The sequence below is a fragment of the Armigeres subalbatus genome, unplaced genomic scaffold (assembly GCF_024139115.2).
Source record: "Armigeres subalbatus isolate Guangzhou_Male unplaced genomic scaffold, GZ_Asu_2 Contig302, whole genome shotgun sequence".
Classification (NCBI taxonomy): domain Eukaryota; kingdom Metazoa; phylum Arthropoda; class Insecta; order Diptera; family Culicidae; genus Armigeres; species Armigeres subalbatus.
The window spans coordinates 144,700-288,878 of record NW_026943045.1 but is presented as its reverse complement, the minus strand read 5'-3'; the positions used below and the strand labels follow the sequence as shown (position 1 = coordinate 288,878).

The 144,179-nt window shown below is 40.0% G+C and overlaps 1 protein-coding gene and 1 long non-coding RNA gene across 2 annotated transcripts; one reads left to right on the top strand and one right to left on the bottom strand.

Annotated features, from left to right (window-relative positions):
• The first annotated feature begins 44,466 nt into the window (after window positions 1-44,466).
• On the top strand, window positions 44,467-134,516 carry LOC134203965 (uncharacterized). The gene is made up of 8 exons (XM_062678803.1): window positions 44,467-44,531; window positions 45,210-45,307; window positions 45,490-45,704; window positions 64,700-64,829; window positions 87,870-88,003; window positions 89,137-89,259; window positions 102,523-102,712; window positions 125,488-134,516. Exons 1-8 carry the CDS (start codon window positions 44,467-44,469, stop codon window positions 125,622-125,624), a joined length of 1,092 nt encoding a protein of 363 aa, XP_062534787.1. The 3' UTR covers window positions 125,625-134,516.
• LOC134203968 (uncharacterized) lies at window positions 82,491-83,657 on the bottom strand. The gene is made up of 4 exons (XR_009977741.1): window positions 83,429-83,657; window positions 83,302-83,358; window positions 83,169-83,237; window positions 82,491-83,066 (listed from the first exon to the last, which is right to left on the bottom strand). It is a non-coding gene; the product is annotated as an uncharacterized LOC134203968 (long non-coding RNA).
• Window positions 134,517-144,179: the final 9,663 nt, after the last annotated feature.

The window sequence follows — 144,179 nt, the reverse complement described above, 5'->3', positions numbered from 1 at the left end:
TCGTCAATATAAGCTACGATCAATACTCCGCATCTACGTGCCCGTTCTACTATTTTATTCACTGCTCGTTGGAAAACAGCGCATCCGTTTGCCAATCCAAAAGGCATTCTTACGAACCGATAATGGCCTTCGTTCGTGCTAAATGCGGTATAGTTTTGACTACGCTCGTCCAAAGGGATCTGGTAGTATCCACTATAGAGATCCACCGATATGAACACTTTTTCGCCGGTGAGTTTATTCAAGCACGTTTCAACGTCAGGCATAGGAAACCTATCCTTCACAGTTTTTGCATTTAACAACCGGTAATCTACTGCCATTCGAAACTGTTTTTTTTTTTTGGGCACTAACACTACTCTACTATTGTAGGGAGACTCCGTCTCCTGGATAATTCCAGCCTCCAATAACTCATTGGTAATTTCTGCCAGTGCTGACTCCCTAGCGTACTCCATTCGTCTCGGCTTTACAAACACTGGTTCACTATCGTTCAGCTGAATTTTCATTTCCGTGAACTTAGCCTTCCCCATTTCTTTCAGATGCATTGCAAAACAGCCACGATATTTCTGGATCACTGACATTAACTTCCGAGTACTCTCTTCACTTCCCTCACTATTCACGAGCTCTCGATTGATTTCGTTGCTTCCCGACCAATCGATTTTGTAGATGTTAGCAATTTCATCCTCTGTCGAACTGCCAGAATCCACTCCGTTGACTATCTCTTTCAAAATTGACTTCATTTCTTCTTTTCACCATCACTATGTCATCACGCTCAATAAAGTCCTTACCAATGATGACCGGGCAGTCTTGCGCCCATTCTGGCACGACCGCTAGCGAAATCTCCAACTGAACTTCGTCCACCTGCATTTTAGTCGTCACCATTTCTGTAACTTTCACTTTATCTCCTTTTCCAAATCCTTGCAGCAGAAAATGACAGGAAGAAATTTTTCCAACTTGATGCTTGAACTTCAAATCGTAGAACGATCAGCTCCAGAATCTACATGAGCTTCAAACTTTTTTCCAGCCAATCTAACCGTTTTGTGGAATAAGCTCTTCCTATCCACCATTCGCATAAAACTGGTGCACCACCTTCCCTTTTCACGTCCCGTCTGGAGCTCATATTCACTTCACAGTCACGCTTCACATGCCCTTCTCTAGAGCATCGGAAACACTTCACTTTGGGGCATTTTCTGGCTACATGTCCCGCCTCGTTGCATTGATAGCAGTTCACATCTTCCACAACAGCCTTGAAAACTCTTGAATTAGTACCTGTAGTACCCACAGTGCTCGCACGGCTCGGAGTCGGAGCCACTGCCTCCACATTTCCTACCCAACGTAATTGCTCTAATAATTCTTGCACTGTTCCAGTTTGTTGCAAGTCCAGATTTTTGCAAAAACGATTTCAGCCCACTCATAATGTATGTCACCGTAACATCTTCCGTAAATCCACCTTTGCGTCCCATAGCCGCCATTTCGTATACATATTCTTCCATGGCCTCTCCTGTTTTCCATTTTCGGGTGGACATCATTTAGATTATAATAATACACCGGATTCTTCTTTGTAGGAAAACCTTTCACAGTTTCCGACTTGCAAGCAAGCCAAGTTTTAACTAAATTCTGGCAGCTTTCAAGCCATAGTTTTGCACAACCGGCAAGATTCACTCGCGCACATTGCAATTTTAGTTCGTTCGACCAGCCGTAACAATTGTTTTTTTTTTTTTAATATTTTTTAAAAGAATTTTTGGGAATATTTTTCATAAGATTGTTCAAGAATATTTTCAAAGAGTTTACTCAAAAATTCTGGATGAAATACTTCCTCATGATTGAGTGACGTTTTTATGAAATTTCGTTTCAGAATTTTAAAGGAAATCCTTTCGAATGATCTGAAAAAAAATGCTTCCGAAATTTCGGAATAAATCTTCCCAGAGCATCTAGGAATTTTTTTTCCTGAAATTTTCAAGAAAATCCCTCCTTGAGCATTGATGCAAATAGGGAGTGAGTGCTAGTAATGGACCCCTTAAGGACGGAAATTTACTTCAATCGCTTCGCTAGAGTCAGACTCATGACATATTGCCATTCTGTAGCACCAGATGACTAGTAACAGTTATCAGCAATGCGTTTCGTACATAAAACATGCTAAACATTCCTTTTTACTCCTAAAATAAGTACCGCCATCGGGGGTGACAATGGGTCTGGGGGGTGAGAATGGGTCATCGCTCTCACCGGTAGCCTGGAGGTCGTAGAGCAAAATCGTTCAAAAAGGTCTCTTATATTTTAGTCTTCTTGTCCTCAGATACATTTAATCCATTCTACAAGCATTCTAAGTACTTGAAACAGTGACCCATTCTCACCCCCATTTGACCCATTGTCACCCCCGACGACGGTATTTTAAAATAATGGAGCCAGATTGCCTATTATGGCCACTCCGGGACCATAATACGCAACATAGAGTTTGTTTACATACGTATTATGGTCTCCCTCATTTGATTTACATGTTCCATTTCCACATGAAATTTCTGAAGAAATTCCTTCCGGAATGAATTTATCTAAAAATAGAGGAGAAAATTTTCTCAGAAATTACGAAGGCATTTTTTAGGACTTAATAAAGAGGATCTCCTTAGAATTTTCGGAAGCAAATTCGTTGAAAGTTCTGAATTAAGAATCTTCAGAAGGACTTGTCATAAGACAATCTTGATTGTAAGTTAACAGATACGTACTCCGGCCTCAACAGAAAAGCCGTCTTCAGTGTCTGGTTTTTTTTTTAGTTTCAATTTATTTAGAAGGCTCGAGCGCCCGAGGGCATAACGGAGCCAAAAATCTGTTGTAAACTAATTTACAATTCATATCTTTACAAACTACATCATCAGAGTGTTCCATTCTTGCTTGCCTTTTTATTTGATTTGAAATGACTGTCAATACTGGGGTGACCATTCGATGAAGCCTGACTTGAGCACATCTTCTTTGTCTCGTTTGACTGCCTGGTTGATCGCCGTCGCTTGTTGTTGTTTTCGATTGTGCCCGACGATGAGCTATCGTTCCCGTCGTCGTCATCGTTATTGTTGCTGCTGATTACCGTTTGCTGTGGATGGGCTAAGGGTGTCACTGTTGTCGGTTCATTTCGTTTTGGCAATAGCGTCGAGATAGGTGGAAAATCTTCGGGGCTAGTTATGGATGGTGAACGGTTTTCGTTGCTTATTGGTGGTGGTGATGCAACTGATTCTTGATGATGTTTCACTTCGTTGTTGCTTGTTACAGCCGAAATATCTGTGCATTTTTTACCCGGATGAGAAGCTCTGGTACATTGCTTGCACGTGCGTAACTGTCCAGGGTGCGAGATTAGGGTCTGGTACCCTTCTATAGTCACGTATGATGGAATAGGATTTTTAATTCTCATGTGAAGAACTCGTACGCCATTATAGACACCTGGGAAGTAATTCTTCCATCTCTCTCTCGTGACCGATTGAACGTCTCCGTACTGCCGCAAAAAATCTATCACAGTGGTGTGCTTCATCGCCGGAGGCAAATCGTGCACGCGAACCGGCACAGCATCACTATCTACATACACCGGTATTTTGAAGCCTTTGTCCTCGTGGAATATCGCATGTGCGTTGTTATGAAGCTTCTGGTAGCGTGCAGCAATTTCACTATCATTTACTTCAATATACACACAACTTCGGATATTGTGTAGCTGAATGCTTTTCACGTCCGTCATTTCTAGTTGAATTGCATTCTCCAGGAATTGATGGACCTTAGCAGCATCAGGCCGTACTGGAAGAATTCCGAAATCGACAACTAACGTATTTTTACGAGAAGCGTTCATCGCAAATATTGACCGAAAAAATGAAGGCGTAAAAAGAAAACACGTCTGACGTCCTAGAGCAGTGGCAGTCAACTGTCAGTGTCTGGTATTTGACTGGACATGAGGGATATGCGTAGCGAGCTAGATGCGCAGACCAGGTGCAAAACGACTTGGCGAGCATGGGGGGTATTCGAGGATGGAGAGATGCGGTGTATTGTGGCGTCAAATTGTTGATTCAGTGTTATCTGTTTAGATGTAGACTAAATAAATGAATGAATTTAGCATTTTTTTTGTTTAATATTTATTTTTTGTTGTAACCCCCCCCCCCCCCCTTGACCTTTCGGAGACCAGTGGGACATAAATTGTAATCAAGTATTTGTAACGGCCTTACAATACCATAAAAAGTTTCATATGTTTTTAAGAGGTGCTTCACGAAAAAATATCAAAAAATATTCAAATCAATCTTGCCTGTGTTGGATGTTGCCAAAATTCAATATGAACTGTCAGTTAACGTTCACTTTACAAAACATGTAATTTGAATGAAAAATGGTCTCATCTGAATACCAGTGCCGTACATTGAAGAAATATGTTTTAACAAAAAAATGATATCATTCATCATATACCTATGAGATACCCATCAAAATGCGATACACCCACTGTTATAGAACTGGCTGGCTCCAGTCTGACTGAATCTCCCTCCAATGCTTACCACAAAACACTCCACCGCGCAAACCAGACCGAAAAAAAACCGCACACGGTGTCGATTATGGGCGCGGAGAGATTTGCATATTCCACCCTCCTCCTCACCGTGCGAGCTGCCAACCCAACTCAACGACGGACGGCCAAAGTTCCAATGACAAGCGTTATTTTCCACCGCCGCCGCCGCCGCCTGTTTTTTTCCCGGTTTGATGAAAACCGAAAAGTCATCGGGAGATGCTTCCAAACTTCCCACTCCTATTCCATCACGAAGGATCTGCGATGCACGGAAAGTGCGGCAACCGGCGGTGCCGAGTGGAAATGAGCTTGAAGGAAACGAGAAAAACATGACTACTTCATCTAATGTACGTTAGTTACTTTTCTCATGCAGCTGCGAGTGTTGGTCAGAATATTTGAAAATGCTTCACTTGATATTACGGTAGGGACATGGTGGAGATTCCCTAGAATATAATTGCCATCACTTATGCACTTTTGAGCTTGTTCCAGGAATGGGATATCTGTCTGGAATTCTTATTTATTAAAAACTAGCAGACCCGACGAACTTTGCTTCACCTAAAATTGATTTATTCTCCGATTAGTACTCGAGTTATGCAAATATGTATGCCCCCCTTTCTAGAAGGTGAAGGGGTTTTGAACCACCACATAAACATATTTTCCCTTCCAAAACCTCCACATTAAAAATTAAGTTGCATTTGCCTTATTAACTCTCGAGATATGAAGAAATTGGTGTTTCATTTGTACGGGAGCCCCCCTGTTCAAATGAGGGAAGGGTCTCGAACCATCTGTGGAACATTCCCCGGCCTAAAAAACCTCTGCATACAAATTTTCACGCCGATCCGTCCAGTAGTTTCCGAGTCTATAAGGTTCAGACAGACAGAAATTCATTTTTATGTATAAAGAAGATGTTTAAAGATAAAAATAAAATAATAGAAGAAGAAGAAGAAGAAGAAGAAGAAGAAGAAGAAGAAGAAGAAGAAGAAGAAGACTAGTATAATCTACCTGATCCCGCCCGTGTTGTTTTTTCTACCAAATTGCCAATCCTTTATTTGATTGCAGTGTCACTAGATCGATTTCAGTTCGAATTTGATGGCCTTCCTCAGAACTCATACATAGTTAATACATAGTTAACTATTAGTAACTATTAGTTATACACCGAATATTTTTTACACAGTTGGTATTCTATAATTAACCTGATTTTCCACAGCTTTTGCAATACCCCCTGAATTTTCTTTGATTTTTTGTGAAGCCCCCTGAGCTAACTCATAGGTTCATTAACGCTAAAGGTCTTAATCGACTAAATAAAACCCGACAGTGTAAAAAAAAAGAACTGGGTGTATTGCCTCAAAGGAAATGCAAACTAATTTAAATATATAGAGATTTATTTTAGCAATATGATAACTATCCAAATTTAAATACTATTAAGAAAACAAACGAATATTACATCGATTCTTTTACTTTGCAAAAAAACTTCTAAAACACCATTGAATTTATGTTCATCAGCACAGCCAGCTAAACGAAAAGTGCGAAAAGTTTGAAAAATACAGCCGCCCAGAATATAAATGATACGTCATGCCAAGCTCGTGTACATATTTATCTCGCACGCTGATCAAATTGGCCCGTCATCACATCGTTTGGCTCCCACTCTAGGTTGACGGCGCGTTTCCCAGTCCGATGCTGGAGATGAGATGGGTTGGTGTCGACGAGGGAAAAAAACCGGACTGTGAGCAAGTGTGTCCCGTCCTAAAAATCGTTCGCCCTCTGACCTCGTCTCGTCTTAGTGGCAATCAGGAAATGGATGAGATATTACGAGTTGTCCATCATTTTGACATAGCTGGACAGTTTTGGTGGTGAAGTTAATGCAAATCTTGTTGTTTGTCATTATTTAAAAGTGCACTACCTCTGCCCCTGATTATGAAACAGTTGACAGTTTATTATCTTTCAGCCCTACTTCGTTTGGAAAATAAACCTATTTGAACAACTTTGTTATCCGACCTTCAAACTGTCAGAGAGAGGGATGGCCCAATCGCACCCCTTTAAAATCATTGTCACCCTAAACGACGGTACCCAAAATTATGTAGATTATTTGAAGCATATCCGATACTCAAGATTTTCAATTAAACTATCTAGCTGCCACACTAAGACTTTAATACATTCGATTTCTCATCGGCCCTGGGAGACATATTGATTGAGAAATTCATTTTCTCATTATTATCAAATACATTGAACTTAGTGCTCAATCCAACAGAAGCGACTTTTTTTCCAATCACAAGTTAATGCAGCATGAGAAAGAAAAATCGCTCTTTTTAATATACATCAATCAACTGTCGGATAATAAAATAATGTAACCTTAGCAAGCTCCCTTTGATTGGATTATATACGAGAAGTGAAAGACGACGACATCGTCCATCGATTTGATGGAAAGGAACGGAATAAAATGCGAAACAATATCCGTAGGATTCATCCGATCGGTCCCGGCGCGTTCGCTGTTCTGCCTTATGCGCCCCTTCCGTCAAAGTCGTCCTCGTAATCATCGACGCTCACTCAATGCGACTTTCGGAACCCGACTCAAGCTGGCAATAGGAGAAGGAGGAGTAAACCTCCGGCGAAGAAACGAGCAATTTGTCATTCATTTCGCATTCGTTTCCTTCTTGGGGCTTTTCATCCATTTCCAGGCTAACTGGGTGCAATTGTTGCTGTTATTTAGAAATTACAGCGTGGATTATTCGTTAATCGAAAGCAATGGGTTCGTGTTGCTTCGAGCCGTAAATATCCTTAATTTCGTTACTGACACTTCGACAGTTTAAAATTCAATTTAGTTGCATTTAACATACCATGCCATGTAAAACAAGCTATCATGGATTAGTTCTTCAAACTAGTTGTTCCTTTGGTGTCGATATTGAATAGCAAATTAAATAGATAAATAATGAAGAATTTTGGGATGTGTTCCCAACAATTTGATTGCAAAGATGTTTAAAAGAGTTCCAAAAAACATGCAGTGTGAAATTTCAATCATTATTTTTTCGCAATGAAAGTCTCGACAAATCCCACCGGAAGCATAAAACCAAACGGGAAACGGTATGGTTATTGGATGATGGAAATTTAATTTTCCAATTTGACGTTTGACTGCACGAGCTTAGGCCTAGAGGGAGTGACATTTGGCGTTGAGCCGTTGCCGGGATTCGGCCTTCGGAAGCAGGCAGATGAAGTGACGTCAAGGGAAATTTATTGGCGGCTTGTCAATTTCGTTGGAATGCCCAATAGGCAAAAAGGGGGTGTGGTTGATTTACAGGTAGCTTCGGTGCGTCATTTGATACTGACTGATGGGTTCTCTGGGGGCAAATAGATTTTGCATAGTGTTGACTGGTTTGGGATTTTCGCGCGGTTGAGCGATGATCGTCGTTTCTGTTTAATGCGTATAAATCTGTTTGATTGTTTGGGCTTTTAAAGGATTATGCATAAGCAAAACACGTAAAATAGGTGGATTACGTAATTTGCTTCAATGGATAAATATTTAAAACAGAATCGATCAATCATACTAACTACACATTTTCCGGTCAATTTTCAATAAGAAAAAGATTATAAGCAGCCAAATATTGAACTATTCTTCTTACTAAGGGTATGCGATAACACACTTTTTCCTAACGAAACGAAACGAAACGAAATTTAAAATGTCTATGTTGATTCGAAACGAATCGAAACGAAATATGGATTTACTTTCGAGATTTCGAAACGATACGAAATCAAGGTCCATTGAATTCGAAATTTTACGAAACGAAACGAAATTTTAATTTTTTTCCGCGGAATTTTTATTGAGTTGGTTTTACATTATATACGCAATTCTAATTTAACTTTTTCGAAGTTAAATATCTGTTTTGCAACCAATAGAGCTATACTGCCGCTAACCGCAAGTCAGACTTATCTGTATATGGACGCCATATCCAGATAAGTCTGACTTGCGGTTAGCGGCAGTATAATTACAGCAGAAGCAGTCTATGATAAATTGTCGCGTTCCCGTTTATAAACTATTGGCGATAAGGCGATACCCCAGCATTTGTGTCGCTTTCAAATGAATTAATCGTGGAGCGAGTGGTCCTGAATTTGATCATTTTTTTTATCAATTCAGTTTTTTATCAGTAAGTATGTAAAAATATAGAAATTGTTGTATGTTTGTCCTTGTATATGTGTGTGCCTAAGAGGCATGCAAAAAGCCCACGACTCCGCGATGTTCCTTACATATTCTGCAAATAGTAAAAAATAGCGTAGCTTAGCTTGATTAATTGTACACATCGTGGTTGCTAATCATGATTGGCCGAGAAACAGCGAATATGCATAGCTTACCAATTGAATAATCTGCTTGGGATAAAACAAAATTTCATTGTACTTGCTTCGGAGTTTCCAATTCATGATTAATAACGATGCTGGTCACGTCCTTACAGTCAATTTAGGATTAGGAGAGAAAGATTAGTTTCCCGAGCAACACACATGAGGCAAAACAACTTATGTGACTTATACTCGGACTTATATACAAACGAATTTGATCACATTTGAGTTGCTGCATTACCAAATCGGGAATCGTTGGTTAGTTGAAAAGGTAATTCATGGTAAGCGACTAAACGAAGTTATTTTGAAAACCAGAAGACGAAAACCATGTTTCAAATCAATCCGACGCATAATCAATGTGCTTCGTTTAATAATCCTCTACAACATGATCGATTCTGCACTACGTAATTTAGTGCTCTTCGATGCAGACATTATTTTTTTAATCTCGTATTCTTCCGCACTAGCTAGCATGACCAACATCAACACGATTAATAGCACACTGATTAAATAAATTTCTGCTCGTGAGGCAGATTTTTTTCAGTTTGCGTTTCCTAGACTAGCTGCCGTCCCGTGACCAGCAGTAACACGATCAATTCTGCACTCATATTGTGCAAATAGTCAAATAATATCACAGACTTTACATTTAGGGTAAGACGGTATAATATGCCCCCCTAAGGCAAAACCTTGATAACTTTTTACTTTTCATCGCAATTAATGCAAATTTTGTGTTATTTGGTAGTGCAAGAAGTCGCAAATGCATTGCCCGTGAGTAGTCATATAAAAATATTACAGATAACACGTAATAATGCTTTTTGGAAAAGTCGTGAAAAAATGGTTTTCAAAAGGTGCCTGGGCAATACGCCCCACCTTAGCCAAATACGTTCCATAGCCCTTCATTAGTATTTCATCAATCCCATAATAAAAAGATTACAAATCCTTATGTGCTCGACATTAAAAAACCAACATAAGTCCATTTAATCAGGTTTTAATTACATTTCAATAATTTCCATACAATTTGGAAGCAACTGCTGCAAGCTCGCCGCGCTTGTGTCCAGTTGGTAAGGGCATATCGTCCTGCCTACACTGGGGCGTTTTGGCCAGTAAAACATATTTTCGAAAATCGTTACGTTTTTGAAGATGGAAGCAATTTTATATCATATCAACCACTGAGAAAAGTTATTTTGTTGCCCAACTGAGTGTTCCAGTGCAAGTTTTGCGGACAGTATGCTAGCGTCGCTCCAGAATGTTGAGCAAACAAACACGAAAAGTTACATCAAAACTGTCACTTTTTGTATTTTGCTATTATTTTCATTATGTAATACAAAAATACTTCCACATTGACATAGTACGATGGTTTTACAAATATTTATAGGTACCAACTGATTTCGACCCTTAGTTAATTATAGTTTTCTAGATATCAAAGAGGAGCATTTTGGCCAGGTGGGGCGCATTATACCGTCTTACCCTAAATCTTGTGGGCTGTATGTACATTTCGAAGATTCACCTTTGTGTTGAGTACCTTCAATCTTTTGAACTTTTTATTCTTACTTTTAGGTAAGATTATAATTGTTGCTTGAACGTGAAACGTTGGATTATGTTTTCCTTAGGGCCTTCCTAACTCTTACGCGGTGCTTACTCATGCGCTTAAACCTGGTTTGAGGCCTAAGCGGAGATGAAGAAATTGGTCTTTAATAAGAAAGAGGCGCTAAAAAAAACTTCACAAAGGCCCTAGGAATCCACGGCACGACTTTGGCGCTTCAACAAAGTTATACTGATCTGATTTATATCCAATTAAATTTAAAGATACTTCTCGTTTTCTTTTAGATATTTCCAACAAAACACTGAAGACGTTTCGTAGAAGAAAACTAAACTCGTATTTGTCGACTCATAAGGGGTTTATTTACTAAGCGTTAATAGAAACAGCTGTATAGGGGAGACAGGGTAGACTTGATCCCTTTTTCTGATTTCCGATGTATAACAACCAAAAATAAATAAACATACGCGATTTACACACAGACTCTCTAAGAAATATAGTATTTAACTTTACTGATGTGTGACAGTCCTTAAATTATTGTTGTTATTGATACACAACCGATTTTTTGGAGTGCTGTCAAAAATTGACTTTGAAAATATTCGGGGGGAATTGATCCCTCTCTAAGAACTTGCTTTGATAAAATTTGAAAGGTGCCCTCAGATTTTTTAAATATTTTCTCTTCAAAATACGCGGAATTATCGAATTACTGTGCGTATACATGAGCGATTTTTGTTATTTAATTCGATAGCACATGCAATTTTAAAATTTGAGGAGACTTGATCCCCTTTCTATGAGATCTACGCAATAAATAATTTTTCCTGCCAACCCTTCATCAAATCCGTCAAATCTACAAAAAATTAGAAGCCTAAGAACAGATTTAAATTTTTTTGAATTTTTTCGCCAAATTTTTGTATGGGTGACTAACGGGGGATCAAGTGTCCCCATATTGAGGCAATAATTTCAAATCCAAATATCCTAAAACTTTGATGGAATGTTGACATTTTCATCAGTACAGATCATTCAGCATATTTATGGCTTTGTGTTGTGAAAAAACGAAAGCATTTGGTCATTATTATGAAAAGTTGTTCAAATTTTGTGTGGCCAATAAAAAAAATCTTTAGGAAGGTCAAAACATACAAACCGCCCTGCAGAATAAATAAGGTTGTCAATCCAAAAAATAACTCACCACATAAAGGTCATTTATCTAGAGGATCTTTACTAAAAAATACACTAGAACAAAACAACTTTAGTTCTCGATAAAACAGGTCAAGTCTCCCCGGGGATCAAGTCTACCCACCTTCCCCTAACATAAAAATGTAAAATCAAAAAGCTGTTTTTTATGCTTTTGTTCAGCGGCGCAGTCAAGAGTTCAGTGCGAGATTTCTCTTGTTTCGGACAGCAGAACGATCGCGCGATCGGCCGAATAATTGTGTTCTGCATTGCGCGGCCGCTATTAAAGTTAATCAGTTCAGTGCGAGATTTCTCTTGTTTCGGATTACGCGGCCGGTAATAAAGCTAATCAGTTCAGTGCATGTTTTCTCTTGTGATTTGAGCAAGTATGTACAGTGCGTGGTGGTATGTGTTTTGGTCGTCGCGAAATAGTTCTGTGTTGATTTTACGATTGATCGTATTTCGAATAGCAAGCAAAACTATCGCGTGATCCGAGATATTTTGTTTTGATCTGTACGATTCGCGTTTTTATTTGTATTTCATAAAATCCCCTCTCTTAGATCGCATCACTTACCAAAGTGAATCCAGATAAAACATCCTATGCAACTAACACAATACCACATCCCGTGACAATCGTGGAGATGCAGAGGTGTTGTCGGTCTCTAGTAGCAACGAGAGTCGAACTAACAATCCTACCATTCCTATATGACCGTAAGGACGTGGCCGGCGCCGTTATTGACTTTAAATACGTGAGCTTCTGAAACGTGTACATTGAGAATGGATAGCATATCCCATGCTCCATTCACATGGTTCTCTGTGCAATTTCACAAGTTCCAGTTAATCACGGAGTAGCAACTACGAAATGTACGGTCATAATGCTCATGCTCATGCTCATGCTCATGCGATTTTGTTCAGCGGCGCAGCCAAATCTTTTGATAATATAAAGCATGGTTCAAGTTCAAATTTGTTTCGAAATTCCGCGAAATTCCGTTTAATTTCGTTAGAAGCTAGTTTTTTCTAGCGAAATTTTTGTAATTTCACGAAACGAAACGAAATCAAGAAATCAGATTTCGCCATGCTCAAATTCCACGAAATTCCGCGGAATTTCGTTTCGAACCACCTGAAACGAAATTTTTCGAAATACCGCATATGCTTACTTCTTACATTATTTGAGTTTGTCATTTATCAGGCAAGTGGAAAAAGAAGAGCTAGCCTTCACTTTTTATCGTTTGTTTCGAATCTCAACAATCTTATATACACAATCTGACAAATTTAATATCAGAACATTTTTTCCATGCCAAAGCATTATTTCGCTTCAATATGAAATTGGAACAAAAAGTTATACAATGCTGCGATGAGCTTTCTTTTACATTGAATTGCTTTCACGTATTTGTACTCTTCAAAGTTCAACTCTTTGCATATTATTGTTGGCGCAAATGTGAACATAATTAAAGAGTATAAAGTGTATGAAACCCATGAGCCTGAACAAATGAGCGAGGTAGGGGCTTCCTTCCGCCCACGTCCCATGGCTGGAACAAGCGTTGGAATGAGAACATTTGCTGAGTGCTTGCCAAAAGTGCCTACCAATTCGATCGGTTTTAAAATTGCGAAGGCGGGTGAAGCTCTACTAATTATACCAAAGCTTACGTTCTGCACAGTCACTCCAAGTTGGCGCGTCATGTACACGAGCGTAAGTGGCACGTCCTGAATTAATGGCCATGTGGAACGGAAATACGGCACGTTCTTCATGGTCTTTAAGGGATCAAATGTTCTCGCTCGTTGTTAAAGCGAATTGTCCCCATGTTAAAATTAAGCTACGATAGAAAATGAAAGTGAAGCATTATTGTTTGATGACGGTTACATAGTCACGAATACTGTACGTAAAGTTTATTATTTTGTGACTGCAGATACATGAGATGTGTTTATGAGTATTTGGTAGAAAATATAGCGCCTCTCGAATGAAAAAAATTATATCTTCCTTCTACTCCTATATATAAAATAAGTTTGCAATTGCAAGATTTTCTCACTAATTGATTCGTTTGGGATTAGCTGCACAGATAGAAAAACCAATTAAATTTGCACTTAAAGTCATACCCATAAATGGAACGCCATTATCAACGTAATTCCACGCGGTCTTAAGCCCAAATATATCCAGCTGATTGTCTTTTCGGACTATAACTAGTTGTCCAGGGATCACAGGTAACGATTTGGTCCATTTGTTCCGATGCTGCAATGTCGTGATGTAATCGTTTGACCAACGAGCCCAGAAATGTTGTACCATCTGAGAATGACGCTGCCAACGAGAAAGAGTGGTCTGTTTACGGTCGGTTAGATCAGACTCTGCGATATTGGTCAGCGGGCGTCCCACCGAGAAGTGACCACGAGTAAGAGGACTGACGTCACAAGGGTCTTCTGATATCGCAGTGATGGGTCGTGAATTTAGAAGGGCTTCAATACGAGTGAGCAAAGTAGTGTACTTTTCGAAAGTCATATTGGCAGTTCCAGTAATGCGCTTCAAGTGGTATTTGGCCGAACGTACTCCCGCTTCCCACAGTCCGCCTAAGTGTGGGACAGAAGGTGGAATCATGTGCCATGCGATCACTGATTTGACACAAACATTATGCAGTCCGGTCTTCAGCTGCTGGGACTGGAACATCTCGTACATCTCTCTCTGCTTGTTTTTACTACTGACGAAGTTAAGACCGTTATCGGAAAAAAGTTTGGCTCATTTTCCCCTACGTGATATGAATCGTTGAAGTGCCGCTATAAAGGCGTCGGCGGTCAAATCTCCCACAAGCTCCAAATGTATCGCTCGGGTCGCGAAACATACGAACACCGCTACATATGCCTTGTAGGTGACAGTGGATCGCTTGTTGTGCTGACGGATGTAAATTGTCCCACAAAAATCCACCCCAGTGGAAGCTTCCTTCCAACCGATATTTCAGTAGATCGCCCATCAACTGTTGCATTGGAACTGGTTTCGCTTTAAAGAAGGTGACACATTTGCGGATGACTCGTCGTACCGTAAACAGATAACACTAAATCAACAATTTGACGCCACAATACACGGTTTGAGGCCGCATCTCTCTATCCTCGGATACGCCCCACGCTCGCCAAGTCGTTTTGCACCTGGTCTGCCCATCTCGCTCGCTGCGCTCCACGCCGTCTCGTACCTGCCGGATCGGAAGCGAACACCATCTTTGCAGGGTTGCTGTCCGGCATTCTTGCAACATGTCCTGCCCATCGTACCCTTCCGGCTTTACCTACCTTCTGGATACTGGGTTCGCCGTAGAGTTGGGCGAGCTCATGGTTCATTCTTCGCCGCCACACACCGTCTTCTTGCACACCGCCTAAGCACCCGTCTCTCGAATACTCCGAGTGCTTGCAAGTCCTCCTCGAGCATCCATGTTTCATGTCCGTAGAGGACAACCGGTCTTATTAGCGTCTTGTACATGACACATTTGGTGCGGTGGCGAATCTTTTTCGACCGCAGTTTCTTCTGGAGCCCGTAGTAGGCCCGACTTCCACAGATGATGCGCCTTCGTATTTCACGACTGACATTGTTATCAGCCGTTAGCAAGGATCCGAGGTAGACGAATTCCTAGACCACCTCGAAGGTATCCCCGTCTATCGTAACACTGCTTCCCAGGCGGGCCCTGTCGCGCTCGGTTCCGCCCACAAGCATGTACTTTGTCTTTGACGCATTCACCACCAGTCCAACTTTTGTTGCTTCACGTTCCAGGTAGGTGTACAGTTCTGCCACCTTTGCAAATGTTCGGCCGACAATGTCCATGTCATCCGCGAAGCAAATAAATTCACTGGATCTGTTGAAAATCGTACCCCGGCTGTTACACCCGGCTCTCCACATGACACCTTCTAGCGCAATGTTGAACAACAGGCACGAAAGTCCATCACCTTGTCTTAGTCCCCGGCACGATTCGAACGAACTGGAGTGTTCGCCCGAACTCTTCACACAGTTTTGCACACCATCCACCGTTGCTTTGATCAGTCTGGTAAGCTTCCCAGGAAAGCTGTTCTCGTCCATAATTTTCCATAGCTATACGCGGTCTATACTGTCGTATGCCGCCTTGAAATCAACGAACAGATGATGCGTTGGGACCTGGTATTCACGGCATTTTTGGAGGATTTGCCATACAGTAAAGATCTGGTCCGTCGTCGAGCGGCCGTCGACGAAGCCGGCTTGATAACTTCCCACGAACTCATTCACTAATGGTGACAGACGACGGAAGATGTTCTGGGATATACAAAGGCGGCATTAAGGATGGTGATCGCTCGAAAGTTCTCACACTTCGTCGCCTTTCTTGTAGATGGGGCATATAACCCCTTCCTTCCACTCCTCCGGTAGCTGTTCGGTTTCCCAGATTCTAACTATCAGTTTGTGCAGGCAAGTGGCCAGCTTTTCCGGGGCCATCTTGATGAGCTCAGCTCCGATACCATACTTCCCAAGTAACATTTTAAGTTTTATAACGCTCTTGAAAACCATAATTTGCTCTACAAGAGTGTTATAAAACCAGTATAAAACCAAAATGTTACTAGGGTTATCAGCTGCTTTATTGGTCTTTATCTGTTGAATGGCATCCTTAACATCCTTAAAGGTGGGGGCTGCTGGTTGGCTTCAATCGTCCGCTGAACTGACGTAGTCATCTCCTCCGCTGCCTTGACTTTCACTGCCTGTACTCTCAGCAACATTCAAATGTTCCCCGTAGTGCTGCTTCCACCTTTCGATCACCACACGTTCGTCCGTCAAGATGCTCCCATCCTTATCCCGGCACATTTCGACTCGCGGCACGAAGCCTTTGCGGGATGCGTTAAGCTTCTGATAGAACTTGCGTGTTTCTTGAGAACGGCACTCGCTTCTCCGCTTCTTCCAGGCGGCGTTTCTTCTCCTGAAAAAGGCGGGTCTGCTGTCTCCGCTTCCGTCTATAACGTTCCACGTTCTGCCGGGTACCTTGCTGCAGCGCGACCGCCCGCGCTGCGTCCTTCTCCTCCAGAATCTGTTTGCACTCTTCGTCGAACCAATCGTTCCGTCGACTTTGTCCCACATACCCGACGTTGCACTCTGCTGCGTCGTTAATGAATGCTTTAACTGTATTCCAGCAGTTGTCAAGAGAGGCTTCATCGAGCTCACTCTCTTCCGGCAACACTGCTTCGAGATGCTGGGCGTATCCAGTGGCAACATCAGGCTGCTTCAGTCGTTTTTGGCCGTACCACCGCGGTCGGCGGTACCGAACATTGTTGATGACGGATAGTTTTGGGCGCAGTTTAACCATCACCAGATAGTGGTCAGAGTCGATGTTAGCGCCACGATATGTCCTGACGTCGATAATGTCGGAGAAGTGCCGTCCATCAATCAGAACGTGGTCGATTTGTGATTCTGTCTGCAGTGATGATCTCCAGGTGTACCGATACGGGAGGCTGTGTTGGAAGTAGATGCTGCGAATGGCCATATTCTTGGAGCCGGCGAAATCAATTAGTCGTAGGCCGTTTTCGTTCGTCAGCCGGTGAGCGCTGAACTTTCCAATAGTCGGTCTAAACTCCTCCTCTTGGCCAACCTGAGCGTTCAAATCTTTTATGATGATTTTGACGTCGTGGCTTGGGCAGCTGTCATACTCACGTTCCAGCTGCGCGTAGAATGCGTCCTTATCATCATCAGTGCTTCCGGAGTGTGGGCGTTGGACGTTGATTATGCTGAAGTTGAAGAACCGGCCTTTGATCCTCAACCTGCACATTCTTTCGTTGATCGGCCACCACCAGATCACGCGCCTTTGCATATCGCCCATCACTATGAAAGCTGTTTTCAGCTCGTGTGTGTTGCCGCAGCTCTGGTAGATGGTATGATTACCTCTAAACGTTCGCACCATTGATCCTTTCCAACAAACCTCCTGCAGCGCTACGATGCCGAATCCACGGTCCTTGAGCACATCGGCGAGTGTGCGTGTGCTCCCGATGAAGTTGAGAGATTTGCAGTTCCACGAACCGAGTTTCCAATCGCTAGTCCCTTTTCATCGCAGTGGTCTTCGCCGATGGTTCCGGTCCGTACTCTCTTGTTGATTGTTCGTTGCTTATGATTTTTTAAAGGCTGGCTTGCAGGGCCTGACACCAAACCCCCTAAATTTCCGGAGGACCATTCCTCCTTATTTCCGGTGGACCATGGTGCACAGTTTCACTTAGAGTCCCTCGCTGGCACTCGGACGATGATCAGCCGCCCCTAACATGGAGAACAGACGCTGTTGTGAGCCGATCCTGACATGGAGAACAGACGCTCAATAAGATTTGGACCTCCGGAGAGGAGCAAACCCCCCCTTCCCTGTCAGCATACGACCATAGTTCCCACCGAGGTTGGTTACCCGATCTTCCCTAGGGTTGCTCGTATCCCGGCCAGCGCCACGAGAAGGTAGGGATAAGAGTTGCTGGGTAAGAGGCTAAGGACCGCGAGATGGGGTCTATTTTATTCCTTCAGGTACGCGAAGTACCAATGGTACGCTTTACCCACACGCAAAAAAAAAAGCGTTCCCAAATTCGTGAACCAGCAAAAATACACCGTGATTTATTTCATGGATTCGGGAACACCAGTCACGTTTTCCAGAACGTTCCAGAAAACGTGACTGTGTTCCCGAATCTGTGGCTGTTGTTCACGAAAAAATACACCGTGAACTTGTTAGTTCACGAATTCATGAACGCTTTTTTTTGCGTGCAGCATTTGCCGTGCCTAGAAGTAGAATATATTAAATGATTTAGCCTTGGGTTGAACGGACGGATTTATGTGATGTCAAAAACGTCAAAATTGTTGAAATAACCATTAGACAATTGTAGATTAGCCAATTTTGTGGTTTTGCCTTTCTCGTATACTAAATATACGGTAAAGGCTATATGATCGCTCCAAAAACAAACTTTTTATAGAAAGCCCGGAGACCCATAGTGTTATATACCAATCGACTCAGTTCGACGAATTGAGGTGATGTCTGTGTGTGTGTGTGTGGGTGTGTGTGTGTATGTGTGTGTGTGTGTATGTGTGTGTGTGCGCAAAACTACTCAAAAAATGTCACTCATTTTTCGGGCACTTAACCTCAACCGATTTGCTCGCAACAAGTTGCATTCGACGCAGAATCCTGTCCCATTGTTTCCTATTTGAAATTGGCCAGATCGAACTATGGGATCAAAAGTTATGGCCAAAATACAAATTCATACGAAAAAATCGCGTAAAAAATGTCACTCATTTTTCGAGCACTTATCCTCAATCGATTTGCTCGCAACAAGTTGCATTCGACGCAGAATTCTGTCCCATTGTTTCCTATTTGAAATTGGCCAGATCGAACTATGGGATCAAAAGTTATGGCCAAAATACAAATTCATACGAAAAAATCACGTAAAAAATGTCACTCATTTTTCGGGCACTTATCCTCAACCGAATTGCTCACAACAAGTTGCATTCGACGCAGAATCCTGTCCCATTTTTTCCTATTAGAAATTGGCCAGATCGAACTATGGGATCGAGAGTTATGGCCAAAATACAAATTCATACGAAAAAATCGCGTAAAAAATGTCACTAATTTTTCGGGCACTTATCCTCAACCGATTTGCTCGCAACAAGTTGCATTCGACGCAGAATCTTGTCCCATTGTTTCCTATTTGAAATTGGCCAGATCGAATTATGGGATCAGAAGTTATGGCCAAAATACAAATTCATACGAAAAAATCGCGTAAAAAATGTCACTCATTTTTCGGGCACTTATTCTCAACCGAATTGCTCACAACAAGTTGCATTCGACGCAGAATCCTGTCCCATTGTTTCCTATTTGAAATTGGCCAGATCGAACTATGGGATCGAGAGTTATGGCCAAAATACAAATTCATACGAAAAAATCGCGTAAAAAATGTCACTCATTTTTCGGGCACTTATCCTCAACCGATTTGCTCGCAACAAGTTGCATTCGACGCAGAATCTTGTCCCATTGTTTCCTATTTGAAATTGGCCAGATCGAACTATGGGATCAGAAGTTATGGCCAAAATACAATTTCATACGAAAAAATCGCGTAAAAAATGTCACTCATTTTTCGGGCACTTATCCTCAACCGATTTGCTCGCAACAAGTTGCATTCGACGCAGAATCCAGTCCCATTGTTTCCTATTTGAAATTGGCCAGATCGAACTATGGCCTCGAAAGTTATGGATAAAATACAAATTCATACGAAAAAATCGCGTAAAAAATGTCACTCATTTTTCGGGCACATATACTTACTTACTTACGGATCCTGTACACCTCCGGTGGTGCAAAGGGCCGACTTGAAAGATCTCCATCCTGAGCGTTGCCCGGCTATCGCTTTAACCTGTTGCCAGGTTAGATTTCGGTCGACTTCTTTTATTTCTTTATTGAGGCTTCGCCGCCATGAGCCTCTGGGTCTGCCTCTGCTGCGATGTCCCGCTGGGTTCCAGTCTAATGCTTGTTTACAGATTTCGTTTCCGCCCTACGTAGAGTGTGGCCGACCCAGCCCCACTTCCGATCCCGAATTTCTGTTGCTATCGGCCTCTGGTGACAACGACGATGGAGCTCATTGTTTGAGATCCAGTTGTGAGGCCACCAGGCCCGAATTATATACCGCAGGCATCTGTTAATGAACACCTGCAGCCGTTGAGTGTTCTCCACTGATACACACCATGTTTCGCTAGCGTATAACAGCACAGATTTCACGTTAGAGTTGAAAATTCGTATTTTGGTGCGTTCACTTATCTGCCTGTTTTTCCAGATATTTCTTAAACTCGTAAAGGCAGCCCTTGCTTTCTTGATCCGTGCGCCTATGTCGATCTTGGTACCGCCGTCCGACGCCATTTGGCTACCAAGATATTGGAAGCTTTCAACATTCTCCACTGGTTGCCCGGCTACTGTGAAACTGGAAGGAGTCGCCGTGTTTACATCCAACGATTTGGTTTTGTTGACGTTGATGACTAAACCTGCCGAAGAGGAGCGCTCGGCAAGGTCGTTGAGCTTACTCTGCATATCAGAGCGCCGTTGCGCGAGGAGTGCAACGTCATCAGCCAATTCGAAGTCGTTTAGATGCTCCATGGTTATAGGCTGCCATAACAGCCCGCGGTTTGGTTCACGGTCAATCGCACCTACCAGAATCTCATCGATTACGATGAGGAACAGTAACGGTGATAGGATACATCCTTGCCTCACACCAGCTACGACCCGGATAGGGTCGGACAGGACCCCATTGTGCAGCACTCTACACGAAAAGGCCTCGTACTGTGCTTCGATGAGGCCGATGATTTTCTCAGGAACTCGCTTGCGTCTCAGGGCGCCCCACATATTCTCGTGATTGAGACGGTCGAAAGCTTTTTCGTAGTCAATGAATACCAAGTAAAGGGACTCTTGGAATTCGTTGACCTGCTCCAGAATGATGCGGAGCGTGACAATATGGTCCACACAGGATCTTCCGGCACGGAATCCGGCTTGCTGCCGCCGGAGAGTCGCATCGATCTTCTCCTGAATCCGGGCTAGGATAATTTTGCACAGAACTTTGAGAACGGTACACAGCAACATAATGCCTCGCCAGTTATCGCATACAGTCAGCTCACCCTTTTTGGGCACCTTCACTAAGATACCTTGCATCCAGTCGACCGGGAAAGTTGCGGTGTCCCAGATATTACGAAATAAACGATGCAGTAGTTGAGCGGATGTCATGGGGTCAGCTTTGAGCATCTCGGCTGATATGCGGTCGACCCCTGGGGCTTTATTCGATTTCATGCTTTGGATGGCTGTTTGAATCTCTAGCAGTGATGGAGCTTCGGTATTGACGCGTGTTATACGTCGGATCCTAGGCAGATCATGCCGAGGTGGTGATGGCCTGGCTGGCACTTGAAAAAGTTGTTCGAAGTGCTCGAACCAGCGTTTCAGCTGGTCAGTTGGGTCAGTCAATAACTGATCATTCGCGTCTTTCACAGGCATCGTTGCATTCATCTTCGCCCCGCTTAAGCGTCGTGAGATATCGTAGAGGAGGCGAATGTCCCCGGTTGCGGCGGCTCTCTCTCCTTCGTCGGCCAGAGAGTCTGCCCACGCTCGCTTGTCCCGTCGACATGAGCGTTTTACTTCCTTCTCAAGAGCCGCGTATCGTTGGCGGGCTAGAACTTTGGCTCTATCGCGGCTTTGGCTTCTCTTCGCTCCTCTATCTTCCTCCAGGTCTCATCGGTGATCCATTGTTTTCTCTGGGTGCGTAGTTCGCCCAGATTGTTCTCGCTGGTGGCGATGAAGGCATTCTTGATGGCGGTCCATTGGTCTTCCACGCTGCCACCTTCCGGAATATCTGAAGCACGCGTCTCCAGTTCTTCAACGAAGGACCGTTTCACCGTGGCATCTTCCAGTCGGCGTGTGTTGAATCGTCGTCCAACTCTTTCCTCCTGCCGACGAATCCGCGCAATGCGCAGGCGTATTTCGCCGATGAGGAGGTGATGATCAGACGCGATATCGGCACTACGTTTATTCCGTACATCAAGAAGGCTCCGTTTCCATTTTCGGCTGATGCAGATGTGGTCGATTTGATTTTCTGTAAAGCCGTCACGGGAGACCCACGTGACCTTGTGAACCGGTCGATGAGGGAAAAGCGATCCCCCGATCACCATGTCGTTTTTACCACATAAATCTGCGAACAGCTCTCCGTTTTCGCTCATTTATCCGAGACCATAGCGTCCCATAATGCGTTCATGGTTCAAGTTGTCGGATCCGATCTTCGTATGGAAGTCGCCCCTATAGATCTTGATATCACGGAATTTTATCTCCGACGGCATTGAATTAGCTGTAAAAGTTCTCTTTGTCTTGCAGATCGGCAGCATCGGTTGGCGCATAACATTGGATTATAGTAAGGTTTCGGACCCGTGTTCTAAATCTGGCAACGATTATCCTTTCACTTATAGGTTCCCACTTCATAAGCGCAGAGTGTGCCTGAGCGCTTAGTAGGAAGCCAACTCCGCGTTGCCGGGGAGCGTGTTCACCTCGTAAACCAGAGTATAGCAGAACTTGTCCCGACGGCGTTCTGTGTTCTCCAAAGTTTGGCCAACGGACTTCACTCAGTCCCAGGATCTCAAGCTTCATGCGGCGTGCCTCATTGGCAAGTTGTGCCAATTTACCCTGCTGGGCTAGGGTTAAAACGTTCCATGTTCCTATTCGTGTCCGTTATTTCGCGCTAAGAGTCGTCGCCGTAAAATCAGTCCGTATTCTTTCATTATCGGATTCTCGAACAAATTGATGTTTCGGGAACAGTAGGTTGTTGGCCCAAGGTTCCCTATCCACCGGGATGGGGCTGCCATCTTAGGTATAGCTTCCGGGGAATAGCATTTCATACTCAGCCGCTGGATGCCAGAACAGATGCTGTTGGAGCCGCACCTCCTTGGTGGACAGACGCTCGATCAGTCGGGTCAAATTTGTTTAAAGTCCTACCCAACACCAGGACTAGGCTAGTGCGCTTTGAGCGGCACACGGTCGCTTTGATAGGGCCTGCTTGGGGACACATGCAGCTTTTTATAGAAGTTCAACAGAGCCCACTGTCGAACCCCACCACATCCTAGGCAGACCCCACAGGACGCACCCTCTCACTCTAGCTGATGTCAGAAGGACAACAGTGCCCAGGCTGCACTACCAGCTAAGTACGCAACCCTTAGCTGGCGGTCAATTGTCATCGGAAGACCCGTGGAAGCGTGAGTATTGGAACTTGTGAGGACCAGAGCTATGTTAGGCGCCCCTTCCCGGATGTCAACTCACCATTTCGCAGCCCATATACTTAACCGATTTGCTCACAACAAGTTGCATTCGACGTAGAATCCTGTCCCGTTGTTTCCTATTGAAAATTGGCCATATCGGACTATGGGATCGAAAATTATACCATTTTTTTAATGGAAAAATCGCTAAAAAAAAACTCGCATTAAATTGCATTCGACGCAGAATATCTCATATTTTCTTATTGAAAATTGGCCAGATCAGACTATGGGCTTAGAAGTTATGGTAAAATTACTATTTATTGTGAAAAAGAGTTCAAAAAAGTCTAGCTAACTTTTTTAGCACTTAGACTTTATCTATTTCCCAAGCAACACAAGTTCAACAAATCTAGTTGCAGTAACCATATTGTGACTGAATCCGGTCATATATAAGTTACTGTGATTGATGTACAATATGTGTGCTTCTCAGGTCTCTCGCATCAGATTGCATTCGACACGGAATCTTGTCCCATTGTTTCCTATAGAAACTTGTCCGGATCGTTCAATTGGGTCAAAAGTTATGGCGAAAATACTAATTTTAAAACTACAAAATAAAATGCCATTTTTTGCTCTTATGCTCATCCGATTTGTTTGCAACAAATTGCGTTTGGCGAGAATTTCTTTTATGCCTATAAACAAATATGAAAAATAAGACCAATCCACATATTGGTGTTATTTTAGATTTTTCCAAACCTTTTGAACGAAAGAGAAAGGCACCATCACCGATAGGTGGATTAATCTGGGTTTTTGAGGATTACTATTAGTTTATATCTCAGCCTCGTTAGATGATATTTTCAATCTGTTTTATCTAAAACTTCTATTATAAAAAATATTTTTTGAATAATACTTGATAAATTAGGAGAAAAATTTATTTTACGTATACGAAGCGATTTTCTGCGAAAATCATCGAAAATATTTGTATTTTTTATGATATTTAAATGGTGTCATATTATTCCTTAATACCAACCGAATTACTATGGAGGAAACTCATTATGATCCACAGACAATTCAAAAAATATTTAACCGTTGGAAAGTTGATCAAAATGTGGTGATTTTTTTTTTCAAAAATTGCTCTGTCGAAACCTCTAAATTTGTTTTCAAAATTTTAAATTGTTCTACAGAAATGCTCCAAATGCGAAAATCTTTCCTCTAACTGAAAAATCTTTCATCTGAGCACCATGACTTTTCGAACATAGTGTTTTTTGGGACACCCTAATGGACATAATTTTATCTCATGTCATACTATTTCCAGACATATTTGCTGATATTTACATTAAACAAATATGTAGTCCAGAAGAATTTGGACGGCCTAGGACAAACAAAAAATATACTTCAATGCCTTTTTTGTTTTGGCAAGATCCAATGTAAAAAACAAAATCTGTGCGTTAGATCCGTGTGAAAAAGGCGTCTTGTAAGAGTTAAAAAGCAGCAGATCATATGGAATAAAATTTCAATTAACGTTTTACTCTACTATCATGGGGCAATGATGTACGAGCATTTTGAACATCCCTAGTGGTGTGTTAAGTGCATGTGTATGCAAGTGTGTGCGCAAAAAAGTCTCATTCATTTTCATGCACTTATCCTTGATCGATTGGTCACTACAATTTGCATTCGACGTGGAATCCTGTTTCCATGACGTTCTAAAGATGCGCAAAAGAGCCAAATAATCCAGCATTTATATCATGTGTCTTATGTGGCTCAGAACTTGATCACGTTCTTCATTTAAAGCGTACAATCGTTATGTATTTTCAACAAAATTCATAAGCTCCGTTAAGTCAACCAAAACTCAAACACTCCACTACAGAATTATCCATCCCTTCCATCTAGTGTCACTAGACCAACTTAAAAAGCCCCATAACCAAAGAACATTTACAATTTGCTTTCGTATAACTACATGCCATACCAGACCTCGCGCAGTCTGTTGCGGACAATACAAAGCAAGAGAATTCTAAGCTGCTTTGCTCGGCTCAGTTCGAGACGAGGGCCAGCCGTACCGATCTACCGCACTGTCGACCACTAAGCTCCGTCCGTTCCCTATGCTGTCTAGTCAGAATTTGAAAGGCGCGTACACCCTCTGAAGTCGGCACGTACTCGTACCGAAAGTGCATCAACGGACTGAGCACTGCTCTCCGAGTGCCAGAAAAGCACACACAGCCAGAAGTGGAAGCTTCTGAAAAACGGAAATATAAGATTAATTGCATCGTGGGACTACACCGCAAGAATGAACTCGACACCGGAGTCTTCGTCAGAGGAACTTGAATCTTGGCACCACCCACCCTGCGCAGTCAAAGGCAAGTTATAGTGCAGTAGCGAGCGGAGTAGTTGCCTCTTGAAAAATAAAGACCGAAGCTTGAAATTATCCTCAGCTGGTTTGACTGGTGGCAGTTGCCGAGTGAAATGAATTAAGGAAGATAAATTGATTATAAAGTTGATGTATTTTTCAGGCTGCTGCAGCACTGCACTGTTGCGAGCTGGGCATCTCGTACTGACAGCGGACTGCTCTGAGTTGGAGCGCGCTCTCTAGCTGCTGGCTGGCAGCCGGCTCAGAAATGAGGTTTTTGTTTAGAGAACAGCATTTTAGTTTGGTTTGGATTTTTGGAATGCTACCGACTACCACCGTATCCACCCCACGAGAAGTCGACGACCATTGCTCAAGGGAGCATCATCCCAGAAGCTAGCAGAAGCGAAATGTAACGTCAAGTGGCTTAATTAGTGCATGTTTGGTGCAACGAGGGAGGACTTTAATGAGCTTTGCTGTGCACTAGAGTGCAGCGAGATGAAATTTATGGCTGGGATTGTGCTCGTTATAAATTGAAAAGTCCCTCCAGTCGTAGTCGTGGAGAATCTTTGAATTGTGTAAAAGTTTGCGATGGTGGAACGATGGGAGTTTGTTCACAAGTGCCGATAATTCATCGACATTCACGCTTTTCGTCAACCTCAGAACATCTAACAATTGGGCTTTGTTATCACATACACTTTCGAGTGTATCAACTTGGTACACCCTTCAAGTTGATGATAAATTATGTCCCCGCTGTAAGTACCTAAAAGTATTGTTGAATAATGTCATATCAGGTAGATAATTGATCCAGGCAAAAAGAAGAAAATATTTCCGAGTTCAGTTCAGAGAATTTACATCAAACTATTCAACCACTCTTAATAGCTTTATACTATGACGTGTGAACCACTTTTCACACTATGAGTTAGTACTACTTCGTTTGATTCTACCATTTTACAACTTTACATATGCGTGTTTTGATCTGAAAAGCAAGTATAAGACACTGAAAACTGCCTTACTATTAAAATTGAATGTAATGTTACAAAAACAGAATGGTGGAATAAAATGAAATTGTGTTAGCTCGGCTAATGACAAGTGAAGAAGTTTCACTTTACCAGCAGAATTCATTTATTAGAATCATTTTCCAAAGTGAATGTAATAGGAAAATCAACTTTGAACGGAGCTGCATTTGAAAGTGCACAAGAATAGATAATTATCGTGCACAAAAATTTCATTTCAAAGATGCATCAAACCCCAAAGATCTTCATATTACTTTTCAATTAGCAAACTTTTAGTTTGAGTAAATGACACCCGTCGACATCAGCTAATCCACTAATGGTGCATCAATCCCCGCACAGTGCGAAAGAGGAAAGTTGGGATCTTTCGGAACCGGAAGCCTAAACCAATTTCCACATCTCCCTTGAGGCAGGCCACACTTAAAAGCGTCAGACATCCCACGCTGGTACAATGAGCTCACGCGCACGGAACAGGAACAAAATGTGTATAATCCCTTAATTAAATTTGAATTTAATCCTCCCGACTAACTGAAGGAGCCATCATACCAGCGCTGTAATGCAACGGTTGCACTCTGCAAGAAATGGGTCCTGGATTCGGTGACTTGGGTTTTCTTAACCCTGTCGTGTACAGATAGCATTTATCATAAATTGCGTACTTCTTGAAGGAAAATAATGCAATGAATAGATTCAAAAAACTATGTGGAAAACAAAAAATAAATTGGACAATTAGAATAAATGAAATTAAAAATAAATCGGATTTGCTAAGGAATGTTATTGTAATTCATGATTCCTTTTAAGTTTAATTCAAATTGGCAATTATGACTAGACAAATTTGAGAGGTATCATCTTTCAAAAAAATATTTGTATCAGACTAATGACAATGAAATAATAGTACTCATGCAAAATTTAGAAAAAAAAAATATGTTCAAAACATAATGTTCCCAACTTTGAAGGGCTAAACAGCCATTACCCGTCAGCAGTGGACTTTTTTTCCCTCATTTCTGATCTCGCCATCCGTCTCGGTCACGTTTTTAGGCGCTCTTGTGTAAGGAATTGGCAAAGTGTAGATGATGGAAGCACAGTTGTTTTCCTCATCTTTTTTCATCCATACTTTCTTTCTGTTTCAATCCGTTCTGATGCAACGTGATGGTTGAGAAAATGAGACAAGCTTACATGCAAGTGCAATTTGCGCGCCTCGTGCATCTGAGGTAATAGTTTAAAGGAATTTCGCTCTTTGCGTTGTACATTCCTGCGAAATGTAACTGTTGCTGAACCAAGGTATACCCTTGATATATAATGATGTGGGGTCTTTCTTTTTCACATAATACCAATTGAGGGTGCTAGAAATAGTGTAAGTGGCATTTTGGTCAAATTTAAATTGACTACAGCAGAAAATGCTTCGGTTTCAGAGCTTTCTGTGTGTAGTTTGTACGTTGTTTTAAGAAAATGTGAACATTTACACAAAATTAACCTTTTCTTTGAACTTTCATACATACAATTTGTAAAAAAAAAAAACGCCCATCGTATCCTTGCAGCTTTAGCTTACTTCTGGGTACTGGGTTCGCCGTAGAGCTGGGCGAGCTCTTCTTTCAACCTTCGCCGCCACACACCATTCTCTTGCACAACGCTAAAGATAGCCCAAAGCACGCGTTGCCGTTGCAACTGACTTATCTTACCAAACTGACTTAAGTATGTTTTTGTATGGCTAACTTGTTGCTTTCAATGTTTAATAGAATGAAAGGTAAAAATTAATTTTAATTTAGTGTTAATGTTCATAATGGAGAGAAGTAAGACCAGAGTTCATGTAGAATAGTAGTAGTTAGAAGCTGTTATACTCGATCACAACACTTATTAAACCGATCTTTGCTGCCAAATCTCGTCAAAGTTCTAATCAACGGACATGTTTGATATGTAAGCCGAAACCTATTCCGGTACCTTTACAGAACTCAGAAACAACTTTCAGTTGAATGGAAGCTGCGGCTTTTTCCAGCTGCAAGCAAAGCCATCAATTGCTTCCTCAATACCATGCTCGTGTTTCAAAGAGTTGTTTCTTGCGTACACTTTTTTGAAATCATTCAGAAACTGCTGATTGAAATATTAATTAGAAAATTGTTAATGTTTAAGCAGAGTAATGCCGTAATCCGAAAAATCGGGATTCCAGTAAATTCTATGCAATTTGTTGATACCTCATCTGTATTTGGTTCACCCATAAATTTACTCAACATGGCGCTTCTCGAGCAACTTTAAAATCGTATTAACAATTCCGAACTAGATGTGTAGTGACTGCGCACTGCGGGACGTCAAAATCGTCATCGGTGACATGAACGCTCAGGTAGGAAGGGAGGAAATGTATAGACCGGTCATCGGACCGGATAGTCTGCATACCGTATCGAACGACAACGGCCAACGATGCATAAACTTTGCAGCCTCCCGCGGAATGGTAGTCCGAAGCACTTTCTTCCCCCGTAAGAATATCCACAAGGCCACATGGAAATCACCTAATCAAGTAACGGAAAACCAAATCGACCACGTTCTAATCGACGGTAAATTCTTCTCCGACATCACGAACGTACGCACTTACCGCAGTGCGAATATTGAATCCGACCACTACCTCGTCGCAGTATGTCTGCGCTCAAAACTCTCGACGGTGATCAACACGCGTTGGAGTCGTCCGCCGCGGCTTAACATTGGGCGGCTACAAGACGGTAGACTAGCCCAAGACTACGCGCAGCAGCTGGAAGTGGCACTCCCAACGGAAGAGCAGCTAGGCGCAGCATCTCTTGAAGATGGCTGGAGAGATATTCGATCCGCCATTGGAAGCACCGCAACCGCTGCACTAGGCACAGTGGCTCCGGATCAGAGAAACGACTGGTATGACGGCGAATGTGAGCAGTTAGTTGAGGAGAAGATTGCAGCATGGGCGAGATTGCTGCAACACCGCACGAGGGCGAACGAGGCACGATACAAACGGGCGCGGAACAGACAAAACTCGATTTTCCGGAGGAAAAAGCGCCAGCAGGAAGATCGAGACCGTGAAGAGACGGAGGAACTGTACCGCGCTAATAACGCACGAAAGTTCTTTGAGAAGTTGAACCGTTCACGTAAGGGCCACGTGCCACAGCCTGATATGTGTAAGGACATAAACGGGAACCTTCTTACAAACGAGCGTGAGGTGATCCAAAGGTGGCGGCAGCACTACGAAGAGCACCTGAATGGCGATTTGGCAGACAACGGTGGCGGTATGGTAATGAACCTAGGAGCACGCGCGCAGGACATGCGACTTCCGGCTCCGAATCTCCAGGAAATCCAGGAGGAGATCGGCCGGCTGAAAACAACAAAGCCCCTGGAGTTGACCAACTACCAGGAGAGCTGTTTAAACACGGTGGTGAAGCACTGGCTAGAGCGCTGCACTGGGTGATTACCAAGGTTTGGGAGGATGAGGTTCTGCCGCAGGAGTGGATGGAAGGTGTCGTGTGTCCCATCTACAAAAAGGGCGATAAGCTGGATTGTAGCAACTACCGCGCAATCACATTGCTGAACGCCGCCTACAAGGTACTCTCCCAAATTTTATGCCGTCAACTAACACCAATTGCAAAGGAGTTCGTGGGGCAGTACCAGGCGGGATTTATGGGTGAACGCTCTACCACAGACCAGGTGTTCGCCATACGTCAGGTATTGCAGAAATGCCGCGAATACAACGTGCCCACACATCATCTATTTATCGACTTCAAAGCCGCATATGATACAATCGATCGGGACCAGCTATGGCAGCTAATGCACGAAAACGGATTTCCGGATAAACTGATACGGTTGATCAAGGCGACGATGGATCGGGTGATGTGCGTAGTTCGAGTTTCAGGGGCATTCTCGAGTCCCTTCGAAACCCGTAGAGGGTTACGGCAAGGTGATGGTCTTTCGTGTCTGCTATTCAACATCGCTTTGGAGGGAGTAACACGAAGGGCAGGGATTGACACGAGTGGTACGATTTTCACGAAGTCCGTCCAGTTATTTGGTTTCGCCGACGACATTGATATCATGGCACGTAATTTTGAGAGGATGGAGGAAGCCTACATCAGACTGAAAAGCGAAGCTAAACGGATTGGACTAGTCATCAACACGTCGAAGACGAAGTACATGATAGGAAGAGGCTCAAGAGAGAGAGAGAGAGGTCAATGTGAGCCACCCACCACGAGTTTGTATCGGTGGTGACGAAATCGAGGTGGTTGAAGAATTCGTGTACTTGGGCTCACTGGTGACCGCCGATAACGGTACCAGCAGAGAAATTCGGAGACGCATAGTGGCTGGAAATCGTACGTACTTTGGACTCCGCAAGACGCTCCGATCGAATAGAGTTCGCCGCCGTACCAAACTGACTATCTACAACACGCTTATAAGACCGGTAGTTCTCTACGGACACGAGACCTGGACGATGCTCGTGGAGGACCAACGCGCACTGGGAGTTTTCGAAAGGAAAGTGTTGCGTACCATCTATGGTGGGTTGCAGATGGCGGACGGTACGTGGAGGAGGCGAATGAACCACGAGTTGCATCAGCTGTTGGGAGAACCATCCATCGTTCACACCGCGAAAATCGGAAGACTGCGGTGGGCCGGGCACGTAGCCAGAATGTCGGACAGTAATCCGGTGAAAATGGTTCTCGACAACGATCCGACGGGAACAAGAAGGCGAGGTGCACAGCGGGCAAGGTGGATCGATCAGGTGGAGGACGACTTGCGGACCCTCCGCAGACTGCGTGGTTGGCGAAGTGCAGCCATGAACCGAGCTGAATGGAGAAGTCTTTTATGTGCAGCACAGGCCACTCCGGCCTTAGTCTGAAAATAAAATAAAAAATGTGTAGTGACGGAGATAAGCAAAGATTCATTTTGTTTCTTTTTTTAAAGTTCAAAAATTGAATATTTCTTCATCGTAAGTTACGACTCGTAACCGAAAACCCAAAAGAATATGCACAAAGCTTGTAAATTTTTTTCTTTCTCTTGTGCATTTTTCCTGATGTTTTCCTTTGTTCTCGAGATCTCATTCTATATGCCGAGCTCACTCGTAGCTTTTCCTTACCGCCATCTTTGGAGTCATTACCAGTCCGATGATACTTTTGCGGGGAAATATCAGAATATGATAAAGCTCTACCAATTCAATTGTTACAGCATCTGCCGAAGATCTAACCTGTTATATAATGCTAAACAACTACACTACTTTAAACAAATATTTAAGCTGTTGGTTTTTTTCATCATTTTTTTTTTGATACTTCAATCTTTACTTCTGATGCTCGAATACATTTGTGAATACAATAAACAAATACAAACTTTAATCTGAATGGCATTCAACAAATAATCTGCAGCCTGCAACATACCTAAGTCAGTTTGGAGAGCATAATCAGTTGTAAAAATTTATAATTGTAATGAAGACAACAAATGCAAACTGGTTGAAAACAACTTGGACCACTGGACGGCTTTGAATGTATTTTGGGGATATTATTGAATTTAAATATAGATTCTTTTGAAATTTCTTAATTAAAAACTTCAAATCAAGATTTCTCGAGATTCCTCCTAGGGATTTTTTTGAAAATTGGTTCAGAGGTGCAGAATTACCACAGGAATCGAGCCCTGTACTTGGTTTTGATGGACATTTTTATTTTATAATAACGGTCTAATGGGGCACCGTGGATCATCTGGAATCGACTCAAAAACCATACACATCCACCCTTTAGAAACGGTCTCTATAGGCCCAGCCCGAGAACCTTGCTTGCAAAAACACGGAAAGCGCACAAAGGATAATCAAGGTGTAAATCACTCAAATCTAGGGTCATTAAGGTAGAACTAAACCACCAACTACAGTTTTATTGCCTCCTAGCCGGCCTATCATTGAAGTGACGTCACTTAATTACTAGATTGTGGTATTTGTTTTCCTTTTTGTTCTTTTGTTCTTCGTGGTGGTGATCTCGAATGGTGGGTTGATGGCGGTTTACAGATTCAAAACCGGAGTGTTTCTAGCTTGGTGGTTATAACTACCGCTTGGTAGGATACCTTCTATGTCATCTTGGATTGCGGTGCTAGTTGTCAATCGCTCGCGTCCCTTGGCTTTCCGGCGAATAATAAAGACCCCAGAGCCGAACAAATTTCTGTCCTCACTGCTTGACTGAGTTAATAACAGTTTTTGGTTCTTCGGATCTGGGAATCGGCACACAGAATCCTGTGGAGTGTAGTTTCACCGGAAGGCGATGAGGTGAAACCCGCACGTAAAACAAAAAGGCCCGCTGTATGGACCTGTTCAAAGCACATAAGTATTCAGCCACATAACTTTACCCCAAGTCCCCAACTCATGAGTACTACAAACACACTACAACAATTCTACTATCTCTAATTAATTTACCTTTTGTTGTGTGTTAAATATCTTGGCTGTGCATATGCACAGCATATGTTTCGAAATGAACAAATTGATATGAAATTTGCGAAAAAGAATCCACGTGTCTTGGAGGGACTCGAACCCTCAACCTCCTACTCTCTAGATAGGCGTGATAACCCCTACACAACAAGACCACTTAAAGGTAACGTTTGCGGAAAAGCCATCAGAATCCGAGTACCAACCTCCACCGCGGTTAGCTCTCTTTTTTGGGGCCGTCCAGAAACCACGTGGTCATATATGGAGGGAGGGGGGGTTTCGAAAATGACCACGATAAGCCACATGGGGGGAGGGGTGTGTTGCTCTCGAACCACGTGGTTTTTTTACACGAAAAACTTTTGGTGAATAACAATAGCGGTGTAAAAATACAAATCATTAAAATTTAATGATTTAATCATTAAACGCAAAGCGCATCTTAGGGTCGATGCCCACGTAGCGTCTTTTCAACTCAGCGTTGAAAAGACGTAGGTGTGCATCGAGAAAAACCGGTAACGCAGCGTCGGTCGTAATGCCGATGCATATCTGCGTTATTTGACCAGCTTAGCCTTAGATCCTTTTTCTATAAAAAAAAATAAACGAAAAAACAGGTTGCGATTCGGTCTCAATTTCCACAAAAAAAATGGAAAGGAAAAATGGAAAAATATTTTTTAAAAATTCCGCCGCAGATGGTTTTTGGCATCACGCCGCCGACAATTTTGCATCAGCGTACTGCAGCTACAATTTTGAAAAATGTTAATTCTTTTACAATGATCCAGGAAAAAAACTTTAAAAGAATTTTTTGAGGATATTCAGGAAAAATCCATTAAAGGAATTTCCTGTAAAAACTTTGACATTACTTCATACAATCCTGATAAAGTGCTGGCATTCAGAATGATTTTTGAACAATTCTCTCTAAAAAATTTTGCTTGGAAATTTTGCTACAAATTGTTAATGAAACAAAAAAACACAAAACATCTCCAGTGTAAATTCTGAAAAATTTTCCTTGAAACTCCGAAAAAAATCCATGTGAATTCTGTCTGAAAATTCAAAACAGTCCCGTGGGAAATACATATAATTTTTCGTTGGAAAAAAATGTTCATATTTTCATATTTTATTTTACATTCTAATGAATTTCTTCGACAAGTTCTTTTGAATCTTCACCAAACATTTTAAGGAGTGCACTTCAAAATGTTCAGTCTCCATTTAGCTTTGCGAGCAAAGGCGTAGGATTACCAATCCGGAGATGATGAGTTCGATTCTCATTCCTGTCTAGGATGTTTTCGGGTGGGAAACATTCTCGACACCCTAGGTATAGTGTATCCATCGTACTTGCTACACAAGATAATATAAAAGCAGACCAACCTCCCAGTTGGAATATGGAGTCATAGAAGAAGAAGAAGACTTCTAAATTTTTCAAGAAAAAATCTTCTGAATTTCCGAAAAAATATCTTAAAAAAATAACAACCAATGCCACATGAAACACGTTGATATTTCCATTGATTTTTTGTTTTTGGATTTTTTTTTCAAATTTGGAATTTTGAAATGATTTTTTTTTCGGAATACTTTTTTACGCTCTTTGTGAATTCCATCACATTTTTTTAAATTTTACAAGTATTTTTTTGTTCGAGGCATTATTTAGAAATTCTTTGGATTTTCAAAGAAAAAATCTTTAGAATTCTCAAGGTTCATGTTTTTTAAATTTGCACCATAAACTCTTCCAAAATTTCATCGGGAATTCATTCTTCTTCGGGAAGTCATTTTGATTTCTTTGTAGGTTCAGCTAAACATTGCTATAAATCTTTACCATGCAAAGATGCACAGGAAATTATTTAGAAATTTTAAGGAATTTTCACATCAGAAAATCTTTAAAACTTTGATTTAATTTTTTAAGGAATTCCTACTGGAAATGCTTCAAAAGTACAACCTTTACAAGTACTACAAAAGTACATTTTTTTTCGTTATTTCCACTTGTAAAAACATCGGAATTTCCTCGAGAAATTTATTATTGGTGTTTCAGATGAACTTTTTTAGATTTTCTACTGGAAAATCTTAGGAATTTCCATCGGAAATATTTTGGCATATTCCGAATAATTTCTTTTGGAAATAAAAAAAAACTGCTAAAAATGTCTAAGAATTTCTTTTGGAAAACGAATAAAAAAATCCATTGGAAATTTAGAAGAATTTCCTTTGAAGATTCATTAAAGCAGCCCAGGATTTTGAAAAAAAATCATTAGAGATTCTTCGGAATTTGATGTTTATTGGAATTTTCATAGTAAATATGCATTTCGGATCCTTCTACGGATTCTCACTAGTTCACTTCAATATTTCTACCGAACATTTTTCGGAACTCTTACACAGAATTTCGGAAAAGAATGTCGTTGGAATTCTAAAGATTTTTCCGTGGTGACTCCGAAGAATTTCTTGTCAATATTCCGAAGGGTTTCCCTTGCAACTCCAGAATAATTATTCTTGAAAATTAAGAAGATCTTGGAATTTAAAATTAATCCAAGCAATAATGTAGGCAATAATTTAGGCTTAAGAAGCTTAGTTTTTATGATATTGAATAAATAGGATAATTGATCGAAAAATTTAATAATTCACCTAAATGTTCTAAATGCACAAAATTCTAGTAGTGCGTATGAAAAAGGTTATGACATAGAGAAGACTGCATTTAAAAAATCAACATAAAATTCTAAATAAAATGCTTTTTAAATTCATGAAAGGGTCTTAAAACTAAGGAGATTCCTGCGATATGAAAAAAAGTGACAGTGTTCCAGAAAAAAACACTCAATTCCTAAAACAAAATAATAAAAATAATAAAATAAAATAATAAAAAAATAATCTAGTGTTATAATAACGATTGAAATTGAATTCCAAAACAAATCTCAACCCTTTCAGGACGAATGGGTCATAAAAATTATCTTTTTTTTTTTTTTTTTATCTATTGTGTTTATTTGACAGGCTCAGGCGTGTATAACACTTAACGGAGCCGAAACTTTATGATATTTACAATCGATATCATCTTATTATCAACAGTTAGTAAGGGGAAAGGGTATAGACCAAGATACTCGTGGCGACTCAAGGTTAGATTGCGTAATTTCAGGACGGACTAGGTTGGGATTTAGGTTTGAGGTATTTCAGCTGCTCATCCGGGTATTTGACGTCAATAACGGTATGGCGTAGCGTCGGGCTCGAGTTGTGGTTCGTCAGGGAGCATCTTCCGGATGGCCATAGCTTCGTATTACACAGAACAATAAGACAAAAACAAAACGAGAAAGAAAAAGATAGGAATTAGACTTTTATGTCAGACTAGCAAAAAAAAGGCATAGATGGCCTGCATATAAACCACATCGCGATCCCCCAAAACACCTCTTACTTCCCTGTAGGGTTGTTTACCTCGGGCCACAAGGGTATCCAATAGTTGCTCTCTGGAGGCGTCGTTTTCCGAGCAATACCAAACTACGTGATCGATGTCATCGTAACCGGCTCCACACCTACATAGGTTGCTATCAACCAGGTTTATTCTATAGAGGTGTGCGTTTAGTGAATAGTGATTGGACATAAGTCTCGACATCGTGCGAATGAAGCCTCGGCTTAAATCCTCAACTCTGAACCACGCTCGCGCAGAAACTTTGGGAGCTATGGTACCGTCAATGTTCATTGTGTGACCAAATCATTTGCCAATTTTGAAGAGTACTCTGACGGACTAATGGGAAAAACTCGTTGTTCGAGATTTGTCTATCATAAACTTCACCTTCCTGTGCGCCCACCTTTGCTAGCGAGTCCGCCTTCTCATTGCCATAAATTAGGCAATGGGATGGGACCCATACAAAGGTAATCTTAAATGATCTTTCGACCAAATCACGCATCTGCTCTCTTACAGTTGTAAGAAAGTAAGATGCGTGCTTAACAGGTTTCATCGACCGGAGTGCCTCGATAGAACTAAGACTATCCGAGAAGATGAAATAATGGTCTACGGGCTGATCGGAAATTATCCCCAAAGCGAAATTAATTGCTGCCAGCTCAGCAACATAAACCGAACACGGTTCTTGAAGTTTTCGGAAGGTGGTTGAATTTACGTTGAAAACACCGAAGCCAGTGGATCCGTTAATGCGAGAACCATCAGTGAAATATCTGTTATTGCAATTGACATGTTCATATTTTTCATAAAAATGGAAGGGATAGATATTTGTCGAAGATGATCTGGTATTCCTTGAATAGCGTGTTTCATGGACAGATCGTATTCAATTGAGGAACTGTCGTTGACGAAGTGAACTCGAGGTGGATTATAACATGGAAGACAGAGATCTGTCGATATGTAGTTGAGATAGACTCGCAGGTATCTTGAATGATGAGCCAGTTCAAGCATATTATCGAAGTTTTCTAATACAAGTGTGTTACTTGTTCCACATTTGATCAGTATTCTAAGTGAGAGCTCCCAGTAACGGTGCTTTAAAGGAGTGACTCCAGCAAGCACCTCCAGGCTCATGTTATGCGTTGAATGCATACAGCCAAGGGCAATACGCAAACAACGATATTGAATTCGTTCCAATTTGATTAGGTGGCACTCAGCTGCTGAGAGGAAGCAGAAAGAGCCATACTCTAAAACAGAGAGAATAGTCGTTTTATATAGTTTGATGAGGTCTTCCGGGTGAGCGCCCCACCATGTTCCGGAGATAGAACGGAGAAAATGGATCCTTTTTCGGCATTTCTCTAACAAATAATCAATATGGGTCTTCCAGGTACACTTAGAATCAAACCAGACCCCAAGGTATTTAGAAGATAAAGATTGGTTTATGTCATCTTTCAACAGCTTTAGTTTCAGTTGAGCAGGGTACCGCTTCTTAGTAAACACAACCAATTGAGTTTTTGCGGAGAGAACTCGATCCCTAAATGTCTGGCCCAAACAGTCAGGTTATTTAGGAATTTTGCAATGGTCTTTGCAGGACTTCTGCACATGAACCTCTTAGGGAGATCACGGCATCATCTGCAAGTTGTCTAAGCGTGCATTGTCCTTCCAAACAATTGTCAATATCTTTAACATAGAAATTGTAAAGCAAGGGACTTAAACATGAACCTTGGGGAAGGCCCATGTAGCTATTTCTGGAAGTTGTCAGAGTGCCGAGAGTAAAGTTCATGTGTTTTACTGACAACAAATTGTACAAGAAATTATTCAAAATAACGGGTAATCCACTACTGTGCAGATTTTCCGACAGTACTTCTATGGAAACAGAATCAAAAGCGCCCTTAATATCCAAGAAAACTGAAGCCAGTTGCTCCTTGTGCGCATAGGCCAGCTGTATATCTGAAGAGAGCAAAGCTAGACAGTCATTTGTTCCTTTACCTTTTCGAAACCCGAATTGAGTATTTGACAGTAATGCATTTTGCTCGACCCAATGGTCAATTCTTGAAAGGATCATTTTCTCCAATAATTTTCTCATGCATGATAGCATGGCAATCGGTCGGTATGAATTGTGATTAGACGCTGGTTTCCCAGGCTTTTTAATAGCTATTACTTTGACCTGTAGCCATTCTGGTGGTACGATGTTGTACTACATGAAACAGTTGTACAGGTCAAGAAATCGTCTTTTAGCGTTTTTAAAAAGATTGAATTTGATATTATCGCATCCCGGAGAAGAATTGTTTGATGAAAGAAGAGACATAGATAGTTCCAGCATTTAGAATGGTCCACCCAAAGATCCGGGATCAAGCGTTGATTCTCGAAATAGCGGTTCAGCTGGTACGGAATCTGGACAGACCCGTTTTTGCGAAGTTGAATATCCATCGATTGGAGTATTCTTCACTCTCGTTGGTGGAAATGCGGTTCCGCATGTTGCGGGCCGTTTTCCAAAGTGTTGTCATTGAGGTTTCTCGTGATAGTCCCTCGACAAAACGTCGCCAGTAGCTACGTTTTTTAGCCTTGAGAAGATTTTTGAGCTTTCTTTCAAGCCTCAAATACTCTTCGAAAAGCTCAGACCTTCCGTGTTTACGGAAAGCCTTGAAGGCATCAGATTTCTCGGAATACAACTTAGTACATTCATCATCCCATCCAGGAGTGGCTGGTCTTCTTATGACAGATGTACTTGGAACGCGTCGTTTCTGAGCTTCTAGTGCGCTTTTATGAATCAATTCGGTAAGGAATCGATACTCATCCAGTGGAGGAAGAATATCAGTTGATTCAATACCAATGTTTACCGCCGATGCAAATTTTTGCCAGTCAATGTTTTTCGTGAGGTCAAAAGGAACATTAACTGGCACTGATCGTTGATAGCCGCTTTTGATTGTGGTGACTATCGGCATGTGGTCACTACCATGGGGATCTTGGATTACCTTCCACGTGGAATCTAATGATAGTGAATTAGAGCATAAAGACAGATCTATTCGACTTTCCTGACCTTGAGGTCCTATTCGAGTTACTTCGCCTGTGTTCAAAATATTCAAGTTGAAATCGTCGCACAAATCATAGAAAATAGGCGCTCTGTTATCGTCTCTAGTTTCGCCCCATGCAATACCATGTGCATTCATATCACCCAGTATTAAAACTGGGGATGATAAAAGAGAGACTGCGCTCCAAAGATGCCGACGATTAAGTGAGGCATTTGGGGAAATATACACTGAAGCTATGCAAAGGTCTTTATTCTTTACATTTACTTGGCAAGCGACGATTTCTAAACCATTAACAGTCGGAATGGGAATTTTGTAGAAAGTGTGACATTTTTGATTCCCAAAAGAACGCCACCATAATGATCATTCCGATCTTGGCGAATAATGTTAAAATCGTGGAAGTTGATTTCATCTTCAGAAGAAAGCCATGTTTCACAGAGTGCAAATATATCGCAATCGGAGTTGCGAATTAAAAACTTAAACACGTCCAATTTATGTTTCAGACTATGACAGTTCCACTGCAGCACAGTGATTGTATCTTGTATGGCCGTATTATCCATCGAAAGATACAAGTCCTGCAAGAAGGGGCCATGAAACAGTCAATTGCTTCAGAAAACTTTCAACTGTTGGAATAAAGAGGTCAATGATTGGCCTCAATGAATTCGGAATATTGAATAAGTTCAAAATACGATCCACAAGGTCCTTAAAGGATATCAATCCTCGCTTGGACGAGATTCTTTTCTTAGAAGTGCGAGTAGCAGTTTTCTGCTCAGAGATATTCCTTGCCTGATGTTTCTTTGTAACATCAGTTTTAGGCAATGGCGGGAATGTCTTACTGCAACATGGGTCAAAAGGAGCAGTATAGACAGGCTGCTTCGGAATTTTAAATAATCCCCCATTACCATCAGATTTCGGCAAGCTTCTAGGGATGATTTTTGTTTTCTTACGGCGCAATCCCGGGAAAGACAGTTTCTTCCTCTTTTCGGGTACGTGTACCTCCGCAGAATCATCCATATCGGCTACGTCAGAGTCCGATTCGTCTATGGAAATGACATCATAAAAATCACTTACTTGAACGGCAGCTGAAATAGCAGCCGTTGCGTTGGCAGTTGCGGATGTGTCTTGCGACTTCACCATTTCTGCATACGACTGCTTAGAGCGCTGTACTAATGAACGCTCAACTTTTGGGTGCGCTTTTGTACACCGGACATTCTTGCAAACCATGGGGAGGGTTCATGCCACAATAAGCGCACTTTGTAACTTGTTGTTGGCAGGACTCCTCCCTATGCCTTTCAAAACATTTGCCACAACGGGGCTTGTTGTCGCAAAACTCGGCAGTGTGCCCCAACTGTTTGCAGTTGGTACAATTGAAAACTCTGGGTACAAAAAGACGCACCGGAAACAACATATTTTCGATATCTACATATTTTGGGAGTATCGAACCGGCAAACGTTACCCGTAGCGAACCTGACTTCGAATATACTTTTTTATCGTCTACCATGGCTGCTGAATGCAATTCCTTGCAGTCCAGAATATCCACGGTAGATTGCAGGGCATTCTTTAAACGGCCTTTTCCTGCAAGCACATCCTTACAAGTCAGGCTCGCTGCGTTAATTACGCCTTCAATCTCGACCTCCCGCGAGGGCACATAAACCAAATATTCCACATTATAGTTCTGGTCTTTTGCGATAGCATTTGCATCCTGGTATGTAGGTGCGGTTACACGTAGTTTGTTCCGATTGATTTGATGAAAATCAGTTTTCGGAAAACGACGCGTCAAATCACGTTTGATTCCTAGGAAATCAATACTTTTCACTTTCTGCCGAAAGTAAACAACCCAAGGCCCAGGCGAAGAAGCCTGGTAGAATCGCGTGCGAACGACATTGTCTTTGGGAGGCGTCTCGCCTCCGTTTTCTTCGTCCATGAAATGTAATACAAAATCCCCCAAAAAAAAAAGAAGGGAAAAAAATAATACTAATAGGTTTTAATTATAATAATAACAAAACAAACAAAAACACAAAAAAAAAGAAGAAAAAAATTCAAAGTTTTTAATAATAATTCAGGCAACCTTTTTTGCGTTTCGTCCCACTCTAATGCAACGGTGCCACCCTTGCCTAACGACAGGCAGAGCACACAAAAGCTTCACCACTGGTGCGTGGATGAAAGTTAAACGAATGCAAAGAGACAATGGGATACAATCTTTTTACTTAGCCTGTTTGCTGCCTACCCGAGTAGGTAGCTTTGTCGATGACGACCTGATGCTGATTGATACTGATCGTCGTCGCAGCACTTGATGAAAAAAAAAAACCAAACTAACGAGACTGCAATAGCATCGCTAGAACAGCTCGCTTCCTTAACTAGTCGGCTGGATAAATCACCTTGTAACTAGCTTTACACTCGCGTAGGCAACTTAACGATATAAAAACAACCCGCCGAATACTAAACGGGGGAAAAAAAACTCTAGCGGTATAAAGCGCGTCACGTGATGAGACACGGGAGTAAAATACGTCCGGCTCGTCCAGAAACACGACAAGGAATGATAAAAATTATCTTGAGACTATGAGGTTTGTTCGCAAACTTTTTTTTAGGGCCTTATAAGAACTGGGTTCACGGACTTGAATGATTAAGTAGTTCAAACATTACGACTTCCAGGAGTCAACAAGCCTGTACTGCCGCTAACCGCAAGTCAGACTTATCTGGATATGGCGTCCATATACAGATAAGTCTGACTTGCGGTTAGCGGCAGTGTAGTAGCTTGTATAAATGATAACTGAAGTCATATCAACCCAATGGACCTACTGGGATATTATATCATACATCATTCATAAGTTGGTTAATTGGATAAATCGAATGATCCGTTCTCCAAAACAATAATTGGTCTATAATACATTCATTCCTCTATGAGTCGCTTATGAAAGGGCCATTGATTGAAGCATATTCGAGATGTGGAATAGAAGTTCCTTGGAAAGAACCATCTGAGTGACCGAGAAAATATTTTTAGTATGGCACGAATCGATATCAAAATAAAATTTCAATGAAGAATTAGAAATTTTGAGAGATGAGCCAGCTCTGGATTAAAAATCTGTTTAATAGAGGAAAAATAGAAATTTTCCCTAATAAAATAGGAAATTGCCAATAAGAAAATCAGGGTATGAGTATTAAATAAATATAGAATTACTACAAATAATGCAAAATTTCCATAAACAGTTGAAAATTTTCCACAAAACAATAATAAATTAGCACTTGTAAAAGCAAAAATTGCAATTATGAAATAAGAATTTTCCATAAAGAAACAAAATGTTCCACGAAAAACATACAAAATACAATAAGTATTAGCAATAAACAATTACATTTTTTTTTTGTGCAAAATTTTTTAATTATTTATTTCTAATATTGATTTATTTATGGAATGTTTGTATTATTTCCGTGAAAAATTTGGATTTCTTTATTGAAAAAAAATTCTTCTTTCATATTTGCAATTTTTGGTTTTAAAAGTGTTAATTTATTTTTGTTTTGTGGAAAATTCTTAATTGTTTATGAAAATTTTGCAGTGTTTATAGAAAATTCAATGGCAAGATCGAGTGGAAAACCCTAAATATGTACGTTAAACCCTTTTTACATCATCCTGAAAGGGTTAAATAACAGACTATAACAATAAATTCTAGAATACCAAAAGGAACCCAAAGATATTCAAGACTGTAGATTTAAAATGAAAACTTGCATATTAAGTCAAAACTGTATAATTCAGAAATTGTTATAACATATTCGAGTCCACATTTTTTTTTGTATCCTCCTGATGCATCGAAGGTGTGCGAGTTCTAGATATCCTACTACCCGATACACATTACAACATGATAGCATCATCAACATTTTCGAATTCATGAAAATTAATAATTTCTATGCTGGGTTTAGTTTGATTTTGAATCAGTTGAAATTGTCCATCTTCAAAACTGATCGGATTAACCATATGTTTTAGTTACATATGTTTTTTTTAATTTTTGTACTTGAAAAAAAAACCACGTGGTTTCTGGATGGTCCCTTTGCAAATTGAATATCTTTCGGATGCTTGATTTGTCCAATCTCCACATGTGCTTTACTGTTGTATATCCACAGTCAAGCGAGTGCACATTGTTTATTAAACGAGTGGATCGCACTCGAAAGATATTCAATTTGCAAAAAAGAGAGCTAACCGCGGTGGAGGTTGGTACTAGGATTCTGATGGCTTTTCCGCAAACGTGACCTTTAAGTGGTCTTGTTGTGTAGGGGTTATCACGCCTATCTAGAGAGTCGGAGGTTGAAAGTTCAAGTCCCTCCAAGAGCCGTGGATTCTTTTTCGCAAATTTCATATCAATTTGTCCATTTCGAAACATGTGCTGTGCATATGCACAGCCAAGATATTTAACAAAAAAATGGTTTTCGTACGGCCGAGTTGCCGAATAATATGCAATTAATTGTTTTGTTGTGTGGTTTTGCCAACAATTGCAGAATTGGCTTCAACTATTGGCTTCGATGGACAATAGTCATATTCTCTTTCATAATAGAACAATTAGATTACACATAGAACCACAATTTTTCGACGTCCCTCGGGAAGATAGTGAGCTTATTTTGTAGATTCCACGCATAATAATTCAGCAGTCTTCCAACCGATTTCACCGATTTTGGTATGTAGCTCGACCGACGAACTCTGTAATATTTTGCCCAACTGTTAAAAACATTGGATTAGAGACGCTTAACTGTTGAAAATTTAAGTTTCTTTATGAGAAGAAAGGGTTGACAGCAAAAGTGTTGTCCCGGGGGGCATCATTGGCGGTACTAAAAATTTACTCTGAATGGTGGCGTCCTAACGAAAAATCATCGAGTGACTGACAGACAGCAGTAGCAGTCGACTGAAATTACAAGGTTCGGATTAACGTTAGGTTGCGTGAGTAATTAGAAAAGCACATTGTGGATTGAAAATCGGTTCGTTTCTGAACCACCATTTTACACAAGAGAGGTAGAGCCTACAAAATTTTTCTTTAAAGCGCAAATCGTTTGGCGGCGGCAAAAATTCTTCGCTGTAGCTGCGCAATTGCTCGTCGGCGGGAAATGCTGCAAAAATGTATCCGCTGTTGGAATACCGTCTATCGCGTTTTAGCGGTAAATCCGATGATTTGGCGTTGGCGTTAGCCGCATTTTTCGCTGCCTTTTTTTTGTTTGGTGTTTCGTTGTGGTCGATCTGACGATCGGTCGAGAGAACCGGACATCGGCTTGCCAGTATCCGATTGTAATTGAGTCCAAGGTCCCCATACCGTTGGCTCCGCCTTTCGGTCAATCAATACCAGTGCTTCCGTTCAAAACCAAGATCAAGGCACTCCAAAGTGCAAATCATAATCTCTTAAGCATAATCAATCAAGTAAAATTTTCTCTGATGATTCAGATTTTGCCTTCATCAGGCAACAAAAACTTACCGAAAGGTTTAGAAAGATCTCAAAAAATATCCGGACTGAAAAGCCGAAACCTCGCAAATCGTTTAACATAAGTCAGGCATCGCATAACACAAAACATCCAGTCAAAATTATTCATTCACCAAGCACTTTTAGTTAAAACGAGTATATGTTGTATTATCAATAACACGCTCATATACCAGTCGTATTTGCAAACGTATTCTTGTCATCATGCATGTGCCCCTTGCTTGAACACACATAAACTCATAGCAAAATTCATTCGTGATTTTTTTTTCGTTATTAGTATCGATACATCACAATTCCAGAAGTGATTACCCTAGATGAAGTTTTTGATAATGGATACAACATCGTCCGTAATTAAATCTAGCTTATGGTTATTGATCTGTACACACAAGTTCCCATATAACCGGAGGCGATATTGATTCACTCTTACCGCATTGTTTACCGAACCACGAAGCACATGCACAAGCACCATCCTACACCGCACCAAGGAGTATGTAACGGATAGTGCGCAACAAGACACACAATCAACAACTTTACCGCCCTCTTTTCCTTCAAGCCTTCCGCCGTTGATCCCGTCGCGTCATGACGCTTTCAATTTCAACCGAATCCCATCCCGGATCTAACAATCCACTCACTGTCTCTTTCTCTCTCTCTACCGTTGTTTACTTGCAGAATCCTCGCTCGGGTTACGTAATGTCCGTGTCACGGTACCGACGGCGATCCGAAAAGGCGAACAGGCCAATCTGTACTGCAACTACGAGATGGAGGACAAGGAGCGGCTCTATTCAATCAAGTGGTACAAAGGCAAACGGGAGTTCTATCGGTACACACCGCAGGAGCAACCGTCGATGAAGGTGTTCAATACGGTCAGCGGTGTCGAGGTGGAGGTGAGTGTAGCCACTGGGGACGGACAGACCGGGATAAAGAAGGGGGGAAAGGGTCCGTACAGTGGTGATTGACTTTATGATGTGAGTGCTGCGTGCAGATGCATCGCCGTGCCCACGGGGTTTATGCAGTGCAATTGCATTTTGAGGAAATTTATGATGATGCATGAGATGCAAGCCATTACTGAAGCAATCCTTTGATGCTAGGCGTAATTGAGTAAGAGATTTAATTACATTTTATGCTGTAATCCTCGATATTATGTGGATTGATTGCGTTGTAATGTGTAGATAGATTTAATAAACAGTGTATCTAATTTACGGTGTCAAGGGAATTTGTATAGTGTACGATTCATAAAAGATAGTTTTCGATAGATCATTAAACAAATCTGACAGTTCCTTGGCTCATAGGGTGACTGTTCCTATTTTTCTTCTCATAGCTCTTAAATTCATCAATGAAAAACAAAAAAATTAAACATAAATAATACCTAATATTTAAATGTTTTTATCGGAATGTCTTAACCTGACATAAGCCGAGTAAGTATTATCCCATTTAATTCCACCATTTGATAGTAACTATCGTTGAGTTGAGTCAAATACGAGACACCGATGACGGCCTTACTGTTGTGGTCGAAATATGTATCAGAAATGTTACAATCAAGTGGTAGAATCAAACTCGACTTATGACAAGAAAAGAAATGAGAAGAAGCTTTGAAATTGGATTCCAAAGCGATTCACCTTCACATATTATCGCTTTTTGCTAAATGTTCTTAGTTAGTAATAAAAATGTGATTGAGATTAGCAGTGAGTGGTTCATTTGTATCGAAATGGTAATGTCTAACCCATTTTGATAGTTTGGTAAAAAATGTTGTTCGAAACAGATTAAAATTTGATGGAAGTTACAAATGGATATTTCGACATCAAGTCGACAAAAGTCTCCAAGTTTTATGCACACAATCATGGAGTTGAATCGTGTTTTCAAGGGCACTGTCGTTTTGATTAGTAGAATCATAAGTACTAGAACGCTAGTGGCGCTGTAGTTATTTAAATTATTTTGCCGAATTATTCTCCAACAAGCTTCAATTGGCCATAATTTATGCATCATGTTGTAGGGCATGTTTAATTCCATCACCAACATCGCATCGCATCGGTTTGACACTTGTAGTACCGGTACTTTGGCTGCCAGGTCAAAGTAGCCTAGATGTTAGTCACGCGAACAGGAACTACATTAGCAATACTTTTGAATCAACTTTTTGATTATTCCAGCGTTTCTACGTCGCAGCATGCGTGGGAATCATAAAAATGACAGTTGTGCGCAAGGGCGTAGCCAGAAGAAGGCTCCCCTGTGAACTTCTTAATTCCTCCGGGAAGTTATCTACAAATTCCTTTTGAAAATCGTTCGAAAATCCTCATGTAATTGTAATTCCTTTTTATCTAGAAACCCCTAACTGAATTTTTTTTAGGGAATTCATGAGGAAATTCCTTGAAGATTTTTTACTTCTTTCTAAGTTTTACTTCTAGACATTTCCTCGTCTATTCTTCCGGCAAAATCTCCGGAAATTCTTCTGGAATGTATTCAAGAGTTCCTTCAAGAATACATACGGAATTTCCTCCCGAAATTCCACCAGAAGTTTCTTCAAAAATTTATGACAGAAAATCTCCGATTTCGCTCCATAATTTCACTTGTAAATCTATAAGAAATTCCTTCGGAAATTCTTCAAGGAGCTTCTTCAGGCATTTCTCCAAGAACTCTTCTTTTAATTCCTCCAGGATTAAACCACCATAAACTTAATAGCGAAATCCTCTAGGATTTCATTCTAGAATTCTTTGCGCAATTACTTCAGAATATCCTTCAAGAATTCCTCTACAAATTTCATTAAGAATTTCTCCAGGAGTTCGTCCAAGTATTTCCCCGGAAATTCTTCCAGGTATTTTTCCGGGAATTCCTTCAGGAACTTCTCCTGGAATTCCCTCAGGAATTACTCCGGGAATTTTTCCTAGAATTCTTTCCGGACTTCATTCGGAATATACTCCAGAATTTCATTCGGAAATCAATTTGAGAGTTCCTCCAGGACATCTTCCATTGAGTTCTTCCAGGAATTTCTTCAGAACAAACGCCCGGGAATGCATCCAGTAATTTCATCAGCAATTCATGTGGGAATACTTGCAAGATTTCATCTAGGAATTTCGGCATTAATTCCTCCCGGTATTTTATCCGGGAATTACTTCTGATATTTCTCCGGAAATTCCTTCAGGAACTTTTCCAAGAATTATTTCAGGACTTCCTTGTGGGAATTCCTCCGGAAGTGCTTGTGGGAGTACCTCCGGGAGCTCCTCCAGGAGTTTTACCAAGAGTTCCTCCGGGAATCCCTCCAGGAACTTCACAGGGAATTCCTGGATTCGAGGTGAGCCAGCCTTGGACTGAAAACTTCCCAAATAAATATAATAATAATATTTGAGGCTATGGCTTTCAGTCTTCTTATACTCAAAAACGGGTTTTACGTTTTTATCCGACGTTTTGGTTACATATATTGTACCTTTATCAAGGAGTTAACCAAGTCCGGTTTCATTGTTACATTGTCTTAGCATTTCCTAATAAAACGGGACTTAGTGAACTTAGCGACTTGGAATTCCTCTGATAATTTTTACGAGAATTCCTTCGGAAATTACTCTGGAAATTCCTCTTATGAGGTGTATCTCCCGGAGGAGTTCCCGAAAGATCTGCCGGAGGAGCTCCCGTAAGAACTATCGAAAGAATTTCAGGAGGAACTCCTAGAAGAATTCCTAGAGGTCCTCCCGGAGGAACTCCCACAGAAACTATCGGAAGAACTTCAGGAGGAATTTCCATTTAAATTTCTGAAGAAAGCCTAAATGATTTCCTGAAAAAAGCCTGAATGAGCTCCTGGCAGAGCTACTGGTGGAATTCCCGAAGGAGCTCTCGGAGGAATTCTCGTAGGAACTTCCGGAGGAATTTCTGAAGAAACACCCGGAAGAATTTTCAAAGGAACTCCCGGAGGAAATGCCAGTGAAACAGAAGAATCTTCTAAAAAAATCGTGGAAAATTCATCTTATAGACAGATCTCGTCTAGCTGAAACCTTTGTAGGGGTATATAGCTGGACCATCGTCATTGTCAGAGGACATCCTGGAGAATTCCCTGAGGAGCTCCCAGAAAAATTCTCGGAGGAGCTTCTGGGTGAATTTCTATATAAATTTCTGAAGCAAACTAAATGAATTCCAGAAAGAAAGCCTAAATGAATTCCCAGAGGAAATTATGGAGAATTTCCCGGAAGAATTTTCAGAGGAACCCCCGTAGGAACTGCCGATAAAACTGCTGGAATAATTCTAAGAGGAAATCCTGGAGGAACTCTTGGAGGAACTGCCGGTGGAACTCCTGGAAGAATTCCCGGAGGAGTTTTTGGAGAAACTCCTGGAGGATCTCCCAGTGGAAATCTTGATGTTTTCACCGGAATTCTTTCAGGATTACTTTGGGAATTAATCTAGGAATTCCTCCGAAAATTTCATTTTCGGTATAATTTCTGTATAAATGTTCGGTGGAATTCCAGGAGAAATTCTTTGAAATTTTCACAAGAAATTATTTGAAACTTTCAGGGAAAATTTTATGGAATTTACACAAGAAATTCGATTTTTTTTTTGCGAAATTCTCAGGAATGTTTACTGGCAGTTCTGCGGAATTTCCACGGAATATTCTTAGGAACTTCACGGTGCAATTTTTCAGAAATTTTTATGAGAAACAGCACGAAGAATTATCAGAAGAATTCCCTGCAGAACTTATAAAGGAGCTCGTGGAAGATTTCTTGGAGTAAATAATGGAAATTTTTTTGGATTAATACTTGGCGAAATTAATGGTGAGATTCCTGAAGACATTGCCGAAAAAGACATCAACGGCAGAATTATTTGAATTTCATCGAAAAAGTCTGATGAACTTCTTCCAAAAATTATCTGAGCTTCTACAAAATTTTCCATTGCAACTACTTGGAAGTTTTGAGAATTATTTGGAGTTTCCAAGAAAGCACTTTGGAATTTCCAAGCGAAACTGTTTCAAGTTTCTACAGGGAAATGTTCGGAAAAATTCTGTTTAGTATTCTTCGAAAATAACATAGAGAATTCTGCAGATTTTTCCCGGGAGATTATTCTAAATATGGACATAAACAAAACAAATTGCCGTTGAATTGGCAAATTGTTTGAAACTTTCATAGGAAATTCATTGGAATTTGCACGAGATTTTTTTAATTTTCTAAAAATTGTTCGGAATTTCCACGGTAAATTTTTCGAAATTTTTACCAAAATTGTTCAGAACATCAACGTGATTTTTTTTTAATTTTTACGGAAAACTGTTCGGTTTTCAACGAAAAAAAAAAATCGGATTTTTAAAGGAATTTCTTTGGATTGCCCATGAGAAATTCTTAGGAAATCAATGGAAAATTATTTAAAAAGAGGTAGGATCGTTTGACTGAAAATCATTTGGCGGAAAGCCATTGGCCGAATGATACGTTAAGTCGAAAATTATCACGCCAAATTGTATTTGACTGAAATAAACGTTTGGGCAAACCGGAAAACAGTTCGACCATAAAAAAATTGGCCAAAGTGACATACGACCGATAATTTGGCCGAAAAGCACACTTCCCTAATACGTCACTTGGTTGAATAGATTATAAGGCCGAAATGTAATTTGGTCCAACAGCCAAATTTTGATTACTGAACAGATAATATGGTCAAAAATACCCATCCTTTTGACCAAATAATATTTTCGGTCAAATGGTCTTTCGGCCAAACAACTTTTTGGCCAAACGACTTTTTCGGCCAAACGGAAAATGACATTTGACGGAAGCGTCAAACAGCCGAAAGGCACATTCGATCGAATTGGTAATTTGACCGTAAAAGTTGTAATAATAAATGCTAAAATACTTTCTTGGCTTACTTTGAGCAGTTTCAAACTCTACGATTTTCTATTGCAATTTGTCGTCTGGAAATTGTGGAAATTTCTTGAAAAAATGATCAAGGTGTTATCTTAGAAATCTTTCCAGAAATTTCAACGGAAATCCTCCCGAATGTTTTTTGTAAATACTTCAAGGAATTCTATCGTTAATTTCTCTTTCAAAAATTTCTTCAGGAATTCCATTAGAAACTCTTCTAGAAATTTATTTTGAAATTCCTCCAAGAATTTACTTCTCCGGAAATTTGTTCGGAAATTAATTTGGAAAAATCATTAGACCTCAAAACATTAAACCTTAACCTTCTCTTAAGTAATTCTTCCGGAAATTCATTTAGAAGTTTCAAAAAAATCTTTGAAATTTTTATCTTAAGGATTTCTTTTTGAATTTCTGGAAATTTATTTTTGGAATTGCTCCGGAAATTCCATCAAGTATTCTTCAAGAAATTCCTTCTGCGAAACGAAATGATTTCCCTTGGAAATTCCATTTCTTCGGAAATTCTCGAGTAATTTATTCGAGATTTTCTCCAATAATTCTTCCTAAAATTTTATGACGAAATTCAAGAAATTTCCAAATAAATTCCTATAGAAATGTTCGAATAAACTCCGAAAGGAATTTCAGAAAAAAATCTGAATTATATAATTTCTTACATTGTTAACTTTATCCAGTTTTCTGCGTAGATCTTATTAAGAATTCCTTTAGAAATTCTATCCAACATTTCCTTAAGGTTTTTGAAAATATTTCCAATTGTGATGCGATTGTTTTTTTTTTTTATATTTTAGTGAAAACGGCTACACAGTCTTTGATTAGGTTAAACGAATATGTTAGTTACCTTTTAAGGGTTACTAATAGTAAATTAAGAAAAGGAGGGGGTGATTAAAGTAAAAATAGCGTCACTGCCAGCAAGTACATAGATTTACAAAAAAATGGCGCAGCTAAGACCAGTTTAGACCAAACAATAGACAAAAAACGACAGTATTTTCCCCCTGAGGAAGAAACAATTTCCGTGTCGAAACGTCGCGTAAATAGCATACTTGTTTCACTACATTGAAGACTGAGTAGCCGTTTATTACTGAAATTAAGGAAAATTATTGAGCTCTTAGTGGAATGTCTTCACCTGTCATAAGACGAGTTTAATACTATTCCATTTAATTCCACCATGCTGTAATCAATATAGATTCGTTTTTCGATTTCAACTGTCTTATGACAGGTACTAAAATTCAAGGTTGTTAACGTTAATCAACGTTTAACGGCGTTACGTTGAATCGTTGACGTTAATTCCAACGTTCAACGCAAACTTCGATGGCTCGCTGAATGCCCTGGTTAACGTTAACGTTAACGAAATTCGTAAATTAACGTTGATTAACAGAAACCTTAGTAAAGCAGCCATACAATATTTAGATAATGGATAATGTACAATGTTACAATCCGATACTAATAAATGAACTATTTTTGCTATGTCGATGTCGGCAGCAGCCGGCAGTTTCACTTCCGTACCACGAGCACCCTTTTGGTGACAAAGTACAAGTTTGGTTTGGTTTTGCATCCCGAAACTTTCACTTGTTTATCAAACCATTGGCCATGACAACGCTTCCGACGATGCATCGCTTCTTGAGAAAATCAACGATGGAATAAACGTTGGCGTTGACGTTGATTCAACGCTTTTCATTGACATTAACGTTTATTTTCAAAACATTCAACGCAACGCCGTTGACGTTAAATTGTCGAAAAATTAACGTCGACGGCGTTAATCGTTGATTAACGTGAACAACCCTGAAAATTTAATGATTCCTTGAGGAACAATTTTTGAAATTCTAAATAAATTTCCGTAGGAATTTTGGTCGTAGAAATTTTGGAATAAATTTCCAAAAAATCATGGAGGAATTTTAGAAGTATTTGCTAGTGTTCAAGCACACCAGAAACAAATTCTCTCCTTCTGCGCTTGAGAAAGCATATTTAACTACTGGAACCTTACACTCTCAAATAATTTTGCCAACTTTAGTTTTCGCCGAGATCTTGTGATTTTTTTTCTTTTTCAAAGTTTATATTTTCCGAAATTCGGCAAAATTGATTTTTATCCCAATCTCAGTAATGGTTATCGATAACACGGTAAAGTTTATCGAAATCTCGGTGAATTTTAACCGAGATTCGTAGAAATCATTACCGAGATCACTGCTGCTGTATGCTCGGCAATCGTAATAGTATGGAATTGAAGTGTATATGGAATGCTTCTCTTGAGCTATGAGGTAATATGAAGAAAACATGTACACATCGTCTCTTGCCGATTTCCCCGATTCGTTCACGAATTCCCTGATAATTCCCCGATTTTTCCAGGTAATAACAATAATTCCCTGATAATTACAGGTTTTACAGGTTTTTTCAGGTAGTCAACACCGTAACTGACCTATATACTGCCGCTAACCGCAAGTCAGACTTATCTGGATATGGCGTCCATATACAGAAAAGTCTGACTTGCGGTTAGCGGCAGTATAGCTGAACGATTTTTTTAGAAAATGATCAATTCAGTCGAACGACACTTCCAGCCGAATGCTCATTTCGGCCAAATGACCCTTTCGGCCAATTGAGCTATTCGGCCAACTGTTTTTTTAGCCAAAGGAATAATGGTAAAATGGTTTGTTTGGTGAAACGACATATTAGGCCAAACAACTTTCGGCCTTACCAACTATTTTAGCTATATAAGCTATAAAGGACTAATTTGTTGGGCGTTGTATAAAGGACAATGTTTGTTGGGTGTTGTGGCATTCGGAAAAATGGCTTTCTACCAAACGACTATTATCCGTTCAAAAATTTCTATGAGATTTGTTTTAGACGGGAAACTCTTCGAAATTTTTCTTAGTTTTCAGAAGAGAGTATCGAAATTTTAACGGGGAATTGTATGGAATATATAGGATATCATTGGTATTTCCACAATCGAGAAAAAACAATCTCTGGATTTCTAACGTGATTTTCTAAGGAACAATCAAAAAAATCTATGGAAATTTTATTGAATCGGCGGAATTTTCACGGAAAATTCCGCGGACTTCTTTAAATTTGAATCGGCATGGAAAATTATAGACCACCGGCGTGACAAATTTTAAACGGCGGCGCGCCGATGCAAAAATGTCGGCGGTGGCGGCGTGCCAAAAACGGTCGGCGGCGCACATCTCTATGCTGGAGGCATATTTAAACAATTCCTGATAGAACTTCGGATAGAATGACTGGAGCAATTGTCGAAGGAATTCCTGGATGAGGCATGCATATTGTTTTTTTTCTGCCTATTTGATAATAAATATTATTTCAAAGCGGATTTGTTTAGAAATTCATATATCATTATTGTTGTTTAATAAACGCACACCGCGAACGTTGCATTGTGGGCATGAATGCGTCACGTTTATTAGCGTTGCGTTCTAGTACAAAACGCTGACTTCAACGCCCAGCGCAACGTGCTATTGTGATCCAGCCTTTACTGTTGGTTGTGGATTTCGTTTCAAAGTTTTTGGAACTTAGAATGAAATAGTGCCAAGCACTAATATTCATGTGTTTTCATAGAACCACTATAAAACTACGAATTGGCAATTGGTAAAAACTCAAAATCTCAAAACTCATGGACGATTCAAATCAAGCGTGAGTTGAAGCGCACCTAACTCAGCACCTAAAAACTCATAGATGAGTTGAATCATCCATTTGAATCATCGTAGGTTTTCTTTTGTTCTCCTTCGTTAAAAACAGTAAATAACCGTTCATCGCATAGAACAATGGATACTATTTCATGTATAAGCAATAAATTGCCCCAAAATTGCTTTCAAATGCGTTTTTAAACCGAAATGATTTTTTGGCAAATGAGTGAAATGATGCGTTTTAGCATGAAAAATTCAAGCGTGATGCGTTCTTTTAAAATCGCAGACGATTTCGTTCGCACGGGAGGACTCGTTGATTGACATTTATGAGTGATTTTACCAACACTGCGAATTGGAAGACCTAAAAAGTTGCCCCCCTCCCTGCTCGAAATTCTGGCTACGCCCATGGTTGTGCGTGGCTTTCGTTTTGAATGGGGTGCCCTTGGAAATACGAGAATTTTTAAATTTGGATTCCGTGATGATTGTTCAAGCCATTTTGCTACGATAAAGCTATGGGTCACTGTTTCGTTTAAGTCGATCATCAACTTCCGAATAAATTCCGATAATCGGTATTGTCGCCATAGTTGTCGAACGGTATCAAAGGTTGAGATTTCATTGGAAAAACACGTTGACATGTTTAAAATTGAGTTTCGTTCAGTTGGCCAATGCAGCCAAATTTCTCAGATATTTATTCAATATAGCTTCTGTTTATATAGAAAAATGGATCTATTTTTCCATCCCGCGTTTATTTTTCAAATTCTTCAATTTTTTTTTCAATCGTCATTAGAGTGATTTTTTAATAAATACTAAGTTTACCACTGAATTTATTCTTGAACAATTTATGGAAATTTCTTGATTTTGATATACATAACGCTAGACCGTTACAATAGTTGAAAAAGCTGTAAAAAATATGGAAATAAAAAACTTGTAAGCTTCATTTGAGAAGGGGGTACAATGCTAAGGAACGGTAAAAAAAACTGACAAACGGTTAAACTGATAAAATGTAATATTACTAATCTTATTTGCATTCATTTAATACTGAGCAATGATACTGGCTAGGTATCATCGATTTCGATTAAAATTGAACGCAACGTGGTATCTGTTCATATTACCACCCTTTCCTCCACGTTACGGTATGATACAATCTTTCATCTTGGCACATTGTATCAAAGCTAACAATCTCTGCAAACTGCAATCGCTACGTTTAATTAGCGGTACTTTGTTTTATTGCCCGGTTATATTCCCCAACGGTCGACGACAATGCATGTCTTCGGACAGATACAAAAAAAATAATTGGTTTTCTTTAAAATTGTCAGCAACATTTCCGGGAAGAGCATTTTTTTGTGCCGCTCACTAACTAACTACACGTTCGATTCCTTGATCATTTTTTGTGCACTCTGCATCGCATCGTTCGGAAGGAAGATGCCAAAACTGTTCCATTTGCCAGCGAGCCAACCAACCTGCCCGTAGAGGTAGAACAGGAAGCTACGGAGGTTGCAGTTCAATTCTCGTTTCCTCTCGGCTTGGTTGGCGCTCGGCCTGGTGCTCGTTCAGTTTCGAGCAAACGCTCAATTTTTCTTGCAGAGGACTCTGCCTCCATAATTCTGGAACACTTTTTCAATCCGGCGTATGTGCGAAAGAAAGTGACTAATTGTTAAATTTTCCTTCTACGTTGGAACTCGCCTTGTCCTTATTTACGTAGCTGATGACTATCGCGTCTTGATTCATGAAACATGAAATACGTATAAAGCCATACAGAGCTCATTTATCACATAGGTATAAGAATGGAATGAATTCTTTTTCGAATTCAGTTCGACAAAGATGGCATGGTAGCAACCTCATCATTAGTGAACCATCTCGGCACCGAAAAAAATGAACGAATGTCTGTGGAAACAAATGGCAAGGTTTAACCCGTAAAAAGTAAATTGATTCACCTAGTGGGGATAAAAGCCTTCCTCGTGTTTAATCAAAAACCAAACTACTATTGATCGCCTGTGTTTTCGCCAAATTATCCAAAGGGATAGTTTGTCTTAAAAAATGAGATAAAATGCATCAACGAATGGAATAAGTGAATGTAAGTGAGATTTTCCACCAATGAACAATTCATTTTCGGCCAAACGTATAACCTTTCGGTAAAACTTCGCTGTACGAGGAAGCCAAAACAGTCGCAATGTCTAACGGAAACAGGATGACTGAATCCAACTAATGGGGCGGAATGGTGGAATCGTGAAAACATTTCAAGCTTCCAGTGACGTTAAGTTCATCACATGATGATGCCATGATGGTGGTGGTGGTATGCGCTCCTCTAGAGGAAATCAAGACAACGGAAGATGAAATTGCAACGATTGAAGCGAATGTTGAACCAGCTGTGCTGCTTCCGAGAGGACCTTTGTCTATAGAATGGTGGATACTGAGGCACTGTTTGCTTCACAGAATAATACGTCGAAAATTATGTGGCGCTATTCTTAGAGTGAGCTGCTCCCATAAACCTCGTACTCAAGAGTATTTGCAAAACTTCTTTGCTACATTGTGCTTTATCACAGCCATAAATAGATTCCACACAAAACTTGAAATATCTAACCTCAATCTGAAACATCCTATTTGTTTGTAAATCAACTAGCGTTGCGTCGGAGAACCACGGAGCCGATGCTTCCGCTGTTTTGTCCGTGTCTTAGTCATTCGGTACGTTTTGGCTAACCGGAAAATCCTTGATAAATCCGGCTGATGGAAGTGCTAGAACTAGATTCCAAGAACAATCGCTTTGCCTCTGGTGATACCGTGCGTTGACGTTGATAGAGCACAGTGGCATACCGTGAAAAAATGTCGGTTAAAAACTCAGACATTCAGCAGATAGTTCAGAACAGAGTTATTTTTTATCTCATAGCTCATGATTTTCATTTTTGTGATTTTAAATCACGCTTGGTTGCAATAGGAACCAAAGGAATTGATCTTAATTCTTCTGGTGATTTCTAGATGCGATGAACGTGTGAGCGTGGGGTACAGAAAGTGCACTAGCTCTTCAACTCTAAAATTGCATTTGTAACAGGATTAAATATGTGTGTGTAGGTAGTAGGTTAATGGATAATCTGCTTCATTGCAAGTCTAATTAAACTGCATAAACTGCAAATGAGCTAAAAGTAGCTAAATTCTACTTTCTATAGATTATAGGTAGACTATTCAAGAAATTATAAGCACACCAAAAAATAGTCGGCAAATTGAAATGCAAGAAGTGTTTGATGAAAATTTCGATATGTCCTGTAGATAGTTAAACGTGATGTAATTTTTCAGAATATTTTGCATCGAATTTAAAAAATATTTAGCTTCTATTTTAACGCAGAAAAAATGGTTGGCTTCTGCAGGTTCTGGCATGTCGCAAGTTGAACAGCAAGGGCCCGATGATACTGCCCTCGAGTTAGGCCCTGACAGAGGTTTTAGAGACACGCATACTTGATCCGTACGGCAAATGCTGGGTAAAGCGTACCATTGGTACTTCGCGTACCTGAAGGAATAAAATAGACCCCATCTCGCGGTCCTTAGCCTCTTACCCAGTAACTCCTATCCCTACCTCCCCGCGGTGCTGGCCGGGATACGAGCAACCTTAGGGAAGATCGGGTAACCAACCCCGGTGGGAACTATGGTCGTATGCTGACAGGGAAGGGGGGGTTTGCTCCTCTCCGGAGGTGCAAATCTTATTGAGCGTCTGTTCTCCATGTCAGGATCGGCTCACAACAGCGTCTGTTCTCCATGTTAGGGGCGGCTGATCATCGTCCGAGTGCCAGCGAGGGACTCTAAGTGAAACTGTGCACCATGGTCCACCGGAAATAAGGAGGAATGGTCCTTCGGAAATTTAGGGGGTTTGGTGTCAGGCCCTGCAAGCCAGCCTTTAAAAATCATAAGCAACGAACAATCAACAAGAGAGTACGGACCGGAACCATCGGCGAAGACCACTGCGACGAAAAGGGACTAGCGATTGGAAACTCGGTTCGTGGAACTGCAAATCTCTCAACTTCATCGGGAACACACGCATACTCACCGATTTGCTCAAGGACCGTGGATTCGGCATCGTAGCGCTGTAGGAGGTTTGTTGGAAGGGATCAATAGTGCGAACGTTTAGAGGTAATCATGCCATCTACCAGAGCTGCGGCAACACACACGAACTAGGAACAGCTTTCATAGTGATGGGCGATATGCAATAGTGCGTGATCAGGTAGTGGCCGATCGGTGAGAGAATGTGCAGGATGAGGATCAAATGTCGGTTTTTCAACTGTAGCATAAACAACGTCCATAGCCCACACTCCGGAAGCACTGATGATGATAAAGACGCATTCTACGCGCAGCTGGAACGTGAGTACGCTGTACGCTGAGTACGCTGTGAGTAGCTGCCCAAGCCACGACGTCAAAATCATCATAGGAGATTTGAACGCTCAGGTTGGCCAAGAGGAGGAGTTTAGACCGACTATTGGAAAGTTCAGCGCTCACCGGCTGACGAACGAAAACGCCCTACGACTAATTGATTTCACCGCCTCCAAAAATATGGCTATTCACAGCACCTACTTCCAACGCAGCCTCCCGTATCGGTACACCTGGAGATCACCACTGCAGACAGAATCACAAAACGAACAACTTTTCCGACATTATCGACGTCAGGACATATCGTGGCGCTAACATCGACTCTGACCACTATCTGGTGATGGTTAAACTGCGCCCAAAACTATCCGTCATCAACAATGTTCGGTACCGACGACCGCCGCGGTACGACCTAGAACGACTGAAGCAACCTGATGTCGCCACTGCATACGCGCAGCATCTCGAGGCTGCGTTGCCGGAAGAGGGTGAGCTCGATGGGCCCCTCTTGAGGACTGCTGGAATACAGTCAAAGCAGCCATTAACGACGCAGCGGAGAACAACGTCGGATATATGGGAAGAAGTCGACGGCACGATTGGTTCGACGATGAGTGCAGACAGATTCTGGAGGAGAAGGACGCAGCGCGGGCGGTTGCGCTGCAGCAAGGTACCAGGCAGAACGTGGAACGTTATAGACGGAAGCGGAGACAGCAGACCCGCCTTTTTCAGGAGAAGAAACGCCGCCTGGAAGAAGCGGAGTGCGAGGAGATGGAACAGCTGTGCCGTTCTCAAGATACACGCAAGTTCTATCAGAAGCTCAACGCATCCCGCAAAGGCTTCGTGCCGCGATCCGAAATGTGCCGGGATAAGGATGGGAGCATCTTGACGGACGAACGTGTGGTGATCGAAAGGTGGAAGCAGCACTACGAGGAACATCTGAATGGCGCTGAGAGTACAGGCAGTGAAAGTCAAGGCAGCGGAGGAGATGACTACGTCATTTCAGCGGACGATGGAAGCCAACCAGCCCCCACCTTGAGGGAAGTTAAGGATGCCATTCAACAGCTAAAGACCAATAAAGCAGCTGGTAAGGATGGTATCCGAGCTGAGCTCATCAAGATGGGCCCGGAAAAGCTGGCCACTTGCCTGCACAAACTGATAGTCAGAATCTGGGAAACCGAACAGCTACCGGAGGAGTGGAAGGAAGGGGTTATATGCCCCATCTACAAGAAAGGCGACAAACTGGAGTGTGAGAACTTTCGAGCGATCACCATCCTTAATGCCGCCTACAAAGTGATATCCCAGATCATCTTCCGTCGTCTGTCACCATTAGTGAATGAGTTCGTGGGAAGTTATCAAGCCGGCTTCTTTGACGGCCGCTCGACAACGGACCAGATCTTTACTGTACGGCAAATCCTTCAAAAATTCCGTGAATACCAGGTCCCAACGCATAATCTGTTCGTTGATTTCAAGGCGGCATACGATAGTATAGACCGCGTAGAGCTATGGAAAATTATGGACGAGAACACCTTCCCTGGGAAGCTTACCAGACTGATCAAAGCAACGGTAGATGGTGTGCCAAACTGTGTGAAGATTTCGGGCGAACACTCCAGTTCGTTCGAATCGCGCCGGAGACTAAGACAAGGTGATGGACTTTCGTGCCTGTTGTTCAACATTGCGCTAGAAGGTGTCATGCGGAGAGCCGGGGTACGATTTTCAACAGATCCAGTCAATTTATTTGTTTCGCGGATGACATGGACATTGTCGGCCGAACATTTGCAAAGGTGGCAGAACTGTACACCCGCCTGAAACGTGAAGCAACAAAAGTTGGACTGGTGGTGGATGCGTCAAAGACAAAGTACATGCTTGTGGGCGGAACCGAGCGCGACAGGGCCCGCCTGGGAAGCAGTGTTACGGGGATACCTTCGAGGTGGTCGAGGAATTCGTCTACCTCGGATCCTTGCTAACAGCTGACAACAACGTTAGTTGTGAAATACGAAGGCGCATCATCTGTGGAAGTCGGGCCTACTACGGGCTCCAGAAGAAACTGCGGTCGAAAAAGATTCGCCACCGCACCAAATGTGTCATGTACAAGACGCTTATAAGACCGGTTGTCCTCTACGGACATGAAACATGGACAATACTCGAGGAGGACTTGCAAGCACTCGGAGTATTCGAGAGACGGGTGCTTAGGACCATCTTTGGCGGTGTGCAAGAAGACGGTGTGTGGCGGCGAAGAATGAACCATGAGCTCGCCCAACTCTACGGCGAACCCAGTATCCAGAAGGTAGCTAAAGCCGGAAGGGTACGATGGGCAGGACATGTTGCCGGACAGCAACCCTGCAAAGATGGTGTTCGCTTCCGATCCGGCAGGTACGAGACGGCGTGGAGCGCAGCGAGCGAGATGGGCAGACCAGGTGAAAAACGACTTGGCGAGCGTGGGGCGTATCCGAGGATGGAGAGATGCGGCCTCGAACCGTGCATTGTGGCGTCAAATTGTTGATTCAGTGTTATCTGTTTAGATGTTAACTAAATAAATGAAAAAAATGAAAAATGGGTGTCCATTTTAGGCCTAGCGTTTTGGTAGAGGCAGAAGAATCAAGATCGAATACGGACCGTACGTCTCGGTGCTCGAATGGAATACTTTCTAGAAATTCGGGAGAATTTGACAACCATTTACGAATACTGAGCCCGGTGGATTGCAGCACCTCAAGGGGTTGAGCGCATAAGACCTTCCCATCGTCAACATTGTGGACTCCGCTTATCATATCGTCCATGAAGAAATCATTTACAAGAACTACTGCAGCTGCTGGATGCGATGATTTTCTTTGTTTGGCCAACTCCTGGAGGCACTTTGTGGTCATATAGGGTGCAGAATTGGAATATTCTAATCGGTTCACCGGGGTTGTCTTGTCACAAAATCTGCTGGAGGGGGCGGTCAACTGTAACCATCCAAATTTACCGATACATATTTTCAATGTAGGAGATGATGGCAAACTTCGGCATTCGAAAACGAATAGTAATGAAAACTAGGTCCTCCTGAACCACTGGCCCCAACATCAAGGCGTCATTTAGGAATACCCCGGTATCTGTGACGCAAGACGCATAAAAAATGACCCGAAGTTTGGCCGTAATGCAATCCGGACGAACTACTCTATGATGCGGATGGGTGCTGATGACCTCGACATATCAAAAGGAACTTCTTCCATGTGGCCTAGATCCAAATAGTCCCTGATGAATTCTGAGCAGGCTGACTTTAGAGCCGGGTTCGCTTCAAGACGGCGACTCAGCGATAGCAGACGACGCTTGGCTACCCCGTAGGACCTTCCTTCAAGACTCCTGGCGTCTTCGGCAACGCTACGACGAAACGACCAGTATCTTCTCTTGAAGATCGTACTTGAAGATTGACACGACTCTATCTCCCAAAATCTTGAAATGGAATCCTCTAATAAAAGCGTGCTACAGACATGGCCGGTGGGTGATTGGATTTGGAGATTTGCGTAGACCAACTCTACCGGAAACAACCCAACCCAGAGTGGTATTCTGGAGCGCGGGTTGCTCTTGACCAAGCTTTACGAAACCTTCCAAAAGTAGATCGTAGTACACTTCCATTCCGATGACCATATCTACGGAGGATGGCTCGTGGAATTTAGGATAGCCGAGTACGAAATCGGATTGCCATTCCCTTGTGGAAACATCGACGTTATTGGAAGGCAGATCACGAGTTATTTCACTCCGGACGAAAAACTTCGAATCTGCACTGAAATTAGTGCAATGGGAGTGAATTCTGAGGAAGACGGATGGATTGCTGTTGTTATGGTACCTCCTATGCCACCGATACTATGGTGGTCCTTGGTCTTCCGTGTATGTAATCGCTGAACAAGCCGTTCGGGGATGACGTTCAGCTGTAAGGCCGGGTTTAGAAGAGCTCTGGCCCACAGTACGTAACCGCTATTTAGAATCAACGACCTTCACTACAGCTGTTTGCAGTAGCACCGTTGTAACACGTTGACGGAATCTTCCGAATGTTGACGACCAAGGAGGTGGAACAGTGACTGAGTGACGGAGTAGTGGCAGGAAGCGGAAGTGAGACTAATGGAGTGGCTGGCGATGGAGGCGAGTTTGAAGTGTTTCGAAGACTTCTAGTGTTCTGTGATTGAGTTTGTTCGGAATTGGCTGGACTGTGGATTTGTTTCAGAGCTTGCGATTTGCTGGGATAGCGATTGTTAGCTTGTTGGTGTAGGATTGTGTGGTGTCTTTACCCACAAACACGACATGCAGTGGAGGAACAGTTTTTTATCTGGTGATCAGGCGAAAGACAGTTGAGGCGAAGTGCTTTCGTCTTCACTAGCTCATACCTTTCTGCTACAGAAGCGTTGCGGAACACGTCACATTTGAATACGGAGTGCGATACTTGATTGCAGAACGGACATGGCTTCGATGGAGCGGTTACGACAGAACGGATGTTGCTAAACTTTGGTTTCTGTGAGCGACTTGTTGGAGGGGGATCGCTAGATCGAGACTTCAACGGAGCGATAGACTAGAGTACCGTAGCATGGCTCCTCAGGAACTGGAGTAGGTCTTTGTATTCCGAAACATCAGTTGACTTATGGTGGTTCTCCCATTGTTTGAGTGTGGCAGAATCCAAGTGAGTGCAAACCATGTAAGTCAATATTACACCCCAACTATCAGTGTCAATCCCCATTTTGTGTACCATTTTGAGATTCCGTTCAAAATTGTCTAATAGTCGCACGAGAGAATCGTAGCATTCTCGTTTGAAAATAGCGCTCGATGGAAAATAGCGCATCGAGATACGTTTGACAACGAGCTTCTTATTGTCAAATCGTTTTTGGATTAGGTCTAACGGTTTGGACACGGTCTAACGATATTGGGTTTGATTCTACCTACGCTGCTACGATCGTTGGTGCGATCGTTCGGTACGGTGATTATAAAAGTTATTCATATGTGATGGAGTGAGAGAACTATCTTTCCAAATCAAGTTCCACATTAGGATGGTTCAATTCAATTAAACAAAGGCAATGGTGGATGTGATCCCTCCTTTAAAAGAAGGCGCTTGCGGGTTAAGGCAATGATGGATGTGACCCCTTCTTAAAAAGTAGACACTTACCTGAACTAAGGTAATGGCAATTAAGGCAATGGTGATGCGCCTTCTCTAAAAGTAGGAGTTTGCCCAGAATAAGGCAATGCCTTGCAATGGTGAATGTGATTCGTTCTTTGGAAGTTGTTGGCGTTTGCCTGGATTGAGGTCATGGTGGTTTTAATTCCTTATTCAAAAGGAAATATTTGTCCTGCATCAAGCAACGGAATTTTTTGGAATTTGACCATTTACCTAGAATAAGCCAATGATGAATGGGATCTCTTCCTCGGAAGTAGTTTCGCAGTTTCGTTTGAACGTCCTTTCATCAAATGTCTTGAAATAGCAAAAAAGCAATGGTTTGATATAGAAAATTTTACTCTTAAAGTATTTATTTGAATGAGGTTTTATCGAATATACTTTTGTCTAAATTCATATAAAACCGAAACGGTGCTGCATATATCAACGTATTTTGTGCTGACACTCTCTTGTGCGTCTGCTTCCTCGTGGCAATTATGGAGAGCAAAAAGTTCCTTACCAACTTCCACGTGTGGGAATTGAATTCTGTCAGAAGCATTATTTACGAGCATGTTTTTCCGTTCACACCGGGCGCCCTTCAGTGATATACTGTTGTGGTGCCATGGAACCGAAGAAGAACACGCATAAAATGAGTTTTGGTTTACCCAAGCTTAGATTTTGCCGATAATGTCGAGAGAACGACAACATATTTACTCATATCGTGGTGGAGCGAGGCTGCAAATAGAATTGCTAAAGGATAGAAAGATCGCTCAATTGCGGGACAAGTTAATTAGTTTTGATAATTCCCAATATAAATATTTTCTGCATTTTATTTAGCTACTGTCATCATATTTCCTTACTTCCCTTTACGTAAATAATAAAAAAATAATACTAAAAAACGTCACATCGACGATACCCACATTCGATATGAAGGTACGGCCAGTTGTATAATCACCTTTCCATCCGTTTCATTCCAGCGCTCGCTGTCAAACGAAAGCGTCGTGGTCATCAAATCAGCAAACGTGTCCGGAAGGTTCAGTTGTGAAGTGTCAGCGGATGCCCCCTCCTTTCACACCCTCATCGTTTCCGGTGACATGGAAGTGATAGGTAAGATCCCCTCCTCCCCTCTTCCCACGTTGCTGAGACACATGTCAAAACACATAAACATTGTCGTTCGAAGGGAAACTTTTTGCTATCTGATTGGGCTTGTAAAAACGCCCACTGTTACAGGCATGAAGCCGACAAAAACACACATAACTTGACGCCCGTTTTCTCGACAAATAACCTGTGACAAACAAATTTCGTATTCATATCGATGCCACAGATAAACATACGTAGCTTTTTTTGACAATTTACTTAATAATTTATAGTTCAGTTGTTTTATCATTGCAATAGAAGTTAGTAAATCATTAAATAGAATTTATATAAAGCTGAAGATATCGAACCCACAAGTCCGAAATGTCCAGGTGTGGGAGTCGTTTTCCTAACAGTCGTAGTAGATAATAGGCCATCACAGCATAAAAGTAGAATAAATTCACCTTATCGCACAAGCATCTGGATGCAAATGCCCTTACAGACCCGATAAAACTCAAAACGACCCATTATTTGCAAATTTTGCAATCAATCGACGTCTACTTGACTGTGTAGATTCCATCGCACTGTATTCGATATCGTGCGTCGTCCCGTTCGGGGCCGTAAATTTATTACGGTTCGCCCGGAAATTGTCTCCCAACTGATCAGAGACTTGTTATTGCGGAGGGCAATCGAACATCATCATTACCTCTGCTCTGGGACAAAGAAAATTCGCTACTCGGGGAATCCAAGTTTACGCATCATATCAGGTTTAATGATGCATACAACTGGTGGCGGGGGGAAGCCACGCTTACGTAAATCCTATTCGTAACAGCCCATTGGACATTGGGAGGTAATAGATAATTTTTGCCTTACCAATTTATTAAATTATTCATTTAATATTTCGCCTTACTTAATTATTGACCGTTGCATCCCTATGTGACCTATTTTGCACTCCTAACTTTACATGTTGTTTTTGCACTGGCTCGTTCACATTTCATCTGATTTTAATGAATTTTTAGATTCAAGAGATCCATTAATTCTGGAATCAACGATTCCGCATAGAATAATCACTCTTTCATACAATTATCTTTGTACAAACATGTCCTGCAGCAATAAATGCAAATAATTGTTAGAAAAAGTAATATATTTTATTGTGCATTTTAGTTTCATAAAAAAAATACGAATTGTTTTGTCTAACAATTCCTTGTACTCCGATATTCCGACGATATTCTGTTAACATAACAGTCCCAGATTTCTGGAATCCGCCAGCACATAATAAACTCGGAGTAATTTACCGTCCGATGCTTCTCATGGTGGTCTCCATGGCGCCACCCCAAGGTTACTCTTCCAACAAAAGTTGGTACGCACCGCAATGGGTTCACCGTCATTGTCGATAACATGTGTATCTATTTAGCTACATAAGAATTAGTTTTCAGATTTTGTTTCAGCTTTGTTCGGAGTTGCCGCACTGTAAGTCTTCTGAGTGCAAGAGTTCCTCTCATCATACTTCACGATTTATTCTGGTATGAAAATCACTACATTGAGTGCAATTTGTTTTTACATTTAGATGTACGCTTAACTAAAAAAACTGCAACGGAACGTCGCCATTCACATCGAAAGCATTTGCTTTGTTATGTTATTGTGTTAGGGGAAGGGGGGGCAAAATGCCCTAGCTAAGAAACACTGATTTATTGTCTTATTTGTAACGCTATTCATGGGTATTTTTACATTATGCAACAGTTAAACAAGATAGCTAGTTGATGTCATTCAAAAATTGTCAAAAATCTCAATCATATTGATAATATTCACATTTCAAAAAAGTGGTGATATTCTGTTGCCGGAAAACTCATGAGGCAAAACGCCTTTTAGCTGGCAACTACTAGAGAACAAAGTACCATGCGTCGGCGAATCAGCATTCTGGTATGGATAGTGCGTGGAGACGCAAGTACATTGTAGGTTAGCGCCACTAGGGCGTTTTGCCTCGCCAAAATGTTAGATGTTTCTTCAAAATGTGGAAATTTTCGGTTTTTCCGACCTTCCCATACACTATTTTGAAACTTTCTTCGCCTAACCTACATAATTTTAGATCTAGTTTTGTTACGGCCATCTTAATGACGGTAAATATGACGGAAACCACAAAAGGCGTTTTGCATCGGGGGGGCGTTTTGGGGCCTCTTCCCCTATATGGAATGGAAGAATCATTATCTAGAATCTGACTTAAATAGTTCATCTGGAGTGAGCAAATCTTTTGACTTGAAAGTTATTTGAACGTTTCAAAGCACCGTCTTACCAACTTGAAATGAAATAAAGTAGATCAAGAAAGTTATATTTAGCCTCTATATCTAAACCTAGCTTTATAGAACATTCGTTTATGCCACACCATCAGAAGCAGCTACCCGCAGTATTCCAACGACGAACGGCGACGTTATCATTGTCGTCGACAATGTCTGCATCGCCATGGGATTTTTTTTTCTTCTGACAGCAAGCGAACGGAGATGAATGAGGATTGTAACACGTGGGAAAGTGTCTTTTCTCGTAGCAAATAAACACCAAAGTGAACGAATCGAATTGCTGAATTGCTGCGAACGTTGGCGACGGCAGGCAATTTCGAATTTCCTGTGATGTGCTGCGAGGAGTGGGCTTTAATGTTTCACTCGATATAATTTCAGACTGAATGATTGGGGTCCAATTATTCGGTGCCCGAGCACATGTTGAAAGAAAATTGATAACTTTTGTTTGATGTTGTGAATTCGTTGATTTTATTTACTCGAATCGGAATCGTTTTGAGCGTTTTTCAATCGTGACATCGAATCGAATAATAATCCTGCTAACAGTGCTTACCTGTAGGGTAGCGATTGAAACCACTTTGAATCGAATATCGAACATGACTCATATTTCAAACACCGGCCTTATAGCGGCCTATAACTAAAACTTCACGCGCGGATACTCGGTGCCGGTCTATGACATTTTCAGTTTGGAAGTTGTCTCAGCTTCCCTGGGCATAAAAGTATCATCGTGTTATGATATACGAATGCAAAAATGGTAACTTGGATTAGAAACCTCGCAGTTAATAACTGTGGAAGCGCTAAATAAACACTAAACTGCGAGGCGGCTCGGTCCCAGTGCGGGATGTAATGCCCATAAGAAGAAGAAGATGAATATAGTGTGGCGTAGCTTCGTGTTCAAACTATGGTCGGGCATCTTCCGGATGGTCAGAGCTTCGTGGTATACGGAGCCTCGGGCTACAAAAGTATCCAACAGTTACTATCTAGAAACGCAAATTTGTCGTGCAATACCGAACTACCTGATCGATGTCATTATAATTGGTTCCGCTCCTGGTTTATTCTGTAGAGATGTGTGTTTGTTGAATAGTGGTTGAATGAAGCTTCAAATTAAGACCTCACCTTTGAACCACGCTCGCCCGGAAACTTTAGGGACTATGGAAAATAGCCACCGCGCAGGACCATTGTGTGACCACTTCATTCGCTAATTTTGACGAGTACTCTGACGGACTAATATGAAAAACTCGTTCTAGATTCGCCTATCATAATCATCGCCTAGCCGTGCGCCCCCCTTTGCTAACGAGTTCGCCTTCTTATTGCCGTTGATTAGGCTATGACCCATACAAAGGTAGTCTTGAATGATTTTTTCACCAAAACACGCATCTGCTCTCCTAAGTTTGTTAGAAAGTAGGATGTGTGGTTAACAGGTTTCATCGATCGGAGTGCATTGATAGAACTTCAGGGTGTCTGCAAATTATCCGTACAACAAGACAGGTTTTTAAATATTTTTTGGAATAAATTAAATAACCAGCATGCATTACATGTTATTATAATAGGACTACATAAACCAAGCTGAATTTGTTGAAACTGTTGAGGTCGAAATACGTATCTGTCAAGATACAATCAAGTGGTGAAATTCAATGGGATTGTACAACTCGTCTTATGACAAGTGAAAATATAGCCATTCTAATTTTCCACAGGAAATATATCGGAATGTCCGATTAAACTTAAAACTACCTCGAGAAACAAATTCTACATTATAACGGATAAATACTCGATTTTTTTAACGGGCAAACTTTTGGAATTTAGAAGAATATTCTTGGGATTTCAACAGATGATTATTCTGCGGGATGTTGCATGAAATTTTCAAGAAAAGCATCGGAATTTCCACAGAGAGTTATTTGGAGTATTACGTGGAAGCTTTCAAGGTTATCAATTGGGAAATTTTTACGAAATTTCCACGCAAAACTTCCGACTTGACATTCTCGGAATTTTAACTCGAAATTCTTCGATTTTCACAAATTTGAACTGGCGTTCAGAATTATAGGACAGATGCGTGACAGATTTTAAGCAGTGGCGCGCCGTTGCAAAAGTGTCGGCGATGGGCGCCCCTCTAGGAGGGATCGAATGCTACAGATATTAAATTACTTGGCTTTGGACAGAGGATTAAATTTGATTTCCTTCCGTGATTGATTTCCATATTTTTCCAATCACATATGATGTTTTGTAAAATTTGGAAAAGTCTACGTAGACGTCAAGGGGAGGGGGGAGGGGTTTCAGAAAAGTCTACGAAAGTCTACTAGGGGGACGGGGGGGTTTGAAAAGGTGAAATTTCGGTCTACGTGGTTTGTGAACAGCCCCTAAGACATGTTAATTCCACGGTTGGAGACTCAAAGTCCATCTATTCGACTTCTTGATTCAGCCTCCGAGCGGTTTGCTCAATGTTAATAAAACGACACAAATTATTATGGCAAATACCATCAATTTCGAATAGCTACGTAGTCCTACGTCACCTTTGCGTACAACCCGATTGGGCTGCACCTTTGATTTTTTTGTACGGAAAACCGGAAAAAAGCATTCACAAAGACTTAATTTTATTATACATGAAATGACGGTCAGTTCTCAGAATATACATCTGTTACAGCCTGCTGAGTTGTTATGCCCATATAGCTACCGATTCAGTCCATTATTGTCTGTTTTTGCTTTGTAGAAGCGAACTATCAAAATCTGTACGGATAATTTGCAGACACCCTCTATAACTGTCCCTGAATATTATAATAATGGTCTGCGGGCTGATCGAAAATGATTCCCTAAGCGAAGTTAACTGCTGCCAATTTCGCAACATAAGCTGAATGCGGGTCCTGATATTTCAAAAAGCAGTTGAATTTACTTTTGAAAACACCGAAGACTCTCAGAAACTGTACCGGTGAACCAGTTTAAGCCTATTATCCATGTTTTCTAAGTCAAGTTTGTTGCTTATTACGCATTTCATCAGTATTTTAAGTAAGAGTTCCTGGAGACTGTGTTCATGACATGTCATTCAGAATGGCTGCCTTGCGGCTTACCAACACAGTCAAACAATCAACCACCCCACCCACCCCGATATGCACAGACAAATTTAATTCATATATTGCCTACATACCTGACCATCTTCTCACTAAAAAAGTAAATCTGGACTTACTTCTAAGTTCAATCTATGCGGCGATATGATGATATTACCACATAGCGCTAATTTAGGGAAGATATATCTAGACCAACATTTGAAAAGGGCGTAACAGCCAAAATTTATTCCTGCTGATTCTTCGTCTACATATATAGCTATATATGTAGACGAAGAATCCGAAGGAATAAATTTTGGCTGTTACGCCCTTTTCAAATGTTGGTCTAGATATAAGCAAGTGAACAAAGTGAAAAAAATCCCCCCAGTAACGCACTATGCCAACGACGTCGCCGGCTTCAACAATCTGCACGTCGTCGGTAGCGTCGTATGCAAGCAATCATTGATCACCAGCAGACAGTGATTCCGATATGAACTATTGTGAAATCATAGCGGAAACATGTAAAATATCGATTTAATTAATCAATCTTTTCCTAACTCATTATGTATTGATGCAATAATAATATGTTATTGATTCTGTTTTGGGGTGCGTTTCAAAAATTGAAAAATCGGAGCAAAAAATGATTGTGTTATTGGTGCGTTTGAGCAGCTGGCAACAACGGTTGAGGATGTAAACATAAACAGCCAGCATCGTGAAAACATAATTCATAAATATTCACCTAAACCAAAGAAAAACTGATGCTTTTCTGGCAAATTCCATCAGTTAATCCCATACTTAGACTGTATTGATTGATTCTGTTTCTAAGTTGGGCTGAATTCTTCCGAATGCGTGCAATGTTTACTGTTGTCGGATGTTAACAAAAAATGAATCCCACGTGTATGCTTACTGAATTGGTATTGGAAGTTTCCACCACTACAAATCCATGGTTGATGATTTTTATGATACAAACACATAGCAATTTGAGTGTCACAACGCTTCACCTTAAAAGTTTGACTCATGCAAGTAATTCTAATTTCTACTCTTGTGATTTTTGATTGTATGCAGTATCCCAGTGTATGCTGTGTTTAGATTTCAACAGCTGTACGGTAATTGATGGAGAGTTGAGGTAGAGGTAGATTTATAAGCAGTGTGCGATGTTGATGTTCAGTTGAGGGATGAACGGGATCGATTTGTAGATGGTTTGTGCTAGCTGTTGTGGATTCTGAATGCTGGTAGTCATGATTTCTGTTGTTGGGTTGAGGCGGTTCGGTTCCAGTTGATGGTGTGATGACGTGTTTGAGCTATGTTGTTGGCATGATGATGGTTGCGAATCAGGTGAAAATGGTAGTGCTGTGATAGATGATTGGCCGTTTGTTTGATTATTGTCCTGGTTGTTGATGCGGATGTGGCATATCAATGTTGCTGGGTAGCACTACCATCTTCACCGGATTCGCAACCATGATCATGCCAACAACATAGCTCAAACACGTCACCACAACGTCAACTGGAACCGAACATCCTCAACCCAACAACAGAAATCATGACTCCCACTCCAAACACCATCAGCATCTAGAATCCACAACAGCCAGCACAAACCATCTTAAAATCGACCACGTTCATCCCTCAACTGACCACCACCATCAAACGCACATCAACAAACACCAAAAACTTTTAGAAGTAAACACAACACAGACAAATAATAAGATGGCCAGACTAAAAGAAACAACAGCACTAATGAAACATATCGGCACCAACATTTCAAAAGGGCGAAACTGCTTTTGCAAACAAAAGCCCACCCACAACGTCCAGCACCATTGATTGAAAGAAGAGGATTCGCTGCTTCCATCAGTGGCGTTGGATTGGGTGAGTGGGCTCAAATTAGCCCACCAGCGACATGAGAAGCTGTTGTTTACCAAAGCAGTTTCGCCCTTTTGAAATGTTGATGCCGATATTATAGACCAAGACCATGAATTCGACTTAACTAAAACATGTATACTAGACCATTCTCGGAGAGCCTCAGCTCTCCCCATCTTAGAGATGTGCCACATCTCAAATCACACTAACACCATCAATTACCATAAATATTTTGAAAATCTATCTTTGGAGGGACCATCACAGTAACCCAAAAAATATTTTTTAGTATGGAATAATTTGCTTCCATGAGTCGATATCGAGTCATAGAACATCGACTCATGGAGGTTTGACTGTAGAACGTTAGTGACCCTGCAGTCATTTAAATTATTTTGCCAAATTATGCTTCAGCCAGCTTCGATTGGCCATAATTTATGCATCATGTTGTAGTGCATGTTAGGTTTTATCACCAACATTGGTTGACACTTGTAGTACCAGTACTTTGGCTGCCAGGTCAAAGTAACCAAGATGTTAGTCACGCGAACAGGAACGACATTAGCGATCTTATGCTATTGAATCAACTATATCTAAACTAAAAGCTAATATTCGACAAATTTAGAAGCCCAAATTATGACCATACGACACCCAGAACGACATATAAATTAGAACGAAAAGGGTGAAGCCAGAGTAAACGCGATGTGCGATGCGACGCGACGCGACAGTGCAATTTGACAGCCTGTTGATAATGATTGTTATTCTTTTACGTGAGTCGCGTCGTGCAACTGAAACTGTGCAATATTGTAATTGAAAATTCTTCTCTAAAAATATAGTTTTTCCCTTGAAAAAGGTCACATCCAAACGTCGGGCAAAATAGAACGTTAACCGTTTAATCATTGGCGTTAATTAGGGTAGCATCCATAAATTACGTAACACTTTGAGAAGGGGGGGGGGTCAAAGTGTAACAATCCATACAAAAAAATTGAGTGATTAATACAAATAAAAGGGTCATAGGGGTAGGGGGGGGGGGTGAAAATGGTCAATTTTTACGTTACGTAATTAATGGATCTTCCCTAGGGGGTGGATGTCTTAGCCCTTCCTTGGAAAAAATGTACCCCCATTTGAATTTGAACAGCTAGTTAGCAGTTATATCAATTTTCATCATAAAGTAAATGAATTACTGAAAAAGTTTGAAGACAAATGAGTTATTTCCCGTATTCATTCTATCATAATGAAGTGAGTGGAAGATAATTGAACTTTTTTCTCATTTCTGAGAAAGATTCCTCAAAGACCCGAAAGATGAAAAGGCAATATCAATATCTAATTGATTTGAAGGCATCAAAGTAAGCTTGATAATGAACAACAACGGAGACCTACAAAAATTTCAATCGAAGCAACCATGGTAGTTTGTCAGCAGTCAATGACATGTGGTCAAAGGACAGGAGTGACAGTTTTCCAGCAAACTTCGGTTTGGCTAGCAGCAAGATAATCTCCACAATTTCCATCATCATCCAAGAAGGATTCTCATCAGAATCCGAGAGGAATTCTCATTGGAATCTTTAAATAATTCCTTTCAGAATCATCGAGGTATTTCATTCGAAAACCAGAAGGATTCATCGGAATCCTCTCGGTATCTTCGAGGAATACCCTTGGGAATCTGTGGGGGATACCCTTCATAATCCATGGAGGGTTTGTTTCAGAATTTCTCGTTAATTTGCTTCGGAATTCCTCCGGAGTCATTCGAAGATTTGTTTCGGAATCGTTCGGAGATTTGCTTTGGAATTTGTTGACGATTTGTTTCAGAATACTTTGACGATATGCTTAAGAATCCCTTGAATATTTGCTTCCCTCAATGATTTGCTTCGGAGTCCCTTGAGGAATTGTTTCGGGATCATTGGATGATTTGCTACATCGACGGTTCGCTTTGGAATTCCTCGAAGATTTAGTTCAGACTCCCTTGACGGTTTACTTCGAAATTATTCTGCGATTTGCTTCGGAATCCCTCAACGAGTTGCTTCAACATCCTGCGAGGATTCTCTCCGGAATCGCTGGAAGATGTTTTACGGAATGCTTGGAGGATTATTTCGGTGTCTTAGTGGATTTCCTCGACAGATTGCTTCGACGATTTGCTTCTACATTCCTGGTACATTGCCTACGAAATCCCTGAACATTGGTTGGAATTCCTGGGGATTTCCGATGGAATCTCTGGAACATTCCCGTCGGAATTCCTGGAATATTCCCGTCGGAGTTCCTGGAGGATTCCCGTCGACATCGATATGTTAAATTCCTGGAACATTCTCTTCGGACTCCCTGGAATATTCCTGTCGAAATCCCTGGTGGATTGCCTTCAGAATTCCTGGAGGTTTCCTTCGGTATGGTTGGAGGATTCCCGTCAAAATATCTGGAGATTTCCGTCGGAATCCCTGAAACGTCCACATTACCACATTACCACTAGGATAGTTTAATGAGGTGGTAAAATCTCGCTTAACTTTTCAAAAGGACCTAAGTAACATTTTTTCATGAATTTATTTGAATAGCGCAATCATCAGAACAACATGAAAGCTTTTGATTGCAGTACTCAAATTAATTCATGAAAAAAATGTTACTTAGGTCCTTTTGAAAAGTTGAGCGAGAAATGTTCGAGACTTTTTGAAAAGAAGCTCAAAATAAAGAAAATAGATGAAGGGGCTAAAACCCCCACCCATCGAGTATATGAACAGGATAAGATATGTTTTTTATGCAAATAATTACTTTAAATCCCCTAGTAACGTAGAATCCATTATAACACTCATTCGGGTGCTATAATGGAAAACCAACACCAGAACAGTAGTTACAGCCTGGGCAAGTGTTTAAATAGTGTATTATCTGCGTCGCGTAATAAATGAAATAGTTTGATGTACATGACATCAACATTTTCCAAAGGCAGGTTCATCTATCGTTTTATGGTATGTCGAGCTATTGAATGTCGTACGATATTATGGAATCTGGCGGTGCTGGCAATATGATTTATTGGCAAAAATGATCATGTGTTGTAAATTAGATTGAACCATTTTAGTACAGATTTATCATATTAATGCCCATTTTTCGTTTCTTAAGAAATATCTGGAGATTTTTGTTTAAAGAAATTCCTGAAATGTAGCAGTTTCTTAAAAAAGTTCGAAGGAAGTCCTAAACCAATAGCAATGTCCAAAAGAAATCATAAAGAAATTTTCGAAGAAATTTTTTTCCTTTCGGAAGGTTTCCCTGATACAATTTCCGATGAGAATCCTTCTAAATAATTTCCGAAGGAATTTTCGAAGAAATCTCGTAAGAAATTGTGAGTATTGCTAAAGGAATTCCTAGAGGAAATTCAGGAGGAGTTTTTAAAATAATTCTTGGAAAATTGTTTGCAGAAATTTAAAAAAAAAATCCTTAAGAAGCTTCTAAAAGATATTACTAGATTTATTTGTGGAGCATTTCTGAATTACTGTACGAATCAATTCCAGGGAATATTTTTTACGAAAAAATGGCTGGAAGATTTTCCGAACGACCTTTTTGATAAATTCATGAAATATCACCTGAATGAATACTGCAATCCAGAAATACAGTTGGAAATTCCTCTAGTAAATTCTGCTAAAATTTCTCCACAAATTATTTTGAGAACTCCTCCAGGAATAATTTACAGAATTCTCCCAGTGGTTCATTTGACTACTTCTCCAGTGTTTCTGCGTTCAACCTCCAGAAAGACCTTTGTAAATTTCTCCAGAAATTTCTTGAGTAAAACAATGTTAAATAACTTTGAAAATAAATGCAGGAATTATTCTGGAAATAAAGTTTCAATGCAGGAATTTTCCGGAAATTTATTGAAGAATGAAATAGGAAATCATTATAAATTTTCAAAGTAGTTTCTAACGGAAATTCAAAAAATTTCCTGAAAAGAATTTCTAAAGAAATCTTGAAGGAATTCCCAAAAAAGTTTCCTAATGAAATTTACGAAGGATTCCTAAAGGTATTTCTGAAGAGATTCCCGAAATTCCGTGCAAATTTCAAAATAAATCTCCGAAGGTCTAAAGAAGTTTCTGGAAGAGTTGCTTAAAAAAAACAGGAGGAATGACCGATGGAATTCTTGTAAGAATTTTTGAAGGAACTGCAAGAATTTATTCCTAGAGATTCCGAAGGGATTTCTTAGGTAAGTATTGGCAGAATTATTAAGTTGTATTCTGAAGAAATTCCTAAATCAATTTCCGAAGAAATTCTTAAAGGAATTTCCAAAGGTATTCCTAAGTTGGAAAGAGTTGGACGACGATTCAACACACGCCGACTGGAAGATGCCACGGTGAAACGGTCCTTCGAACTGGAGACGCGTGCTGCAGATATTCCGGAAGGTGGGAGCGTGGAAGACCAATGGACCGCCATTAAGAATGCTTTCATCGCCACCAGCGAGAACAATCTGGGTGAACTACGCACCCAGAGAAAACAATGGATCACCGATGAGACCTGGAGGAAGATAGAGGAGCGAAGAGAAGCCAAAGCCGCGATAGAGCGATCGAAAACGAGAGGAGCCAAAGTCTTAGCCCGTCAACGATACACGGCTCTTGAGAAAGAAGTAAAACGCTTATGTCGACGGGACAAGCGAGCGTGGGCAGACTCTCTGGCCGACGAAGGAGAGAGAGCCGCCGCAACCGGGGACATTCGCCTCCTCTACGATATGTCACGACGCTTAAGCGGGGCGAAGATGAATGCAACGATGCCTGTGAAAGACGCGAATGATCAGTTATTGACCGACCCAACTGACCAGCTGAAACGCTGGTTCGAGCACTTCGAACAACTTTTTCAAGTGCCAACCAGGCCATCACCACCTCGGCATGATGCGCCTAGGATCCGACGTATAACACGTGTCAATACCGAAGCTCCATCACTGCTTAAAAGTTTCATGAGATTAAAACAGTCATCCATGCATGAAATCGAATAAAGCCCCAGCCCCATGACATCCGCTCAACTACTGCATCGTTTATTTCGTAATATCTGGGACACCGCAACTTTCCCGGTCGACTGGATGCAAGGTATCTTAGTGAAGGTGCCCAAAAAGGGTGACCTGACTGTATGCGATAACTGGCGAGGCATTATGTTGCTGTGTACCGTTCTCAACGTTCTGTGCAAAATTATCCTAGCCCGGATTCAGGAGAAGATCGATGCGACTCTCCGGCGGCAGCAAGCCGGATTCCGTACCGGAAGATCCTGTGTGGACCATATTGTCACGCTCCGCATCATTTTGGAGCAAGTCAACGAATTCCAAGAGTCCCTTTACTTGGTATTCATTGACTACGAAAAAGCTTTCGACCGTCTCAATCACGAGAATATGTGGGGCGCCCTGAGACGCAAGGGGGTTCCTGAGAAAATCATCGGCCTCATCGAGGCACAGTACGAGGCCTTTTCGTGTAGAGTGCTGCACAATGGGGTCCTGTCCGACCCTATCCGGGTCGTAGCCGGTGTGAGGCAAGGATGTATTCTATCACTGTTACTGTTCCTCATCGTAATCGATGAGTTTCTTGTAGATGCGATTGGCCGTGAACCAAACCGCGGGCTGTTATGGCAGCCTGTAACCATGGAGCACCTAAACGACTTCGAATTGGCGGATGACGTTGCACTACTCGCGCAAGGGCGCTCTGATATGCAGAGTAAGCTCAACGACCTTGCCGATCGCTCCTCCTCGGCAGGTTTAGTCATCAACGTCAACAAAACCAAATCGTTGGATGTAAACACGGTGACTCCTTCCAGTTTCACAGTAGCCGGGCAACCAGTGGAGAATGTTGAAAGCTTCCAATATCTTGGTAGCCAAATGGCGTCAGACGGCGGTACCAAGATCGACATAGGCGCAAGGATCAAGAAAGCAAGGGCTGCCTTTGCGAGTTTAAGAAATATCTGGAAAACAGGCAGATAAGTGAACGCACCAAAATACGAATTTTCAACTCTAACGTGAAATCTGTGCTGTTATACGCTAGCGAAACATGGTGTGTATCAGTGGAGAACACTCAACGGCTGCAGGTGTTCATTAACAGATGCCTGCGGTATATAATTCGGGCCTGGTGGCCTCACAACTGGATCTCAAACAACGAGCTCCATCGTCGTTGTCACCAGAGGCCGATAGCAACAGAAATTCGGGATCGGAAGTGGGGCTGGGTCGGCCACACTCTACGTAGGGGCGGAAACGAAATCTGTAAGCAAGCATTAGACTGGAACCCAGCGGGACATCGCAGCAGAGGCAGACCCAGAGGCTCATGGCAGCGAAGCCTCAATAAAGAAATAAAAGAAGTCGACCGAAATCTAACCTGGCAACAGGTTAAAGCGATAGCCGGGCATCGCTCAGGATGGAGATCTTTCAAGTCGGCCCTTTGCACCACCGGAGGTGTACAGGATCCATAAGTAAGTAAGTAAATTCCTAAAGAAATTTTGGAAGGATTTCTCCCAAAGGAATTTCCGAAGGTATTAATGAAACAATTTCCGTAAATATTTCTGAAGGAACTACCGAAGGATTTTCCAAAGAATTTATTAAGAAATTCCTAAAAAAAATGTGGATTTCCGTTTTTGAAATTTTCTTTCATTCCTTCTTTGAATTTTCGAAGGAATATTATGAGGAATTTCCAAAGTAATCCTCCAATTTATTTTTGGAAATACCTTTTCCGCGGAAATTCTTTCAGAGATTCCTTCGCAAACTCCTTTACAAATGCTTTAAGGATTTTCTTTGGAAATGCTTTCAGATATTCCTTCGAAAATCCTTTAGAAACTCCTTTGTTAATTCCATTGGAATTTCGATTGAGACTCCAACGGCAAGTCCCTTAGTTTTTTTTCAAGTCCACCTACCTTTTGTAGAAAAGTGTTTCAGGATAACCTTCCTAAATTCTTTTAGATAAAAAATCTTTTATGAGTTTATTTATTAATTCCTTTGAAAACTGCTTAAGAAATTCCTACAAAAAATGTATCAAGAACTCTTTCATTTGTCAAGGAGTTGCATCGGAAATTATTTTAGGATTTCATCAAACAAATTTCTCCAGTAATTCATTAAGAAATCTCTTCCGAAACTCTGAGAAGAAATTATTGGAAATATATTTAGACAATTATGGAAATTGATTCAGAAATACTTTTAGGAATCATTCGGAAATTACTTCAAGAGTTCCTTCGAACATTTCATCTAGAAATTCATTTAATATTTCCGGTGGAAACCCTTCCGAAAACTACTTTGGGAATTCCTATTTCTTTAATTAAAAAATTTCCATAGAAAATCTTTCATTGAAACTCTGGAATAATTCCGACAGGATTTTTTTTTATGGTTTTGCTAGAAGCGGAGAAATTCACAAAGGCCTTTCTAGAGGATAATCCGAAGAAATTTCTGGAGGAATGTCATAAGGAATTAATGGCATAACTTCCTAAATTATGGCTAGAGTGGAAAAAAATTGAAAAATTTTAAGAAATTTTTTTAAAAGAACCACGTAAAGAAACTTCAGAATGAATTTTCGAAGAAATTTTCAAAGGGGAAAACCCGAAAGATTATCGCATAGATTTTACAATGGAATTTTTGAAAGAATTGATACTGGAATTCTCGATGGAACAACGAATAATATCTATTTAAATTTCTAAAGTATTTTTGTGGTTTTTGGCTTTTCAGTCTGTGGGTTTTTTTAGAACAACCGTTTAAGATCTGTCCCAACGTTTCGGCAAATTGTTGTTGCCTTCATCAGGGGAAAAATCATGAATGTAGTTCTACGTCTAACGTCTTTGCTAAGGAGATTGTCTTTCTTAAAGTTGGTAGATGGTTCGTGTAATATGTTTCATAAATTGAACTTGAATTCATATTCTAGAATTAATTTTGTTTTGCACTATCATGGATGGAGTTACTTTCAGCTGATGATAAATTATTTTTGATGAACTTGGCTATGTTTGCCGAAATTCTGCCGAATTTGCCGAAACGTTGGGACAGATCTTAAACGGTTGTTCTAAAAAAAACCACAGACTGAAAAGCCAAAAACTACAAAAATACTCTAACATTAGCAGTCGAACTCTCAATCTACTAAATTTCTTAAGAAATTCCAAGATTTCTCCAAAAATTCTTTCGAAAATAACTTCAAGAATTTATTGGGAAGTTTTCCCCTCCAGGATCAATCGAAATTGGGGGAAAATCAGTTTTTTCCTCAGAACAATTTCGTCGTGCCCCAGCTTAACTCCGCCATAATTTATTCAACTCGTTGGATGCACGTACAACTTGCGCTGAAATTTTTTTTTAATCATCTTTTTGCAACTAGCTGCAACTAATATCAGAAGGAATTAGCGTAGGGAAAGGAGAGGCAATATGCCCTAGCTGAACATAGACTACGATTTTCATGGGTGTTTCAACCTCACGCAACAGGTAAACAATATAGCTAGCTGATGCCATATTAATATTAGAAAAAGTCTCAATCATATTGATAATATTCCCATTTCAAAAAAATGGGGGGGGGAGGTCGTTTTGGGGCCTCTTCCCCTATGAACAAACGCAACGATGATTAGGCTACCACAGCCGCCGCCGGTGGAGTAGCTAGAACAAATGGCTGGCCAAAAACCCTTTCTCGTTTTTCGAACTTTTGCATGGTATTACATTTTTAGAATATTCTTCAATATTATCTCCATCATGTGTCATTGAAATTTTTACGTTTTTTCCTTATTAGTATTAGTGACAACCTATTAAAAATCATGTTAATTTGATGGTTTTTAGCGTGCCGTAAGACAAAGATCAGTTACCACCACCCCCCTGGCGTCCTATACTATCACAAGGGGTTTGACAATAGCCACCATGTCCACGGACGGTAGCTCATTACCGTCCGTTGTTATTGTACGAAAATAAACATCATGTGTTTTGTTTACCATTTGTTTTGGTTAAATCTAAAAATTGTTTTCAAAATAATTTGCAAGATTTACATCTTTGACCATGGGAATTATGTTATTTGATGATAAAATATAATAAACTTACGAATTGGAGGGAATCTACAGGTCATTTTTCGTAACTTGTTCTCCCGCTCCGAATCAAACAAAAGATATTATTACAGGTCGGACTCGATTATCCGGAGACTCGATTATCCGGGGACTCGATTATCCGGGGTTCGATTATCCGGAATTTTAGACTCGATTATCCGGAGTATTTTTTTTTTCTTCAATTTTTTTTAATTCTAAATTTTTATTTTCAGTAGGATAATATACACTATAATTATTTTAACAATGTGGCGTATCTAGGCTGTGGGAGGGGGTTGAAAAAGGGGTCGTTTTGTATATTGAAATTTGACTATAGGCTTGTATATCAACTTCATAAATTCAAATGATTATATCACTATTATATTCATACAAAATAGGATTATATGACGAAATATGAACGTAGCTTGTATGGGAGGGACTGAAATAGGGTTGTTCTACATATTTATTCTATTTGGATGAATCAATTATTTTCTTCAGAACAGGTCCACAAACTTCTCGCTTCAAGAACTTTTCCGTGGTCGGAGACGAGCCAGCCTCGGGCTAAAAGTCTCCCTAATAAAGAAAGAAAAAAAAACATTTCCGTGGAAGCCTTGCCACCATGAAACGATGTGTTTGGATCGAGCCGGTGACAAGCGCGTTGTCATCATCATCAATAGACATAGACCGCTGTCATCATTGAAACGCAGTATGAAAAAAAATTATAGCCCAGGACATCCTGGCTACGATCTGGCGATGGGCTAAACAATAGGATGTCAGTAGCCTGGTTTGGATGCATAACATTGGTTGCAGAATTCGCTCTCAATTTATAATTAACGACGATGGACATAAAGCATAAGGCTTTTTCCTTATCATATCAAGACATGAAAACAAATTGCTCGTCACCTGATACAAATGCGAGAAAAGGGGCAGAGAAATATTTCCCCCACCGACGTTGTGATAAAACGCTTCGTTCTAGTACAATTGCCATTGAAGATGATGCAAAACAAGTCAAAATGCTCCATCAGCACCAATAATGACCTTTCAATTGGAGTTATCCTAAAGGAATTTATCCTTCAGAATATCACTCTTTAAGGAATAATCCATTAATTACGTAACGCAAAAATCTCGTATTTCCAGGAGAAAATGTTCAGCAACAAACGGAAACACGTTACCAAGAAGAGATTGCAAGGACCTGTAAATGGTTATTTGATGCACGGATCATTGCCTAATATTTGATTCAAAAGACCCCTTTTTGTCTCCCTCGGACACAAAGTATACCGAAAGGCTATTTGTTTTCTCCAAAAACAAACATATTTTAGATGTCTCGGAGCTTCATAGAATTATTATAACCCCCTTGGGCTATGCTCTGCTGAGAGAATGCAAATATCTCCAGGGTCGAAAGAAGGGGAAACCGGTTCAACACTCAATACAACTCACCTGTTTGTCTTCAATAGGAACTCACTCTTAGGGCAAATCCGTAAATACAGCGTAAAGATAATACTCCCGAATGGGGTCTTAGGGATACTAAATGGCTCAAAAGCTACTCTGTCGAAAGACTCGCCGAATGGTTACGGAAGTGAGAGAGGCCTGAACACCCTCAGTACTGGGTACGGTATTAACGAAATGAAATTTACTAGTGAAATCAAGAACTCTCCGAAATGCTTTTAAACTACATAATTATTTTGCATGCTAATTTTTGTGTTTTACATAATTGTTTTGAGTTATTTGTTTTGGCCATTAACTTAAAACTAGTGACGTCACATTAGTACTTGCGGTTATTTCTTAGGTCTGATGTTGGGGCATTTGGCGTGGTGGACACTACTTTACTGCGGCCCTTGGAGTCACGACCATTTCGGCGGATCGTAAGTCCTGGATTTTAATCCTCACTGGCAACCCAGGCTCAATGGAGATGAAGAACTGCTGGAGTTAAGGAGAGTCTCGCTTGCGGTCACGCACCGCGAGAGCAATTCGTTGCTGGGTCCCTGAGCTACAGAGTGGTTGCCGACGGATGGCTGGGTGGGGTCTCAGATTTGTCCCGAGACACACGCGGTCACCGGCTCGTTGGATCGGTTCCACAAAATCACAATGGCGGCGGTTGCCAGACGCTAGAGGTTTAGGCAGAAAGAAAAAGGCCCTGTGTGGACCTAACCACAATTATTAGTACACCACGCCACATGTTTTTCTAACCCGAATCGAATTCCGATAACATCGGGCTTTACAATTTTTCAGGGTTTTTGGAAATTTACCTTTTTCTTCTTTTATAATTTAATCCAGTAGCGCAGCTTGGAGTTTGGGTATTTTGATACAACTGCACCCTACCGCAACAAAGCAATCAGATATTTAGACATTATCACACCATTATCATCTAACAATACTAACCACTAGAAATAATCAAGGTTTCACGCTACTGATATTTTAATATCTCCTGTTCTAGACCTATAATAGTTCAAGAAGCATACAAATTGTAATTAATTCCACTAAGTAGTAGATTGCACATATAGCATACTTTTATTTAACGTTTCACGACGCGCACTTGCTACTCGCTTGAGTATCCAGAACAGAAGAAGTTGGACAGAGCTAAAAGCTGAGCTAGCGATTCCAAAATTTCCCATAAGAAATACGACTAGACCCGAGCCTGTCGTAAAAGTGTAAGTGCACAAACGTGAGTACTATACCCCTGCCCTACCTACGGACGCCTCATCGGCTAAGAATCTTTTGCCGGCGCTCAAACTACTGCTCGACAAATTCGATGAAGCTTTGAGTGGCTGGGGAAGTGGGATCATTTCGGGAGAGAGATATTTTAATGTTTCTCCATGAGCATATTAGGCAGGGTCATCTTTGGATGGTAATTAAATCTGCTTGAGATGGAGTCGCAAGCTATAATTTGGAACCGTCGGTTACATTATATACCGATCATCTATGGTCGGCGAATTGGGGACATTTTTGGCACTTTTCCTTATCCAATTTGCTTGCGACTGGTTGCATTTAACGGGAAATCTTATTAAGTTCCCCCTAAAACACGTGACTTGACCGAAAAATTGCGACGCGATTCTAACGCTTGGCGAATGCGATTCTGTCGCCGTTGGAGTGGAAGAGTAACTGGAACATTGCCTACAGCGACCCAACGAGAAAAACGCTGCGACTAGTTTTTGCCGTTGAGGCGATAGAATCACTCAGGTCTGGGGGAGCCTTTATATTGTTTCCTATTGACAAATGGATAGATCAGACAATGAATCGCCTGCTTTGAGCGTGCTTACAGCGGCACACTAGGAGTTAACTTTCTGAAATCAGTATGGCGAAAGGCATCTAAGGTTCGATTTCTCAAAATTAAGCACTTTCATCAAAAAAATATTTGGTAGGCATGGTAGCGGACATCTTCCTACATAATCGGTACCAAATAGTTTTTCATGAAAAGTTTCTTATTTTGAGAAAACCCGCGTTAGATGACTTTCGCCATACACATTTCTGGCGGTTAACTCTTGCTGGCTATTTTGCGCATATACTATAGCGCCTGGATGTGACAGCGGCGAGTAGAAAATCAGCCACAGCCAATAATTCATTGACTCAAAAGTTTCATATGTAGCTTTTTGTTGAAAATTGACTAGATCAAACTTTGGGTTCAGAAGTCATTATACTATTTTTTGTACAAGTGCGTAAATAGTCTAGTTATTTTTTTGGCACCTATTCTCAACCATCAAGTTCGATTCAAATGGGAATCCTGTCTCATCATTTCATATTGAAAATTGGCTGGATCGTACTATAGACTCAAAAGTTATGGCAAAAATACTATTTTCCATTGTATACCAGAAAATCACCGATACCGTTAGGCGGATTAATCAGGGTTTTTCCCAAATAATTTCTGACTACACCACTGCAAATACAATAAAAAATAATTTTTTCGTCATTTAATTGCAGATTTGATCTTTTTCTAGTGATTCGATTATCCGGAGGATTCGATTATCCGGAGTGAAAAAAAAATCGATACTCCGGATAATCGAGTCCGACCTGTATTGTTTATACTGTGTTGAGCATCACAGTTGAAATGGTCCGGGGATGCAAATCGAACAACATTCATTAGTTAAATTGAAATGAAATAAATGGTGTGCTGAAAGATATTTTAGGATTATATTTTCATGCCCATAATAGCTGGTATTATTTTTAAACAAATTGAAAAAGTGTAGCAAACAATATTTTGGATAAAATCCAGTTGCTTATAAAGGAACGATTCGGGAGAAGTACTTTTCAAAATTTATGCTGGATATATTCATGGAGATGTTCGCTACGCTGAGAAGCATCTCTTGCCACGGGGCTGGTTACCACTGCTGACTAATCTAAACAACACATATAATGTTGGGTTTATAGTACACAAAACATCAGTTATGCACTGCCCTAGGACCTCCATGATCTGAAATGAATTATATTTAACATTAAGATATTTTTTCATAAACATAAATAACATGGAGTTTTTGACATTTTTTAATAAACTTCATTATTGAAAAAGTAGAAGTACTCCCTCGTATTCCGCTACGGGATTGTACACACATGAAAATATAGGCTTTCATCTTTCTATTACGGGTTAAAGATCATCCGCACTCGTCCGCAAACGAATTTGCGAGTCACTTCAAAATAGGTTGTTTTCACATTTTCCGCCATTGTTTTCAACAGTATATAGGCAAAAAAATCCGCAGATAACTTTTTCTGGTTTTCGAGGCATTTGACACATAGACATTATTTAATACAATAGTAACATACTCTGTTTTTTGTTATTAATTCGTTCATTTGGAAGGCTCAAATGCTGTAGGGCGTTACGGAGCCGATTAAAAAAAAACTTTAATACAATTTTGTAACCTAACAGTCAATTAATAATGTTAGTTTGGGGCATCTGCTGCTCATTTAAATCTCTACAAAGCATGGCACATGCTCCGTTATCTTTCGTCTCCTTTCCACTTATTAATGTTAAAAAAAATCAAAACATCAATTGTATTGAATTTGACGATTGCATTGACAACAGACATGTAAATCTCGATAACTCGATAACTTAAATACATCATAGGGTAAAATGCCCAATAGTGGACCCCCTAGTAGCGGAATTTTGCTCTTCCTGTCATAATGAATAGATATTTTCAACATATTAAACCTGCTTGATATCTAATAACAAGTTCTGCATATCCTCTTCATGATACATACATAAAACACTTAAATATACGACGTTATTCGTTGAAATTATCATTTTAAAGTCTTACTGAATTCGCCCTATAGTAGACCCCCTGGGGGTCCATAATAGGAAATTGCTTCCCTATAGTCGACACTTCATTTGATTTTCATGTTTCGTTTCGGGACGTTCTTCTTCCCTATTATGGACCCCCAAAATATTCCTATAATGGACACTCTCGTGTTTATTTTTTATAGAATTGTAAAAAAACCATCCAATTTTACTGTCCATACGATTTCCAATGCATGTAATCAAATCATAGGACTGTAAGGTAGGTTCCCCCGATGGAATTTCATAGCAAAATGTTTACATTGTGCTGTAATAATGCAAAAATGGCTGGAGGGTCCACTATTGGTTGGGGGTCCACTATTGGGCACTTTACCCTAGTTGATATTATGTAGACAAGTTGAAGCAAAGAAATAATATGGGGTAGGGGATAAAACGGGTAAGTGCCACTTCAAGCTAAATAAAAACAATTCGAATATGCAGTCTACTTGGTCTTAAGAGAAGTTACCACTTGAGGCAACATTGTATATAGGACCAAAACAGGAAATACGACCCATAATGGTGCTAAAACAATAGCCAGACTGTTGTTATGCGTGAGTAATCAGTGTTGATTGTACGTTCTGGGTAGCTTTCGCTGCTAAAAATATAATAAACTTGTGAAACAGAAGCTGAAAATCTAATTTTTTGTTTTGAATCGATTAATGTTTACCTTTCTGTAACAGGCCCTTATCAAATGCTACGCGAGATTTTCCATTTTTCACGTTTCCCACGCGAATCAAGGACAAAAGTGAGTGAACAAATGAACTTTCATGGAGCTGTCGCTTCTGTATCAGTTTATAATTTAATTTTTGAACATATCAAGAAAGGTATTTTATCACTGGTATGTGAATTTGCACCTGTAAGACTGTTAGAAAATCGATTGTTACTATGTTTTTGCATCATAGATGCAAAACCTACCAGAAAACGACGAAATATAATGTTGGCCAGGATTTTGGTCCAGTTACCCCTTAGTGCGCCGGTTAAAATTGACTTCGGCGTCATCCAAAAACGCACTGCTATGCCAAATAACAAACAACGAGTTTCGGACGGCTGATACCTCGGGTGTGGTGTCGCTGATGAGCAGCGGGGGCCTCCGCAGTCCATATTGACTATTTTAGCCAGTAATTTATCTAGACACTGTGTTCCAAATAGGTTTTTCGCTCTCTAATTCAATACTACTGCCCCTACTCGCATAACAGTTCCATTCGACTTTTCGTCACTTTTAAGTTTTTTGGGTTTTTTTTTCTAATGTGCTTCTACAAATCATAATGAAAATTGCGATTTTGTATGCCCATAAGAGAAAAAAATATTAAGTCATGTGCGTCCTATATCGAAGGTACCCGCATAGTCCCACTAAGTATTTACATGACCTTATTGCATAAAACTAAACAATTTTTCGATCATGCTAAATCGTTTCATGGTAATCTATCGAATGATGAATAACTCAGCAAAATTACATCAAGTAACGATGATGTTTAAATCTATTAGATTTTTTTTTAGTTTCATATGGAAGATGCGATTTGGAACTGCAATGGTTATTATCTCGGTATGCGAATAACCGGTATGGGACTGATATGCGAGTGGGAGCAGTTTGACTCTACCGACGGAGTCTGTATTTTTTTCGCAAAATAATCATGTTGTACGTTCCATTTTTCACTTTACTTTCATTATGAACCCCGGGAATTCACAGAACCACCATTGGACAAACCGTCGATAATAGGAATGCAAACACGGTATCGACCCGGCGATATTCTGCGTGCCAACTGCTCATCGCTCAACTCAAAACCGGCTGCCAACTTGACGTGGACGATAAACGACATGCAGGTAAGCGTGAATTTCAATAAATGCAGTGCATATTTGTTCACTGTATTCTAAATCCAATAAATACCTTTTATTTTTATTATTATTTTAATTCCACAAAGCATTATGGGGAGCATAAAAACATGATAGTTATTTGCATTTGTCGTACTCCCCTTGTAAAATATTCAGCGCGAATTCCTGCTTACAAGTCAAATGATCATGGCATGAAAGACGATGCTGTTCTGTTTCATAGGAAATTGAAAGAAAAACTGACTAAATACCAGCGATTCATGACTCTAAAACCCAAATTCATTTCCTCGGCAGTGCAAATTCTTCACATTTCTCATTTCCAACCCATTTTAATCCCATTGCGGGAAACCAAAGTCCAAATTAAGTTTACCTCGCCACAAAATGTCATCCAACCAGCAACCAGTATCTGGCTCCGACTGAAGTGAAGCGTGTTTGGGTGTGTGTGTGCCTACGTGTGACCTGAGCACGAAGAAATAAATTCAATTTCCAAACCAAGGGAGAGTGCGAACGCTTCCGGGTGCTTGATTCTCGTTTGATCATACGCCGCCGTCGCCCTAAAAGTCACCGCTCTGGCGTCGTCGACATCGGGTCCCACGAAAACGACGAGGGTTGGAGCGAGCGGTGGTCGATTTTTTCTTCCTTCGCCCAAATCGAGGCAAAAAGCTCAAACTGGATTCAAAACCTATTTAAAATATAATTGAATTTGCACTTCCCAATCAGGCACAATTTCACGCTTCAAGTGTGCTGGGTTCGTTCGGTGGTGTTTTGGCCCTCGCTAGATCTGTCTGGTTTCGCTTTTCTGGGTCGATTGGCTGGGTTTGCTTAAATGTTCAGTCAAACAGCTTGGGTTTTCGACGCGTTTTTCATCGATGCTGGATCTTTGAGTTCTTGGTGTTGATTTTGAGGGAGATATTTTTTTACAATTTGTTTGCGTTTTTACCTTTATCTCCAAATCAAGCTATGTGCCAACGCATTTGTATTCTTTTGAATATAATGGACTGAGATAAATGGTCAAACATTGTTTGAAAACAGGGGAAAAGCCACAATTTTACCATAACACAATTATCATGCTCCCTATTCATATGCATGTTAAACCACAACGTGTTAAGCAATTTCCTTACTTTTAGGTACTCCTGCAACAAATCAGACAATACAGACCCATCAAAGATGAAAGCACGGGATTGGAAACATCCATTCTTGGGATTAATGTGATGGTATCGCACAGTCATTTCATCAAAGGAAAACTGAAGGTGAGTAAGCCACTCTGATTGAATGTCAATACCGTCATCATTTGAATCATTGACGAAATTCAAATTTCGCTGGAACTTTCCTCATCGGCTGTCCGTTCTCATAAGTTCACACCCAGCTGCGTCTTCAGACTAACAAAGTTTGACAACTTTGGGACCACAAACCTTTGTTTAAAAACAAAGAACATCCTTTCGTCCTTTCCAACAAGATCGACGCAACTTTCAACAGAGTGGCGCTGCGCTCGTTAAAACTTGCTGCCAGGACTTTCTTCGCGGCCGTTGCTTGTCATCCACTTCATTGAAATGTTAATCAAAACGGAGAGGGAAAGTTAAATTAATTAATTATAAATTTTAATTTCAATCCATTCTCTTCTCACTTCTACGGAGTGAAGAAAAAAGGAGTGGTGCAAAGAAAAAACAAGAAAAGTATCCACAGTGCAAAGTTGTATGCATTATTATGAGACAAGAAAAAAGTCATCCAGATTTTTTTATGAGTTCATTTTGTTTACTTAAACCGTGTCGTTATCTTGGAGGGGAGGTAAAACATCTTCTAGAGTATGTTCTGCACCGTTTGCTGTAAAACAAAGGATCCGAAAGCTGTATTACCCTTTCACACCCGCGGACGGGTGGCTTTCTGAGGTCTGCCGACGACGGAGCACGGGAAATATGTCTCTGGGACCAATTTAAGGCAAAACACAAAAGATTCAATTTCAGGTGCCGGTGAGTGGCGTTAATTAAAAGTTAAATTGATTTGCTTTACCTTTTATTTTGTGTTGTTCTCGATGGGCCTAATGAGTTTGGGAACATTGGAAACGACTCAAATATATACATGTTGTACGTACTGACTATTAATGTCGAATGCAGATTGGAGAATATTTAAGGAAAATCAATCGTATGTTGGATGGTTGCTGCCAAATAACGATGCCAGTTTGATTACCGTTCAGTATACGCATACAACGCATACAACATGAAATCTAATATTCCTTGTTCATGTGTACAAATTTGATCATTACGGGCTTGGTGGTCCTATGGCTTCATTTATAGGAGGTCGTGGATTCAATTCCAAGCCCGTTCCATTCTCCTCTTTTGTATCTTTTCCTATTTCAATTCCAAGCCCGTTCCATTCTTCTCTTTTCTATCATGTTCTAGAAATCGTTAGATCCGAACGTGGGGTCCATTCCGTTTTCTTCTTTTACTATACTGCCGCTAACCGCAAGTCAGACTTATCTGTATATGGCACCCATATCCAAATAAGTCTGACTTGCGGTTAACGGCAGTATTAACCTTCAACTAAACATTCTAGTATTCTGTTTGAATTGCAAATGAACGGAAAAAATCGTTTCCTATAAATAATTATTTTATTCCTATAACATTAATCAATTTGTTAACCAAGACGAAACCTCTGTCGCATTGAACCTAACTCCCAAACTCCATAAAATCACGAATGAACTCATGGCAAGTGCAAAGGTTAATTTGATCACTAAAAAATATTAGAAGAGTTATGTCAAGACACAAACGAAAGGGATCCTTTGGACAACGTAAGGCAATCGTATACAACGCAAATACCGCCTTCTTTCGCAGATTACGGGACTTAAGCTGGTTTCGAAGTCCGTAATATTCGAAGTCCGAATCCGTAATATTCGAAATCCGTGTATTATAATGACCGTGCATATCGTAGTTGCTACTCCGTTATTGACCAGAACAATCGCAATTCCACAGGGGACCAATGGATGGAAACATGGGATTTGCTCTTTAACCTCAATGTGCACAGTCCGAGAGCTCTATTTAGTATTTTAAATGGTTGATAACGGCGATGGCCATGTGCTCACGGTCAATCGTCGATGAGAAGGAACTGATAATGCAATCACTCGCCCATTGCAAGCCGAGAACACCTCTGCAGTCGCCCCGAGTTCATTCGGAATTTTATTGGAATCTGGGGGTTGGGTTCTATGGCAGAGGTTCGCTTTGGTTAACGGGTTGCCAATGCGATAGTAATTAAAGTGTGGTGTTTTCTAATTGGATGCCGAAACAAGCTTTTTCGCTCATTTCGAATTCTAACATTTACCTATTAGAACTAGGCAAGTTGTTGGTTTATGACAGACGATGGAAACGGTATAAAAGCCCATTTCCAGTTCTAGCGATGACTGAAACATGAAAAATATATGGAAAGATACAAAGTATGGAACGGGCCTGAGATTTCCACGACCTCCTGCGTATGAGGCAGAAGTAGTAGCCATATAACCACCAAGCCCGTTCGACGGAAAACCATGTTCTAGCATAATTTGACATAATTCATTTCGTTTCACTGAATCGTACGCCGCCTTGAAATCAATAAACAGATGATGTGTCTGCAAGTTGTACTCCCAAAATTTATCAAGAATTTGTTTCAGGGTAAACATTTAATCCGTCGTTGATCGGCCCTCACGAAAACATGCTTGGTATTCGTTGACGAAGGACTCTTCAAGTGGTCTCAATCTGTTGAACAAAATACGGAACATATTTTTTACGCCGAATTAAGAAGGGCTATTCCTCGGTAATCGGCCTTTCTTAAAGCTTGGTCAAATGAGGACGTCCAACCAACTTGCGAACAATTCTCCTCTTCCCATATTTCAGACAATATAGCGCGACGCCATGTTACTGTAGCCAACATCTCAGTGTAAAATTCATGATGGTATGTGTTTTGTTTACAAACATCACATTTGATTCTCATTAGGATACAGAACTGTCAGTGGGATACGGTCGCACAATGTTGGCTGCAAAACAAACCTATTGTGTGAGATAGGGATGCCACCGGGCTGGTTTTAATCTCTTCTAGGGTAAAACGACCTATTATGGAGGGATTAAGCACTTATCAAAACAAAATTGATTTAAAAAAATCTTTAAAAATGAACTTTTTATCTTTTTTCACATTGCAGTAGTCGAATAGGATGCTAATTAACTCTAGTTTCGTAAATAGTACGTCAATTGTGCTAAAGTTATGTTGTTTTGTTTTAATCACAATAGAAACAAAATACCGCAATAATAGGACGCAGTTGCCTATTGTTGCGATATTTTTTGAAGGTCAGTCCTATTGTTGCGGCATTGCCTGTATTTCTTATGGAGAGCGATACCACAACAATAGGACCTTAGCACTACCGCAATAATGGGCTCAAACGACGCAATTTTTCAATCGAAAATGTTGATTTTTCATCATTTTGAACGGAATTCTGTCAAACAAATTGTGTTCTAGTGGTTGATTCGAAGAGTTTCAGCGGATCAACAATTATTTTTGGTGCTATTCTATCTAGAGAGGACTATTTTAACACTACCGCAATATTAGGACATACCACAACGATAGGACGTTTTACCCTACAGGGTGTTCAATAAATTCGAATACAATTATTTGATCATTGTGTTTGTAAGCCCAATGTACATATTCTGTATTAGTATTGGTATCAGCGTTAGTGGTATATATGCGCTATCGGATGTGTGTGGTGTTGACATTCTGTCACTTATGGTTGTTTATTATGCGGTGTACACACCAGTCAAGCAGTTTGATGAACATTGACTCCGCCCCCAAAAAAACGCTTTGGTTGTTGCTTTGTTTGAACGTGTTTGAAGTTGTGCAAACAACCATTTAACAGTTGGCGGCTCGGTTGGAAAAAATTGAAACGGTTTGATTTTGGTTTGAGTTGTCGGGGGTGGAGTCAAGGTTCGCCGAACATGTTTGAGCATTTGTAGTGAAGTTGCACAAACCCCCATATATTTTTTGATGGTTGGTGCTCAAGTTGGCGCTTCGGTCGTTCGTGTGTGATATTTTAACCTAATATGAGGACAACTTCATCGATTTTGACGTAGGACTTACGTCTCTCTTTACTATACCGGGTGTCATTTCAAAATATTCAAATCGACCGCGTTACGCTGTGTTGAAAGATTATAAACGTTAATAGCGTTCGTCTCAGTGGACGAATTTCTGCGGTAAGGCCCTCAATCGACAGATTTCAAGTATGCCTTCCATGTTCATGCTCGATAAGACCCGAAAAACTTGTTTCAAAAGGCATGAAACTGTTTTCAATGGAAAACATTGAGATCAAGGGAACCTATAAATATGGGTACCGTATAATTCTTGCATCATTCCATTACCACGTTCTGATTGGTGCAGACACCAGCGCATGAGCAGCCGCTGGGTCTGCCGAGAAGCCATAAAATAGCGCAACGCAATTTTTTCCTTTCATTCTGACCGGGCAACCGCATCATCGATTGAACAGCACTCACACCTTTTAGCAGGGAATGAAGTCTGCACCGACCGCTTTTTCGGCTCGACACCATCGAAGCGACCATCATCAGCCGAAACCTAGCCAGTACATCAGCAGTCCACCCTACAGACCCGACAAAGCAGCAATGCTGAGCAGATACCGGCAGCAGCAGCAGAGTCGAGCCGAGACCGGCCGGCATCGGTGCTGAGCCGAGACAGGCTGAAGAAAAGCCACATGATGCAGCATGTGTTTAGAATAATGGCAGTGGAAGCCGTTTTTTATACAAAATGGTCAACTTTGGCAAGCTAAGATGACCGATTGAGCTGAAATTTTGGCAGTGAACTACAAATATGATGAAATTTACACATTTTTTCCAATGACGCGTTCAAAAATTACGCACTAGGTCAAATTGTTCAAAAAAATAGCAGTTTTTATTTTTGTTATATTGGCCAATTCAAATGTCAAATTCAACAATTTATATTTTTTAAGTTCAATCAAAGGTAATTGCCTATTTCCGGGGATTAAACCACCCGACTTGGACGTTAATTTACAATGTTATGAAAACTCATATGTGAATATGTACGTTATGTGGAAGATATTGATTTGAAAAATGTATTGGAGGTAACCACTTTCCCTTCGATGGGACTCGAACCCATGACCCTACAGTACGCTAGACTGGTGCTTTAACCAACTAAGCTACGAAGGACCTCCGTCGGCCTTCGCAACCTAGCGGCTACTGAACGAGCTCGAGATTCCCAAATTGGACGCACCAGTCTAGCGTACTGTAGGGTCATGGGTTCGAGTCCCATCGAAGGGAAAGTGGTTACCTCCAATACATTTTTCAAATCAATATCTTCCACATAACGTACATATTCACATATGAGTTTTCATAACATTGTAAATTAACGTCCAAGTCGGGTGGTTTAATCCCCGGAAATAGGCAATTACCTTTGATTGAACTGAACTTGAGTTGCGTGCTCTTGCCTACGCAATGCGGTCGGATCTGAGCTTGACGACCGACTGGCAAATAGCTTACACAACCTCACTTGATCAGTACCGTTGCTGATGAAGAATGTGTATAGCCGCCAGACATTCTAAATACTCACGCTCCTCTAATGTGGACGTGTATGTACAATACACATGTGGAAGTATTGGCTTGATAAATGGATTGCGAGTGATTTGACTATGCGTCCAATTTGGGAATCTCGAGCTCGTTCAGTAGCCGCTAGGTTGCGAAGGCCGACGGAGGTCCTTCGTAGCTTAGTTGGTTAAAGCACCAGTCTAGCGTACTGTAGGGTCATGGGTTCGAGTCCCATCGAAGGGAAAGTGGTTACCTCCAATACATTTTTCAAATCAATATCTTCCACATAACGTACATATTCACATATGAGTTTTCATAACAATTTATATTTTTTAAATTATAAACTTAGTGTCTTGCAGCACCTGAATTCAAATTGATAACATTCCAATTAATTGTTTTCTTGATATTTGCAAAACAAAAACTGCTATTATTTTGAACAATTTGACCTAGTGCGTACCTAATTTTGATACTTAATATGTGTAAAATTCATCATATTTGTACCGTGGGGCATCGAAATCCGTACACTTAAGCACCTTAGTAGGGTAACCGTACCCTTAGTGGAGGTAGCACCAATAGTGGAGGTAGTGGGGTTTTAATGAGATTTATCATATTTATAGACTTTACGATGGTTTCAGTTGATGCATCGTGCTTTAAATATCCTGTTAAATGCAACTTACCTTAATATTTCGCTTGAAAAACTATTGAAAACAATGATTTTCCTTAACAAAATTGACTTCTTTGCACCTATAGTGGTGCAACTGTACCAATAGTGGCAAGTCTCATAAGAAACCAATGGATAGCACCACTATAGGAACCAAAATTAATTTTTACCGCCACTAAAGGAACAGTGTACCCATAGTGGTGCAAGCAATATTTAGTAATTGTTGATGTTAAATGAAATCTATCTCATTTTTGTTAGCAAATTTATTGGTTTATCTATTGACTAAGGAAATAAAGCAGTAAATTTCCCATAATTATCAATTTTTAAACAATATTTTCTTTTGTGGATCTACTAATACCTCCACTATTGGTACCGTTACCCTATATGAAAAAGTCATTAGAAAATAGGAATCGAATGTAAATAAAACGTTTGTCATTGACACAGGAGCATGAAGGCTTCTACTTTTAAGGTGTTTCACTTTTTCTCATTAAAAACTACGAAAAACATGGTAAAATAATAAATAAAATCTACTACTCCTGACTCGAAATCCGTCCACCGTGGAACACAAAATGGCGGCAAAAACTCCGCGTTTGGTGGGTGGCGATTTGTTTTTGATTTTTGTTGTTTTAATTTCAAAGCCTTCTTTCCATTTCTATGCCCTAGAAGCTTACTGCCAAGTATCTGAACAGGATAAGATAAATTATTTCTACATGAATTACCTTTAACCCCCTTTAATTTATTGATATCCCAGAAGGTGAAAATGGTTCTCGACAACGATCCGACGGGCACAAGAAGGCGAGGTGCGCAGCGGGCAAGGTGGATCGATCAGGTGGAAGATGACTTGCGGACCCTCCGTAGACTGCGTGGTTGGCGACGTGTAGCCATGGACCGAGCCGAATGGAGAAGACTCTTATATACCGCACAGGCCACTTCGGCCTTAGTCTGATTAAATAATAATAAATCCCAGAAGGTGGACGGATTTCGGTGCTGTACGGATTTCGGTCCCGCACGGTAGTTCACTTCCAAAATTTCAACTCAATCGGTCATCGGGGTGCAAAGTTACAGCTTGTCAAAGTTGACCATTTTGTATGAAAAACGGCTTCCGCTGCTATTATTCTGAACACAGGTGTATGTCCAAAAAACAAACGGTTCTTCAGAGAGCCAATAATAGAGATCAATATCAATGATTTCAATACCCTCCGGGATAGAAATTGTACTTGGGTGCCAAATCCAATATTCTAGAGATAAAATTTTATGCGTGATTTTCATAAATAGCGTCAAAACTAACAGTGGATAATTTTTCTGATTTAACCGCGAAGTGGACGAAGGACTTCGCTTGACCATGCCTTTAAAGATTCATAAGATGTCCACATAATCTTATTTGGATAAAAAAAACACCGATAACAGCTCAAACATTAATAAACTATCAATCGATTTTTCATCAAATGTTGAATTTTTTGGCGTTGATAAAAAATATGTAGATAAACATTGTTCACGAACGTGACTGAATGATCGTCCCATGTTACCAATTCTAAATCTCATCACCCGAAATCCCATGTCCGGGTGTTTCCTTCCTTCTACTACTAACAATGTTGTCTCAGAAAAGAACACGTACTTCCCACCTGAACTGCAATTCTAAGCTCGCTTGCCCGGCTTATTGGCCTGTATCTAGCGAAAAGTCCCGTTAGGAAATAGACGCCAGCAGCGAGCAACAAGCGTAAAAAAGAAGAAGCCCTTCTCGAACGCGTTGATGATGATGACGCTTTGGCTGAGCGGTTATTTGAAAAGATCGTTTTCTTACTTTTTGCACTTAGTCGAAGCAAACAGCCTTTTTCAAGGCTCTAAGAGTTAAAAATAATGTTCTCCTTCAGTCGCTATCGCACGGATTGGAAGGCTCTTCAGTGGAAGGGCTGAGATACAGTCTACATCCCCTGCTGAGCCAACTTGGTTTTTTTCAGGCAGTTCTTCAGTAGGAAGGTTGCCACTGTCGAGGCTAATATTTCGTGACCGGACAGATACTTCCTGAATTTTTTTTTGATGATTCTTGTTCGAGGTAGATTTGATTTCTTTGTCGGTTTGATGAGAAGATTTTGCCAAGGAATGGTATGCAACGCCGATTATTTATCCAAAATAGTTGATGTGAGAAGGGCATGGTCAAGTCAAGTCCTACGTCCACTTAGCGGTTATGTCACATACATTACCCACTGTTCGTTTTTTTGACAAAACTTTGCGACCTCCCAGCTTCCCGGATTTGAACCCTCTTATCTTTTTTGTTTGGTCCTTTATTATGTTAAAGCTGTACGAATTCAAGGTCAGTAATTTGGACCAGTTCAAGACGTAATTCTCAAAATCTGGATCGAAAAGCCCATGCAGACCGTGCGTGCCGCTTGCGATGGGTTTTAGAAACGTTCGAATCTCGTAAAGAAGTACAATATAGAGGTCAGTCCGGAAGAAATGTTTCAAACGTTCCTTTTAAACAATACTTCCAATGAAATGCAACCGGGAAAAGAAATAATTTAGTCTCAATTTTTAAACATTTTGTATTCGAACTTATTGAACACAATGTAGTGTAGTGTAGTTATTATGTTCACCGATGCACTGTCACTACCACTGTTCTTCTATTTAAGTCTCGAAAGAGTAACTTCAGTTTTATGTGTCAGCGAATTCTCTTTTTGGTCGTTTCACATCACGAGAGATGGCGCTAAAAATTTACTACCCGTAGGCGAAGTGCAGGCACTCTTTACCGCTTAGGGATCGGAAAAAGTCTTTACTTCTGACCTCAGCGTTAGTACCTCCGAACTCCGATAACATGCTTACTTATTGCTTTAAAAAATCACAAAAATTAAAGACAAATCAAACTCCTCTACTACTACTCCTCTGCTTTGTTTTTCATGGGATGAACATTGGAGCGATGACGTTAAATGACTATCTTAGAAGCACATAACAAAGATGTCTATAGGGAACGTCTATTGCTACAAACAAAGTGAATTGCCCATGTTTCGGGTATTAGCCACCCGGAGTCCAAATTAAAGTAATTTTGACCGAAGAAGTGGTTACCCTTCAGTACATTTTTCAAACACAATCTTTCACATGTTGTGTAATTTCACAAATCGAGCTTAGACATAGCGCATTTTTTATTAGAACAGTTTGATGATTAAACTGTGAATTGATTAAACCATTTTTCCCCCAGAATGAGATAGACACGTGGTTTTTCAGCAAAGTTGTAGCAAATATTATTACGAACAATTTCTCTGAACATGCCGAGTCTCTATCTCTTATATATAACAAAATTAAAGATTTCATGTGACAACCCCTTCAAAATCATATTTCATATGTTTTCCACATTTCCCGTTCTGAAACAAGCCAAAATTCTTTTTTTGCTGATCATTCTAGATTTTCACCTCACAAACAATAAAAGTTGTCTATAATTTATTAATATTTTATAGATATTTACACTTGTAGTTACTCTCACGATATACTGAAAGTTGTCCAGTTCTTTTTTGTACTATTATTGAAATTATCATTGTCAGCAAGGGGGAAGGGTCGTTTGGTCGAAACCCATTCGGCCGAAAGCCATTTGGCCAAATTCCGCTAGGTCGAACAAACCATTAGGCCGAAACCTGATAATCGAATGCATTTCTTTCGAGATATTGATGTTTATTACATGCACGCTCGCCTTATGAGATGGAGATATAAGGTCTCATACTCTTCATACCAGCACCATTTCAAAAATATTTCAGATTTATTAAAATAACTTCTGTGTTCCAGAATATTCTTGAGTTCAGATCCTTGTAAGTTCATATGGGCATTGAGGCGATTGACGACCATACTTATGGCAATGAATAGCTGCTTCATAGGAGATCATTACAATGCTATATAAAAGAATCTTTATAGTATTCTCAAAACTACAACAATACTCAAAACCAAGGTTTCAACTTTTCGTTTCAATGAGACCAAAGCAAGCTTTTTTTTGTTTGTGTTGAGGATCATCTTTCACCCATCAATCTTTTCTTTAGAATTAGCCTTGGAAGATAAACGACAATTACAGTCGCCTCTCCACATCTCAATATTGAAGGGACCATCGAGATAAGAAGAGATCGAGGTATGGAATAAAAATGGAAATGGGTACTAAACTAAACTCCAATCGTTTAGTTTAAGTTAATGCAATTAATGCTAAAACTCCGTGATTAGTTGAATTCTAACAACGAACTATCAGGCAGAGTTGTAGAAAAACCTTCGCATTAGAAGTCCACCACACAACACATTTTGAAATTTAGCTTCTGGAATGAGTTATTGGCAAACTACTAAATGATTGAATGCAAATTAGGGAAGATCCAATAAATAAGTAACGCAAAAATTAGGCATTTTCAACACCCCCCTCTCCCCTATGTCACATTTTTTGTATGAAGCATCTGAAAATTTTGTATGGATCGTCACACTTTGCTTAACCCCCTCTATACGTTACGTAGTTTGTGGACGCTCCCTTACTAAAAGATCGATAACATCCTTGCCAGCTCCTCAGAACAGCTGTGAAACCACAATAAAATTTGTTGTAATCCTCAAAATCAAATAATCCATAATAGGAACGCATGCACCAGTTGTGGCACTATTATTAATTTTGGTTCGTTATTTGGCAAATCCCATTGTTTTCTTATGGGATTGAACAAATTGGGACCACTAGTGCGACAACTGGTGCAAAGGAGGTCAAAAATTAAGCAAAATCAATTTTTACAATTACGCTTTGCTTGTTTTGGAGGAGATCGAAGGTTTTATCGTATCATTCGAATATGCTTTATCTATATTTACTTGGTTTGCGGTGATTTGATTAGCTATTTGATATATAAAGCACTAGTGCGACAACTGGTGCTATAGCCACGACTGGTATATCTAGCCTATATAGGTACTAGGCGAACCGGCCCGATCACGCTCGGGATTTATTTTGACGTAGAACTACGTCTGTCTTTTTTATATTGGGGTACACTTTAGGATTGCAAAAAATCGAAAAGCGTCACGAAAATATGATAGACTTTGATCGTTAATATCTCAGCCGTATTTCAATGAATTCTTCATTCGAATGTACACTGAAATCATTTTTTTACCTGGTTTTTTTACACGAATTGATTCCTACGCGATTTTTTTTTGACTCGAATTTCGGGATTTTCTTGGTTCATTCAGACATATTTTGGGATTTACGAGGTTTTTTACATTGTTTTAATTTACGCGGCCATATCCTCAGCGTAAAAACCGACTCCAGTGTGTTACAATATTTATGTATGATAATATTTACTATTGAAAACTTGCTAACAATTTAGCAATCGGTTTTGCTGAATCAGTCAATCTCGTAAGTGCATTGCAAGGTTCTTCTTCCATAGCACTTCCAACCAACTGGAACTTGGCTTGCTTTTCAACTTCTATTAGCTTCTATTAACTTCTGTTAGTAATCTATTAGCATTTCTGTAGTTATTAATCTAATACCAATTTTTCAAAACGACTTATCTGCTTTTGTAAACAAAGATTCAAACGTCGATTTGACAAATCTGATTGTACTCCCACGCAAACCACCACCATCAACAGGTAGCCGGAGCCTTCTCCTACTTATAGATGACGAAGGTTCGCGTGAGAGTGGCACAATCGTCTTTCCAAAAATCAAGGTCAGAATCAATTACGCCCATTTGAAAAAAGTTTCTAGACTTCTCAGGTGTGGAAAGTAGGCGAGTTTTCATCAGCGATAACTTTTCAAATCTTGCAATTGATTGATAATAAACACAAAATAATAATTTAAATGTAAACCCAACTAATACCAATTATGTGCCAACAATGAAGTGGCATTGTGTCTGGCATTGTGTTTTGGTGTTATGTAGGAAAGTTCAAAAGTAGCATTTACCAATGTTTCGAATCGAGGTTCAATCATCGAACTATTCTTGCTCTAACGAGTTTTTAGGGATCGCACACTAATTACGAGCGCACTTATGGGAGGAGGGGAGGGGTCTGCCATTTCTTACGTTCCATATAAATAAAAAATGATTTGTATGGGAAAAATCTTACATGTGGGAAGGGGGTTTTAAGAACCCAGAAAAAATTCTACGTAATTAGTGTACGGGCTTTTATCAATTAATAATTTGGATATGTGATCGCTTGAGAGTGTTGTTCATCCTCGATTTAAAAAAAAATGTTTCTATCATCCTTTTCAAATATTGGTCTAAAAATTATATACATCACCAGGGTTCGTAATGCTCACTCAATCTCAGGAGCACAGGATAAACAACGAAAACAGATTCATCATGGGCTTGAAAATAGCTTTTTTTTTACCTGTACGTTGTTCGACGTCAGCTATGCGTACAACCCAATTGGGCTGCACCTTTGAGTTTTTTTTTTTACAAAACTGTCAATCGTTTGTTTGATTGCAGCGTGGCACTCTAGATCGATTTCAATTCAAGCTGACAAATTTCTTCAAAACTCATGAAACCTTGTATTTTTACAATTTTTCAACTTTCCTTATCAAATACTTCAACTTTTTGTACATTAAACATAGCTGATCCCAAGACGAATCGATTAGTGAGGAAATGTTGGTCTATCCCTTTGTGACTTATAATGCCTCAAAGGAAATACAAACTCATTTTTATATAAAGAGATAAGATAAGATATAATTAAGATAATTCTCAAAAGTTTAAGTATGGTTTTTTATGGAAAAGTTCCATATTTCTCATTAGTTTTTTCCAAGAAGTGCGTATCAGAAAACATAATTCGAATGCTTTTTAGACTAAACACATACTGATAAACCACTCTTTTACGTCAAATTATTTTCATTGTAGCAGTCTTCTTGCGTGAAATTCCAATTTATTAGAGAACTCCATTTTCCTGAATCTCAAAAAAAAATCTCGTCCACAATCGAGCCATTGCACCATTCTTCTACGTGAAAAGATTTTCCATTTCAATGCCTCCGTTGTTGCTGATCCCAATGCCAAGCGAATGACTTCGGTCTACACACCGCACTCCGGAAGACAGTGAACAATCTTTATCCTGCCTTGCTTCAGTGGCCACCCTTTCTACGGTGTGAAAAAGGCGCCCGTCAACCGAGAAGAGGATTAATTTCAATTATCCTTTCAATTAGCGCGTGGTATTTTCGCAACCCCTCTTTCGCCGCAATGAAACGGAGACAGTCACGGGAGCTCCAATGACACGAGTCACGTCAAGGCACCGCCAGAGCGCACGTCGGTGGTGCAGTTACCCTTTTTTCATAGAGCCATTGTTTTAATGAATTGCTTTATTGTCACCTTATGTGCTTGCAGCTCAAATGTGAGGCTTCGATTCACCAGATCTACCACGAGAGCACGGAGCGGTTGCTGGAGGAGGACCGGCCCCGGATAATGGCGACCGGGTCGTCGAGCGGGCACAACCCGAACATGTTTCAGAGCAGCGTGTACGACGGGGAGCTAACCGATCAGGGCGATCGGTATCTGACGATGAACGGGTACAAAGGTGAGTACGGTGGGGGTTATTGCTCAATTATTTACTCATTTCAAATGGTATAGAAATGTAACACAACTATCTGCGATTTACAAATATGGTAGAACAAATGACAGACAGCGCAATTTTTTATCAAGTCTCGTAAAAGAATATCAATTCTGCATTCAAACCTTGGAATTGCATCCACAGTTGATTTTGTGTGCATTTCAAATAAGGTATTATGAATATTTATCTTTTCCCTGGAATGTACAATCAAACATTTATTATTAATGACTATACCCATTACTTTCTCAGGAAGTGCCGTTTATAAAGCTACACATTGCACCATGCAGATTTATTATTCCAACAGAAGCAACTAAACCTTTTCCATCCGGATCACACTGGACTATCCATTTATCATTTCCCGGTACAGAGGAAAGGAGTTAGAATTATGAAAGTTACTGCACTCAATATCTCTCCATAAATCTCATTTCCCTCAACTGACTCGTCGGTTTGTGCTTCGCCCACCCAAGCAACGATAAGATGCAGGCAGAAGCATCCCCCGGGCTTGGAAATGTTGATATTTTTGTAACTTTATCCATACGGCTGGCTATGGCCGACCATAGGTGAAATGAATCTCTATACCTTTACGCATCGCATTGCAAATAAATAACTTTTCTGTTATTTTTTTTTATAATGCAGAAAAGTTATTCTCTAGGTGTGAAACATTTAAAACCTTTTGTTTCAATAATGAATAAAGCCATTACCACTTGTGTCAACATGGGGCCACCGTAGCCATTTAACGATGTGAAATGTAGGAATAGGAAGAACGGTCCAAAATGCACACCGAACCATTTCAACGTGTAGATGCAAAATTTACAAAACCATGCACAATGATCTCCTATTCAAAACAATAAGGTTTTCATGACTTTCTAATGCATTTAAAAAAAAATGTTTAAAACATAGGCCTGAGCCAAAACGCCCGAATAATGATTTAAAATGAACCAATGACTTTTTCCAATGGAGCTCAATAATCTTCTTCTTATATATAAAAATGAAATGGTCTGTGTTCGTATCCGCATAACACAAAAACGGCTGGATGGATTTTTTTCATTTCTTCAGCAGAAACATTCGTTATAGTTTCCGACGGGTTTATATGATATTTCCTAATGGGAAAATTACGAGTAAAGTTGAGCAAACCGTGAATAACTAAAATTGTGATTCCTATGCGAACTTTACATGGGCAGTTCGGAATGCACATTCTCGCCTACTATGCAGGACAACGTCTGCCGGGTCAACTAGTGGATAAATAATTATGAAATGTAATAGTAATATTGGTTCATAAATGTCCTACAACAGATTACAACAGCATTATGCACTGTTCTCCCCTATCGGCATCAGCAGAGCATAATAATATTTTCGTAATCCATCAAAACTACATCACTAGGTCACTAGTCTTATGCACATAATTTAGATCCAAAAACAAAAAAATGAAGTTTGGGCTTGGTAATGAAGATGATTCCGGATACTACAGCACCAAGCATTCTCAGGAAAGAGTTAGCTTCACGAGAAGACAGGTCCAAGGCGCCTAATGATGAATGCTACCAGACTTCTTGTAGAAAGTAGAACCACAGAAATTTAACACGGCAAGGTATAGCCAATGGATTTTAAATACTAAAAAAATTGCGAAGTGAAATTATTTTGAAAACATGGGGTTTTGATGCAAACATTATTTAGCATTTTTTGTGGATTTTTTTCATTTACCATTAGACAAATTAGTACTATCCCATTTAATTTCACCACTTGATTGGAACTTTACAGATACGTATTTTGACACTTGTTTGGCGGTCTTTAGTGTCTCATATTCGACTCTAGTTACATAGGCACTCAAAGCGGAACACTTTAGGGATAATAAATGCCATAATTTGTGCTCGAGGATATTTGAAGGCTACAATAAATTCAACACTCCACATTTAGTCATTTATCGGTTCCGACAATTGCTGTAGCCAATTAGCCACAAAAGAAAAGAAAAGTGCTAAACTAACAATTTTAGAATAAATATTTTTCAACTATTTAATACTCTTGTCGCATTTATCGCACAAAAAATCATAACATATGTGACATAAGAAAAATAACCTCTACTTGGTAATTGCATTTGTTCATCTGAATGGACGAGAATGCGTTTGTTGATTGTTGCATTGGTATAGGAAGAAGCAAGAATGAAGAAGGAAGAAGAAATGAGAAAGGGGAAAGACGGAAAAAGGAAGAAAGAAGTAGGACACATGAAGACGGAGGAAGGAAGAAGGACTGAAGAATAAAGAAAAAAGAAAGAATTAAGATGGAAGAAGGAATAATGAAGAATGAAGAATGAAGAAGGAAAAGAAGGAAGAAGGAAGAAAGAAGAAGGAAGAAAGAAGAAGGAAGAGGAAGAAGGAAGAAGGAAGAAAGAAGAAGGAAGAAGGAAGAAGGAAGAAGGAAGAAGGAAGAAGGAAGAAGGAAGAAGGAAGAAAGCAGAAGAAAGAAGGAAGAAGGAAGAAGGAAGAAGGAAGAAGGAAGAAGGAAGAAGGAAGAAGGAAGAAGGAAGAAGGAAGAAGGAAGAAGGAAGAAGGAAGAAGGAAGAAGGAAGAAGGAAGAAGTCAGAAAACAGAAAGATGAAAGGTTAAAGAATGAAGAAGTCAGAAGGAAGAAAAAAGAATAAATAAGAAAGGAGAAATAAGGATGAAGTTAGAAGGAAGAAGAAAACAGAAAGAAGAAAGGAGAAAGGAGAAAGAAGGAAAAAATAAGAAGGAAGAAGGAAGAAAGAAGAAAGAAGAAAGAAGAAAGAAGAAAGAAGAAAGAAGGAAGAAGAAAGAAGAAAGAAGAAAGAAGAAAGAAGAAAGAAGAAAGAAAAAGAAGAAAGAAGGAAGAAGAAGGAAAAAGAAATAGGAAAGGAGGAAGAAGTAAAAAGGAAAAAAGAAGGAAAAAGGAAGTAGTAAGAAGGAAGAAGGAAGTTGGAAGTAGGAAGAAAGAAGAAAGAAGAAGGAAGAAGTTCTCTGTTCTCAGTTCTTAGTTCACTTTTCTCTTTTCACTTTCACTTCTCACTTCCTACTTCTCATTACTCACTATTCACTACTTGCAATCTGAGGTCAAATTTTTAAGCTTTTTTGCTAGAAACGTGGATACTTTAATCATAAAAATCCACAGATTACCCAAGCTACACCACTTGTTTGTCATTTGTAACTTTTTTGTACCTTACGGAACATGCAGGGGACTGTCAATAATAAAATACTGCTCGAGCTGATCAGCTGAGCTCAAAGTGCTTTGCAACATATCAGAAACATTGTCGTAACAGCAATGAACCGAAGTGTTATCAATTCTGCACCCTAACTGTTTTGTTTCTGATATGCAACACATTGAATTCCAAATCATCCAAGAAGTCAGATGCATGGCGTATTGCGACGCCACTTAAACGTAAATGCAACGTTGTGTGTTTCTGAAACTGAAAAGTGGCTTTGATGTGACTCGATGTATTGCCAGTGTCTTCAATGTAATTTAATAGGAACAAACAGCTATTTTAAAGATGTTGCGCGTGCTGCTTGGGTATGGTAGTAGCTCTTATATATACCCGATTATTTTTTTACACGGGGGATGCGTTCCGTGTGAAAAAAGTTTTCAGTTCAAAATTTGGAAATCCGTGTGAAACAAGTTTTATAATTTCTCCGTTTTATTTAAAGTTTTATAAAAATTCGTGTAAAAACAGAATCGGGTGTATAGTGAACACCATTCATCATTGTCATTTGGCAGAAAAGATCGTTTTGCCCAACAGGTCATATTTTTTTTTTTTTTTTTTTTTTCCTTTATTAAAGTGTTCCAACAGGTCATATGGCAAAAAAAATATCATTTGACCAAAAATGTCTCTTGGGCGATAACAGGCAATTTGGCTGAAAAAGTCATTTGGTCAAATAGGTCATTTAGTCGAAATTGTCATTTGGCTGAACGAGTTACGGCGTAGTGTTAGTCCCGTTGGCATTCGCTTGATTGGTGGCAACAAACATTTGACAGCTTGACCCCCGCCTGGTGGATCCAGAATTGGACGGCGTCGGAGATCATTCTAAACGTGAATCGGCGTTGCAATCGTGAATCGGCATTGTATTTCATTGTCGGGCAATATTTTGACATTTGAGCTTGAGCTTGAGCTTGATTGACTGCTCGTAGTTGCTACTCCATTATGACCAGATCAGCTGTTCTTGCACAGGGAACCAACAGATGTTTGCTTGGGACTAGCGCACATCTTCAATGTACAAGTACTGGTGATCTCATTTGTTAGGTCATACTGGCGCCTGCCACGTCAGAATGCAAGTCAATGTAGGGGAAGGGGGAGGAAATGATGATGCAATCACTCGCCCACTGCAAGCCGAATATACCTCTGCACTTGCCACGAGTTCATGCGGAATATGTTGGAATTTCTGGGTTAGGTTGGAGAGGCAGAGGTCCGTCTTGGTTAACGAGCTGCCAATGTGATAGATAGGAGAAGGTAACTGATGGAATTTCTAATTGGATGTAGGAAACGAGCTCTATAGTTCATTTCCAATTCTAGCAGATTACTGTTAGAATACTCAAGTTGAAGGTATAGGAATAGTAATGGAAACGGTATGGAAGTCCATTTCCAGTTCTAGCGATTGCTAGAACATGAGAAATAAAGAGAAAGATACAAAGTAGGAGAATGGAACGGACCTGGGATTGAACCCACGACCTCCTGCGTATGAGGCAGAAGCAGTAGCCATATGACTACCAAGCCCGCCTCATTGTCGGGCAATATTTTGACATTTATTGAAAAATGAAAAATATCTCAAACTGTTGGTATATTAGACTTTGTATATTCTTGGGGAATTCTTCGGGATTTCCTTGGCAAACCCTGTAATATGAAATGAAATTTGTGTTTAGCATATTCTTTGAAATTTCATTTAAAATTGTTCGGACTTTCCCCGATCTTCGAACTTTTCTCGGTTATTTTTTTTCAATGTCCTCTGCAAATTCCTTGAAATTTTCTCGGCAAATCCTTAGAAGCTTCCTCCGCGAAAGCTGCGGATTTTCTTGGCAAATTCTTCGGAATTTCCGTGACATTCCGTGGTATCACGAGATTTCCTTGGCACATTCATCGCAGTTTTTTTCAGTAAATTCTTTAAAATTCTCCGGGAATTTTTCGAAGCTTTGTCCTGAAATTCTAAAAAATTACCTTGATAAATTCCTCGGGATTTCCAGAGAAAATACCGTATGATTTTGAAATTCTGTAGTGTCTCCCGAAGAATTTTCTGACCAATTTGTGGAGAATTTCTCGAGTAATATTGCGAGAAAATCGCTGAGGAAATTGCAAATAGTTCGTTAATGAAATTCTGAAAAATTTCTCGACTAAATGTGCAGGATTTTTCCGAGGAAATCCCGAGGAATTTACTAAAGTTATTTTCAGGAACGATGTTTCAAATATTCTGTCGAGGAAATTATGAATAAAAAAATCAGGGAAACAGCGAACATTTTCTGAACGAAATTTCAAATTCAAATCGAAAATCTGTCTAAGAAATTTTACAGTATTTAGGGAAATCCCGAAGAATTCCCCAAGAATATTCCAAGTCGAATATACCAACAACAGTTTGAGATGATTTTTATATTTCAACAAATGTCAAAACAGTGCCCGACACTAAAGTATTATGATGTTTTGCCACGCCGATTCACTTTTAGAATGATTACCAAAGTCGACCAATTCTGGATCCTCCAGGCGAGGGTCAAGCTGTCATATGTTTGTTGCCATCAAACAAGCGAATGCCTAGGGCACTAACACTACGCTTTAGTCCGTTCAGCAAAATGATAATTTCGACTAAAAATGACCTATTTGACGAAATGACTTTTTCACTCAAACTGCCTGTTATCGCCCAAGAGACATTTTTGGTCAAATGGTATTTTTGGCCATATAACCTGTTCAGGAAAACAATCCTTTCTGCCAAATGACAATGATGAGTGGTGTTCACTATATATAAGAGCTACTACTATAAACTTTGAATTTTTATAATTAAAGTATCGACCTTTTCAGCTACAAAAAAGCTAAAAAACTTGACCTCAGATTGTAAGTACTGAATAGTGAGTAATGAGCAGTAGGAAGTGAAATGTGAAAAGAGAAAAGAGAAAAGTGAACTAAGAACACTAAGAACTGAGAACAGAGAACAGAGAACTTCTTCCTTCTTCTTTTTTCTTTCTTCTTACTTCCTTCTTCTTCTTCTTGTTTATTACTTCTCCCTTCTTTCTTACTTCTTCCTTCTTTCTTATTTCTTCTTCCTTCTTCTTTCTTCCTTCTTTCTTCTTTCTTCTTCCTTCTTATTGCTTCTTTCTTCCTTGTTTCTTCTTTCTTCTTTCTTCTTTCTTTTTTCTTCTTTCGTCTTTCTTCTTTCTTTTTTCTTATTTTTTCTTTATCCTTTCTTCTTTCTTCATTCTTATTTCTTTTTTCTTCTTTCTTCTTTCTTCTTTTTTTTCTGCTTCTTTCTTCTTTCTTCCTTCTTTCTTCCTTCTTTCTTCCTTCTTTCTTCTTTCTCCTATCTTTTTTCTTCTTTCTTGTTTCTTCTTTCTTTCTTCTTCCTTCTTCTTTCTTTCTCTTTTCTTTTTTCTTCTTTTTTCTTTCTTCTTTCTTCTAACTTCACTTCTTTCTCCTTTCTTCTTTCTTCTTCCTCTTGACTTATTTCTTCTTTATCCTTTCTTCTTCCTTCTGACTTTTCCCTTCTTCGTTCTTCCTTCTTATTTTCCTCGGAAAAATCTTTGATACTTGCCAAATTTTTTTCGCAAATTTCGTTGCAATATTCTTCGACATTTTATTAGTTAAATATTTAGGTGAGATCATTTAGAATTTCCACTTCAAACTTTTCGGAATCCTTCGGGTTCATTTAGGAATTTTCATTGATTTGTTTTAGTCTACATGGGAAATTTCTATTCAAGCGTTGTTAAAACTACGCTGTTGAATAATGTAGACCGCAAAAAATATCAACCGGCGTAAGAAACTATAGATCAGCGGTAGATTTCAAACAGCGACGCTCCGATGCAAAAATGTCGGTGGCGGCAACGACGCTTACGTCTATATCTTGTTTTGCAAAAACAATGAATACGCTGAGCACAAGGAGCCGAGAATATTTCGCATCCAAAAACTTTCTGGACTGGACCGAGAATCGAACCAGCTATCTCTGGATTGGTAATTCTGCGCCCTTGCTTGCCGGGCCAAAAACGTTGTTTGGTCGAACAGATCATATAGTCAAAAATGTCTCTAACAATTATCATAAATCCCTTCACATCAGTGGCGTAGCCACGGGGGTGGTTTTGGGCCTAAACCACCCCCCCCCAGAGACAACATTTTTAGAAGAAAGTTTTTTTTTCGAAAAAAAAAATGTTCGGAAAACCCCCCCCCCCCCAGACCAATTTTCTGGCTACGCCACTGCTTCACATGTTAATGTGAAAATTACTATTGTTCGGCCACACGTAATTTTTGTCCATTTGACCCTTATAGCAAACAACATTTAAGGTCGTATGATCCGTTCGGTCAAATGACACTTCCGGCCTAATGGCCCTAGTTTTTGTCCTCCCTGTCGAACGACCATTTTGGCCAAACGGTATTCCGGCCAAATGACATTTTTGATCATATGAGATTTTCGGCCATATCACGATGTTTTAGGCCGTATCACGACGTTTTCTGTTAAAGAACCTATTCGGTCAAATAACCGATGGCTAGTTTGGTTAGATTCGGGCCAATTTGGCTATGAGACTTTCGGCCTAGGCCAAACACGTTAACGTGTTATTCGGCTAAATGGCATGTGGCCAAATTGTTTTTGGCCTTACGTGCTACGGGAAGCACGAATAATCATCAAATCGTCATCATTTTAATCAAATGCAAATGCTCTTAGACAAGTGATGCCGCAAACCGCACGCCCACGAAGTCCATATAGAAGCCTTCCTAAGGCATAACAGTCAAAATTAACAGATATCAGTTCTTCGTCTATGTATATTAGACCTCTTCATTTTTTATTTTATTTTTTTCTATCTTTATTAGAGAGACTTGCAGCCCTTGGTTGGCTCGTCTCAGACCTCTTCATGTTTTCAAAAAGTATCAAAAATTTAACTGGTCAGCCCAGAACCACAATTCTTATGCTAAAATAAACTTTCTGCCTAATTTTCAGCTAATTCGGATAAAATCTCGAGGTGGGTTTTCGGGCTTTTTTTTATTTTATTTTACAAAAGATATAAACGCATAAAACTATCGCAACAACCTCTATACGGAAGCTTTTAGTGTGCTCTACAAGTCTTGTGAACATTGCGACTCGTATCGGTCACGTTTTGACCAAGTTAAATTGATTTTTGGGCTTTTAAGTGCATAAAAACACTGTTTCCCCTAAAAGTCGTTATTCTACAAAATTCTTGAATTTAAGACAAATTATTATATTATTATTGCCCTTTTTTCCTTAGATATTTGAATAATATAATTGCCAATGTGCGATTTACCGTTAAATTCTTAAAAAATCAGAAACTGAACATTTGTCATAAATTGACACGTTAGGATTTCTTCAAACAAGTTATTCGAACAAAAAACTTTGATTTCACTTGTTACTACGATGCACTTGATAGTAAAAGCATACAGACATATGGTGCAAAAAAAACAAATTTGGAAGTCGTTTGTTGTAAGCATCAAATATCATCGAAAACCAATGCTTCTTTGTTCGAATAACTTGTTTTAAGAAATCCTAACGTGTAAATTTATGACAAATGTTCAGCTTCTGGTTTTTAAGAATTTAACGGTGAATCGCACATCGGCAATTATATTACCCAAATGTCCAGGGAAAAAAAGAGCAATAATAATGTAATAAATTAGCAATGATTTGTCATAAATTCAAGAATTTTGAAGAACAACGATTTTATAGGGAAACAGTGTTTTTGCACTTAAAAGCCCAAAAATCAATTTAACATGGTTAAAGCGTGAACAGAACGAATCGCAATGCTCACAAGACTTGTGGAGCACACCAAAAGCTTCCGTAGAGAGGTTGTTGCAATAGTTTTCGCCATTTATATCTCTTGTTAGATTTTTTTCAAAATTGAAAATAGCTCCAAAACACTAAATCGACTTGAGTCACTTCGAAATTTTCCGAATTAGCTGAAAATTTGACAGAAGGCTTATTTTAGCATAAGAATTGTGATTCTGGGCTGACCGGTTAAATTGTTGATACTTTTTGAAAACATGAAGAGGTCTAATGTATATGGAATGATTCCTGATAGAAAACATCATAAGCACCTGATGGCACTTTTCTTCAAATGTGTGCCCTTTGAAAATGCTATAAAAAAAACTTATACCTCCCTCACGTTATTTCAACTGAGAACTACAACACTATATTTAATTAAAGATGTCAAATGTTTGTCAAGCAGTTAAATATTGTCAAATACCATTTTACTGTTTCTCCCAAAATGCAAATTCTCAACAGGCCACTTGACGTCGAGGTCCGATAATGTCGCTTCCCATATAATCTAACGATCACAGCCAGTAACGAGCAAATCCAATGAAACGAAACCCAGATTTCAATCGGTGACCCTTTCTGAAGGAATTCGTTTTGCCAGGAAAAATAGATTATTTTTATCACCATGAAAAAAGAGAAATGAAGTTTTCCACAAACACACACACGCACGCACCAGTATTATTTTCAATCCACTAGAACTGCCGACGCGGAGAGGGGGTGTGCAGAAATTCAAACAAATAATATCCATATGACGGCAGGGTCTTCTGCCACGCCATGGCCGGTCGTTCCAAACCAACGAAAAGCTATTGGAAATTATATCACGACGATTTCTCAATGGGATTTCCTTTTCGCCGTCGCTGCAGACTTTGTTGAAAGTCGAACGAAAATAGTCCAGCCCCCGGTATAAAAATTTTCGAATCCTGCCAGAACAAGGGAGAAGAGCTACAGCAGCGGAAGGAAATCCTATTTCAGCGGGCTGCCTTTCCTCCGTGGAGGGAACCCACGGTTGGAGCAACGCGTCGAGTGTGCAAAAACACAGAGCTTGCTCGTACAGAGTCGAACGACAACTCCGCTGAGCTGCTGGCCGGGGCCTCGGTTTGGTTTGTTGCTTTGACTCGACGTCGCTTGCGGCGCGCTCCAGGGACAAGACTTCTGAAAATAAGATTTACTTTTTTTATCGCATTTCGCACAACGGGAAAACAGATTTCCACTAAATGACCTCAAAGTCAGTTTGCAAATAACCGTAACCAATTTGGATCGCTGTTTTATCTTAGTTTCGTTGCGGGAATTGTGTGAACAAGCATGGTTTGCATTTTCTAGAAGGACACGGTTGATGTAATCAAAGATCCTTTTCGTTTCGGTACATTTTTATTTTTAATTTGGATTCGGTTTTTTGTTGGGTTGCTCGTCAGCAGCTAGATTGAAAGAAAATGGGAAATTTTGCTTTAAACACTCAATTTGCTTCTCCATCCATATATGTGATTTACTGAGATGCAAACATTCTCGGTGCATAAATTTTCGGAATAGTTCACATTTCAGTGGCTCAAGATTTCATATTGCGATTTATGAGTTTTCTCACCCAACGATCCACTGAATATATGCCCAAGTTGGGCAGACAGCATACCGGTTGGAGTGTGGTTCGGTGTGGTTTGGTCGTTTCTCATATTATTCGGAGGAGTAAACCACTTCAGATATAGAGAAGAATGCTTTCTGGGAGCGAACAAGGATGAGGAAGTGTCTTTCCTTCCATTCTGCAGTATGGAACTTATTCAATGGAACTTGGTCTATAAGAGATGTTGGGTGAAAAGCACACCGTCCTATGGTTTTCTAATACTCATGTCACATGAAGTTGGAATATATACCTTTAGCTGTTGAAACAGGAAAGGATAACATGATTGTGTTGTTCTTCAGATATGAATAGCATTACGGTGTAGGTACATATGCAACACTACGTTGTGTGAATTTCGGACAACGAAAAATATTTTTAAGAGAAATATGGTGTAGGTCTGTTCGGGTTCATCATTTCATAGCCTTATTTTTCATCATATTAAAATCACAGGAACGAAAGCAAATGGGCTTACCAATCTCACATTTTTTTTCAAGCACTGGTCACGTATGTTAAACCTATTTTTATTTTAACTAGTTGACCTGTTCTGCGTAGTAGATGAACTGCCTATTTAAAGAATTCAGAAAAATCTTAATTTTACGTGTCAACTGTCTTGCGTACTGAAAGTTTTATGTTTGGTTCTCATCGTGGGACAGTGCAATACATCACTGGAATTGAATATTCACTTCGACCGTTCAAACCTTGAAGTTAGGCCTTTTGTCCTTTCGACCTTTTGTCGTTTTGGCCTTTTGTCGTTTTGACCTTTTGTCGTAGATTTGGGAGACCACTCGGTTCTGTTCTGAAAATCCGTTAAATGGTCCCCACACCACACTCGAGTAATATTTGAGTTAGGTCGGGTACTGTTATCTGATTTGCCTGAAGCTGAAGAGAATTGAGCAACCTCGACGTTCATATGCTCCTGCTCCCGATGCATCTCCGAACAGGTAACATCTCCAATCCATCTCGAACATCGGTGACCTCTTCTAGCTATGCGTAGTTGTCGCCATGTATTGCCTCGATGAGATGGAGACGTTCGACGTTTTCCGCCAAAGTTTGTAGTGTGTAGTTGGTCCGGTAGTTAGATCTCTATTGGATGGTTTGTTTTGGTTATCATTTTCGCCTCGTCTATCTAGTCAAACGTTATCGTCGCTAGGATGCACAGCTACATTCCTACCTGTTTTCCAACGGATCGGTGGAACCTTTTCATCCCGAATGACGACAAGCTGACCTTTGTGTACAATTATTGCTGGTTTCGCTTGATTTGAACTTGACGCTGACATCGTCATCGGACCCAAAATTGCTGCTGCTTCTGTTGTATTAAATGGTAACTGTTCAAACGGTTTGATGGATAGGATGGGATTTCCTATGGGAAAACTGTCAAAATGCACGCAAACGTATCAATTGTGTTTGGCACATAACAAACAGTGACACGTAAGCCGTCACAGCAGCACGTCTTAGAGCTTGTCGGATATGGACAGGTCCAAAATAATCTACACCTGTTTTGGAAAACAGCCATGAAACAGTAACAATGGATTAAGGCAATTCACATCTGATACACTATTTGTCTGACTACATTCCTACACTAGGTGGTAGTATTGCCAGTACTGGAGACGGACAACTTCTTAGAGTAACTGTGGTTCTGCATTAGTCGCCCATGATAGTGTTTGAACAGCATTCGGGTAAACTGGTGAAGAGCCGGTAGATCTGCGGGATGTTTGGTATTCTTGGATTCTTTAGGGTTCTTGGGGATTTTCGTGATACGGATTCTTTCTTTTTCAGGGCTTGTAATTCTTCACCGAAGACTTCTCGTTGAATGTTTCGGATTATGGCATGTTCGGCCGTCTTAAGCTCTGACAATAAACCGCTTCTAGAATGTTGCTCGCCAAATCAGGTCAGTGAATGATCCAAACATACTAAGGTATGAATCGTTAAATCCACCAACCGGTGACACCGTGCATGCAAGGGCAGTTAACCGTTGTTCTTCTTCTCTCTCTCTTCCGGGTCTTCTATAGTCTCACCTGGCCACATTTCAGGTTTATTCGGCATCTAATTAGAATGATTTAGAAGATTCTGTTTTCCGTGTAATTTTCTACCGTAGAAGGTACTAGTTGATCTCTGCCCAATCGCTGGTCGCTCGCATCGCGCAGCGTCAACAGTTGCTGCATACAAAATTTGGCCGACACTATTGTGGAGACAATTAGACCGAGAGGATCGAAGAGCGTTGCAATAGGATTTTCCGTTTTGTTAGTGGGCTGTCCAAATCTAATGGTGGCACCTGTAACTGAAACCGGAAGGAATTTGGAATCGGGCATCCAAGTGAGGCCTAAAGTTTTCAGCTGATTGTTCGGGATCCAAACCTACTCCAGTGCACAGTGTTTAAAATCGTGTTTTCATCGCGTTTAATTAATAGTACCTTCATTATGCAATTTAGTGTAATAATGACATTTTATCGGTAATCATTATTGATTTATTGGAATTTATCGGTGAGTACAACATATGAAGAATATTACAAACCTTCAGTTTTAGCACAAAATGTTTAGTCTCAAGAAGTTGATGAAACAATGCACCGTGCGTCTGCATGTGTCTGTGAGCTTATATGTTGAACATGTTTAAAACTTTTAGGCATAAACAGTAATATCCACACAGTATATCCACTAAAACAGATACGCATCATATCAAACAGATACGCATTTCGTCCTCCTTTTGAGGACTTCTTCAGTGTTTTGTTAGTCGATAACAAAACACTAAAGAAGTCCTCAAGTGGAGGACGAAATGCGTATCTGTTTGATACATAAAAATTAATTAGTGGAAGTAAAAGGAAGAAAATAGTCGTTTCACCTAAGACGCTCGCAAATAATTAATCAGTAATATATCTCCAAAAATAATGAAATTACGAACTTGGCATCTTTGATAAAGTTTTTTAGAAAAAGCTCTGGTACAACTTTTGTGAAGACACAAACCTCGTATGTTGTGAAGCGAGAAATATATTTTTCATCACATTGTGAAGCGATTATTAAGTGATTATTAAGCTGAATATCTCCTATGGAGGGGCATGGAGTTACTGATGAAATGGCCGTACTAATGTCGTCCACACCAGTCATCCATATAGGCGTCCTCGAGGATTGCTTTTGCTGCGAGTGGATAAATCGAGTTGCTAGGAAGGGGGCTGATTTTGTTACATACGTCACGCTGTTAAGCTCATGGGTACACCGCAACTTCTACGTCGGGCTTGAATCGATAGAGAATGGACTGCAAGGGTCGATCCATCGGCGTAGTAAGTATTTGTCGGAGCATTGTCTCTACGTCTGATATAAGAAAAATCTGTTTGTTTCGACTTGGTAGGATGATAGATCTTAAGTCGTCCTGCACAACAGGCCCCAGAAGAAGTGGTTCGATCAGGAAAACTCCAGACGAAGTTTTATAGGAAGCGTCGAAGACGACTCTCACTTTGGTGGTACTGGCCTCCTTGACCACCGGATGATGGGCAAGATAAAACCGTCTAAGACGAATTAAGTACTGTCCATTTAATTCCACCAGTTAATTTTCGTTATCTTTGCAGATACGTATTTCGACCACAAATGTGTGGTCGTCTTCAGTGTCTCGTACTTGACTCGAGTCAAGTACGAGACACTGAAGACGACCACACAGTTGTGGTCGAAATACGTATCTGCAAAGATAACGAAAATTAACTGGTGGAATTAAATGGACAGTACTTAATTCGTCTTAGACGGTTTAATACATTCCACTAAAAGAGCTTAATATATTTTTCTGAAGATAAAACCGTTTGATCGTCTGTTTGGCTGGATCTTCAACCTTCCGCATTTATCCAAGTCTTGCGTATTCGTCCTTGAATGAGACATATTGGCAAGATTTATAGGCGAACGTACTACTTCGGACCAGGTGTTTGGCCGTACGCCAAATGTTAAAGAAATGACGTGAATACAGCGTCAACTATTCATCGACCTCAAAGCCGCAAGTAATACAAACAATCACGATCCGCTATTATTGCGGGCAGCAGGGACTATGTCCAAGGGCTTGACGATCCCTCCCCAGGCCATCTGCGAGTTGTGGGGCTTGCCTAGGATGTGGTGGGGTTTGACAGTGGGCCCTGTTAAACCTCTATAAAAAGCTGCATGTATCCGCAAGTAGGCCCCACCAAAGCGACCGTGTGCCGCTCAAAGCGCACAAGCCCAAGTCTTGGTGTTAGGTGGGACGCTAAACAGCCCTGACACGACGGCCCTCCGACGAGACAGGAGGTTTGCGCAGGCCCAATAAGCCGCCTAGAAAACCAATCATTACGAACAATATAAGAGATAATGCGACTCGATATAATCGGCTAAGCGGATCGGACTAGTCATCAACACGTCGAAGACGAAGTACATGATAGGCAGAGGTTCAAGAGAAGACAATGTGAGCCACCCACCGCGAGTTTGCATCGGTGGTGACGAAATCGAGGTGGTAGAAGAATTTGTGTACTTGGGCTCACTGGTGACTGCCGAAAATGACACCAGCAGAGAAATTCGGAGACGCATAGTGGCTGGAAATCGTACGTACTTTGGACTCCGCAAGACGCTCCGATCGAATAGAGTTCGCCGCCGTACCAAACTGACAATCTACAAAACGCTAATTAGACCGGTAGTCCTCTACGGACACGAGACCTGGACGATGCTCGTGGAGGACCAACGCGCACTTGGAGTTTTCGAAAGGAAAGTGCTGCGTACCATCTATGGTGGGGTGCAGATGGCGGACGGTACGTGGAGGAGGCGAATGAACCACGAATTGCATCAGCTATTGGGAGAACCATCCATCGTTCACACCGCGAAAATCGGACGACTGCGATGGGCCGGGCACGTAGCCAGAATGTCGGACAGTAACCCGGTGAAAATGGTTCTCGACAACGATCCGACGGGCACAAGAAGGCGAGGTGCGCAGCGGGCAAGGTGGATCGATCAGGTGGAAGATGACTTGCGGACCCTCCGTAGACTGCGTGGTTGGCGACGTGTAGCCATGGACCGAGCCGAATGGAGAAGACTCTTATATACCGCACAGGCCACTTCGGCCTTAGTCTGAATAAATAATAATATACGATCCGCTATGGCAGCTAATGCACGAACATGGATTTCCGGATAATCTGGTACGGGTGATGGATCGGGTGATGTGCGTAGTTAGAATATCAGAGGCAATGTCGAATCCCTTTGAAACACGCAGTAGGTGCTGTACGAAATTCGGTATCTGGACTAGCTGAATTTCACCATTGTATTTCCGGACCCTCCGAAGATTGCATGGTTGGTAACGTGCCGCCATGGACCAAGTTGAATGGAGAAGACTTTTATGTACTGCATAGGCCTCTCCGGCCTTAGTTTGAACAGATAAGTAATACATTGGAATCAGCCCGTTCTCTTCGACCTTGATTCTCATTATAATACCACAATGATCCGAAAAATCACTGGAACAGTAATGAATTATTATTTTTAACAACTAAGGAAAACAAATTAAGTCGAATTCGGTCTATGAAAAGTGAATTCGTTTTTCAAGCATTAAAACAAAGGCTTTCCATCTATAAATGTCTAAAACTTGTGTCATTACCGTGGAATATTTTTTGTATCACCTAGACGATCAAAAGAATACAATACATACGTAAGTCTCCATCGACAACATTCATGTACCCTCCTGGTTTATTGAGATGATAGACAGATCGTTCAAAAATAAATTATCTCATTCCTTTTTGGTTATTCACATTATTGATGCGGTTCACTGCTATTGATATTATTCTTCTACTGGCGTCAAGCAATGGCTGAGCGATGCTGAATGAATTTTGTTCCAAAATAGAAGTTCCAGGGACATTTTCCCCAACGTTAACCGCGGCCGAGTTCCTGGAACGTTCATGTAGGCTCGCTCGTGCTGTGTAGCGGAAGCGATGTTTTTCCAGGGGAAGGGTCGTTTGGCAGAAACCCATTCGGCTGAAAGCGATTTGGCCGAAAGTTGTTTGGCCGAACAGATCATTGGGCCGAAGGTCATTTGGCCGAAAGGGTCATTTGCCGAGAGGGTCGTTTGACCGAAAGGGTTATTTGGTCGAAAGGGTTATTTGGTCAGCAAAAGGACCCTTTGGGCCAAATGACCTTTCCGGCCAAATGACTTTCGGCTAAATGGGTTTCGGCCTAATAGTTTATTCGGCCTAGTGGCATTCGGCCAATTGGCTCTCGGCCGAATTGGTTTCGGCCAAACGCCCCTTCCCCGTTGTTCCATTAGTGTGCTCGAGTGTTAACAAAACTGCAGTGAGTGGGGATGAAGGAAAAACTCATGTAACATACTTATTGCAAAAATTAAACTATGAACTATAATAAAATCCCTAAGCATATATTCATTCATAGTTGTAGAGTAGAGTGGGGCAAGAGTACGCACTAAGTTTTCAATCGATCATGTGGCCCTTATGAAGCAAGCTTCTGCATATCAAATCAATGTCGATGATTCATATACTCTTCCTTTATGTTACCCAGCAATAAAAATATTGAATTTATTGATATTCGTTTTAGTAGAACCATTATTGTAAGACAAGTGAAAAACGCACTCTTACCCCACCGGTGGGGTAAGAGTGCGCATCGGGTGGGGTAAGAGTACGCATTTATCCAATCATGTGCTTTTAGTATATATTAACACAAATTAGAGTTAATAATATTTAATTGATATTTAATGAACAATTATTAGGGAATGTTTAAATATTACGTAACTCTTAAAGGGGGAGGGGTCCTAGAAATTTGCACTTTCATACGAAAAACCATTGATTATTTATATATATTATAGGTAAAAATGTATCAGGTTTCGCGTAGCGTAAACAAAGGAATTTTCCTTAAAGAAAGTCCACCAATCACGTAACGTAAAATTTGGCTCCCCCCTATCTTACACTTTTTGTATAAATCCCATTAAAATTGCATGAATCGTCATACATCTCGCAACCCCTCCCAGCTAAGCGTTGCGTAATTTATGGATGTTTCTTTTGATTACATGAAATTATCATTTAGATGATATTGTTTTTTCATACTATGTACATGTACTATGTTCATAGCTGTACAACAAGTCCAAATACAATTTCATCATTTCGCTTCAGTGCTTTGTTCGCCAAGTCTTTTCTAACACCAAATTACTTCAACTTATCCTTAAAACTTGTGACAATTTTCGATTTCTGTCCCTTTTTTCTTAGTTGTGGATCTTTACGCTTTGAAAGTAGTCTTATTTCGGCCGGAGATACGGGTTTGACATCAAAACTTGAAGATTCACATGCGTACTCTTGCCCCACCCGATCCTGCGTACTTTTACCCCTCAGTCCCAAAATTTATTTAAGTAATGGTTTTGACTTCTTGTAAAACCAACATGATTGGTGTTCTGCACCATAAAGTACTCTATACAATAGGTTATCGAAATGGTATAATGTTCACCTGAATGAACGTATATATGGTAATGAGATACTAGTTGCGGAAACACAATTATTTTTAGCAAATTGACCAAAAAATTATCTAACTCCATATCTCCCTTGTTGTTTATTCAAATCATTCACAATTACACATGATAATAGTTGGCCAGAATACCTGTCAAACTGATGCAGTGCTGCTAGTTTATCTTTTTTTATTACTTCAAAAAATCGAAAACGTACTCTTACCCCACGCGCACTCTTGCCCCACTCTATTCTACTGCTGTTCTAATTCAAGCTACCCACACTCATTACAAAATTCATCTTATCTTCTAATTGCTCACAATCTCCACCTCTTCATTCGTTTGCTAGTTAAATTCAGCTAATGCAGGAGTCACCGGATCACCCAACACTGACCTGGTTTCAAGAGTTTCATCTACTTCGTCTTACTCAGGAAGTCAAAAGGTCGTGGGCTTCGCTCATGGGCGGTACCGTGATGACTTATAAAGTTTGCTGATCCATATCTGTATTCGAACTTTCCCAGACACTCGTTGTTCTGCCCCTTGTCTGTTCCCTCTCCAACGAGTGTTTTTCATTACCTTTCATTGAATCTTTCACCGCCGACCATGCGTCTCCATCCACCCAAAATGAAGTTCAAACAACTCAAAATTAAGTTCAATTCACTTAATTTGAACCGAAGGTGCGGGAAGTTAATTTTGTGCTCGAGGGCCCAACCCAAGTTTGAGTAGCTTCCGTTTGATTCTAAATACTAAGTTGTTTCCACCTAACGCAAGGTTCAAATAGGTTAAAAAACTCAAATTTGAGTACAACCCCTTGAATTCCCCCATCGAACTGTTATCGTTAGGTGGTTTGCTTTCTCTGTTTTTTAAAACACATGTGGAATGAAAGAGATGCCAGATCAAAAACAAATCAAAATTTGTATAGTTTGATCCAACCCAAAATAAAATAAATAAAATAATAAACAAATAAACCTCAAGTATCACACATCTCAGTTTTTTTTTAACTTTATTTATGTGTTTTTTAATCCACAGATTAAGTTCAACACCAACACATCTCAGGTTGTTAAGTTCACTGCATATGTGTTATGTAATTCGTCAAGTTCGGAGTAACAAATAATCGACAAAACATAAAGCATTTAACCCCCTTTTTTTCAACCTTTGTAACCTTTGTCTACTGCACAATGTTGGGAATTGAGAATTTGATGATTTTACCCGTCATTCTCATATTCCTTAAATGGCTTACTAATAATCTCACACTACTAGTCTGATCTATAATTTTCCAAGGAATCGACTTTTTTTTAACACCGCACGACTAAAGAAGCTAAAATATTGCTCATGTTACTCCACGTTATATTATTTTCTGACTATTACCCAACATGCCAAGGTCTTCCGGAAAGCATAACAAATAATGGGCTAGAGTTTCCATCCCGGGACATCCCGGGACAAAAAATCCTGGGATTTACGAAAATTCGGGATTTCCCGATTCCCGGGATATTATTTTTGAAATCCCGAAAATCCCGGGACAAAAAAATACTGTTTCATTTCGGGTTCGCAAACAGTGTAATTATTCTTCTTAAAAAAATTATTTGTTTTGAACGCGAAACCCAACTTCGGTAATAAACTCATATCGTATTTTTATACCTTCCATTAAACATATTTTTTTTTCAAGTTCGTTTATTTGATAGGCTCAAGCATGTATACGGAGCCAAAGTTCTTTGTGATGCACAATCGATATCATCCGATTATTAAATTAGTAAGAGAGGAACAGATATGAAAATATCGGAGATAGTTAATAGGAAAACTTCACAAAAAATATTGGATTCCCCTATACCACTCAATGGAGGGCTACTGACTGATACTTTTTCCAGCAGCTACAGCTCTCTATTAATTAAACGACAAGTATCTACAGTAAATGATCAGCTACATCTATTTGGCACCTGCTTCCTACCCATCTCCCGTCTAAAGCGAGGTTGTGTACACTAGCAGATATTCGCCTTGCTAATCTCCTCGCGCCGCCCAACATTGAGTCAGTCTTCCTGAGCTTCTTGCCTCCAAAACAATTCTTGATCCGATTCATGTCCTTCCAATCGACGTTCGTACAACAAACTTTCCAGCACATGCGCAAGTACAAGTGATCCGACCCCGATGCTCTGCTTAATTTTTTTGGTGTATCGCTTCGATCAAAATCAACTCTGGTCAACAGGCTACAATCAATTTGTCCAATTCTGTCAAAATTGTATACCAACTTTAATCGCGTAATATATTAACCCCATTATCGTTGAATTATCGAGTTAACTTACGTTAAATTATCGAACTCCGATAATAATTGAGTTGATTCATCTTTATCGCAGCAAATGATTACGTTGAACACAATTAACTTTATCGGCGATAACGATACATTAACGATTAACATCAAGATTAGGAAGCGATCTGTTCAAGATTAGGAAGAGCTGCAGCTCTTGGCAAAAGTATCAATTAGTAGCCTGCCATGGAAAGGAGGATACTCTAGTATTGTGTATTCTTTGTGAGGGGGCTCCCATATATCCAATAGGTTATGGGCCCAGTACGATTCAACTGCGCATCTTCCATCTTTCGTCACAAGGGTATTGAATGCAACCCCAGCAACTGTCTAAACCCAATGCATATTCAAAACAATGCAAATAGTCAAGCCGACATCAACCGCCAGCAAACATTTCTTCTCAGACTCGGTGATCATATATTCCAAAAGGGTACTCTACCTGCCGAGAAAAACGTGAACATTATTTGCTTCTTGAAGTCGTTTTTTTTCGAAAGAATCGATTCAAATTAGAATTGAATTGAGTTTCAATTTGAAATCTGTATTATCTGGCCTTTCTAAAATATGAACTTTACCCCTGAACATTAAATAAAATAGTTTTTAAATAAAAAATAAGTTTTCTAAAGAAACATCGAAAAAGCCCGGGATCCCGGGATATACGAACAAGCTCATCCTGAATCCCGGGACAACATAAATGGCCGGGAAATGGAAACTCTATAAGGGGCATTCAGGTAAAACGAGGTCTTGCAGCTTCGTGCAGTGAGCTTAACCACTTTTGCACTATTCCCCAGCGCAATCTGCCCGTACCGAACCGAGATATTGAATTTATTCTCGTCATGGACAATTTTCTTCCCATTGAGCACTGTGTTAGGTAGACTTGACGTGTAGCTCCTAGTCGCTTATTTATCGATATCCTCTGCGGATATTCAGCTCGGCTCTGTCACATTAGCAACACTTGTTCACCAACCCTTCGTAAAAACCCCACCTTTGATGTTCCCTACATTTAGCAACGCCTTGTCTTCCAACTCGAATTGGACTCCTGCAACTGATGTCCAGATGGAGAAACCTGTCTCCTATACATACTCCGCTCTAACCATTCGTATCACTTTACCGTATTTACCGATCAATTTCGCATTCCGCAATCTCTGTGGGAAGGTTGAATAGTCTGACACAACGCACAATAGCATTAGCAGAATATAACTGCATCATTGCACTCACAGTGTTTACTGTATGTGAGTTCCACAGACTCCAAGACGTGTTTCTCACATCTTGTTCAGTCTTAAATTTTATTATCAACGAAACGACGATCTTGTCATTGTACGAGAATCAGAGTTTTTCACTTTTCAGTTCCATCCTTGCTCTTATGAATTCAAATAAATCGGTGTCCGACAGAGCTGGGCTGCCCTGCTCAAAACGAAGCCGCATAGAATTTGTTCTTAACTCAATATAAGCCATCTCACTGTTCTGCTTGCACCGCTTCATTTTGACCTAAAACTATTGTTTCAGTAACCTGAAACGTGCTCGAGAATAATATCACTTGTGCCATCAATTTACGTTCATTTAGCATCGAGTATAACCACAAACTGCTATTAGTTACTATTTGTGCGTGTTTAAAGCTGGGTAGGTAGCAAAAAAATACGCATTTAAAACTAAATAAACCGAAGAAGCGATGAAACGCTTACTCGCGCAACTACAAACCATCCTGAGATGAATAACACACCATTTTAGTTTTGAGTCACCAAATATCAGTGGTTGGATTAGCTCCTAAAAAGGTGCTCAAACCTCTTCACCAAGCAAATGGCTAATATGATCTTATCATCCATCCAAAAGGACATCAGGATGGAAAAAGAAAATTGCCAGACGTAAAATGTCAGAAGTTTATTTTGTGCTCCTTGATTGGAATTGTATTGCTGCTGTTGTTGAAGATGATGACCAATCGAAGATGTTTTTTTTCCTTATTGCGACTATCAAATGGTACCACTTCGGACACAAAAGAAACACGAAGCAAAGGAAGATGAAACCACTTGGTCTTCACTTTGAATGGGAAACTGTTAATCTTGTTGTGTCCAGAAGGACGATGGAGGCGGTGAAATGGTGGTTTCTCTCTATACGAAAAGATGCCTGAATTAAGTGGATCCTGTTGAAGGGTTTATTTGAACACCGCATTAGGATCGCTTTTAATGGGAGTTTTTAAGAAAAGGGTCGAACTTGACCAGAAGACGGAGCACATAAAGTGGTGTATAGAATTTGTAGAAGATTGGAAACCCGAATTGAAACTTGGATTTGCGAATTGAAACTTGACTCAATTAAAGGAAGTGATACATTATTAGCAAGACATTCTCGTGATTTTTTGATGGAGTTATTCAAGGATGCACATTATATGGTTTCCTCTTGAAGATATGTTGAATGTTTATGCTCATGTATATTAATACCGTCTTTTCTTTCTTATTGTCTCCCCTTTCGATTGCAGCAGACAAAGCGTCGCCCCCATCGTCATCGTCGGCTGGAATGGTCGTCGGGTCCTACGTGAAGGTGTGTTGGATCACCTTCTACATCTGCACCATCTGCACCGTGCTGTTGTACTCGCTTCGGGTGGGAATCTCCTGATTGTACAACCTGAAAGAGATTATCAAAATATAAATCAAACCGACAAATAGCGAACAAATCGAAATCCAATCCCCGCCAGGAGAGATGCACTGCGAAGTAATCAACAAAACAACGCCATCACAACTACGACAAGCTTCCAGAGAACGAGAGCGAGAGAAAGATTGCTTCAACCGAATCTTCCGTACGACCCCTAGAAGCTAGATTATTGTTTTACGTTTCTCCTCCGTCGGAAGCTCCAGAGCTACGGGCTCGAAGTGAACGATAAAAGTGGCAACGAACCGGCATAATTGGAGTGTCCAGATGACCAGCACCATATCCGAGAGTGAACGAGCGGCCAATTTCAGTTTTCAACCAACCAAACGAGGAAGCCAACGAATTACAACCTATCCAACGTCAGAGCCAGGAACGGAACCGATTACAGCGAACAGAAGTCAGCGACATTTAGACGAAGAATACAAAATACGTTAAACTGTCAAGAATTTAATACATGCTACCATAGTTTTATGTTCCGCACTTTGCACTCAGCAGCTGTTTCACATGATAGTTAGATTGAGGAAATGTAATTCAACTTTGAGCTCCCAGCAGAATTCCGTTCGTTTGTCTGTGACCAATCTTTGGTCTGTAGAAGTTGGAGGGTTGCTGTTGTGGTTTTGTTTTCCGAAAATTGACTGTAATTAACCGGGATTGGTTGGGCCAAGCATGTACTCGGCTGGAAATAGGAAAATTGGCGTCATGATGTGCCGAAAAACACCTCTGTACGTTGCCGGACATGAGTGCTGGTACTGGAGTAAATAGCTCAGAGGAGGAAACTAGCGGTTGGAAAATGGAATTAAATTGCAGTTTTTATTTAAACTTAAGAGACATAGAGAATTACTGCGAAAGCTGAGGTGTTTGGAATTGTGGCGTACTAAGTGGAAGATTTTGTTCTGAACGAATAATCGACAGTTAGAAGAGAACTAGTTTTATTTATTTCTTTTTTTTATCAAAGAATTTAAAACTTATTAATTTGGATTTCGAAACAAAACTGTTGTATGAATATATCATACTGTCGCAACACCCTCCGGTCGCTGAAAGGTATAAGATGCTGTCAAAACATTGCTAAAGTTGACCGATATTTGAAATTTTAATCTTAAAGATGTCTTGAGAATATTAATCAAGGTGATTCAAGTAAGAAGCAGTGCATTATACCGTAGATGGTACCGAAACATAAATACAAATTATCGCGGAGATTTTGTATTCGATTTCTCGGTTTAAATGCTTCGTATATTTTAGACTATTCATTGAAAAAATTTGCACGGCAGATGCTACGGCATGATAAGACAAAGTTAAGGTAGCCTTTGGTTTGAATGTGAATTTGTTTATTGTAAATTAAGATTTGCTCAAACCCCTTTAATGACTTTATATTCTGGACAGTAGTGCTTCCAGACATTCGGACATGCCAATATTCATACAGGTCTTGCATACAGAAATCATACAGATTACAGACTTTTAATTGAATTTACAGACTTTTGCAAAAATTTGTCGACGTGAAGGAAAATAGAAACAGAAAAATTATCCTGAAGAAAGGATGAGCAAAATTTATAAAGGAATTCCTAGTAAAAGTATTCAAAAATATGAGACAGGTTTCTTGAAAAAAAAAGTTTTAAACAAATTTAAAACTGATTTCCTTGGACGAATTCTTCCAGTTATTGGAGTTCTGAAGAAAATCCTTGGATAATGAATACCTAAAGTATCTTTTACTCACTGTAGGAACATTAGTAGAAATACCTAAGAGAATTATCACAGTAACCCGAATTGAACTTTTTCTGAGAAATCCTGGAAAAAATTAAGAATTTTAATTTTGTTTTTACCTATTGAAAGTAAAGTTATGATTGAACTCACAAATGTGAGCTTAGCATATGCTTTAATTCACGAGAAACCTTTGGATAACTGTTATTTTCATTTGCTCAGACTAAAGCTGGTCCTCCAAGAACATCGTCCAGGTCTCGTGTCCGTAGAGGACTACCGGTCTAATGAGCGTTTTGTAGATAGTTAGTTTGGTATGGCGGCGAATTATATTCTTCTTGCAGAGCCCAAAGTACGTACAGTTCTCAGCCACGATGCGTCTCCGAATTTCTCTGCTGTTATCAATTTCGGCAGTCACCGGTGAGCCCAAGTACACGAATTCTTCGACCACTTCGATTTCGTCACCACCGATAGAAACTCGTGATAAGCGCCAGATAGTCGCCTAAGAAAGACATAGGGGAACAACGGTCAATACTTATTTATAATCAAATCTTCAACTTAAAGTTGTACAGATAAACACTTATACTAAATGGACAATCCTTTATCTGTATGTGGATTACATATGCCAGAATTTTAAATACTGGCTTCGTTGAATGAACGGAAGCACGTAGTCCATAAAAGCCAGTATTGTCGTAGACGTCGTTGTGGAGCGTGGCAGTTTAATTGATTTAGGAAAGCTCTGCATTAAATATCCTGCCCAAACACAAAGAGCCGTTGTTATTACAGTAGCTATTTTCTTCTAGCTACTAACGATTCAAGGGAACTAAGCCGTAACCTTTCTTCATGAGCGGCAAGCTGGTAAAGTCATTCCAGGGCAGCACACGTAGATCGTATCTGATAAAATTCCGTTGGATAGCTTCGATTTTGTCATTTAGTACGACGTGATAGGGTGCCCATACAACAACAGCATATTCAAGAAGTCTAAGAACTATTCTACAAAATATAAATTTGCGCACATATACATCCTTGAAGTCGTTTGTATTCCATTTCACAAAGCCTAACATAGCGTAAGATATTTCTGTCACCATCATGATGTGCTCATTGAATCTCACTTGAGAGTCAATTACTACTCCCAGGTCGCTAACTGTGGAAACTCGGAGGAGATTGTTGTTTTCCATTGAATACTTAACGTAAAAGAGATCGCGCAAACGGTTGAAGGAGATAACACTGCATATGGATATGTTAACCTGCATGCCTTTCGGTGTGCACCAGTGCAAAAGATAGTCAAAATCTTGCTGCAGTGCACAACAGTCGAGATTAGATTCAATTGTACGGAATATTTTCAGATAATCGGCAAACTTAAGTTTTGAAGATTTCAAACGAGTAGAGATGTCGTTGGACGCACTGCGTGGCCAGAGCCAACTCTCTGAGTTTCATCAACAGAAACATTCAATTGTGGCAAATGGACATTGCAATGTTCTAAGCTACTCTTCCAATCCCGATATTCATCAGGTGAATGAGCAGGGCGGACATTTGAGAACACATTCTTGAGGAATTCAGCAAATAAGTTGGCAGCACCTCCCGCATTATCGGCATTAGTGCCATCGAAGTAGAAATTCTGTGGAATACCGTTATTACGTCTAAGCTTCCTTAGGGGCTGTCCACAAACCACGTAGACCGAAATTTGACCTTTTCAAACCCCCCCGTCCCCCCTAGTAGACTTTCGTAGACTTTTCCGAAACCCCTCCCCCTCCCCTTGAAGTCTACGTAGACTTTTCCAAATTTTACAAAACATCATATGTGATTTTAAAAAATATGGAAATCAACCACGTTTCAAGCAATTCAGCTGTTCAAATCCATTTCCATGTGAACATTAAAATAAAACTCGAATTTTAAACATAACTAAATCAAACTGAACAAAATCCTAAAAAACAATGTCAAGTCTACATTCCAATAAGTTTTGCGTGAAAATTTCGTATTTTTTTTTTCAATTAATAACCTTGAACGCTTCCAGGTACTCCAAATAACTCTCCGTGATAATTCCGATGCTTTTCTTGAAAATTTCATGCAATTTTCCCGCTGAATAATCATCTGTTGAAATCCCAAGATCATTCTTCTGAATTCCAAAAGTTTTCCCGTTAAAAAAAAACCCGAGTATTTCTCCGTTAAAATGTAAGAGAAAGCTTTTTCTTTTCCGGTTCAATTTATAAACTACCGCAGCTGTCACTTCATACATTTTTCTGTCGTTTCGCATGGCATACTACGATGACAACAGCAAATATCTGCTTTTTGTTTCAATGTTTCGAAGGTTTTCAAGCCTGCGGAAGAACTTTGACAGTTGCGGAAGAACTTTACGGAATCCGCAAAATGGAAAAATTTTCCAGAGATCCGCAATATTTCCCGAAATAATTTTAAGTTTAAACGGATATTCCGATATATGTCCTGTGGAAATTTAGAATGGTTTCCTACTATATTTTCTTAATTCACCTCGCATTTTTTTTCTTGCAAAGAATTTTTTGAATAATATTATGTGGAAATTATGGAGAATTTTCAGTTAAATTTTTTGCAAATTTCTCGTAAAAAAATCGTAATAAGTTTTCATGAAAATTACAATGGCTTTTTTACAAAGACTGCAAACAATTTTTTGTTGTGGAAACTCAAACAGCTTTTGGTGGGGAATTCAAATAATTTCTCGTGAAAGTTTTCAACAATTTATTTAGAAATTACGTAGATTTTCCATCAATAATTCCAAAGGATTTGCATGAGGAATTCCTCGCAAAAATTTCGGAGAATTTCCGAAATTAAGAAAAAAATTCCGGGGACTTCCCAGAAAATCTCCAGTGGATATTCTCAAGGTTTTCTCATGGAAATTTCGGAGAATCCCCTTTACAAGTTCCAAAGAATATCTTTTGGGCATTCCAAAGACTTTTTCTTGGTATTCCAAAATGCTTCCTTTGTAAATTCCAAAAAAAATCCGTTGAAGTACGACATAATTTAATTTCCATAGTTTATTTTATTTATTTATTTGTTTATTTCCAGTGGCGTAAGGTTTATCTTTTTAAATTGCCACATTCGGCGACTCATAGTTTTACAATTTAAAATAACAAAAAAAAGCTACATTGATTGTTTCAGTACAATATAGATTATAAACTACAAGATTACATTCGATTCCAAAAATTTCAACATTGTTTCTTAAAACAGAAGTCAGATGCTTCCCTTTTCACAGAGTGAGGTAAACTATTCCAGTTAACTACACCTCTAACAAACATTGGAGGACAATTCCTGTTTACATTAAGCTAATTTCGCGATAGTATTGTCGGATAGTGCATTGTCCGCTAGTTCTAAACGATCTTAAGCTTGCGTAGATTTTCCCACACTGCTTCGAGACAAAAGTGTCCCATTGGAGATTGTTCTGGATAATGTAGCCCAAACCATTCGCAGACTCCGTCCATTTTATCGGTTGTCCATCCATAACCATAGTTTCCAAAGAAGTGCTTGTCGACATTAAAAAGTTTTTATAGAATACTTTGGAGAATTTTTTTGCTCAACAGAGAAGAATTTCCTGGGGAAATCCATGACTTTTACTTCAGTGAAATTCATTACGTTTTTATGAAAAAAAAACGGAAAATCCTAAAAAAAATCAAACGAGTGAACTTCGCACAAAGCTGCTGTATAAATCGTTTAAAAAAATAAAAAGTCTACGTAGACTTTTGGTAAACCCCCCCGTCCCCCTTCGTAGACTATCGTAGACTTTTTTGAAACCCCTCCCCCCCTCAAGAGTCTACATGGTTTATGGACAGCCCCTTACAAATTACCAGAACGACGATGGGTCCCGTTTTGCATTCTATTCGTTGCGATGTATGTAATCGTAAAAAATAGTGGTCAACCAGGATCAGTGGTGCTTTTCCATATTGTGAAGCAGTTGCTTGTTGGTTTCACTCCGTTACTTTAGAAAACGTTTCCTAGCTTTTGGCAATCCTTTTAGGAAGTTTGCGAAGCTCTGGAGTCTTTCATGCTTGATTGAAATAAGTGCGGAAGCTGATGATTTAAATACAGTCTACTCTCTACATCTCGATATTCAATATCTCAATATCTCTTTCTATGTCTATGGTTCAATCGCTCCCTTCAATCTATATACATTTTTGTGCTTTCTATATCTCGATAACCTCCCTATCTCGATATCTCTCTATATCGATTTGTTCTAATCATATTTTGTTCAGGATTGTCTCTCCATACGCCGATATATATCGAAATTTCTAGCCTACTACACCTTTGATTGATAGCAAATACATTCGTTTTGTTGTCATTTTTCATAGCAACGAGCTTTTTTCGATCTAGCATCCATTTCAGTTTTCTTTCCATTCCTCGATCTCTGCTTATCTCGATGGTCCCTTTAATCGAGATGTGGAGAGGCGACTGTAGTTCAATATTATCCGCGTCGCTAACGAATCCCAGGTCGAACAATCTGTCATTCACATTATGTATTTCCTGTATCTATCGCAAGTCTATCGCGTCAGAGCTATTTCTTGTTCGGACGAAGCGTTGACAGGGATGTAGGAGTTCAAATCTACACCAAATGCCTACAAAAGCCTAGGTAAGTTGTAATCTCCTACCGGGCGATAACTGTGTATGTGACTTCAGCCATATCACACAAGTGTTGAATGCAAGAAGGGTGATCGGAATAACATCGATGTTCTGTATCTCGATATCTCTCCCCATGTCGATGGTTTCCTCGGTCCCTTCAGTCTACATACATTTAGGCTTTCTATATCTCGATAGCCCCTTATCTCGATATCTCTATATCTCGATGTGTTTTGATCATATTGTGAACTTCAGAATTTACTCTCCTTATGCCGATATGTTCAATTTTCAGGCTACTAGACCATCTTAACAAATACATCAACAACAAAAAATGACAAAAATGACAACGAGCTTTTTTGGATCTAGTATTCATTTAAATTTTCTCTCCATCATCGATCTCTCCCTATCTCGACGGTCCTTTCAATATCGGGTTGTGGAGAGGCGACTGTAGTACAAATGTAGACGGATTGCGTTGGCAAGGATAGACATACTGCAACTTGCTTTAATCTTTTGGCGTTTACTAGTGGAACTAACTTACACGGGATATTCTTCTTGACACCGATCAATACACCTCCACCGCAAAGCGTCCCCTTAGTAAATTTTCAAATTTAACGATGATAATGATCAAAGGTTTGTACTTTCAATGTATTTACCAATAATTTAACTTATCATCTAGAACACGGAACAAAAATTTGGATGAAAAACCAATTATATTATGAGAAAACGGTTTTATGCTACGATTTTTGGGCGAATTCAAACGATGCGGGTTGAAACGCGCCACCCCGAGCCCAAAACGCGACAGCCCAAAAATGTAAACAAACTGCAAAGAAACTGAGTCAGTTTAACTGACAGAATAAAAAAACGTCCTATTCTCAATTCAACTCAAATGAACTCGGATGAAATTTTATTAAAATTTGTTTTGCCCTTTATGTTGCATCAAATAGAATTTCTCCACAGCATAGGTTCTTGGTCATCCAAGAAATAACTGGAGTAAGGCCTAACAGTCTGCGTGAGCAATCAAATATCAATAGGACTGTTTCAAATATGGTACATGCCCTTTTTGATACATAGAATAGAATGAGTTCACAGCATAGGTTATTGGTCATCGGAAATCAACGCCAGGGGCTTAGTTGCTGATCCTAATCTGTAAACTAATTGTTTTCTTTGTGTCATAAATCTGTATCTATATATTAAATAGGGCTATTATCATATGTAAAACAGTCCGATTTTTCTTTGGTTATTGGTTTTGGTTGCATCATATTTAAAACAGTTTGATTGATCTTTGGGTTCGCGTGTAGATCGCAGGCCTCACTCCAGGGATTTCTTCGATGACCGAGAAGGTATTCTGAAAAACTTTATTTTGGGTGGTATTCGCAATATTACACTTGCTAGCTCCCACTTGCTTCACTTTTTGCTTAATTTTCAATTTCTTGTTACACTTCTCACATCTCGTTTTTCACATCTTGCTACTCATTTATTATTTTTTACACTCCTATTGTGTGTTGGGGCCCTCCTTAGCTGTGCGGTAAGACGCGCGGCTACAAAGCAAGACCATGCTGAGGGTGGCTGGGCTCGATTCCCGGTGCCGGTCTAGGCAGTTTTCGGATTGGAAATTGTCTCGACTTCCCTGGGCATAAAAGTATTATCGTGTTAGCCTCATGATATACGAATGCAAAAATGGTAACTTGGCTTAGAAACCTCGCAGTTAATAACTGTGGAAGTGCTTGATGAACACTAAGCTGCGAGGCGGCTCTGTCCCAGTGTGGGGATGTAATGCCAATAAGAAGAAGAAGAAGCTGGTCCCATAACCTCTTAACAGGCGAACAAAAGAAACAAGCGTTTAGACTCAGCGAAGAACTCAATAATACTAAATTTATTCATGAAAACTAATAACAAATACAGTCACAAAATAATGGTCACATTTGAGTAAATCAATTGGCATAATGGTTACAATCCATCGCATTGATTTTGTTTACATTTGGGTATACTTTTTTTATACGACTTTCGCATTTTTACGCGGATTTTTCTAAAGTTTTCTTAATGCAATTTTCTAAGAAGATCGTAAAAGCCGTGAAAAAGTAATATATGATGAAATGGCTTTTACGCGGTTTTTATTTGACGCATTGACATTAAAGTAGTGAAAAATCGACAGTCACGATACATTCCTTCGACTCGTTTTAAATTATGAATAGTTCTACCCCATGTTCCCCAAACACCTACCAATCGATATTCTACCACTTCTACCAATCGATATTCACCACCCAGCACTAAGCATTTACATTAACGTTCCAATTGAGTGTCCCCGGTGGCGAATCAAAATGTTTAAGAGCTCAACTGGTTTCGACGCACTTTTCGAATACCTTTTGGGTCTAGAGATTGGCGTGGTGTCTACGACCGTGTGGATGTTCATGACATGACTTCAAATTTCTTGGATATCATTCACTTATGGCTGAACTTGAAGGTAGCTGTGAAGAGAAGACCTGCCTCCCCTCCCTGGAGCACTCCTCTTCTCCGTAATCTAAACGCAAACGTAGTCAATGGCAGCGCCGTTGGCGAATTCTTCGAACCATTCAAACGAAAAGTAATTTCAAGCGTGCGAGCAACGAGTACAGAAAGCTAAATACTGCTCTTTACAAAGCGCATGTCTCAAGAGTTCAGTTTGGTTTACGTCGGGACCCGAAATCTTTCTGGAGCTTTGTAAACAGTAAGCGAAAAATTCGTCCGTTCCGTATAGAGTGGTTTTTGATATCAGTGAGTCAACTAGCGCGAATGAAGTGTGTGACTTCTTTACTAAGCATTTTGCATCCGTTTTCAAACCAGAATCATCTACTGACATTGAGGCTAATTTGGCGGCTTCAAATGTTCCTCTGAATGCAGTGGATTTTGATATGTTCGAAATAACGCCAGCGATTTTGAATGCTGTTAAAAGGATGAAGAATTCTTTTTCACCTGGGCCTGATGGCGTTCATGCTGTCGTATTCCATCGATGTGCTAATGTATTAGCTGAGCCTCTAGCCCTCATTTTCAATCGATCGCATTTCTTAACTGTTGGAAGCTGTCTCACATGTTTCCTGTATTAAAATCTGGTGACCGTAAGGACGTAAAAAATTATCGTGGTATTATCAGCTTGCCTGTTGCTTCTAAGGTTTTTGAGACCATTGTTAGCGATCATGTCCTTCATGCAGAAAAAACACATTTCGACGGATCAACACGACTTTTTCCCAGTAGGTCGGTGACCACTAATTTACTGGAGCTCACTACCACCTGCTTGACAGCGATGGAAGAAAAATCGTTAGTGGATGTGATTTACATGTACCTCAAGGCGGCGTTTGACAAAATTGACCACAAGATACTGCTTCGTAAACTCTCTCGTCTGGGATTTTCAAACAGGCTGGTGTCGTGGTTTTCTTCATATCTGTATGGCCGGGCGATGTACATTAGACACGGATCATATGTCTCCTCGCCATTTATCAGCACTTCTGGTGTTCCACAATGAAGCAACTTGGGTTCGTTATTATTCCTAATTTTTTTTCAACGACGTTGCCACTTCGCTTAGGTTTAAGGGCAGATTAATTTACGCCGATGATCTCAAGATCTTTGTTATTGTTCGCAGTATTGATGACTGTATTAGACTTCAATCGCTGATTTACTCATTTACCTACCAACTGGTGTGCCAACTGGCAGCATTAAAAAATGTCACGTGATGACTTTCCACCGCTCCACAAATCCGATAATGTATAACTACCTCATCATGAATACTGTGCTGAACAGAGTGGACCAGGTGACGGATCTTGGTGTTGTTTTGGACCCCAAGCTCTCCTTCAATGCACATTATGCCACAATGATTTCTAAAGCAAACCGACAGCTTGGATTCATCTCAAGAATATCCAAGGATTTCACGGATCCGCACTGTTTTAAAACACTTTATTGTGCTCTCGTGCGACCAATTCTGGAAACGGCTTCTGTTGTTTGGGCGCCGAACGACGTAACGTGGAACTTACGAATTGAGCGGGTCCAGAAAAGGCAGCGTATATCGACAGATGTCAATTTCTTGGCCTCGAAACCCTTGATCGGAGGCGTAAGGTGCAACAAGCTAAATTTTTTGTCAAACTGCTTAACGCTGACATCAATTGCCCCTGTATTTTGTCGCAGCTTAACTCTACGACTTCAGGAAGAATGCTAAGACAGCGATCTGTGTTGCAAACGAACTTTCATCGCACTTTTTATGGATTGAACCAGACAATTTGTGCAATGATCCGCATGTTTACTTCCGTTGAACATATATTAGTGATGATTTATGGACCTATCGCACCTATCGGACTGCGTAGTTGGCGATGTGCAACCATGGAGCGAGCTAAATGGAGAAGACTTGTATGCACAGCACAGCCCACTCAATAAACTAATTCTGCTCTATGTATCTCAAAGGACATGTACCATATTTAAAACAATTCGATTGATCTCTGTAGATCTCAAGGCCTTACTCTAGGGATTTCTTGGATAGCCGTATTCAGAAGAAAAAAAACTATTTTGGGTAGTATTCGTACTATTTCACTTGCCAGCTCCCCCTTTGCTTCATTTTCTATTTCTCCTTACACTTCTCACATCTCGTTTTTCACTTCTTGCATCTCATTTATTATTTTTCACACTCCTCTTGTTTCACTTTTCACTTCTCATTTCTGACAACATGTATCGCGCTTATTGATTCTCACATTTTACTTCTTGCTTCCCAATTTTCACTTACCACATCTCATCTTTTGAAAAAACGTCATTCAAAATTTTATCAAAAAGGGGAAACAAATTTTATAATAGATGCCTTAAAGAATATTTTCAATTAAGTGATCCGATATCATGTAGGGAGTAGGGACGCCAACTGCTCCAGTAAACTCCTCCAGTAATTCAGCTGTGGAATTTTCTGCATATATATCTTTGCAAATCCTCACAGGATTTTTTGGGATTGCATTGGGAATTTATTTGAAAAGTCCTCCAGGAATTAATTTGAAAATTCCTCCAGGAGTTCAATTTGAAAATTTTCCATGATTCTGAATACTTTCACGACCAGTAAACCTTAAGGCTATGAACATGTTTCAAACATCGCCTTCAAAACTGACGAACACGCTTATTCGAATGGTTCCGGCAGGTTAACGATTTGACCATATTTCCGTAACCGAATTCATAGAAAAGGTCATTAATGAATTGGGGAGCTCTAGACGGATTTTGAATAATGAAGCCAGTATTTACTGGTAAAATAGTTAGATTAATTTGTTTTCCATTGTTTTTCAGTTTGACAAATGACTAGAAATTTTAATTATCAATTTATTAATAGAGAAGATAATACGTTTTAGCCAGGCTATTCCTGCTAAAGTCAACAAGTTCTAATGATATTGATAGTAATTATCGTCTTGACAGTTAAACACATGGCTAATTTATTCCTGCCACCTTAAATTTATACAACAATTTTCAATTTATAGTCATGTTGAAATGAGATAAAACGACTGCAAGTTACAATTATTGAGAGAATAATAGATCACTCGTCCGCTTCTACCTTCTTGATATAGACAGGCCGTGGAGGCATGTGGACTGTGGAGGTGCGCGTAATATCGTAGCCGTTGGTTAGTACCGCGAAGGCGTTTTGCCCCGCGAAAGTGTTAGTTGTAATACTTTACACGCGATGCATCTTTAGATTTCTAGTGAAGTTCAAAAAATCAGATTTTCAAATTAAAACTCGATTCGGTAATAAGATAAAGCAGGGACTAGAGGCCCGGAATGAGAAAAGAATGTAAATTCGTCATTATTTCTATGAAAATAAAGTGAAAACTGTTAACATTTGTGTCATACTCCATATTTCTGTTCCATGTATCGGAAGCCAAACTTTTAGATGTTTTATAAATCTTCTAAAGAGTAAACCACAATTCCAACTGTTTGTTTCGAGTAACCAAGTTTTAGCTGATTCCGTTATTATGCGTATACATGCATTTATTCTGTAAGTAACCTGATATAATCAAAAATCCGTTGCGCATCCAGAAGACATACAATCGTTTCGTTGTTTCTATAAAATGTGAGCAGGGTAATTGGACAAGTTAGCATAGAATGAGCTTCGACTAACAGGTCGAGTAAGACAGTTAGCCAAAGATCCGTAGATAGTTATTTTTGGACAAATTACTATTTGGGTCGATAATTGTAACGAACTGTGTAAATACACTATCGGATATCGATAATAAAAATTAAAATCAACCGCTAATTGAAGGTGTTGTGCATTGAACGGTGTAAATTTGATTGTGCGTTAATATAATGTAGAGGAAATTTATTATCCATTTGCGAAAAATGCGAGCGCATTTACCGAATAAAGAGTGACAAGGTGGCCGCTGGGCGGAATACGGGTGAGGCATTATCATAATAATTAAGGGTAATAAACAGCTCGCTGCGGTGAATGGTGGGAGATCTATATTAATTAAAACTGTGTTTACAACCGGGGTTGATAAATTGCAGCAGAGATATCGATTGGCTTGAAAGGAACAGAATCGGTAACAGCTACGGGCTATAGTTTATTGGAGTTTCCATCGATTCTCAAATTATGTTTTCCCAATAAGGTATCTTTGTGAGCCTTCCTCCATAGCCAAAACGACTAAATTGTCTTCGCAGATGCACATGCATAAAAGTCGTTCGTGAACTAGTAAAAGTACATCGTTATTTAAACTTATATTCAACATTTGGGTACATTTCTTGTTGAGTTTTCAAAAATAAGATTTAAATATCGATGAACTTCTGTTAGTTCGCACATTCAGAAACGATGTTTTACCAAACGATCTAGAGACAGGGCGCAATTCGCTGTAAAGATAACTTGTTATTTAGGCATTTTTATGTTGAATAATGTTTGTAAAACCAATTTGTAAATACCTTAATCGAATGAACCGAAAGATGATGTAGTAAACAAATAACAGCAGGTCGAAGAGGCAAAACATTTGAAACGAGAAATCAAAAATGAAACACAAAAACTTTGTAAAAAGCTCAAACGTGAAATTTACGCGTTCATAGATTTAGAGAACAGTTTTGCTATAGGAACAAACAACAGCGTTTTAATGAGTTGCCCATTATTATTTGTAACAGTATAACAAAAGTGTAGGCGAAGCGATTAATCTGGTAAGAAGCAAAAACCCACAAAATGTCTATCAATGTTTAAAAATGTTTTCAGAAGAGAAAAAAAAACAATCTGTTTTTGTACGAACGTGAGAGTGAAGTGCGTTGAGTGAAAATAACAAAAAAAGCGAGATGCAGAGAGACTGTAGAGTTAGAGAAAATAGTCAAAAGGATGTAGGTACGGTCATCGAGGCCTAGTGCGATAGTACTTACGGATGAGGTAAAATAAAGTGTTACTGCTACTATTTCATACATGGGATGTGTTTTATTCAAGAAGCCGAAAACATAGGACCTACCCAAGCAACAATTTCATTGGATTGGATTTGTTATTGCTGTGTTCAATGTCGCATATTAAGCTAAAGTGTTTTTTTTTTCTAAATATCTTCAAATCCCACATAATTCGTTCAATGAAGCCACAAGATCGGCAACATCTTTTAAGGCTTTTCAATGGTTTTTCTATGGACCAGAGAAATCCAAAAGATCAATTTTGAAAGCTTTATGACAGGCTAAAACTATTGGCTGAGTCTTATCTTACGAATAACAGCTAAAGGCGTTATAGAGGCGTGCTTTAAAAACCCAAGTTCAACCGTCTAAGACGAGTTTGGAGAGTACCATTTAATTCCACCAATTACTTCGATATCTTTGCAGATATGTATTTCGACCACAACTGTTGTTTTTTCCGAAACCCAATTTTTCAAAAGTTTAATGCGCCAAAAAAAGTTGATCAAGAATATTTGCTTTCAATGTGATCGATGTACAAGCGTAGACTTTTAGTGCCTTTGACGAAACCTGTATAGGGCGGCTTTTTCGTATTTAAATAAAATATTTTACATAGAAAATAATTTAAATTTTATCAGAAAAATATCGATGAATTATTGAGCGGTTCAGTGTGCACAACTTAGGCATCTGAAAACCCAAGGGGACTACAGAAAATGCTCCCAAAAGTTTTGGGAGTTTTGTGATCATCTTGGATTATTTTCCGCGCATAGTATTATAAGGGCGTAATTGAATTTATCGATTTCTGCATTGCTATTCCATTTCTATAATAACTAAACTTGAGCAGCGTTTAAGAACGGGATTGTTACTTCGTAGGCAAGACGCAATTATCCTTTTTTAACCTCAACAATAAAGTTTGCAAGAAGGTAATGTAATGCATTACGCTTAAACATTGATAAGAGGAACAAATTGACAAAAAAACGATAAATACAATTACGCCCCTATGATAATAGGCGAAAGTTTTGCCAAATATGTATAGGGTAACTTGCAGGGCCGATCAGGAAGTTCATAAAAATTAGTGATAGCCCTTTAAGGCCGCCTATAAGGTACATCACGTAGAAAGGAGGAAAACGGAATGAAGCTATTTCTACCCGCAACCATGTACTTTGTCTTGGTAGAGTTAACGGTTGAGTCTATCCTCCTCGTATCCCCCTTCAGTGGGACAACCCGGGCAAAAGCCATGAACAGCATAGCAAAACATTATATGGATTTGATTGATATAAGAGATAAAAGAACAGACAACAATGCACTGAAATATTATTTGAACATCCAAATTTTCTATGGATAAGAACAAGAGAATAACACTTGATATTGATAATTTTCTAACAAATTCGGCACCAACAAGAACTTCTCACATCTGTGGTAGGCTAATTTGTGCTCACTCACGCAATCCAGAACCATTTAATAAAGGAAGAGGATTCGCTGCTTCTATCAGTGGTGATGAATTTCGTGGATGGGCTCAAATTAACCCACGAATGACGTAAGTAGCCGTTGTTTACAAAAGCAGTTTCGCCCTTTTGAAATGTTTATGCATCTTATGATATTTAGTACAAAATATTATCTCTTATATCAATCTTGTCCGTATCTCATTTTGCTATCTTATCAAGATTCGATATTATTGAGTTATTTTGGTCTGCTCGGGAAAAACCTCCACTACTGCTCTGCGGTCGATGTCGTCCGCAAAGCCCAGGAGTCCTGGGCCAAGAGAACATGCAACCGTGTGATTACATATGATCCGTCGTTGATTGGCCCTCGCGAAAACCTGCCGGTTATTCACCGAAGAATGACTTTTCAAGTGGTATACGCGACAGAGTTGTGTACGCCGCACCGATTGGTCCCTCTTTAATTGGCATATTCTAGGCCGTGCAGTTTCATAAATATATATCGAATATATGAGGCCGGTAGGCAGTTCTTCATCATCGCATTTTTTGTAATAATGTTCCTCAGTTTCAAGTTTAAGAAGCTCGACCGGGATCTCTTCCTTACCAGCAGCTTTAATTGATTCAGCTCATTTAGAGTCTTCTTAACCTAATCCAGTGTTTGCGGTTCCATAGCTCGACGGTTTTTTACAATAATAGAAATATTTAGCAAATTTACACCAATCATAAGAAATTTCTATTCGAAATTAACAGAAAAAAAATCGTCACGCACCCGTTATTGCTTTTCACGATCACTTAACTCTTTGACCTAAAATATACAAATCTAATTTCTTCCATTTTTTGTTCATTTGGATCTTCAAATCTTTAAATCTTCAAATTTTCAAATCTTTAAATCTTCAAATAATCAAATCTTTAAATTTTCAAATCTTCGAATCTTCAAACCTTCGAAACGTCAAATCTTCAAATCTTCAGATCTTCAAATCTTCAGATCTTCAAATCTTCAAATCTTCAATTCTTCAATTCTTCAAATCTTTATATCTTCCAAATTTCAAATTGTTAAAACGTCAAATCTTCAAATCTTCCTAAAATCCTAATAGCTTGTCGATAAAGCCGCAAAAATTTACAAATTTCGAGAAAAAATGTGCTATTTTGTGCATTTTGCCTTGATGCTACACACTTAATTTTGTTTACCGAGATCTCAGCGAAATGGTCAACTTTTACCGAGATTCGCACAGCCGTGCCCCAGCAAACATGTTTTTTGCCGAGATTTCTGTCAAAATTGCTGGAAATCAGCAAATAATTTGCCGAAAATCAGCTAACAAACATCATTTTTGCCGGAATATCAGTTTTTTATTTTGCTGGCGCACGGCTGTGCGGATTTTTGCTGAGCTGCAGAAATAAAAACTTGAACAACTCAAATGTGATGGAGTCTACAGATCCTACAGCCCGCTTTTGTAAGTCTGCCGTGAAAGTCACGAAAAAATTCATCTCAGAAAACCCCGATCTGTGCATAACTGAATCGGATAAAGGCAAACGAACGGTCATTATGACAATAGACGACTACGATCAGAAGATGAAAACTCTCGTTGATGATGACACCATATATATGAAGCTCAAAAAGGACCCGATCAGTGGATATGAAACCAAAAACAACGAAATGGTCAAACGATTGAGAAACTTGTTTCTTATAGATGACCGTACAGCATACAGGTTAAAGTGCAATACAGCAGTCTGCCCTCGCATATACGGACAGCCAAAGGCCCATAAGCCAGATCTCCCTCTGAGACCGGTCGTACCGAACATAACCAGTCCCACCTACCAACTGTCCAAATTCGTTTGTTCCATTCTACAAAGTGCCCTATGCAGTCAATATAATATAAAGGACTCGTTCGCTTTTGCCGAGGAGATAAGCCAAATGAAAATACCTGATAATCATATCATTGTATCATTCGATGTGCAATCTTTGTTTACGAACATACCAAAAGAGCTGGTCATTCAAGGTATTTTCAACAACTGGGAAAACATCAAGCAACACACTCAGATCAACCTCGACCTATTTCAAGAAATCGTCTCTCTCTGCATAAATACTAGCTACTTTATGTTCCGTTCACAAATTTATCTCCAAAAATTTGGTACAGCTATGGGAAGTCCCCTGTCTCCAATCCTGGCTGACATGGTACTTGACAAACTGATAATCACGGTGATCGAAAGATTGGATTACGATGTGTTTTATCTTAAGAAATACGTTGATGACTTTTTCCTTATAATCCCAAAAGAAAAAGTCGATTATACTCTAGAAGTATTCAACGGCTACAACGAGAACCTACAATTCACGGTGGAAAAGGAAAATGATAACCGGCTACCATTCTTGGATGTAGTTGTAACTAGAGGAACGGACCAAACTCTTTGTACACAATGGTACGCAAAGCCCATATCATCAGGCAGACTGCTGAATTACTTTTCATACCATCCACTACCACAAAAAATAAATATGATCACCAATTTTGCCAAGAGAGTCATTGCATTATCACCTAAAGCAGATACACAGGAGCTAAAACAAATCGTAAACACCAATCTACGAAAAAACAACTACCCACCCAGCCTCATCAACCGCATCTTCTACCGTGCACTACAACCACCAATGGATGCAGCAGCCACGTCTGAAAACAACCCACCTGTCGACCCCACAATGCCAACCTCCACCACCGCCACCAACTCCACCACTACTACATCAGCAGCCGATCACTTGTCAGCACAAGCTGGACAACAAAATAGCCAACCATCCGTCTCCATCACTACCACACCAGCCATAGATCATCTGTCAGCACAAACTGGACATCAATACAGCCAACGATCAACAACAGGACAGCAGAATCAAGAGAACAGAATAATACAATATGTTAGTCTTCCTTATATACCACAACTCAGTCAAAAAATAGCCAAATGCCTCCACCAGGAATATCCCTTAATACAAATAGCACATCGAAAGGTCAACACAGTCAGTCAGCTACACACGAAAGTTAAAGATCCATTGGATCCAATGTTGCAACACAATGTAGTATACCAAATACCATGCAATCTAATATCAATCAGATTAATCGATTGCGGAAACTAGGCTACACTCACACCGACCATGCAATGATCCAACAATGCTCAAAAACAGCTCTCACCGAACACACGGTACGAGAAGACCATAATTTTAACATACAGGGAACCAAAATTATAGATCGGACATACAATAGAGCAACACTACCGCTACTGGAATGCTTCCATATATACAACACACCCCAAACAGTAAATCACCGAACGGACGTTGAAGGACTCAGCACAATATACTCTGGATTACTACGAACGATCGCATCAAAACAAAACCGACAAATCCAAACGAAACCATCTCCTCAAGAATCAACCACTCTGGACCCGACCAACTCATCTTCGGTAGAATAACAAAAATAATAAA

What these genes read in the sequence shown, in the direction of transcription:
- LOC134203965 (XM_062678803.1), top strand. Translation starts at nt 44,467, where the DNA reads ATGTATCCGCTGTTGGAATACCGTCTATCGCGTTTTAGCGGTAAATCC. An exon ending in ATCCTACACCGCACCAAGGA is followed by an intron (nt 45,308 to 45,489) that starts GTATGTAACGGA and finishes GTTTACTTGCAG; the next exon opens with AATCCTCGCTCGGGTTACGT. An exon ending in GGACGATAAACGACATGCAG is followed by an intron (nt 88,004 to 89,136) that starts GTAAGCGTGAAT and finishes CCTTACTTTTAG; the next exon opens with GTACTCCTGCAACAAATCAG.